The following is a 144,179-nucleotide window of genomic DNA, read 5'->3' as shown; positions in this document are numbered from 1 at the left end:
TCCCTTAAAGTGATACATTTTCTCAGATTAAACATTTGATATGTCATCTATGTTGTATTCTGTATAAAATATTGAAATTTGAAACTTCCACATCATTGCATTCTGTTTTTATTCACAATTGTACAGTGTCCCAACTTTTTTGGAAACGGGTTTGTATATAAACCAGAGGAAAATGCTGATTTTAAAAGTTGTCAAATGGGTTCTGTGATATCTGGTATCTGCTTTTTGTCAGAACTAACCACAGACAACCGAGACCGGCTTATCTCCCCCGAACTGTCCTCCTACCTTGGAATCAGAACTATTTTTTACAGTGGTTAATGTTTTTTAAAAAGGCAGTCATGCAAATACTTCCTGACTATCTGAGTAAATTAGTTGTAAGTACAGCAGTTACCACAGTTGCTCACAAGACTGGATTGTGCTGGAGATACCGCTGGCCTATTCAGACCTGGGTAAAACTGCATTTGAATATTTTGCCCAACACTCTGGATTGCAATACAGAAGGCTCTTAAGTCAAAGTTTTAATGCATATAAGAAATTTAAAATAAATTTAAAATAAATAGTTTTTCTTAATTAAACTTTTATTTCAACTTTGTATGTGGTTTAATTGTGTTAATACAGAGCTCAGCTGTAAAAGTGACCTTGATCTCAGTTGATTTCTCTGTATCAGGGGTGTTGTTAGGCCTGGGCGTAGCTTTTTCTTTTGTGAAAAGCTCAGGATCTCAAATTGACCAAAGAAAATTATAATAAAAAAATTGCCCATGATCTATTCATCTATAATTCCCAGATCGCGCATTATGGCAATGTAAAGGTGTAGGCTGCTAGCGTGTACATCACAATTTTACTCATGTACATTCAAAACCATCACTTACCATACCCCCCCCCCCCCCCCGCCTCTCAGGGACCTTGTCGCACTACTCCCTTTGTACTACTCTGACACTGCCTTTCAAAGTCTAATAATGGAAGTTTACAATTGTTACAGGTATGTGTCTACAGTACCTCGGGAACCTCAATGCTACAATCTCTGCATTTCACTTGCACATGCACCTTGCACATTCAGTTTGCCTCTTTGCACATTTAGAATTGCCATCATACTTGCATTTTTAAAGTTGTTACATATGCATGTCTATCTCATGGACCTTATTGCTGCATCCCGGTTGCACATGCTAACTAACTCCTTCAATTTGTCTCGATGGCACTTCTAGAATGTCATTTAGAATTACCATTTGTACACACACAACTACTATCCCACATATAACATACACCATACTTAATACTTTAAAATGTTCTGGTCCTGATGTGGTCATCGGAATGTGACATTCAGCACTCACTGGACCGGTTCGCAGCCGAGTGTGAAGTGTTTGCGATGAGGATGAGCACCTCTAAATCTGAGGCCATGGTTCTCAGCAGGACACCAACAGAGTGTCTCCTCCAGATAGGGAATGAGGCGTTACCCCAAGTAAAGGAGTTCAAGTATCTCAGGGTCTTGTTCGCGAGTGAGAGGACAATGGAGCGGAAGATTGGCCAGGAGAATCGGAGTAGCGGGGGCGCTATTGCATTCACTTAACCGCACCGTTGTGACGAAAACCGGTCAATTTACATTCCTACCCTCACCTATGGTCATGAAGGCTGGGTCATGACTGAAAGAACTAGATCGCAAGTACAAGTGGCTGAAATGGGTTTTCTCAGAAGGGTGGCTGAAGCTCAGTCATCCTTGAGGAACTCTGAGTAGAGTCGCTGCTCCTTTGGGAGCCAGTTGAGGTGGTTCGGGCATCTGGTAAGGATCTTCCTAGGGAGGTGTTCCAGGCACGTCCAGCTGGGAGGAGACCTCGGGGTAGGCCCAGGACTAGGTGGAGAGATTATATTTCGACACTGGCCTGGGAACGCCTCGGGATCCCAAAGTCAGAGCTGGCAAATGTGGCTCGGGAAAGGGAAGTTTGGGGTCCCCTGCTGGAGCTGCTGCCCCTGCGACCCGATACCGGATAAGCAGATGAAGATGAGATGAGACCTTTTCTGCCCTCCTCTATTTGCCTTAATTGCATATTCAGTATCGCCATTTGTACTGCATTTGCCTTTATTGCACATCTATACATTCCACTTGTAATATACATATACGGTTCACTCCATAAATAATTGGACAGTGACACAAGTTTTGTTATTATGGCTCTTTACCAGTATGTTTGAGTTATCATTAAATAATGAATATGGGCTTAAAGTAGAGTCTCTCAGCTTTAATTTGAGGGTACTCACATCCAAATTGGAGAAAGGGTTTAGGGATAACAACTCTTTAATACGTAGAGCCCTCTTTTTCAGGGGACAATTGACTTAAAAGCTGTTTCATGGACAAGTGTGGGCTATTCCTTCATTATGTCTTCATCAATTATGAAGGTAAAAAGTCTGGAGTTGACACCAAGTGTGGCATTCACATTTGGAAGCTGTTGCTGCACCCACAACAATGCGGTCAAAGGAGCTCTCAATGCAAGTGAAAAAGGCCATCCTTAGGCTATCAGAGAGATACGGTAGCAGGAACATTAGGAGTGGCCAAACAACAGTTTGGTGTATACTGAGAAAAAAACAATGCACTGTTGAGCTCTGCAAAAAGATCTGGACGTCCATGGAAGACAACATGGGTGGATGATCGTAGGATCCTTTCCATGTTAAAGAAAAAAACCTTAACAACATACAGCAAAAAGATGAACACTCTCCAAGAGGCAGGCATATCATTATCTAAGTCTACCATTAAGAGAAGACTTCACAAGAGCAAATACAGAAGGTTCACCACAAGATGCAAATCATTCATAAGCCTCAATAGAAAGGCCAGACTACACTTTGCCAAAAAACATCTAAAAAAGCCAGCCCTGTTCTGAAACAGCATTCTTTGGACAGATGAAACAAAGATTAACCTATACCAGAATGATGGGGAAAAAAAACATATGGAGAAGGCTTGGAACGGCTCATGATGCAAATTATACCACGTCTTTAAAACACGGTGGCGGCAGTGTGATTGCATGGCAATGCATGGCTTCCAATGGCACTGGGTCACAGGTGTTTATTGGTGATGTTACAGAAGACAGAAACAGTCGGATGAATTCTGAAGTATATAGGGATATATTGTCTGCTCAGATTCAACAAAGTAGATTGGGTGGGACTTCACTTTTGATGGGCAATGATGCAAAACACACTGCAAAAGCAACCCAGGATTTTTTTTAAGGCAAACAAGTGAAATATTCTGCAATGGCTGAATCAATCACTTGATCTCAACCCGATCAAGCATGTATTTCACTTGCTGAAGACAAAAGTTGAGATAGAAAGACCCACAAACAAACAACAACTGAACACATCTGCAGTAAAGGCCTGGCACAGCATCACAAAGGAGAAAATCCAGCATTTTCTTATGTCTCTGCACTCCAGACTTCAAAAAGTCATTGCCTGCAAAGAATTCTAGACAAAGCATTAAAAATGTACATTTTATTTATGATTGTGTTAATTTGTCCAATTACATTTGAGCCCCTAAAATAAGGGGACTGTGTATGAAAATAGTTGCGATTCCTAAATGTTTCATACAATATTTTTAGTTCAACCAATTGAATTAAAGCTCAAAGTCTGCACTTCAATTGCATCTCGGTTGTTTCATTTGAAATCCATTGTGGTGGCGTAAAGAGCCCAAATTATGAATATTGTGTCCAAATATTTCTGGACCTAACAGTACTTAATACTTGTAAATAATTGTATAATTTCTGCCCTCTTATATTGAGGGACGCTGACAGGAATCACTGGGCCCGAGACAGAATTTAACGTTTATAGGACCCAAACCACGGGCCAAAAAATAAATAAACAGTAATAATATTACTGTCCAAAAAACAGGTCATAAACCGTTTATTGCTTAATGTTTTAATTCATATCCAGGCCACATTCAAATCCCCTTGTTTTCAACACAGGTATTTGATTATGTCACATCTTCAATTCATAACCTACTCCAATCAGCCATTACTACTACACATACTGTATTTTGATATTCTCTTTAAGATTTGTCCTTTCATTTCTGTGCTCCTAGTTTTGTTTGTATGGCAATGTTTTAGCCAGACAGCTAAAGTACTGTAGTTAGACAAATTTATGTTGGTTAAATAGATTTTTCTTTTAAGCTGTATAGGTAAGATTTTTTTCAGTAAAAAAAACAATTACAGCATTTTGCAATTACTCACCAGTCAGAAAGCGGTTACGCACCAATGCCCAATAGAGAATGACGTTCCGAATAAATATTTGAAAAATAGACTTACTGTACCTGTTCCAAAAAAGCTCTTACTCAGCGTTCGAGGTTCTTCTTAGCCTTGCTAATGTTCCTGGTAGCTAGCAATAGAGAGTTGGTGTAAGTCTTCTTTCGCTTCTTTGCTGTTTTCGTAGTGTATGCTGCAGTAGACAAGTGAGGGATTGACTGTCGTCCTGGTCTCTAGCTGCCATTATAGTTTCATACACTAAATGAACTTCGCTCCCTATGGCATACTTATGCTATCATCCAGGTAAAACGCCTGTTCACAAAATAAGCCAAGGAGGAAAGCTTGCCTCGAAGAAGGCGATTGACTGGGAAGTAGCGGCATGCTGCAAAAAATATTTAATTGACATTACACTGACACTTAACTTCAGCTTTTTTACTGAAGTAATCCTACCTAGTGCAGTTTCAAAAAAGTTGTGTTAGGGATGGTGTTAGGTTATCACTCTGATTGGCTGATGGTGTTAGAGTATCACTCTGATTGGCTGTAGGTGTTAGGGTATCATTGATTGGCTGTTGGTAGAACAAACCATGTTAACAGAGAAATGTTTAATCATAATGCAAAAAGGAAATATATGAATCCCTTCATCAATGCAAATCGTATGTTTAACTGTGTAACTTTCTCGATAGTGCTGAATACTAACATTGACTGACAAATTAATAATTATATTTTAGCCAACCAAATAAACCAATGTTGGATGGCCCTGATCTTCAGGCACACAGCATTAAAAACAGATACAATTCTGTAGTGGACATCACTGCATGGGCTCTGGAACCCTTCTGAAAACCCCTGTTTTGTGAACACAGTATGTCACTGCATCCACAAATGCAAGTGAAAAGTCTACCATGCAAAGCAGAAACCGCATTTACACAAGATCCAGAAACACAGCCCTCTTCTTTGGGCCAGAGCTCAATTTAGATGGACTGAGGCGATGCAGAAAACTGTCCTGTGGTCTGACAAATAAAAATTGGTTCTGTAGTAAGAGTCTGGCTGCTTAAAAAACAATAACATCTTTCAGTTTCAACAGTTGATACTATTTTCAATTAAATATAGAGATACATTTGCTGTTTTTATTAGCATTTTACGTAAACGGGTGTTTTTGTTTGTTTGTTTTGTTCACAGAATGTTCTAGGAAGAACAAAAGAGCTCTAGGAAGAGAAGAAAGAGCAACTGATGGCAACAGGTGTAATCAGTTGTTCTCTCCCTATACTCACCGGTCAGCTTGGAATTGTCGGCTAAGTCACAAGGCCACCTGAACACTCACAGCGGGTTCTGTGGAGAACCATTCAATAATGAAAGTGTGTGGTAATTCCCTGGCAACGCACAGTTTGACGTTTATGTTAGCATTATCAAACAGTATACCTAAATAATAGCGAAATGCAGACAAATATAAACATAAATAATTTCTTATTTAAAATCATTAACTGCATTCTTATGCCTCTTATGATACCTATGCTTTTCTTTTAGACATACATTCCACCCAACAAAGACACCTTCTGCTGTTTTAAGCAGACAGAACCAATGGATGGTAACATGCCAAAGACCTTTAATCATTTTAGCAGGCTTGGATTTGACTGACAAACAAATACAGTACATACATTTTTTTTTTTATTAAGAGTACACAGCATACCCCAAATGGACTCTGTTGGCTTGCTCTCTAATTTTAGAGTGAGAAAGAGGGAGATGAAAGGAAAGACAGGATGTTAAAATGCTCTGTAAATTAGCATAGCCAGTTCAACAAGGAAAGTGGTAATTGGCCAGCAGTGCATCAGCCGACGTCGAAGCGCTCCTATCACAATGTATGATTTCATAACTCTATTTAATCGTCAGGTTTCCCAATCAGTCTGATATGCTGACGGTCGTAATATCATGTGGGTCCAAACCCACCCACCGCCACTGCCTCCACCTGTGTGGTTCTGTGTTTCCTTTTATTGGGGGATCGGCCCTGTGTTCTTCATTTCCTATGGGAATTGCTATTAATTATATTACGGTGACATTATTGTTGGTAGTATCCAGTATACATGATCACGTGATGACACTGAGTTACCCAAATAGAACAGAGCATAATGCTAAGACATAGTATTTACATTGCTGTGAATAGTTCTCCAATAAATGGTTAAACTAATGAGTGGCATTTTCTGTCTGCACTGTCAGTATATCACATGAGTCATTGACAACATGGGTTTAATCTCATGTTGCTGTGTTTGCTTTAGAAGTTTAGAGTGGAGTGATTTATCTTCCCTTTTCCACATTCATTGGGCCAGCACTGTTCTGTGGAGGATAGTTTTATAGAGATTCAGCCACACATAATGGGAAGGCATTGGAAGGAAATCTGTTTTGCTAAGATCCAAATAATTAAATCTTCTATCCTGTTTTTCTACAATGTTTATAAGGAGTTGATGAAGTAGGCCGAAAGGTGCCATTTCAATTATTATTAATAATGATTAAACATTGTACTCTGCTTATCTTAACTGGTGTAAGGTCAGAATCAAATGAAGCATACTGTGCTTTTCTGAGCCAGACAAGCAAGTCTCAGTCTTAAGCTGTAGTCAAGAGGGACTTTCTACATTTTTCACAGATTTTAGATGTTCCCATGTAAACAATATAATTATATAAACTGTTCTTTTTGCAAAGCATGAAATAGTTTCATCAAGCAGTTTTATTAATGCATCCACAATAATCAAACATTCTTAACAAACTGCTAGTTACATATCAATAACACGTAAAAGGCACTTTTTTGCACTATGAGAAAATCCCCAGTTTTTAACCAAAGTACAATCTTTGGGCTTTGATGGAAAGATAAAAGGTCTACACAACATTGTAAATGTCAAAGATTCTTATGATCTTAAGATCAAATAGAAGTGTACCAGTGTAAACTGCCAGGTGGTGCCAGGTGGTGAATAGCACGCATAGTATTCATTATGTAAGTGTGCACATTTAATTGATGTTTAAAATGAAATTGTTTCCCTCTCATTATAATTAAAAAAATTAGCCATAGGGAGGAGGTAGCACCACAAGTACAGTAAGTAGTGTAAGCATACTGAGACGTTACTAAAGTGTTAGTCAGTGGAATCTTTCCATAAAAACACAGGGATTTCCGTCTCTGTGCTTTCAAGATAAGTTCACTTTCTACTGAAATGTGTTTTAGTGAGTTTAACAGTTTTTTTCCAGGATATAAAAACCAAACACAGTCATGTGAAAAAGTATACCCTCTGGCAAGTTTTATTTGACATATATAGACATATGGATATCTGATATTTAATTTGAGCCTTTCTGTTGTAGCTTTGCTTGTGTGTTTGGGGTCATTGTCCTATTGCAAGATCCATGTTTGGTTCAACACTTTGACAGATGGCCTCACATTCTTCTTAAGAAAACTCTGGTGGAAAATGGAATTCATGGTTCACTCAATGATGGCAAGTTGGCCAGGCCCTAATAACATCAACTCCATACTTTAAGGTTGGCATAATGTTCTTCTGTTCAAAGACAGTGTTTTGTTTTTGCCAAACACGGCATCTGGCATGCAGCAAAAACTCCTTTGGCTTATCTGTCCAGAGCACATTGTTCCAGTAGTTTTGGTCTTTGACCAGGTCTTCATATATATATTTTTTTACCACAAGTATTTTTTCTTCCTGACCTTCCATGTAGGCCAAGTTTTTGCAGTCTCTTTCCGACAGTTGACTCGTGCACAATGACATTGATTGTGACAAGGGCCTACAGGGGAATTTGTTTTCGTAACATTGTTTCAGTGTTGTTTTAAACGTAACCTTTTCCCCTGTGTTAGTCCTAATGAGTTTCACCTGTGTTTCTGTTCACCTACACTCTATCAGCTCCTATATAGTTCAGTTCTGTTTGTAGCTTCTTTTTGAGGTATTGTGTGTATGTGCCACTCTACTGAGTCTTTCTTTCTTGTCAATTCTAGTGTTTACCAGTGTACCAGACCATTGCATTTAGTGTTTTGACAATGACCCTGCCTTAGTCCTTTTGTACCTTTGGCTCTGCCTGATCTGACATTCTTGTGTACCAACCTTTTGCTTGCCCTGTGTTTCTGCTGATTGGTTAAGGATTGCTTTGTTATTAAACATCGTAACGCTGTGCGCTTGGATCAACTCCCTAGTATTCATGACATAGAGACTTCTCTGAGCATTTTTTTATCAGCTCTTGGGCTGAATATAGTGGGATGAACTCTCCTATGTAGATTGCCAATTGTCTGAAATTTCTCAATTTCTAGATGATCTGTCAGACAGTGGAATTATGCATTTCAAAATGCTTGGAAATAGCTTTACGACCACTCCCAGAAACATGGGCATACAGTAATCTTCTCAGTAAGTTTGATCTTGGCATGAGGTGTAAACAACAGTAGATGATTAAGGTTGTGTATTTTCCATATCACTTGACACATAGTACCTTTCTCTTGTGGATTTTCTTCCTTTAGTTTCTCTCCTTTTACATGTTTGCGCTCCAAATTAGAATTTTCTTAATCTTGGACTTAATGTCCCCATGCAATCCTCCTCAAAAGCCACTGACAAGCCTCACAGCTGCTCAATTGTAACGTTGCAACAGGGAGGCAGAACACAGGTGCAGGGAGAACAAAGTTATTTCAATCAATAAATAAGACATAACAAAACTGAAACTAACACACACACAAACAGTTACAAAAGGATGGAACCAAACAATGACTGACAAGACACAAGAGAGTGGAAGGAATGTAAATAGGGACACTGATCTGGAACGCAGGTGAGGGCAGTAACCACAAACAGGTGTCCATGCTCCAAATGAGGTAGGGAAGGGGGTTGGATCCAAAACCTGCCGTGCAAGGACGTGACACCAATGCATGCATCATGGATTCACCGCCCATCATGACGACTGGCCCATCTGAAAATGTCAATATCTGTAGGCATTCATTAACATATAAAATCCAAATTATAATAATTAAAATACTATAATTATTTCTAAAACGTTCATATGGAAAACAGGAATTAAAAAATCCAAATTGCCATTAAAGACTTAATTTTTTTGATTACTTTGATTGACTTGAAACCAAATAAAGAACTTCTGACTGCCTCAACCTTTCAATTAATCAGTGAACAGGCTCAGAGGATGTGTTCAGGGCCCTGGTGGGTATATTAACAAAAAGAGTAGTGCAAGGGGGGGAGATCAAAGGTCAAAACCCTCTTAATGAAAAGGGATTTTTTCAAAAATAACTAAACTTCAGCTGCCTCCTGCAGGATTTGAAAACAACAACATGTGGCAATAAAAGAACACAGCTTTACAAATTGAGCTACCATGGTGTACGTAGGGGGCATGGATTCTGCCAACCACTGACCACCGAAATCCGTCAGTCAACAATGTTCACCAAATCTGTGCTATATTGTTTTGTTCCTCCCTCACCAACAATCAACAGGTTACATTCATTTTAAAGTAGTGTATATTTTTGCTTTATATATTTCCTAATGCTTACTGCCTTGATATCATGTGCCATGTCACACAAATGTCACTAATTCTGTCAACAACAGGAATTTACTTTACCCACCAATGGAAATAGAATTTTCCCGAAGTAACTAAGCTTCTGTTGTCACCTGCGGAATTTGAACCAAAAACATTTGGCAGTAAAAGCACACTGCTCTACAAACTGAGCAAACCAGTTATTAGCTAATTTCCTTTCAATATATGGTATATATGGAGTACAAAATGGGCACGGATTCTGCCAGCCACTGATCAGGGAAATCAGTGTCCACTGTCAATCAAATGTGTTTTTTTCCCAAACATGTCTTATACTGTTTTGTCTCTCCCTCACCAACTCATTCAACAGGTTACTTTCATTTCAGAGTAGATTTTAATGTAATAAAAATGGAATCAAACCAACAGCATATGGCAGTAACAACATCAATCACTACAAACAGACCTCCCCAGGCAATAGTGATTGAACTGGCAATATACGGAGTAGATATGGAAAATATAGGGTGCACAGATCCTACCAGTCACAGACCGACAAAATCTGTGTCCTCTGTCAATCAACAGTGATTTTATCAAAAAAACTGTTTAGTGTCTCTCCCTCACCAACACATTCCCTTCTTTTACACTTAACAAAACTGAAACTAACACACAAAAACACAGATATACACAAATAAAATAACAATGTTTTATGCATGCACAGCAAATACAACAACACATTGAAATAATTAATAACTTAATAATAATAATAATTAATTAATTTCATGACTGTGATTCTGCAGCTTTATGTATGGGTCTTCATTCTACCTTGTAGTACACCTATGTCATTGCAGTTCAAATCATTGCTTCAAAGATTGTGGTGTACCGACTCAGGGGTGCTCAGGGGTCCCACAATGGGAAGTGTAAGCGGGGTTAGCATCATCTAGGGTGGATGGGTAGAATGTCAAACAGGTTTGGCTTTTGTTGTTGCTCTCCAACAACTCATTGTGGTAGGTCAGTTACTGTGTAGCTGTTGACTGATGATTTTGAAAATATTTTACTTTTTATTTGACCGTTTGATATAGCAGTTAAAGATTGTGGCACACCTTTCTCTTAAGCATCCTAGGCAAATTATTGCTTTTTATATGCTGTTCCAACGAACAAGTGATGAGTCAACGCATGGGAAAGAACATCATCTTACAGATTGGATTCACTGAAAAAAATATTTTCTTGTTTAATTTCCTAATATCAAATAAATATTCAAACTACACAAACCTAGCTAGAGTTGAAAGTGGTTATAATGAACTAACTACATTTTAATGTAGCTACATTTACATCAAGCCTCAATCCATGAAATCCTGTCTATTGACTGTATTCCAGTAAATTACATGGCATGAATAATATATTCTGAAAGACTTGCCAAACAAATGCAACTTTGGTAAGGCAGGTGACACAGGAGAGATAAAAGAAGGTGAGGTGATGGAGGAGAGAGAAATAGCAGGGATTGCCAAGGAATATTGCCATGGCTCTTTTTCCAATATTGCCATTGCTCATCCTTACACATGTTTAAGAGGAAGACCCAGAGAAAGGAAGAGGCAGTTGGCTTGGAGAGTATAGCCTATATTTCTGACTTGCCTGTGGATAAATTCCAAATGGACAGTTTATTGTAATACATCTCTCTGTTGTAATTAACTTTTCAATGTTAATCTTAAGAGTTTTCTGTATTTATTGATTGATTCAAGTTAGCAACGAACAGAAGTTGTTGTTCTCTAGGCTTAAATAAAACAATGTTTTGTCAAGAGTTTGTCATGTATCGCAATATTCAGTTTTTGCTTTCAAAACTTTGCTCTCATAACTCCTCATGACCTTAGTATTTCTGGAGTCCCAAGATATGGGCTTTCTTGTTTGGGTTCCCCCTTCCACAGAAGGCTCTTTACAAGAATCCCTAAAGGGTTCTTCTTGGAACCAAAAGGTTGTTCTTCTATGGGGATACCTAAAGAAACCTTTTTGAACCCAATCTTCTATGAGTGTTTATTTACCTTGTCAGGATACAGGAGAATTACTTCTTATAATTACAAGGGATTCTAAACTGTGTAAAATTGAACTTTAATTATTTTCCCAATACAAAAAGATATTATGAAGCCTTTGTAAATAGCAAAATGGATATAAATAATGTTAATATAAATGATGGAATAATTAACATTTCTAGGATTGCACCTCGGTCACTCATTTGCGTTATTGCTATTTTAATCAATAGACGCTGCAACTATGTTGTTGGTCAAAAGTAAAATTGGGCTAATGTGTTTAACAGTGCCTAATTAGAGTTTATTTTGTTAATCTCCAAGGCTTTAATCAGTAATTGAACCCCTTAATTTAAAAAAAATGCCTAGCTTGGGTGTAATAGAGGCACCACATACAAACCCGATTCCAAAAAAGTTGGGACACTGTACAATTGTGAATAAAAACAGAATGCAATGATGTGGAAGTTTCAAATTTCAATATTTTATACAGAATACAACATAGATGACATATCAAATGTTTAAACTGAGAAAATGTATCACTTTAAGGGAAAATAAGTTGATTTTAAATTTCATGGCATCAACACATGTCAAAAAAGTTGGAACAAGGCCATGTTTACCACTGTGTGGCATCCCCTCTTCTTTTTATAACAGACTGCAAATGTCTGGGGACTGGGGAGACAAGTTGCTCAAGTTTATGAATAGGAATGTTGTCCCAATCTTGTTTAATACAGGCTTCTAGTTCCTCAACTGTCTTAGGTCTTCTTTGTCCCACCTTCCTCTTTATGATGCGCCAAATGTTTTCTTTGGGTGAAAGATCTGGACTGTAGGCTGTAACAACTCGTCGCGGTGTAGTGTTGGAGGAACCAGGCGCAGGCAGTACTCTCGTTCGTGGGTTTTTATTAAAACAACAAACAAACCAAACACGAACGGAAAACGAAACTAACTACTGATGAAAATAAAGTGCGCGACAACGCGTCTTAACAATCAACATTCAACAGTAATTTAACAACACTCACCGGTATACTAACAGACAGCAACAATGACAAGCAACAGCAACAATGATCCACAATGTGGGGAGCAGAGGGGAAACATATATACACATACAAACGAGCTAGATTGGGACCTGGTGTGGAAGATGGAAAACATGTGACAGTCCGGGATGTGTTTGTGAGAATATGGGAACTTGTGGAAATATGGCACGGTGGCGCTGCTGCTCACCGCACCATGACAGTACCCCCCCCCAAAGGCCCGGCCACCGGACGGGCCAAGACGAACCCCAGCCCAAGGGAGGGGGGGCGGGGCAGCACAGTACCCCCATCGGCACAAACCCGCCGAGGGGGCGGAACAGCCGCGACTAACCAGGGTGGCGGAGCCGTCGGGACAGGCCGGGGAGGCAGAACCGGCTGAAGAACAGGAGCCGGCGGAGGGTCAGGGGCCGGGAGAGCCGACGGAGGGTCGGTAGCCGGCAGAGGGTCAGAGGCCGGGAGAGCCGACGGAGGGTCGGTAGCCGGCGGAGGGTCAGAGGCCGGGAGAGCCGACGGAGGGTCGGTAGCCGGCGGAGGGTCAGAGGCCGGGAGAGCCGACGGAGGGTCGGTAGCCGGAAGAGCCGAAGGAGGGTCGGTAGCCGGAAGAGCCGAAGGAGGGTCGGTAGCCGGCGGAGGGTCAGAGGCCGGGAGAGCCGACGGAGGGTCGGTAGCCGGCGGAGGGTCAGAGGCCGGGAGAGCCGACGGTGGGTCGGTAGCCGGAAGAGCCGACGGTGGGTCGGTAGCCGGAAGAGCCGACGGTGGGTCGGTAGCCGGAAGAGCCGACGGTGGGTCGGTAGCCGGAAGAGCCGACGGTGGGTCGGTAGCCGGAAGAGCCGACGGTGGGTCGGTAGCCGGAAGAGCCGACGGTGGGTCGGTAGCCGGAAGAGCCGAAGGAGGGTCGGTAGCCGGAAGAGCCGAAGGAGGGTCGGTAGCCGGAAGAGCCGAAGGAGGGTCGGTAGCCGGAAGAGCCGAAGGAGGGTCGGTAGCCGGAAGAGCCGAAGGAGGGTCGTAGCCGGAAGAGCCGAAGGAGGCGCCGGGGCGGCCGGGACAGGAAGGGGCGCCGGGGCGGCCGGGACAGGAAGGGGCGCCGGGGCGGCCGGGACAGGAAGGGGCGCCGGGGCGGCCGGGACAGGAAGGGGCGCCGGGGCGGCCGGGACAGGAAGGGGCGCCGGGGCGGCCGGGACAGGAAGGGGCGCCGGGGCGGCCGGGACAGGAGAGGGCGCCGGGGCGGCCGGGACAGGAGAGGGCGCCGGGGCGGCCGGGACAGGAGAGGGCGGTGGCGGCCAAACCCCGGCAAGCTCAGGCGGTGCAGGCCATTCCTCCTCGGCCTCAGGCGGTGCAGGCCACTCCTCCTCGGCCTCAGGCGGTGCAGGCCACTCCTCCTCGGCCTCAGGCGGTGCAGGCCACTCCTCCTCGGCCTCAGGCGGTGCAGGCCACTCCTCCTCGGCCTCAGGCGGTGCAGGCCACTCCTCCTCGGCCTCAGGCGGTGCCGCTGGCAGGAAGGAGGCGCTGGCTGCTGCTCCAATGCAGCAGTGGGCAATCGGCGCCGTGGCGCAGGGACAGGGGCAGCGGAAGGCCGCGGAGCAGGAAGCGGTGTGTGCCTAATTGCCAGCCTACAGCCTGGCCAGCCTGCACGGGGTCGAGGAGGCACCGGACATAGAGGGGGCGTCGTCGGGACTTCCCCCGGGCACCCACTCAGCCCCCCCCTAAAATTTTCCTGGGGGGACCTCGGACCGAGCGTTGGGCACCTCGCCCTCTTCTTCCTCCGGCCTCGCCTACGTCCTGACCCTCCTGCCTCCTGCATGTCCTGCAGGAGACCCTTCACCAGCTCCCCTTGTTCTTTGGTGAGGGGCTTGACCACTCCATACTGGTCCATGCCCCACAGCGGCACCCCGAACCCATCTTGGGGCAACCCCCAGCACTGCTCCCCAAGGGGATCCTCCTCCACTCTCTCATAGACCGCTTCATCATCGTCCGATGAGAGGGAGTCAGACCCCCAATCGCCCCTCCACGTATACACCCTCTCTGGAGGGGCTGCCTGCTGGCTCCAGTTGCGGTGGATCATTCTGTAACAACTCGTCGCGGTGTAGTGTTGGAGGAACCAGGCGCAGGCAGTACTCTCGTTCGTGGGTTTTTATTAAAACAACAAACAAACCAAACACGAACGGAAAACGAAACTAACTACTGATGAAAATAAAGTGCGCGACAACGCGTCTTAACAATCAACATTCAACAGTAATTTAACAACACTCACCGGTATACTAACAGACAGCAACAATGACAAGCAACAGCAACAATGATCCACAATGTGGGGAGCAGAGGGGAAACATATATACACATACAAACGAGCTAGATTGGGACCTGGTGTGGAAGATGGGAAACATGTGACAGTCCAGGATGTGTTCGTGAGAATATGGGAACTTGTGGAAATATGGCACGGTGGCGCTGCTGCTCACCGCACCATGACATAGGCAGGCCATTTCAGTACCCGGATCCTTCTTCTATGCAGCCATGACATTGTAATTGATGCAGTATGTGGTCTGGCATTGCCATGTTGGAAAATGCAAGGTCTTCCCTGAAAGAGACGACGTCTGGATGGGAGCATATGTTGTTCTAGAACTTGGATATAACTGTCAGCATTGATGGTGCCTTTCCAGATGTGTAGGCGACCCATGCCACACGCACTCATGCAACCCCATACCATCAGAGATGCAGGCTTCTGAACTGAGCGCTGATAACAACTTGGGTTGTCCTTGTCCTCTTTAGTCCGGATGACATGGCGTCCCAGTTTTCCAAAATTTTGATTCGTCTGACCACAGAACACTTTTCCACTTTGCCACAGTCCATTTTTAATGATCCTTTGCCCAGAGAAAACGCCTGCGCTTCTGGATCCTGCTAAGATACGGCTTCTTTTATGACCTATAGAGGTTTTGCCGGCAACGGCGAATGGCACAGTGGATTGTGTTCACGACAATGTTTTCTGGAAGTATTCCTGAGCCCATGTTGTGATTTCCATTGCAGTATCATTCCTGTATGTGATGCAGTGCCGTCTGAGGGCCCGAAGATCAGGGGCATCCAGTATGGTTTTCCGGCCTTGACCCTTACGCACAGAGATTGTTCCAGATTCTCTGAATCTTTGGATGATATTATGCACTGTAGATGATGATAACTTCAAACTCTTTGCAATTTTTCTCTGAGAAACTCCTTTCTGATATTGCTCCACTATTTTTCACAGCATTGGGGGAATTGGTGATCCTCTGCCCATCTTGACTTCTGAGAGACACTGCCACTCTGAGAGGCTCTTTTTATACCCAGTCATGTTGCCAATTGACATAATAAGTTGCAAATTGTTCCTCCAGCTGTTCCTTATCTGTACATTTAACTTTTCCGGCCTCTTATTGCTACCTTTCCCAACTTTTTTGGAATGTGTAGCTCTCATGAAATCCAAAATGAGCAAATATTTGGCATGACATTACAAAATGTCTCAATTTCCACATTCGATATGTTATCTATAATCTATGGTGAATTAAATATAAGTTTATGAGATTTGTAAATTATTAAATTTTTCCTCACAATTTGTACAGTGTCCCAACTTTTTTGGAATCGGGTTTGTACATGAATTCCTTTAATTCAATGTTCAATGTAATGGTTAATCAATAACCAAAAACAATGTTTGTAATGCCATCTTAATGTTTAATAAGATACTCATCTCTTTAATTGATATTGTTTGTGCAAATGCAAACCAATGGCATGACTTCTTTAGTGTTACCACTGAGTAAGACCATCTGCAGTACAGTAGCTGAGTTGTTGCTGTTCAGGAGTCTGGTATGTGTATAGTAATTTCTTGTCTTTCAGTGGAAACGGCTGTCTTTTTCAATCTTCCTTTTCTAACAGATTGGTCACAAGGGGCTCATCTGGCCTTGGAATTTCAATCACTGAAGATAATCAAACGTTTGGGGTTCTTATTTGAAATGCTGAATATATACGGGACAGAGTTAAGAGAGTAGATGGCTAGATATTTGGAAACATATTTACTAGAATGGACAAAGCCACTGAGGCCATGGTAATTTGAGAGAAAAGTCATGGGTATTCTCTCCTTTGGATACAGCTTCCATTTTGTGGCATACTTCATTCTTTTCAACACACAGTTGTTCACAATAGGTTGCATTAAAGCAGTTATCGAACATCATATCTGCAATACATCTCTGGATTCATACAGTATATGAAGGTGGGATTCATATTTCAGTTTAAATTAAATTGATTCTGTAAAACAATTCTTCCAGATATCTGATTATGCAAAAGAACAACTGTTTTTCTTATACCCCTGTATAGTATTCCATTCCCACAGCTGTTACAATCTTGCTCTAGGCTTTCTGTAGTGGAGAGGGTGGCAGAGAAAGTGAAAAGTATACAGTAGATGTCGTTAAACTTCTCTGGTAGGCCATGATTGAGTGCTGTTAGTCATGGGCATCTACAATTGGATGTATTCCTTCGGCTCTGTTGTTCATGATTTGACACCGCAGGGTTTGTTTCTAGATACAAGGAAAATAGTAAAAGCTCCAGACAACAATGGCTTTAAAGTTGGGTTATGCATTTCAAGCCTTGCCCTTGTTCATGTGGCTTCAACATTGTTTCCAGTGACCCTCATGGGATTTGCCTGGTGTGTCTCAGCCTGTGTCATGCTTTTGATGTCCTTATCCATCCCAGCTCATCTGATTTACTGTCACCAGCAGCACAGAGTTACACTAGAGAGCTGGGTCATGCTCCTGTGAAGGTTGATATCCGACATCCCTAGCCATTCGAGGTCTGAGTCTAGTCTTATAGGGAAAGATGAGAGGGAATGAATGGTCTTCTTAGAGTTATTTTGCTTAGACAATCTGAGACTGGCTCAGTCTCTAATGATGACCAACTGTTCTTGTTTGAAGGATCTGGGGGCCTGTTTTAGGACAAATCCTAGGCGGTGAATCACCCCAGGGATATTGCTGCGTATTCCTTTAGCAGTATCATTATGCTAAATTATCTAATATGTTTTAATCACTCTTGCAAAAGCATTCACACACAAATGTTACATCTTTTATGTGCTATTTAACTATGGTATTTTTTGCCAAATATATTGACCTCTGTTTTATCTTTGTTTATTTGAAAGAAGTTGTGTGACATCCAGTTATTCTCACACACACATACAAGCACTCATTCCTGTCACTCAGTGCTCCTTCCTGTTACTTAATTATTTTTTATTAAAACAACAAAGATAAACAACTTACTTTTCAATTATGTTTGTTCCATCATTTAAACAATTGTATGATAAAACATGTGATAGATTTTTAGAAAATATTGAGGTTGGGGTCTCCCTTAAATACAAACAAATGGCTTTTTTTTGTAAACTTTTTTTAAGCACACATTTTGGCTGCATATCTTGTGACACTTTTTACCACAGATATGTTTTTTGAACCAACCAATTATTTTGGGGAAATAATTGAGGGAAAAACAAAAACTAGTTTTAATTGATATAAAAAAATTGTAAGAGGTTTGGTAACAGGACTGCGAAAAATGCAACCAACTTCCATTAAGAAACCTTGTCAAAAATATAAATATAGTTCCTGAGATTGACCTTAAAACATTTTGAATAGTTAAACGTCTGTCTCCTTGTTCCTCTTTCCTCACTCCTTTTTTAGGGTTCTCTGTGTATACTTACACACTCTCTGTTTTTTTCTTCCCTATCCCTAAATTATGTTGTGGTTCATAGATCCTTTCCCCTATTCCCAGTCAGAGATGGAGACCATGATGCAGCTGTTCCTCAGTTCAGCCTATCAGCACAGGACCAAGCAGAGCCCCTAAATATCCTGCCCCTCAATCATGGCTCCTGCATATCACATTGTTGGCCAGTGATGCAATGAGAACATAGAGAGACAGTGTTGGTGGGAATGTTAGCCGGTCCATTCACAGGCATGTTAGACACTTTAACCATAGCACTCATGTAAATGCTTTAGCTCATTTTCAGATGTGTGAGAACCTTTTTTTGTTTTTCACTTGTTTAAGAAACTATTGAATGACCTCTTATCATGTCAAGTAGATGAGGTATGTGTGCTGGAGGGCTTGCAATGTTTACAGCTATAATCCTGATTGAAGTCTGTTAATAATCATAAAGTAATTTCATTATGAAAAGGAGTTTAACATTATAGGAACAATTTATTAATTAAGGGCTACTTTTGTGACCCTATTGTGTATTTATCCGAAAAGCGAACGACATGCAATCACATACTAACACAATTCTTTCAAGTCTTTTTTCATGAATGTTAGTCACATAAAACCACCATAACACTTACATAACACATAATGTATTCACTTTACTAGGTTCTGTTATAGATAAGACAGTGATGGACTTTTCTACAATCAAGATGACTGCTGCTCCACTCCCACAAAATGTTGCTCCATTACCAGGAAATTATATGCAAAACGTTGGACTTTCTAAACTTAATGTTTCATTGATCTTATCATTTAACTGTTTGTCTGCTGCCTTTCAAATCAACCTCTGGATTTGAGATGAGAGGAGATGTTGCAAATTAGTTTATATTCCATGAATCAGTATTCAAACAGGTCAAGATCTACGCAACTGTCAGATATTTATGCATTTAAAAAAAAATGGACATGCAGATAATACATTTTGGTTGCTTCTTTCTAAGAACTGATTCTTTGTTACTCCTGAGTCATTACCTACATTGTATAACATTGAGAGCTTCCATTACTGAGCTGTTGTTACCAGTTGTGCTCCTCCATTGAATTTTACTAATTATATTGTGGATTGTGCTTCTGTTCGCCAATGGAAAATCTACAAACCTATGACAAGCAACAGCAACAGTTGTATACATAATAGAAAAGGATAAATAAACAGTCACATTCTTACTCGCAGGTTCCTTCTGGATCCTAAAGGAGAAAAAGACCCATAATTCTAAACCTTTTGATGCTTGCCTGTCTCACCTTTATCATTATAATTTTGTAACAGCAAAGGTAATATATTGATTTACTGTTTTTTCTGAAGGCCATTAATACTACAAATAGATCATTTGAATCTATTTGTATTTTTAATGGTATAAGTCAACGTTATATTTATATTATGTATGCACTGACTTGACCATCTTAGATAACTTTTGAAGGTAACTTACTCTGTTCGATGGAGTTGCTAGATACAAGCTAGGCCCTCCAGACGATGCCACCCCCACCTCAGTCCATGCCTGGCTGATATGCATCACCACATGGAGCTCCCAGCCAAACATCAGCCAGCAGTATAATTAAGACTGAAACCTAGGCTGTGGTGGATTAATTTACTCTTTTGCTAAAGGACTCAGTTCTGTATCTTGAGAACACTGTTTTGTAAATCAGTAACTTTGCTATGCCAAGTAATGCTTGGACACTTCTGTATCATGGTCCTTAAAAGCTTGTTTAATTCTGTAAAATGATTAAGCCTGTTATTAAAAGTGCTTTTTCTCCTCCTTGTTTGAGGCAAAAAATTGGTTGACTAAAGGGATATAACCTGGTTGAACTGAGCTCTTTATTCCTCTCGGATTCAAGCCAAATGGACAAAAAGCAAAAGTTCCCTGTGAGAAACGACTAGAGTTTTTCCTCTCATAACTTTTCTTAAGAGAGTAAGATCTGTTAATCTGTAGCACCTGCTGTGGGCCCTCAGTGGCATACTGGGAAAATAGTTGGTCAGTATCCCAAGACGACTTAAGGTCAGAGGCAGTTGTTATGATCTTGCTTTTAAACCAAAAGAGAAGTACTTCACTTGAGTAACACAAAGCAAGACGTCGAACATGAATCATTTCAACGTATGAGGGAATACAACAAGTGACATGTCTAAGCATATCTTAGGCTGCACACAATATATTTTTATTTTATCAGTTGCAATATTACCAGTTCAAAAATAAAAATAAATCATCTTTATGCTCAAGCCACTAAAGGCACATGCCCATCAATATGAAACATATTAGTGGTGTTCATTTATTGTCAAAAAGGTTAATGTGAAGTCACACCTCCATCCTCTTAATTGGATTATCTGATTGTTTCTTATAGTATTTCTATTAGCAGATTAACATTCCTCTTCTGTAATAAGATGTCACTTTATTTACCAGAAAGTATTACCTGGTGCTAGTTGCCAAATTTGTATCCTACTCTCTGTTATCTGTCCTGATGGTGCTTTATCAACTCCTATAAATATATGCTATATGTTTTAAAAAATCTCCCAGATGTGCTAATTTCAATGTAGCTACATCGGAATCAGATAACAAAAAAACATTACATTGAATAATTTGCAAAAAGAACAATAATTCCTTTTACTGTTTATCAGTTTCTTTGACAGTTCTCTGCTGCCTTTCAAATCAACATCAATCCACATCACTCATGAAACTATTTATATCGGCTTTTCCTGTTATGCATCAGAAGGCGGCGCCTCATTCGTATGTACAGCCTAATATGAATGATGAGATGAGAGGTTATTCATCTAGTCACCTTTCCCCCTGACTGATCAGGCTCTGGCTGAGGCTCCAAATGCTTTGCTGTGGGAGCATGTAGCGGGAAGTGTGCAAAGGTCCTTAGCTGCCAGTTTTGTTTTAAGTCCCTGAGACCTGGGGCGGATTGCTCAGGGTCGTCTTTTGTACTCTACTTATTGGAAACGACATTGATTGTGATCACTACTGAGGTGAAGCCTCAAATTATGTATGGGGGTGACTCAGCTGTAGTTGTATTTTACATACAGCAATGTAAAGTGTGGAGAAATACTTTTTTTACTTACCTAATGGGCGATACACAGAAAATATATCATTAAGACAGTTTTCTTACTTCCAGGTCACATTGTATTCTTGTCGTCCACACCCAGGGACAGATTCTTTCCTTGCTACTGTTCTTCTGCCTCTGCATTACTCTGTCTTCAGCGTTTTAGAATGGTATATCATTTTTTCACTACTGGTGTAAAAAACAATATAATAGAATTACATTAGATTTTTGTAGAATTTGATTTATATTTGCTGAAGGAAGATTAGTCAACTTTTTTTCTACTACAAATGTATCTCTACTCTGACCACCTAACAACTAAGATGACTTGATGTCATAGAAAAACCCATCTCAACATGGTTGGAATCTAATTACATTATGTTTTCTTTACCAAAAAACATTATAGAACCAGAGTATTAGATCTTCAAGATGTAACATTCAGATTTTTGTCCAGAGCATCTTTAATGGAATGATAATAAAGAAGTAAAGTAGTGATGATTGGTAAAACAAAAGCCTTTTGATATATTCTACAATATAGTACATAGTACATATTAAATTAAAGGCCAAAGTACACAAACACTGAAACTTATGGTATGCTGTAAATGAAACATTCTACTGTCTCCTCTTTCTCAGGATGATACAATTCCAATCAATTGAAATATTTGTTTACTTTGGAAACTGGAAGGGGACATTTTGGCTATTTTATTTGTGGTATATTGTGGGTGTGTGACATCTGAGTAAAAGCCTACCAGCCACGAGCTGTTGCTTTTGGCCTGGTCAGTAAAGGCAGCAGTGAGGTAGCCAGACTGGAGCATTGACTCTGAGGACTATGAACGTTCTTGCACCTGCACCTGTAGCTACTTGACAGACAGCATGCTACTTCTGGTGACGTTGCTTAGTGACAGCGGTGACCTCACTGACGATTACATCATTAGTCTATCTGTCGGACAGATGGCAGTGGGCTTGGTTTGCACAGCTGCAGAACCACAGTTACACTAGTCCACCATCTGCTAATACCAGAGTCCACAGCTCAACTCAGAAATCTTGAAATACTGCAGGGACATTTTCTCCAGTGGATTTTATGTCTGTGTTGTTGATGCAATCCTAAATTGCTTGGTATGATTGTATTGTACATTTTATCTGTGCAAGTTTGAGTAATTTTCCATGACTAATTCTAAAGACAACATTAAGTTAGAGCACTCATAATTAAGAGTAATTGTGTCTTGTTAAATTAAGTGTGACATGATATTTCGTCCTTGATGATAATTGTTTTAAAACCCTGTTTCCAAAGAGGTTGGAATGCTGTGTAAAATCGAATGACAAAGACAATGCAATGATGTGCAAATAACTAAAACACTGTATTCAATAGAAAATAGTACCAAGACAACATATCACATGTTGAAACTGTGAAATGTCATTGTTTCTTGGAAAATACATGCTCACTTTGAATTTGATGCCAGTAACACATTTAAAAAAGCTGTGACAGAGGCATAAACAGACTGGAAAGGTTGTGTAATGCTAAGAAACAAAACCTAGTGGAATATCACGCAACTAATTAGGTCAATTGGCAACAGGTGGCAGTAACACGTGGCTGACTGCCCGGGCAAGTAGTGCCACAATTCAAGAATAACGTATCACAATGTGAAATTGCAAAGAGTTTGGGGATCTCATCATCTACAGTACACAATACCATTAAAAGATACATATAATCTAAAGTAATCTCTGTACGCAAGGGACAAGGGTGAAAACCAATATTGGATTATTGTGATATTTTTTAACGGCACTGCTTTAAAAACAGACACGATTCTATAGTGAACATCAGGAACACTTCCTCAGGCTCAGGAAACCACTGTCGGTGAACACAGTATGTGGCAGCATTCACAAATACAAGATAAAACTCTACCATGCAAAGAAGAATCCATACATAAACAACATCCAGAAATGCCAGCGCCTTTTCTGGGCCCGAGCTCATTTTAGATGGACTGTAGTGAAGTGGAAAACTGTCCTGTGGTCTGACAAATAAAAATGTGAGATTATTTTTGGGAATCATGGACACCGCATCCTCCGGGCTAAAGAGGAGAGGGACCATCCAGCTTCTTATCAGCGCACATTACAAAAGCCAGCATCTGTGATGATATGGGGGTGCAGCGCCTGTACATTTTGAGTCTGAATTAGGCCTGCCTGCCCTGCAAGATCCTTGTGAACCTTTACTACTGCACAATCGAGAGCATTCTGACTAAGTTCGCCTGAGTGTGGTTTAGCAGTTATTTCATAGCCGACTGGAAGGCCCTGAAGCGGGTGCTGAAAACCACCCAGCACATCACTGGTACCCAGCTGTCAGCCATCACAGACCTCTAGCGCAATCGGTGTCAGGGATCCTTCACATCCATGCCACAAATTGTTTGTCCTCCTACCATCCGGCAGGCGGTACAGGTCTCTTTGTTCCCGCACCAGCAGACTCAGGAACAGCTTCTTCCCATCTACTCTAACCCTTCTGAACTCTGTGTGAACCAATCCAGTGTTGATTTGACTGTGTGCTTCAGGTTTCTGTGGTGCTGAAAAATGTCTCTTCACCCCAGTCTTATGGTGCTATGCATTCTAGGACAGGTTTTCTTCCAGGACCTCTCAGTTTTATGTTCCGTTCCTCCTTTCTGTAATCCTGACCAGTCTCCAGAGAAGCTTCCCTGCGGCATGATGCTCCCACCACAACGGTTCACTGTAGTGATGGTGTTAGCTAGGTTTGGCATTCAGAACTAATAGTTACATTTTGGTCTCATCAGATGAGAATACCTTTCAAAATTTATGTTTTCGGTTTGTTAATATTGGGTATTGTGCATAGATTGATGGCAAAGAATATTTATTGAATCAACTATAAATGTAATCTGTAACATGAAAACAATTGTAGAAAGTGAAGGGGTCTGAATACTTTCCAAAGGCAATATACATACGTACACACATACAGTGGATATAAAAATCTACACACCCCTGTTAAAATGCCAGGTGTTTGTGATGTAAAAGAATGAGACAAAGATAAATCATGTCAGAACTTTTTCCACTTTTAATGTGACTTATAATGTGAACAGCTCAATTGAAAAACAAAATGAAATCTTCGAGGGGGAAAAATGAAAAATAAAAACCTTACAAGAACCTGGTTGCATAAGTGTGCACACCCTCTTATAACTGGGGATGTGGCTGTGTTCAGAATTAACCAATCACATTCAAACTCATGTTAAATAGAAATGATTACACACCTGCCATCTTTTAAAGTGACTCTGATTAATCACAAATAAAGTTCAGCTGTTCTAGTAGGATTTTCCTGACATTTTCTTAGTTGCATCTCAGAGCAATAGCCATGGTCCGCAGAGAGCTTCCAAAGCATCAGAGAGATCTCATTGTTGAAAGATATCAGTCAGGAGAAGGGTACAAAATAATTTCCAAAGCATTAGATATACCATGGAACACAGTGAAGACAGTCATCATCAAGTGGACAAAATATGGCACAACAGATACATTACCAAGAACTGGACGTCCTTCTTAAATTGATGAAAAGACCAGAAGAAAACTGGTCATGGAGGCTTCCAAGAGGCCTACAGCAACATTATATTATGAACATTATTATATTTCTGGCAAGTACTGGCTGTGTGCTACATGTGACAACAAACTCCTGTATTCTTCATATGAATGGGCTATGGGGTAGGGTGGCAAAACGGAAGCCTTTTCTTACAAAGAAAAACATCCAAGTCGCCCAAAAGCATGTGGGAAAATGTGTTATGGTCAGATGACACCAAGGTTGAACTTTTTGGCCATAATTCCAAAATGTATGTTTGGCGCAAAATCAACACTGCACATCACCCAGAGAACACCATACCCCCAGTGAAGCATGGTGGTGGCAGCATTATACTTTGGGGTGGTTTTTTTTCAGCTGGAACCGGGGCCTTAGTCAGGGTGGAGGGAATTGTGAACAGTTCCACACACCAGGCAATTTTGGCACAAAACCTTCTGGCGTCCATTAGAAAGCTGAAGATGAAGAGGAAGTTCACCTTTCAGCACGACAACGACCCAAAGCACACATCCAAATCCACGAAAGCATGGCTTCACCAGAAGAAGATTAACGTTTTGGAATGGCCCAACCAGAGCGCAGACCTGAATCCAATTGAACCTCTGTGGGGTGATCTGAAGAGGGCTGTGCACAGCAGACGTCCTCGCAATCTGACAGATTTGGAGCGCTTTTGCAAAGAAGAGTGGGCAAATATTGCCACGTCAAGATGTGCCTTGCTAATAGGCTCCTACCCAAAAAGACTAAGTGCTGTAATAAAATCAAAAGGTGCTTCAACAAAGTATTAGTTTAAGGGTGTGCACACTTATGCAACCAGGTTATGATTTTTCCCCTTCAAAGATTTCAGTTTGTTTTTCAATTGAATTGTTCACATTATAGGACACTTTAAAGGTGGAAAAAGTTCTGACATGATTTATATTTGTCTCATTCTTTTACATCGCAAGAACCTGGCATATTAATAGGGGTGTTTAGACATTTTATATCCACTGTACATACGTATATAGTACAGTATTTATGTTCTGTTTAATGACTTGTCTTGTCTTTGAATGAATTGTCCAGGTCATCTTTGAGAATGATTTATTGGTTCTCAAGTAACTTATCTGGGTCAATACCTGCCTTGGTTTTATTCACAGTGTTGATTGTAGTTCACTGATTGCTCTTTTCTCATGACAATGGGTACCATCTTTGCTGCAGTGATTGCACATTGCAATAATTTCCCCAAAATATATGGGAGTTTATGCATTTTTAATTTGATTTGAAATTCTTTGTTTGTCTATATGATCTGGGGGAAGCATGTGTTTCTATTGTTGCCATACAATTGTCAGGAAGTGCAGCTCTGTTTCCTTCCCATGTTGTGGGCAGTGTGCAGTCTGCCTCATAGACATAATAAAGAGTAGATGCCGCATCGACCGCTACTGCCTACTGGCGCTGATGAGCCGTGGGGCCGCCATCTTGGACCAGTCAGCCACTCCACTCAGTGTAATCTGTTTTGGCAGGTGAAATGAGCTGTCAGCGCATTTAATTAATTATACCTCAATGAATACCTTACTGATTTCCACAACTTTTTTTTGCTGCAAAGGTCATACATGTAGCTAGGACATAGGACACATGGTTCGGCTTATTTTAATATTCATAGTGGGCTTAAAAGTAATAGAATATTCTGATATATGATATAAAGTGACCAGACGTCCGAGATCTAAATTGGGAACATAATCCCCAAAAAGGGAGAAAAACAGGGACATTTCCAGTTTGACTATCATTCTGATTGAAACACTTAATGTGTAAATAGCGGCAGTAAAATCAGATATATATATATATTTTTTTTCTCTCTCTCTCTCTCTCTCTTTCATTTCGCAGCCCCCCTCCCAATATACACACACGGGTCCCAGTACTCTGTCTAAAATAGCAGGATGAAATGAAAAGTGACAGTTTTTATTTCAACTACACATTTACTTTGTTGGAACTCCCTTGAAAAGTCTGCAAACTTAATTAATGTAGCAATTTTCTAAAACACAGTTACAAAGTGCTTTACAGAACCCAGAGGGAAAGAGATCAGGGTTCAGACAACCAGAAACAAAAAGACATAATGTAAAGATAAACTTCATTATACACAAGCTCACAAACCCAGTGTAAGGCAAAGGAGACCAACATTTGGATTCCTGGAGACACACACCATGATGCTAGAGTTCATGAAACACAAACAGAGGTATTTACAGACCCACCAACACTTACAGCAGTATTCACATATAATGTGACAGACCACTGTTTCCAGGCAGTTTTAAGCCATTGCTTTCAGTTTCAGTGTTAATCTTGTCAGAATGATGACAGGTATGACATAAAGATACTATGTGTGATGAGTAAGGTTAAAGTACAGATATAAAGCTTAGAATTAGTTTTGGGATCCTGGAATTTAGGATTAAAGTCTTGAATTGTCGTGGAACCATACACACGCACACGCTCTAAAACCCCGGAAAGAGGACAGTTTTGCAGAGCTTCTTCCTCATGCTCCCTTTCTGCAGTTCAAGAGAGGTGAGTTTGGCAATGTGGTGCAGCCTTATTTTGAGAAACACAGACACAACCAAAGACAACAAGTCAGAATGATGGTTGTCGATGCCAAACTGTGTCTCCTCAATGTGTTCCCCAAGCAGAAAAACATCCTCCGTTCCACACTCCTCCCGGGCGATGTGTGTGACTGTCGACACCTTAGGAGCTTGCATTGGTGAAGCTTGGCGGATCACCCTCTCTGCAGCTCTCAGCACCTTATTAAAATATTAATTAAAAAATATACATTATATTTGTATAGCACTTTACACAGTGCTCAAGACACTTTACAAAACAGAGAAAATAAGAACAAAGCAACCTTAATATACAAAGATAAAAATTATTTAAAGAAACAAGATAATTATATATATATATATATATGATAAAGTCTGTGCCACTTGTGTACAATTAGCTGGCCAATGTTATACCAGTAATACTTTATTTCTACAATAGCATTCTTGTGTCAGTTGTAATCTAAGCCAGTGTTATGGAATATGACTTATCAAGTCTCAGTTCATAGCTGGGTGAACACCGGCTGGTGCAGTAAACATAGCCTAGCTAGCTGGCTACGATTTCAGTACAGTAATATCAAAGATCCTTGCTCCTTCTCAACTCTCTGGTAATATTCTAGTCACAAAATACAACCAATAGTTCGGTAATGTTAAATCTTACTTGTGAAAAGAACTCTCCTGAGCCCTGCTTTCGATGGTCCGCCGATTTGAGCAGAAATATGCTGCCCAGTGCTCTGGCATCGATGCTTCTGCTGCTACACAACTAGGAGTATGACCGGTCCAAGATGGCGGCCGTATTTCTCGCGCCCAACAGCCAATGCGGCGTCTAATCTTTATTATGTCTATGTTCTGCCTTATCTCTTGATCCAGATCTCCCTATAGCAGCCTCTGGAGAGGCAATGTTCACAGAATCTGCAAATACATTAGTCATTTGTGCAAATTATTCATAATACAAAAAAGTAATGCCCCCATTATGTTTCCCCGCTCCGTCCCTTCCAAGTGGGATGGAGTGGGGAAGGCCTCGTTCTATAACAATGTCCAATCAGACGTCCGGATTGTATTCACAATCTCAGCTCTGATTAACTAATCGGTCAAAAACAATACACAAATTGAAACTCTCTGGATTCTGGATAAGGAACAGAGACCCATATGGAGCCTTGACATTGCCAAGGCACAACTTGACATAACCACACGTCTTCAGTGTGAGTGAGAAATGTTTAGAAACTGACAATACTTTCTGAGATTTGACACTTGATACCTAAAACAGCTGCAAAGAGAAAGGTTTTGATGGGTTTGAGAAGGCAGCAGCATCTGCTGGGTTTATCATATGACATCATATACAAAAAGGGGTTGCTTGGACACATTCTAGGTATGTCTTTGTTAAATCTGACAAGATATTCGTATATACAGTAAGTGGACACTTTAGCTTTGATGAATGTCTTTTTCAGCTTTAGGGCTTGCTAGTGTGTGTTTACACAATGGATGTATTACTTAGACTTCATTTTTGTACAGTTGAGCAAAACATTAGATTGTCAATACCCAGAGGTAACATGAATACCATATCTGTAAATTGTTGTAATAAATCAATCTTTATTTTCTGGAAAAAATAGAATTGGCCAATCTAAATAAGTTTCTAGTTATCTCTTAATATATTCAATCATTGAGAGGACCCTACATATTAACTTAATAGTGTCATGGTCTGATCATTTAAAAAATATATATAAATGATGGATGGTGGACCTGCGAAAACAGCATTCCAATTAGTCTCTGCCAAAACCAACCTCGCCTTCTTGATCAGTTCTTCCTCTTCAGCCTTTCTGCATAAACTTGCTGGCAGACAGTGACACAGGCATTATCAGGTCCACCCAGGACACAAAAGAGGAGCACCTGAGTGGAAAATAGGGAGAAAGACAGAGGGGCCCAGAGTCACAGAGTCTCCAGGCCCCTCTGGCTCAGTCCATAGTTTAACGCTGCAATAGTTTGTGCCAGGGGGCTAACCTCAGTCTGGTCTCAGTCCCAATTTTATATGTTGCATTTGTTTATGTGACTGGGGACTAATGTCAGTCTAAATTATATGCTGAGAGAATCCTTTTGGATCCTAGGAATACTCCCGCTATTTTTCCTGGTGTCCTGTTGAATATTAAGAGGTCCAGAGACTCCTAGTTGCTCCTGTCCAAAGTCCATTTCTGGCTGATGATTCCTGCTGTCACTGACCACAGCCTAGCTGATTGTGCAGCTTGTCTGGACACAGTGTAAAGAGTCTGGACACAGCCCCCATATATTTACTGACTCGCGGGTCATCTGACCATGCAAAATATTGTTGTGGTCATGTCACTGCTCTCCACCCACTAATGAGATTTGATTAGAACTTTTATAACGATTGTCTATTTGAAAAACAAAATGACCCATCAATGGAAGATATTGAAAGAAAATGTCAACTGTAAAACCTGCAACTGACGTTTATTATGGCATGTACCACAATCAATTGGAGTTCACCAATTTTGTTTTGCTATGACAGAACATTCTTTATTTATTAGATAATCATCATAGAGTGGCACCAAAAATATAGATTTAAAAAACATCATGGGTTTTCAACAATGTTTTCATTGCTTACATTCCTAATAGAAATACATGACAAAGGACACTTTTAATTTACATTGAAACGGTTGAGCACAATTGTACTTACTCTTGGCAATGATTACATTCAAGTCCTAATTAGATTTACACACGCCGTGAGATGTGATTCAATTTCAGCCAGTTATGCAATGGGTGTTCCATTGACTCATTGTGCTGGCAGCAGATTGTATTGTGAAAGTTTGGAATGGAAACCATGCGGTCTTTCCTTGTAGAGAAGGTCTAACTTTATTTGATTCAAAGCCATACATTTTACAAAGACGTTGTTCTACTATATTTTAACTCTAAACCCCAGAAGAATGATCTTCAAATTTTTCATCCATATTATAATTCAAAACTTAATTATGTTACTGCACTCCCCAAAGAACTTTATAACCTATTAAATTTTTGTAGAAGCCAATGCCCCGTTATGGTTTGTCTAATGTTTTATCACAGTGCTCCTGTGGCTGCTAGAATTCTAACGTGGCTTCAGTGGCTTAGGTGTGTCAAGCTCTATACACTGTAGCTTTGTGCAATAAATCTTTTTCAATTCTCTGCTACCCTTCAGTGATGCAGGCTAACAGCTGACGACACTAAAGAATGATTTCTCAGAACTGCTAAATAGACCAGCCTGCAATGGGCAGGAGTGACATCATTGTACTTCCCTGAGCAGAGCAGAAGAATTGGCATGGCATCGTCTTTCTGGGAAAATAAGTCCTACAACTAGTTAGCATAAGCATCTGTTTCCTGCTATTGCATTGCTGGAATAACATGTCAGTCATCACCATGGAAAGTCTATCACTTGGAAGGGAAGGAGTGGGGACACATCATTGGGGCAGTAAATATCTAGTTTGCAACCTTAGTTGGATCTTCATAAGTAATTCTAGAGTGAGAAGGCAATTGTTTTGAATGAGTGGAGAGAGAGAATGTATGTAATCTTTACACTGTGGTAGGTTGATTTGCTTCTTTTTATGCTTCAAACTGGCTTATTTTTTCAGAAAAGGTTGAACAGATTAAGTGTTTGAGTTTCATATTTTCACACATTGTACTGTTTGATGATGACATTACAGCAACTGGAGCATATGTGTTCAATACGTGTAAATAGCTTAATCCTCACGTGTACCTCAGGAATACTGCATTGTGGAATTGTCAGGATAGGCTATAAAAATGGGAATTCTGAACCACTTAAATAAGGTTAGTTATAATGCCAAGCTAGTTAGCTGTATTGTTGTTGGCTCCTTTACTAAACACAGGAAGCTCTGTCTGTCCTGCATGATTATTGTTATCGTTATACCATTAAGAATTAATGTAGGATGTTGGGAAATAAGGTTAAATAATGTTGGGAAATCTTAAGATTAAGAAAATTATTAAGTTTAGCTAAAATGCTATTTGACCATAGCTGAATCTCCTCTAGACATGGCCCAGTACTGGAAGTTTGTGTATGTCATAGATTTAAAGACCTAAGGCTGATTGATATTTTTGTTTTTAGGTCTGGTCCTGGAATTGGAAAGAGAACTTAATCAGTTTATTTCCATTTTTGGATGTTGTAGAGCAAACCAACACCCACTCAGCTTTCAACAGAGTGTTTCGTCATTAGATTAAGGTTACACAAACAATTTTCTGACAATTTTGTTTAATGTTTGGAAAATTGTGTCTTTCACAAGCCCTGTGGTATGAAATTAAGCAAGTGGATGTTATTGGCGTGCTCAGCATTGTCTCACAAAACCATGCAAAAACGAGGTACCTAGCATTATGACACAAGGAGTTATTTAATAAAACATGATTGCGTCACTTTGTGCATCAACTGACTAGGGGTTTGTTTTGTGTTTCTGTTACAAAACGTTTACAACATGAGGGTCTATAATACCACTGGTTCATAGAAAGTGTTAATATCTATCAAGTTAGCTAATTCCCCTCAACATTTACTCATGACTTCATCCACAACTGCAAAATAGGGCAAGCTTTTTGTTGGCAGTGAGTGTGTTATTACATTATTGCTAATATTTTCCATTTGCCTGGTAACCTAATTTGAAGGTTAACCCTAAAATAAAGCACTAATATTTTTATTAAGAATCATTAAGGACCTCCAACTCAGTTTATGTTAGGTATGCATAGACAATACAGCTTGACCAGCTATGGGGATATAGAAGGTCTTGGGGGATAAACTAATCTAGTGTCTGTATGCCACATGTTTGGCTTGCCAGAGGATCTGGTCCACATTTGCAGAATAGCAAGGAAGTGAAAACGAATTGGTAAGCAGAAAATATATACAAGCTGATAGCGTCCAGTAAACAAAGTATGTGTCACATATGAATCTGTGTACCCTGACTTAATGTTTGCATATAACATCTCTAGCCACCATGACTACCTTATACCATTGCCTATTCAAGTAGCCTACCTCATGCATTTGGTTGAATCTGGGAAACATTTAACAGAGATACTTCATGAAGTATTTGATTGTGGCTAACATCTTTCAGGAAATCTAATGTTTACAGACATTCACCTGAACCCCAGTATAACCACATTTTTCAAAGACCCAAAGACGCTTTACAATACATACATAACAAACAACTACGGATAGAGCAATGAGACAAACGGTAGCTAACAAAACAAAAAGGGGGGGTGGGTCAAACCACATAGGGCTAGGGATAGGCTTGTTTAAACAGATGAGACTTGGGATGGTGGATGAAAATGGCAACAGATTTGGAGTCACGGATGAATTGTGAAAGGACAAGCCCTGTCCATAGTTTGCAATAAAACAAAGTATGTCTTTACCAGAATGCACTGCTTTTTAAACAGAAAAGTGTGTATTAAGGGCAAACATTTTACACATTCTAAAATTGCGATTAACCTCGATTCATTATTTTAATCGTTTGACAGCAGTAATTTATATTCATATTAGTCAATTCTGTATAAACTATTTACATTGTGTGATATATTTACATATTAGTCTTTTTGATGACACTTTTTTGTGGAGAGACTAAAGCTAAAGAAATCACTATGCTTTGATTTCAAAGTTATTTTTATTGCATAATGAAATCTTTATGCAGAATACAACGAGTCATACATGCACAGCCCTTCTGACTTATTTACAGTCCGCTCAGATGAAAACTAAAAATAGCATTGAATAAAAAATGTCAAGCCTTCAGATGAGCCACATGGTCCAATTAATAATTGTAATTGGCTGCACATGCTATGACAAATAATCATATGGCTATATAATCCCTGTGATTCATAAGCTGCTCTTTCACTTAATGTCCATGTCTGCCTGTGGCGAAGCCTTGCAGGCTAAGAACATTGCATGTGGGATCATGCTCAGTGTTTTTGCAGATGATCCAAATTAACATTCAGAAATAGATTAATTTGGACATATTATGTGCAAAGCCCTTTTAACATTGCTCAAACTGAAAACATTCTAATGATCATCATGCGGCATTATATTTTGAAAAGGTGCTAATATACAAACACAGTATTATTGCATAATGCCTGAGTATGTCCTTTTTCACACATTGTTATCCTAAAAAGGAAATCAGCTACGGCACATATGCCCCATGGCCTCTCATACAGTTTTAATATGCATGGCTCATCTAGTAATTAAGAGCTGATGCAGCTCAGTCCCTTGTTGCGCAATCACATGTCAAGTGAATCATGATTTTCTATTTGGACATCACATGTGCAAAGCCCTTTTGACATTACTCAAACTCAAAACATTCTAATGCAACCAGTGGCATCATGCACCATAATATTTAGTAATTAAGCCATGACATTTGTTGTTTTAATACAACTTTATTGACGTTCCTCCTCAAAGGTGGGTCCCAATAACTGAAATATCCAAAGAAGTATTCCAAAGAGTACCAATAGCAAACTTTCTAAACATAAAATTCCAACTATCTGGCACTCCAGACTGGCTAATGTAAATGCTCAAAGTATTTGAAATATTCTACCTAGTATTCGCACCTAGGTCTGCCAGAGAGAAAATGCATGGAGTTTGGGCCAGATCTTATAAAAAATCTTATGAAGTAGGCAGTAATCCATCAAGATCTGTCCAGACATCGCAATATTTTTGCAAATAACATTTTGTGCATGTGGAATCTCAGGATGATTAATGAAAACCATTGGAAACAGTAAGACAGTAGTACACTCTTCTCTTCTCACGCCCTGTCTCTCCCTAATCTCTACTTCTCACAGGAATTTCATTCCAATTTCTAATATGTTTATTGTCTTGTATGAATTAGGGAGTGTCAGGGGTTTTAATTTCAGACAGGGTTTAAGTTTGTCATGTTGTTAGTTTTCAATAATATTCCAATATAAATGTGTTAAATACTGGTAAAATGTATTATTTGAAATGTGTTATGACTTTTGTTGACATATATACCTGTACATATTTGTAAGGGTGCCATTTGATGCAGTGTATTGTGTTTCTGTGGAAAACAATTTTTATTCACAACTACAGTTAGAGTTTACAAATTGTTTAAAAGTTGATTGGGCTTTTGGCATTGATTTTCTTTTGGCCATGGCAATACGAAATATCAACATAACATCTGGCTCTTCACTTCTCTTAACTCACACTTCCATAGAGATACCACTTTCAGGGAGGTTAAAGCCTGTAGCCTCGAGGCTGGCCATGAGCACTGAAAGAAGGCCTGACAGGTATTCACACACACAGGTTCTCAGTGGTTGGTGGGGCTCCTTACTGATAATATCCTGAGATCTTTTTTGAAAACATGCTGTTGGTTGACATGGGACATGAATTTCGGTGGTCAGTGGCTGCCAGAATCTGTGGCCCCATGTAGTCGATATACAGTATCTGACAAAAGTGAGTACACCCCTCACATTTTTGCAAATATTTGATTATGTCTTTTCATGTGACAACACTGAAGAAATTACACTTTCCTACGATGTAAAGTAGTGAGTGTATAGCTTGTATAACAGTGTACACACACACAGCCATTAATGTCTAAACCGCGGGCAACAAAAGTGAGTACACCCCTAAGTGAAAATGTCCAAATTGGGCCCAATTAATTTACACTGTTATACAAGCTGTACACTACTTTACATTGTAGCAAAGTGTCATTTCTTCAGTGATATAATCAAAGATTAGCTTTGTGCCATTCATGGAACCGGTATTGGCTACTAACTGGGTAGCTCAGTTTGTAAAACCGAGTTCTTTTAATGCCTCATGTTGGTTCAAATCCCGCAGGAGGCAGAATAAATTTAGTTATTTTGGGAAAAATAGTTGTTGTTGAATGTATATAATTTCCGTCAGGCACAAGGAATTAATTTGCCTTAATCAAAAGGGATTTCTCCAGAAGTAACTGAACTTCTACTTCCTCCTGTAGGATTCAAACCAACAACATCTGTCAGTAAAGGCACACTGCTCTACCAACTGAGCTAACCAGTCATCTGCCAAAAGACAGTCAATATATGGCGTATATATGGAGTTCCTAGGGCGCACGGATTCTGGCAGCGTCCCAGTCAATAATTTTTTCCAAAAATGTTTTGCACTCTTTTGTGTCTCTCCATCACATTCAACACGTAACTTTCATCTCAAATTATACAGTGTATACGTTTAACAAAAAAGGGGACACAATTTCTGTCAGCCACAGGGAATACATTTGTCCTCATACGAATCAAAAGGGATTTTCCCCAAAAATTACTAAACTGCTATTTCCTCTTGTGGAATTCGAAACAACAACATCTAGAAGGGTAAAGTTATTCCCTGTGAGTGACAGATATTTAGGCTCCTTTTTATTTAATTTATATATTATCTGAGATGACAGAAACCTGTTGAATGTATTGGAGAGGGAGAGACACAAAACAATATAAGTAATCTTTTGAAAAATCACAATTAGCATGGTATCTGCCAGGCCTGTGGATGGCAGATACCATGCACCATAAGTTCTCCATAACTGCTCCATATATTGGAAAAATTCCTTTCGATTAATAAAAGGGCAAATACCTTCTCTTTAGCTGACAGAATCAGTGTCCCCATTCTTTATTAAATTAAAATATACTCGCTTGTTGAATGTGTTGTTTAGGTAGAGACAAAACAGTCTAAGTAATTTTTGGAAACATACCTGTTGAGGCCTCTTGAGGGCACTCTCTCGAAGACGCACAATATGCCTAGCAAGCAGGCAGAAAGTAAGCAACTCCTGGAAGCCTTCCACCCACTGCCTTCCATCCATACCAGTGGTTCCTGGGCCAGTGGTTCCATGTCCAAACTTCCTAGGTCCGCGCTTCCAAGGTCAGAGGTTCCAGGGTCAGTGTTTCCATGTCCAAAGCATCTTATGCCCGTGATTCCATGTCTAGAGGTTTCCTGGGTCATTGGTTCCATTTTTAGAGGTTATTGATTCAATGGTTCCATGTCCATTGGTTCCTGAGTCAGAGGACCCTGGGAAAAAGGTTCCTGGGTCACCTGGGTCTGGGATTCCTGGGCAGAGATTTCTGGGTAAATTGTGATTTAGGAAGATTAGCTTATGTCATCGTATCAGATACTAGGGATACAAGATATTGTAGGTTTGTTCGCAGCAAAGCATTCTTGAGTCATTATTGTTTCATTTCCTATCAAGAGCTCCCCCTTTTGCTCATGGAGGGGCTTCATTCTGGTAGTCAGGACTATCAGTCTTTTAGAAAAACTATCCAGCACAGATAATTTCCTCCAGGATGGTCAGATCCCTGAACCAAATGTAGGGCCCCGTTCTTGGTGATGCTTGTAACAGGCTTCCAGCTGGGAAATGAATCAGGCCATCTTGGTTCTCATATGTCGGATGTTATTCATCCTACACATCCAATAAGGCCTGGTCTGTGTCTGGATGACACTGGGGTAAGGAGAGGTTCCTGCATCACACTGGGAGTTGATAGAGGATCCTGCTGGGCAACAAATGGGATTTGGTAAAGGTTCCTGGGCACCATTCAGAAATGTTACCTTGGCCTTTTTGGTCATATGGAGGTTCAACAATCTAGCGGTGTTCTTGGCTGTAGTCTCTGAAAGCTTAACAACACGATGACCCAGATCAGTAAGAAGTCGCCCTATAGGTGTGGGGTGCCGACCCATTGTTTGAGTTCCATGGGAGACATCAGGTTTTTCAGGAAGTCCTGAAGATATGGATTCTCAAACCTGAGGACCATCAACATGGTAAGAAGGCATATTGCTTAAATGATCTGGAAGTCAAAATTAACAGCAAATTTGTATATAAAGGTTACCAGCACCACAGCCTGGGAAGGCTCAGTTCTGGGTCTTTTTTTTCTCCTAGACCTCTTTATTGTTATGTTTGATTGAATGTTTGTTTATGACATCACAAATGGCACATCATCCTGTGATCTTTATGGTGAGAATTAGAATTGTAATGTATTTGTGAGATGAGGGGTGTCTCTTAGACATCATTAACAAATCATGTTTTTAACTAATGCAAATTACTTTACCTTGTACATATCATTTGCATACCATTTTGTCTTCAAGTCATTGTCAGAATGGTCGACTAGATTATTTCATCAGTAGGCTGTTGGTCGACTAAGATTTTTTAGTCAAGCATTCGTACTTGGATGTATTTGGATTTCACTTCTCAAATTGTTGCAACATGGTAGTTGTTGTAGCCAATTGGTATTTGTCAACATAAGGACAAACATGAGAAGTGATTTTATAGCATCATGTTTTTATACTTTGCTTTAATTTGTATTAGTTGAAGAGATCAGTCATATTTTGGTTGATCAAAAAATATATTGGTTGTGGACAGCCCTAGTGGCATTTGACAGCACTGGTTTCCAGGCTGAAGAGATTATAATTGAGTCTTTTATATATTACTGCCCCCAAGTGGTTGATACAGAACTAATTTGCATTTGATTGAAGCTCCCTCTGGGGGAAAACGTGCTCACTTACACCAAAGAGAAATGAAATGAACATCAACGTGGGCATTAGTAATTTATTTTCATAAGTTAAAAAGCCCTGCAGTTATACATAAAGGATGTTTATAAAGCTGTTTAAACTCTTGTGACAGCAGGGAGGATACGGACTGATTCAATTATTACCAAGCTAACTAACAAACCAGCACAGTACAGAGCATGACACCAGTCTGTATTGTTCTCAATGAAATATTCACAAATTAGAAACAAAACCTGAATGTCTGCACTGACATTGAAAAAAGGTACACTGTGTACTACCTATGTGGCTTCTACCAGATAGAGCAGGGAGTAAAATTGCATAGCCATCTGACAAACATAACCACCACCAGAGGACACTGTTTTACAGTAAAGTACTCCTCACCCTCTGATACTTTACTGAGCCACACAAATAATACCTACAAAGTCATGGTCTCATGGATGTCTGAAGTTTATAGTTAGAAGGCATCTTTTAGTCCAGTTAGAAACTAATTGTGCCACATGTTTCATCAATATCTGCAAAACATTACATGAGAGGTGTGGTGTGTAGAGTCATGTGTTAAAAATAAGTATTGAAAAAGGAGGATTAGAGGTAATGTACCTACGAGGTTAAATAAACATTCTGATTCTCATGTATCATGCTAATCGATTCTGTTTATAAAGTCCCAATAGTTAAATGCCTGATAACACTTGTTATATCAATGTAAAACTATTTCTGTGTAACAATTAAGTACCTTGTAAATAGCCAAAGTATTTTTTTTCTAGGACAGTATGGGAGTGGTCTGACTGAGTAGGATATTTCTAGGACAGTATGGGAGTGGTCTGACTGAGTAGGATATTTCTAGGACAGTATGGGAGTGATCTGACTGTGTAGGATATTTCTAGGACAGTATGGGAGTGGTCTGAATGGGTAGGATATTTCTAGGACAGTATGGGAGTGGGCTGATTGTGTAGATTATTTCTAGGACAATGAAGGAGTGGGCAGGTTGTGTAGGAAATGTGTAGAACAATGAGGGAGTGGGCAGATTGTGTAGGATATTTCTAGGACTGTGAGGTAATGTTCTGACTGTGTAGGATATTTGTAGGAAAGGGTGGGAGTGGGCTAACATTCTAGGATATATTTCTAAGACTGTGGGAGTGAGGTAACTGTCTAGCATATTTCTGGGACTTTGTGGGAGTGGGCCTTTGAAACTTTGGCCAATGCATGCAAACACACTGATTCGAATATCCTGTTGATATTTTGCTGTATTTTCAATCAGCCACTGTCAGGATGAATATTGATTAAATGTTTTGGCACATGATGCATTGCACCTTAACCTGGTCATAGCATGGATCATTTTGCAATTGGATACCAATTTTAGGACCTTAGAAAATTATTAGAAATTACAGTAAAATTGACCTTTACTGCTATGATGAAAATAAACGCAAACCAAAGTGTGCAACTTGCCTAGATAAATTACAAACATACATAATCATGGACATTAGTTTTGAAGTCCATTTCATAAATCTGAGAGACAGTCACCTCCAAAATGATTGGAAACCTTAAAATACACTCACCTAAAGGATTATTAGGAACACCTGTTCAATTTCTCATTAATACAATTATCTAATCAACCAATCAAATGGCAATTGCTTCAATGCATTTAGGGGTGTGGTCCTGGTCAAGACAATCTCCTGAACTCCAAACTGAATGTCAGAATGGGAAAGAAAGGTGATTTAAGCAATTTTGAGCATGGCATGGTAGTTGGAGTATTTCACAATCTGCTCAGTTACTGGGATTTTCACGCACAACCCTTTCTAGGGTTTACAAAGAATGGTGTGAAAAGGGAAAAACATCCAGTATGCGGCAGTCCTGTGGGCGAAAATGCCTTGTTGATGCTAGAGGTCAGAGGAGAATGGGCCGACTGATTCAAGCTGATAGAAGAGCAACTTTGACTGAAATAACCACTCGTTACAACCAAGGTATGCAGCAAAGCATTTGTGAAGCCCCAACACGCACAACATTGAGGTGGCGGGCTACAACAGCAGAAGACCCCACCGGGTACCACTCATCTCCACTACAAATAGGAAAAAGAGGCTACAATTTGCATGAGCTCAACAAAATTGGACAGTTGAAGACTGGAAGAATGTTGCCTGGTCTGATGAGTCTTGATTTCTGTTGAGACATTCAGATGGTAGAGTCAGAATTTGGCATAACAGAATGAGAACATGGATCCATCATGCCTTGTTACCACTGTGCAGGCTGCTGGTGGTGGTGTAATGGTGTGGGGGATGTTTTCTTGGCACACTTTAGGCCCCTTAGTGCCAATTGGGCATTGTTTAAATGCCACGGCCTACCTGAGCATTGTTTCTGACCATGTCCATCCCTTTATGACCACCATGGCTACTTCCAGCAGGATAATGCACCATGTCACAAAGCTCGAATCATTTCAAATTGGTTTCTTGAACATGACAATGAGTTCACTGTACTGAAATGGCCCCCACAGTCACCAGATCTCAACCCAATCGAGCACCTTTGGGATGTGGTGGAACGGGAGCTTTGTGCCCTGGATGTGCATCCCACCCATCAACTGCAAGATGGTATCCTATCAATATGGGCCAACATATCTAAAGAATGCTTTCAGCACCTTGTTGAATCAATGCCATGTAGAATTAAGGCAGTTCTGAAAGCGAAAGGGGGTCAAACACAGTATTAGTATGGTGTTCCTAATAATCCTTTAGGTGAGAGTATAACTGATGTTAAAAATAAACACAATAGTTGCATAAAATGACATTACTGTATATAGTTGATTAATGATCCATGTAAATCCATCAAAGTTATTCCCCCTATATAATAATTTGCACGCCCTCTTGCAAAGATAACAGTCTAGCTTTTTCAATAATTTGTTGTAGACAAGGAAAACACATGGGAAGGGATCTTAGCTCATTCCACCATAAATAATGTGCTCAATCATCATAGAAGGGTTAAGGGTTCCGGTCTAAAAAACGGAAAGTAGCAGCATGAATAGAATTGAATGTGCTTTAGAAAACAAATCACACTGAATCTGCTGGGAGCTGTCGCGATGAAGCAAGGTCTTAATCACAAACTGAATATCACAAAAACTGGGTAAAATTAAAATTCTGGTGACTGGTCAGGATTGAGGAATGTACCAACAGAGCAAAACACATGCAACGCTGGAGTGGCTTCCGGACAAATCTACGAATATCCTTGTGTGGCCCATATAAAGCCTGTACTTGAAAACCTTTGAACATGTTTAGCAGTACCTGACGATCCCAGTTCACCAACGCTCCCAATGCAGTCTGACAGGTGTGCAAAGGAGGTACAGGCATACCCTACAACATTCTACAAAGTGCTGAATAAAGGGTCTGAATACTTATCTACATAGGATATTCTGTTTTTTGTTTTCAATAATAATAAATTAATAATTAAATATATTTGCAATTTGACGTATTGAATGTAGATTGATGGCAAAAAAATGATCAGTTATAAATTAAGTGAACAGTAAAATATGGAGAAATGTGGTCTGATTACATTCAGTAGCGACTTTAAAATAAAACCACAAATGTGTATGACTGCATTGTATTATGCAAGATCGAAACAAATAACAGGCACAATGGGCCTCTGAACACTGCCAAAATCAGTGGGTCAAAATACATTTGGACATTCAAAGTCTAGGGTCTCTGTAACTATGAGCACAATCTATCCAGAGCCCCATGCATGTATTGCGTCAACTCCGTGCTTTCATCAGGCTAAGAACTCTACAAGGCTACAAACGGCATGATAATCAAATTGAGAGCTATATATATATTATGCACTTTCTCCCCTCCCCAGTTTTTTCCTTATTTTGAGGAAATTATTCCATGCTTGGGTACACATTTACATGTAAGTCATTTACCAGAGGCTCTTATCCAGAGCAATTGATAATGGTAATTGGGCAATCAAACCCATAACCATGGTATTGTAAACACCATGTTCTTCTAATTGAGCTTGGCCGGACATGTTTTTTAACTTCAAAATGTTTTAGCTTTCTGAAAATGGAAAACTCAGGCTTTCCTTGTGTGTGTTCCTGCACAGTTGCACAGCTTCACTGATTCCCTTATCGGAATCTCTGGTGAAGAAGATTTGGAAGGCTGGTTGGGGGAAGGGGGGAATTACCACAGCAACCACAGGGTTCACTTGAAATATTTGAGCAGGTGACAGTTTGGCCTGAAAGTCAGGGGCCTACATTTCACTGACATTCAGTATCTAAAACTGAAAAGCTGGGAGCCCTTAGTTGCCACAGAAACTCAATCCTGACAGTCTGTAAATGCAAGTGGATGGCGGATCCATATGTATGCCCTTTTAGCCCCACAGTGAGGCCTAATTGTCCCTGGATTTTCTGCAATCAGTACTCCTGGATTCTCTGCACAGAACTCTTTATATTGGTGATAATTCTATTGTTCCCTTATTTATTTATTTATTGTTTGTGATTATATTTTCTTGTCAGAAGGCTGGCACATTCCAAAACCTTCCGGGGCTGAAGACATAGATTTACAGGCCTGAGTTACATTCCAACCTTGCATTTACATCCGTAATGACTGACTCAACCTACGCATCTCATTGTTGACACAGTGGGGGTATTCCTCCACTCCTGGCCAGAGTTCGTCATGGCCCCGTTGGTGTCCCGCGCCCATCTGGACAGCAAGCTACCCTTAAGTCTGGTAACTGCAAGAGCACGTTGTCATTCCTGTTCATTACTCCTGGTCTGTACCTAACTATAAGTGAAGTTAGCTTACTATGCCACCCACCTAAATATTAAACCCAAATTTCAAATAAGGGGACCAGATTTCTAAGGATTAATGCCATCAAACTGTTATTTAGAAAATTTGCCATCAGTTGTTGTGTAGTGTGAAAATGTAAGCTGCTATAAAGCTACATATCTAGATTACATTGCACTTTGAGGTTTCCATATAAAAGTGTCTGACCGAAATATAAGGATTATACAGATTCATACAGATTTATTAAATTATTATTATAAAATGACTAACAGTATCATTAAGTGTTTCATCACAAAATCTATGGCACATCCGTAAAGACTCAAATCATGAGAAAGGATTAAAAGGTTTGTGATTAAATTCCAGATATATAATATAGGATCCCCTTCATATGTATTCACATAGATATAAGTGGAAAATTATTAATTACTTTATAACACTTTCAAACAAGTGTTTACTAGAAAAAATGCTCACTAGAAACCTAGTTTATGGAGGCCCATATAAGCTAGTCAGAGAAATGTGTTTCAGTTCTATAATCACCACTTCACCCAGCTGTTATGAAAGCATTCATTCTAACCAAAGCTGCCACTGTAATGTTCACGAGTGTAGAGGGAGAAGCAAAAACTGGAAAGACTGAAAAATGCTGATCCTAGCCAGTTCATGGAAACACTGACTAAAAAATAAATATTGAATTTAAATATATGGAAAGATTTGCCCTTGGATGGGAGACATTGGTGATGAACAAACCAAGAGTGTAAGGAGGTAGGACACGGTCGGTGGGATATGGTTTGTGGGGGGCAGAAAGAGTGGCTGCAGTTCCAGATCGTCAGGAATCCACATTTTCATAGGTTTTGATAGATTTCTGCACATTTGTAAGATCCACTACAAACCCCTTTCCCCACAAAGTCTAAAAGCTGCCTGAACAAAAACTCAGTATTCGTAGCCAAAGCTAAGGAAGAAATGCTGTAGGAACAATTACTGTAAGACAGTTTGTGACTGTGTAGGAATACATGTGTAAACCTAATGAATACTAATTGCTGGAGAAGGATTTGGACATTTGGTATGTAGATTTTTGGGAGAACATTCAATCCTACCTCTAAAAAATTAATAAATAACAATTACTCATGCAAGTTAATTAATCATTACTTTATTTTGGGTTAAACAGTGTCTATAATGCCACCAGAGTACATATCATTTGACACTTTTTTACCAGGACTCATACAACATAACAAAAGCCACAAACCACTGCAAATGTCCATTGTGTTACAGCAATCACAATTTTGTCAAACAAGTTGTACACTTCAAGGGGCATGGTTTATTTAAGAACAACGCAGAAAGCAAGTCAACTCTAATGTACATCAAGAGGGAGTCACAATAACAGCTAGGAATGTTTTTTGAAGGGAATAAACATCACAGTAAAGAATATTCAGCACAACATAAGAAACAGAAGTACCCTCGTCACTGGGTTTTGCTACTACTTAATGACACCATCTACAAAAGGCATGGCCACTGACTATATAATAAAGATAGATAAGACCTCTTCCAGCAATGTTTAAGGCAATTGAAGCATTTCACAATGATGAACATGATTTATTATCATTACATACTTTCACAGTAGGCATCCTTACCACTAAACAAATAAGTTAATGAATATATACAAAGTAATCAATCACATTTTAACAACAATACAAAAATAAAGATTGAGAGATACGACAGTGCAACATTTAAGACATGCTTGGCCCTCTAAGAGTTCAACATTAAATTCACTGACAAGAATCAATAAGGGTGAGCAATGTTAAACGTTGTGGACATCTTGTCAGGCAATGTTCATTTTGAGAAGTTTTTGTGTCAGTTTAACAGACATTAATTAGGCATATACTCCCCTGGACTATATAATCAAACAGCACATTGCTTTAAAATATTTTTTGTCCATCTCATAAAGTGTCAGGGAACATAGGATTCACAATCATCTAGGAACATGCAATCCATAAACTTTTGGAGTTTTTCTGAGAATATTGTCTACATATTACTTTTCAGTGAAACCAATTATGTAGATACAATGTAAGTGCATGTTTCTTAAGACAATCAGTGTTAAGACATTTTGGAGAAGAGTAAAATGTGCTGCATCATACTGAGGAATTGTTTTAGATTGTTGAAGTTCATTCAGTCATTTTGTAAAAGGTAACATGAGTAACAATTATCATAGCTTATTATAAAGCATTAGATGTCAAAGGTACTTTGTCCCCATTTAACTCTTAGAAACCCCAAGCAATTCTAATAAACATACAGATCTAAATGGATACAGAAAGACCATGAGGGATAACATTGACATTAATTCTATTTGAAAATTAGTTTGTTCCAAATATGGATGTTTTTAGGGAGCAGGAAAGGGATGAATTTGGAACATTTTCAGATGGTGTGTTTGGTTTTGGAGTTCACAAAGATATTCTGATCAATCAGAAAACCAGTGCTGGGTAATTAAAGCTGCTATAGATGTCTGGACAAACCACAAATAGCATGACCTAATTCAGAGACAGATCCAGGGTGACCTCGGTTCCAAAGTCTCAGCGTTACACTTTCTACAGATGCACTCTGTACCCCAGTATCTCTTCGACAGCTTTCATAATGGCAGTTTTTCTGCATTTTTGGAGAGACTTTGCAGGAGAGTTTTCTGGAAATCCTCCTCGGATGTTTCAGGGACTAGGAACTCAAGTAGAAGATCCCAGATACAGTAGACCAGGTGTCTGTGCAGGGTAAAAGTCACAGGTTAAAGGTCATAGGACCCCTATATTACTTCGGTCTAATATTTCCACCCTCTAAAAGTATCTAGCACATCCCCCCAATTTCATTCTGGTCACGTAAAAGGTCAATTTTTCCCATCTGCATCAAAAAAACATAACTATACATGCCAATAGCGCAAATGAAAACTTATGCTCCTACTTGGGCTGGCTGGTAAACTATATTTTCCAGGTTTTGATGCTGACATTTGTCATGAACTCCCTGCCATCTCTCTTTTTCAATTGGGTGTCTGACTGAACCAATTACAACTACTTCTGCCCTTAGCAGAAGTAAATAAAATTTCTATATGCACCCAAGTACTTTAGCCATGGAATCCTTACAATTTAATGAATTCTTTGTGCCAGTAAGAAACGTCTGAGAGAAGTAGCTGAGTTGTACATACTGATTCTAAACAGTGTCTAAATATAATCAATAACTTTTTAACCATTTATGAATACCTTATGGCATGTTCATTTATAATCGGCTGATATATATAAGTCACCACAATGGTAGGAAAAACCGAGAATTCAGTCTCCCAGAAAGACTCTTTCAGTCTTAAAGGTTACACTTAATATCAAAAGTCTACACACACTTAATGAAAATGCAACTTTTTTTTAATGACTGAAATCAAAACAAATTGTCAGACCTTTTTTAGATGTTTTACAAAAGTCTTAAGTGTAATATTTAAGTGTAAAATTATAAAACATTGAAAACTGTATGAGCAAACTGTAAGAGCAAACATCCTTTATAATGGAGTTTGTAACTATGTTCAGATTAAAACCAATCATTCCCAATCATGTAGAAAGAAATATTAGGATATTTTGGCACAAAACCTGCTGCCCTCTGCCAGAAAGCTAAAGTTAAAGGATTTCACCTTTCAGTGATCTGAAGCACACAGCAAAATAAATCAAAGGCAAGGCTTGCAAAAAGACCAAAATTCTAGAAGGGCCCAGTTAGAGCCCGGACCACAACCTTTGTGATAATCTGTGGACTGACGTAAAGAGGGCTGTGTACAGGAGATTCACTCACAATTTGAATGAGCTTGAACCCTACTGCAAAGAATACAATATCAAAATCCAGATGTGTTCGTTTGACAGACCTATCCAAACAGACTTACTGTTTGAAATCCAAACAAAAGGTGCTTACACAAAGTATTGGGTCTTACAAATATGTAGTCTTACAAAACCATTACCTTTTTACAGAGGAATTATCAATTTGTTATTCTCTTCAATAAGATCTTTAAATGTGAGACATGATTTGTCTTGATTTCAGCCTTTACATTAACAATGGATTTTTAATTAGGATGTGAGGTCTTTCAATATCTACTCCACGCTTGGAGAAAAACAATTAGGGAAGATTTAGAATTGTGGTTGGTTATAGGTCTAGGGATTGGGGTTTAGGTATAAAGGGTTAAGTTATGTTTAGGGATACAACATTTTGAGGTTAAGGTTTAGGGGACGGATAAAATTGTGAAACATATTTCTGGTCCTTAAAATGATAGATAAACAAACGTGTGTGTTTCTCTACCTGTTTATGTAGGGGTCCTGCAAAGATTCCAGTGCAGTCTGCCAGCTTAGTTTGTACTTGTCAGAGCCCAGCATATCTGAGAGCAAATCTGTAAACAAAGAACCAAAGTCCAAATATAGAACTGTGAAGCCAGATAGACTTCCACTGGTAATTCAGAACAAATATCTCACAAAAAATATAGTAAATAATTTTTTAAATGTTTGAATATAGATATATTAACAATTAATTTACAGAATTTCATTTACATTTAAGGGACACTATAAGATTTGTAGATGTAGGTCTTTCACAGTAATACAAACTTTTTTTATACATGGCTTGGAGTTTGGAGAAGAATGATGTCAGCACATTGTTAGCTTAGCACAATTATTGGAATTCTTGCTATATAGCAACCAGTTTTCTCAAAATGAGAATATAACTAACTACAAAACAAAGCGGTGTGGTTTGTCATTTTGAATCTTACAATGGTGTATGTAGTAATCCCTATTTCATAAATAAATGTAGTACTCACAACATAGTTGCAGAGAACAGTACAAGTACTACAGCTGTCCAATTATGATGAATGTGAGGGCACAGGCATCAACATTGAGATTCAACACTGCAATCTCTATAATGTGACTTGCAAAGATATTCAGACCTTTAACCAATTCTCTCATATTACTGAATTAGAAATGTTACAATAAAATAGAAAAATGTATTATTGTAAGGTGACATTGGTTGTATGTATTCATGGATTGGTTGTATAAAGCTCTAGAAAGGTTTCTTAAATCAGCATATATATGCTATATGTATGACAGCCATTCCATTCCAGTGTCTGCTAAATTCCAACAAAGACACAGCTCATTTTACTTAATGAGGTACTGATTATGTGATTACCTGAACCAAATCTAACTTAACGAGGCAAGTATAAAAACCACTGCTGTGGTCATCACTATCCACTATCCTTGCAATAGGACCAACTGGATGGCAAAAACAGTGCAAGTAGTACCTCAAAGGTAATTTGAATTACAAAATAATAGTTTTAAAGGAAAGCTTTGAGTGAGGAAAAGGGTTAAATTCTGGCTTTACTGGCAGAGGGATACAGTGAGCGTCAGGTTGCTTCCATCCGGGATGTTTCAAAGACGGCAAGGTCATAAGGACAAAGTCAAGCAACATACATCGAGGACAACAAAGCTACAGACTGGCAGAGGGTGAAAATGACTGTCCATGACCGAGATGACCAACTCATTCGAATGTCATACAACAACCATAGGATGACATCAAGTGACCTAAAAAAAGAATGGACCGTAGAGGAATGGAGTAAGGTCATCTCTGACAAGTCACATTTTCAGCTTTGCCCAACACCCGGTCATCTAATGGTTAGACGGAGACCTGGAGAAGCCTACAAGCCACAGTGTCTCACACCCACTGTGAAATGTGATGGTGATGATCTGGGGATGCTTCAGCAAGGCTGAAATCGGACAGATTTGTCTTTGTGAAGGACGCATGAATCAAGCCAAGTACAAGGTTATCCTGGAAGAACACCTGCTTCCTTCTGCTCTGAAAATGCTCCCCAACTCTGAGAATTGGTTTTTCCTGCAGGACAATGTTCCATGCCGCACAGCCAGGTCAATCAAGGTGTGGATGGAGGACCACAAGATCAAGACCTTGTCATGGCCAGCCCAATTTCCAGACCTGAACCCCATTGAAAACCTCTGGAATTTGATCAAGGGTAAGATGGATCAAACAAAGCTGAGATACTTGTGCCAGGAGTGGCATAAAGTCACCAAACAGCATTGTGACAGACTGCTGGAGAGCATACCAAGACGCATGAAAGAGGTGATAAAAATCATGTTTTTTCCACCAAATATTGATTTCTGAACTCTTCCTAAGTTAAAACATAAGTATTTTGTTGTTTAAAAGGAATATGAATTTGTTTTCTTTGCATTATTCCAGGTCAAAGCAAAAAAAATTGGGTTATTTTGACCAGTTATTTTCTACAAATAAATACTCTAAATTACAATATTTTTATTTGGAATTTAGAAGTAATGTTGTCAGTAGTTTATAGAATGAAACCAAATGTTAATTTTACTCAAACACATACAGTGAGGGAAAAAAATATTTGATCCCCTGCTGATTTTGTAAGTTTGTCCAGTGACAAAGAAATGATCAGTCTATAATTTTAAGTTTATTTGAACAGAAAAATCTCGAAAAATGCATGTCAAAAATGTTATAAATTGATTTGCATTTTAATGAGTGAAATAAGTATTCGACCCCTCTGCAAAACACAACTTAGTACTTGGTGGCAAAACCCTTGTTGGCAATCACAGAGGTCAGACGTTTCTTGTTGGCCACCAGGTTTGCACACATCTCATAAGGGATTTCGTGCTGGAAAACCCAGCCACGACCCATCTTCAATGCTCTTACTGAGGGAAGGAGGTTGTTGGCCAAGATTTCGCAATACATGGCCCCATCCATCCTCCCCTCAATACGGTGCAATCATCCTGTCCCCTTTGCAGAAAAGCATCCCCAAAGAATGATGTTTCCACCTTCATGCTTCATGGTTGGGATGGTGTTCTTGGGGTTGTACTCATCCTTCTTCTTCCTCCAAACACGGCGAGTGGAGTTTAGACCAAAAAGCTCTATTTTTGTCTCTTCAGATCACATTACCTTCTCCCATTCCTCCTCAGGATCATCCAGATGGTCATTGGCAAACTTCAGACGGGCCTGGACATGCGCTGGCTTGAGCAGGGGGACCTTGCGTGCGCTGCAGGATTTTAATCCATGACGGCTTAGTGTGTTACTAATGGTTTTCTTTGAGACTGTGGTCCCAGCTCTCTTCAGGTCATTGACCAGGTCCGGCCGTGTAGTTCTGGGCTGATCCCTGATGCCCAGATCCCTCATGATCATTGATGCCCCACGAGGTGAGATCTTGCATGGAACCCCAGACTGAGGGAGATTGACCGTCATCTTGAACTTCCTCCATTTTCTAATATCTGCGCCAACAGTTGTTGCCTTCTCACCAAGCTGCTTGCCTATTATCCTGTAGCCCATCCCAGCCTTGTGCAGGTCTACAATTTTATCCCTGATGTCCTTACACAGCTCTTGGCCATTGTGGAGAGGTTGGAGTCTGTTTAAATGAGTGTGTGGACAGGTGTCTTTTATACAGGTAACGAGTTCAAACAGGTGCAGTTAATACAGGTAATGAGTGGAGAAAAGGAGGGCTTCTTAAAGAAAAAATAACAGGTCTGTGAGAGAGGGAATTCTTACTGGTTGGTAGGTGATCAAATACTTGTCATGCAATAAAATGCTAATTAATTATTAAAAAATCATGCAATATGATTTTCTGGATTTTTTTGTTTTAGATTCCGTCTCTCACAGTTGAAGTGTACCTATGATAAAAATTACAGACCTCTACATGCTTTGTATGTAGGAAAACCAGTAAAATCTGCAGTGTATCAAATAATTCTCCCCACTGTATGAATAGTAAAACCAGAGAAACTCATAATTTTGCAGTGGTCTCTTAATTTATTCCAGAGCTGTATATGGATCCATAGTCACAGTCCATAGTTTACAGACACTGCAGCAGTATTGATTACCAGAAGTAGAATGAAGGGTAATGACTTTTAAAGGAGCCTACTACCCATTTAGTCTAAATTACTTTGGATAGCATTTTGTATTTCCAAGCCTTGGAGGCTTAGAAATACAACAATATTGCTATAGAAGGGAAACATTTAGTAGAAAACGCTGATCATCATATTATCAAATTTACTTTGACAGTTGACAATGTTGTAACTAGCTTGCAAATGTAGTCATTAACTGATTTAGTGATTGAGGTATTGATTCAGCTAGTTAACATTAAACTGCCTCAAAAAAAAAATGGTGACATCATAATAATGACCAATGCCGTAGCTACTAATTAGATGCCTTCTTTAGAGATAGTATCAAACCATAGTAATGCACTTTTGACCAAGTCTTCTTCAGTTCCCATTGAGAATGTATCCAGTAGAATGCTCATTTGGACATTAGCCCCTAAAGGAACATTCAAAACAGTATTATGATGAAATTCACAATCCATGATTTAGAAAATATTTGTAAGAAAAATACCTTTCGTTGCAAAAACAGCTTTAAGTATTACCATCTTTGCACATAGTGTATGAATGATTAAAGGTTATACTTCTTGGCAGGTGTGCTCCAGGCTGTTCATACATTGCATTTTCAAACAGCATAACAGATTCTATTCAGGATTTACACCGATCAGCCATAACACTATGACCACCTGCCTAATATTATGTAGGTCCCCCTTTTTCTGCCATTACAGCCCTGACCCGTCGAAGCATGGGCTCCACTAGATCTCTGAAGGTGTGCTGTGATATCTGACACCAAGTCATTAGCAGCAAATCCTTTAAGTCTTGTAAGTTTCGAGGTGGGGCCTAGATGGATCGAATGTGTTTGTCCAGCACATCCCACAGATTCTCGATTAGATTGATATCTGGAAAATTTGGAGGCCAAGTCAACACCTTGAACTTGTTGTTGCGCTCCTCAAACCAATCCAGAATTTGTTCCTGCTGAAAGAGGCCAATGCCATCAGGGAATCCCATCGCCATAAAAGGGTGCATGTGGTCTGCAACAATGCTTAGGAAGGTGGTATGTGTCAAAGTAGCATCCACATGAATGGCAGGACCCAAGGTCTCCCAGCAGAACATTGCCCAAAGAATCACACTGCCTCCGCCGGCTTGCCTCCCTCCCATAGTGCATCCTGGTGACGTGTACTCCAGGTGACGGACACACACCCGGCCATCCATGTGATAGGAAATGTGATTCATCAGACCAGGTCACCTTCTTCCATTGCTCCGTGGTCTAGTTCTGATGCTCATGTGCCCATTGTAAGCATTTTCGGCAGTGGACAGGGGTCAGCATGGGCACCCTGACTGGTCCGCAGCTATGCAGCCTCATACGCAACAAACTGTGATGAACTGTATTCTGACACCTTTCTATCAGTACCAGCATTAACTATTTCAGCAATTTGAGCAACAGTAGCTTGTCTGTTGGATCCGACCAAACGTGCCAGCTTTCGCTACCCACGTGCATCAATGAGCATCATCTTTGAGGACAGAATGTTCACTTGCTGCATAATATATCCCACCCACTGACATGTGCGATTATAAAGAGATTGTGTTATTCACTTCACCCAACAGTGGTCATAATGTTACAGCTGATCGTTGTAAATGAGGACTAAGATATTCAACTTTTTGTTCTTGTTCCACTCCAATGTTGCTTTGCTCTAGTGTTTTGGATCCTGCACAAAGTTAGATTTCCTCCCAAGTTTGGCTTTTTAACAGACTAAAGCAGGTTCTTGTAGTATCTGAGTATTTCCCTTTATTTTGCTCTATCAATTTTTCTGTCCATTTGAATAAGATGCCCAATCCCTTCTGATGAGAAGCATCCCCAAAACATGATGCTGCTACCACCATACTAAACTGCAGGGGAGGTGTGTCTTGAGGCCTGGACAGTGTTAAGTTTGTGCCATCCAAGACACATTTGCCAAGAACCTTAACAGGAAACCTTTTTCCACATTTCCCACACTCCCATTCCTTTTGGCAGACAGCAGAACTCGAGAAAGTTTAAGATAGTACTTTTTTAGCTTTCTTGCCACCCTCCCAATATAGTCCAGTGTTATTCAGAACTCTTAATATTGACTGGCGCACAATTACTCCCAGCCATGGAACTCTGTAGCTTCTTCAAAGTGATTTGGGCCTCACTGAGGTTTCTCCTAAATCTGCTTCTAGTTTGACCGTTGCATTTTCCTGACTATTAATCCAACTTGGCTCACTGGGGTATCTAAATACATGGATATTATTTTGTACCATTTTCCGAATCTATGCAATTGAACGAATCTCTCTAACTTCGGCAGATTTGGTACCTAATGAGGAGAAGCTGAGCCAAGCTGGATTCAACAAAATGTGTGACTTTTCACCTGGGAGTAGCCTCATCAGGCAGTGCAGGGACTGATCCTTGGTGTCTTCCTTCTGCTGCTTGCTGCGCTCTGGGCGGGGCTGGGCTGGGAGGCTGCCCCCTGGCCACACAGCCTCCTGCAGCACCCGCAGGTAAAACACCCAGTACTGAGTACAGGTCAGGTTAGCAACACTCACGTCAAGCCACCTGCAAATAACAAACAACACACTTTAAGGAAGTCATTAGTATAACATAGATTCTACAATTTCAAAGAATAGTTTTGGGGTAGGGTACATGTTAAGGAGTAGAGGATAATGGTAGTGAAGCAATTAAATCCCAGAAAAGCACATCAGGGATATAATCAGGACAACACAGAAATAAGGTGGTAAAAAAAAGACAGTATTGGCTAAAGGGCTAAATCACAGAGTATCAGAAAAATAAGAATTTCTGATTAAAGTAGCACATCACCACATGATATATAATGGATATCAAAGAGGATATTACAGTGGAATAATCAAAAATATGATGCAGGCATGCCAAAAAAATATATATATAAAAGGGAAACAATAGGATCCACACTTATTTACCACATGCAGGCAGAGAACACAACAACACACCATCAAAATGATGTGCAGAGGAAAAGTATTTTAAGAATAAGGTAATGCCCATAAAACATTTTCCAAGAGCCCTTTAAATACATAGTAGATGGAAACAATCAACTGAACAAAAGCTGCCAAGAAGAACATGCCAAGCCTGTAAAATGACACGTGTGTACACAGTCATATAGACAAGGAATAATATTTTCTGTTGTTTGCAAAAAAGAAAAGATAAAATGAAAAATGCATCTAGACAACAGTCCCGTTTCTTAGGAACATCCAGTACGGGGTTGAACTGAGGCTTCCAAAACAGACGGAATTACTTGGGGCATGGATTCTGCAAGTTTCATCTTCTCTAATGGGATGAGGTCTGCTGTTTCTGAGATATTACAACCGGATCAGGAAGAATTGACAATCATACCACGCTCAAAGTTTCGTAGTTCATTTGTTTTACTGTTCCACTGAACCACAGTTGAATGCCTCAATGCCTGTCTGGAGACTTTATCCAAAAAGCCATGGCAACGTGACTCTCTATAGCAGCAAACCATTTTTGCAAACAAGTTGGTGTACCCTATAAACTGGCCACTGAATGTATTCTTTTGTTTGAGAGACTTAATAAAAAGAAACACTGAACAAATACCATAACTCTCTGTAGTGTTAAGCCTACAAACTGCGCCTAAATACATTGAAAGAAAATCCAAAGGCCATGCTTACCACAACAAATGTTTTGAGTAAGATTAACATGAATACTTTATAAAAATCTAAAACTACTGTTACATATGTCATGTATTAAAACACTGAAAAATGCATCTAAAGAGCTATTCTACAACAGGATTTCTGGAGCATAATTGTGTCCAACTTGCCACATAATTTGAACTTTACTGAGAGGGACGTGGATGGTTCTTGGAAAATCTCTATTTTAAACTCCCAATGTATGTTTCATAACAAAGAGAATGGCTGCCCAAACCAACACATGATAACATTCTGACATCTTTGTGGAACCACAATGTGTGAGATAACTTTAGCCTATAAAGCATTGCCTACTATGAACCTCTCGCAAGATTGATGTGAGCAAGTATTATCTTTACACATACCATTTGGTATGTTGCTTATCTTGGAAGGAAAAGATAAGTTAATATGACAAATATGCTCCAACAAGAAAATTTAAAGTACAACTTATAACTAAAGAATGACTCTGAGTTGAATTGAGAAAATAAAACATATGGTCACTGTAAGTAACTCTGGTTAAGAGTGCATGCTAAATCACTAAAATGTAATGGATTCAGTACGAAATTGAAATCAATACATGTAAAATGGTTAGAGGTCTTAGAGGAAATTGGCATTTGTAGGCTTCTGATCTTGATACTGTTCAAGCCTCTGAAGTTTATTAAAAGTTTATTAGAAGAGTGCAGAAAGTGAAACATTGTATAATTGTGCAATGAAGGCAAATGCAAGAACATATAGCAATTCTAAATGTGCAATGAAGGCAAATTGAAGGTGCAAGGTAGCATGTGCAACTGAAATGCAGGGATATTGTAGCAGCAATGAGGTTCCTGAGGTAGACATGTACATGTAACTGAAAACATCCTCATCAGCCTTTGCAAAGCAATGTCAGAGTCCAGTTGTACAAAGAGAGTAGTGCTAATTTGAATCATAATAATGCTTAAGAGGGATTCTCTGAGAATGAACTGGTAACAGGGAACCCTCTAGCTTGTATAACATGGTGTAACATGGTAGATCACTAAAGATGAATGATGAACATGGACGACCAGGCCTGAAACATTACATTGAATTGCTTTTATTTAACAAATATAAATGACCGAAAGAAACCTATTTATCTACTAATTGTCAATAATTAAAAAATAAAATGTCAAACCACGAAATAATGGCAAATTAGCTAAGACTGACTTTATACTTAAAAAAGTAACATTACTGGGGCTTGCTTTAATGCTCTCATAATAAGTTTTGGGTGGTACATTGGTACAGCAAACTTTGAACAATCATACATTTTTAAAGCATAAAAAGTATTTGAAGGCTGATATCAGATATCATGGCATTTTGCCATGACGAATGGGCAACTATACCACCTACAAGAATTCGGGGCCTCATAGACAACTATTACAAAAGACTGCACGCTGTCATTGATGCTAAAGGGGCAATACACAGTATTAGGAACTAAGGGTATGCAGACTTTTGAGCAGGGGTCAGTTCATATTTTTCTTTGTTGCAATGTTTTGTTTAGATTGTGCCATTCTGTTAAGACCTACTTTTGAATGTGAATCCTATAAGGAATAAAAGACATGCGTTTTGCCTGCACACTCACATGTTCTTTACCAAATGGTACATATGCTGTGGAGCAAGACTGTAGCTGGAGGACTGCACATGAAACCAATGATGCTGTAGAAATTTGCCGCAAACTGTTTCACAGAACGATCCAGGAGAACAAGTCACTAAAAAGGACTTGTTACTTTTTTTTTAAACAAATCATTCACAAACTGCACATCACTAGTGACAGCAGAGGTGTTGAGGTTGCTGTCTGCAGCTCCAGGAACCTTTCTAGGATCACCAGCCCACTATTCCACCGGGACACCCCATCAACCCGCAGCTTATGCAAGGGCAGATCAAGTAACTTCGGCTTATCCTTAAGCTCATGGCTGGCTGTAGTGCTACCGTGAGAAAGGTTGAAAACTAATTGCAAATTAATTACTTAAAAATCATACAATGTGATTTTCTGGATTTTTGTTTTAGATTCCGTCACTCACAGTTGAAGAGTACCTATGATAAAAATTATAGACTTCAACATGCTTTGTAAGTGGGAAAACCTGCATACATCGGCAGTGTATCAAATACTTGTTCTCCCCACTGTGTGTGTGTGTGTGTGTGTGTGTGTGTATACACACACACATATATACCGATCAGCCATAACATGACCACTGACAGGTGAAGTGAATAACACTGAATCTCATTATCATGGCACCTGTCTGTGGGTGGGATATATTAGGCAGCAAGTGAACATTCTGTCCTCAAAGTTGATGTGTTAGAAGCAGGAAATATGGGCAAGTGTTAGGATCTGAGAGACTTCGACAAGGGTCAAATTGTGATGGCTAGACGACTGGGTCAGAGCATCTCCAAATCTGCAGCCCTTGTGGGGTGTTCCCAGTCTGCAGTGGTCAGTACCTATCAAAAGTGGCCCAAGGAAGGAAAAGCAGTGAACTGGCGACAGGGTTGCCATGGGTGGCCAAGGCTCACTGATGCACGTGGGGAGCGAAAGCTGGCCTGTGTGGTCGGATCCAACAGACAAGCTACTGTTTCTCAAAATGTTGAAATATTTAATGCTGGTACTGATAGAAAGGTGTCAGAACACAGTTCATCACAGTTTGTTGCGTATGAGGCTGCGTAGCTGCGGACCAGTCAGGGTGCCCATGCTGCCTCCATGGATCAGTCCTGGACAAACAGGTCTGATCCATGGAGGCCCCACCTCACAACTTACAGGACTTAAAGGATTTGCTGCCAACGTCTTGGTGCCAGATACCACAGCACACCTTCAGAGGTATGGTGGAGTCCATGCCTGGACGGGTCAGGGCTGTTTTGGCAGCAAAAGGGGGACCTACACAATATTAGGCAAGTGGTCATAATGTAAATTTACAATTATATATTTTTCAGGGGCACCCAGACTGGAGTTTAGTTCCCCACGGCCCTAAATGCATTACAGGCTTTGTTGTCAAGTAGGGCAAAAGACGCTGGGCCTTTGCCATCAGTTACACTGGGGGATTCCTGTGGGGAGTCCTTTACATCATTCAAACATTCAGTCACAAAGCTGAATTTGATTAAACCAACTCACTATAATTGTAAAGATTTGAGCTGGATAAATTAGGTCTATCCCTGAAGTCCTTCAAGAAATGTTATTTTTAGGTGTTAATAATTCTCTAACTGAATGGACATTCTAAAATGTGAGCAGTAACTATAGTAAGATGCCTCCAATCCACTACCTAACTGGAATTTTATGTTATCTCAAAAAGGGTAATTATGTAAAACGTGGGGACTGAGTTCAGAAAGATATTTTTGATCTCTTGCTTACTCCACTGAACATTATGCTTTTAACGTTTTTATTTTAACTAAGTGCGGCCTTTCAATTGTTATGCATTTGATCAAGTCAACACAGTAAATGTGAATTGGTTCTCAATTGGCTTAACTCTTAATTAAAAGGTGAATCAAATAATGTTTTGATATTATACCTGAGAATACAAATGTACTCTTCAATGTGTAATTTACAGTATCAATGTTAATGATGGCTACATTTGATACTGGTACAGTTACAACAATGACACTGCTTCATTAATGTTGTTATGAACAGAATCTGCGTTTGTCATTTTCTTGGTATTGCAATTAGCTGAAGAACATGTGCCCCTGTGCACTCAAGAATCCATTCTAGGCTCAAGTTGTTCAATATCTTTACCCTTCACTTAAGACTTCTAATCAAATATGTCAAGTAAATTACCAGAATAAAAACATCAAAGAAAAGTCAGGGTTACTGATTTTAAGCATTTGTTGAGTTTAGGTATTAATGAATGCAAGTTGTGTATTGTGTAAGTATACAGGGCAATTTACCAAAAAAGGATAAATCCACTATCCATCCAAAAACCTAAACTGAATTCCCACAATGCATGTGCCAAACAGAGCAAGATTACTCTCCAGGGCAGCCAAAGAGCTACATTCTACCAATCTGTTTATCAAGCAGAAGTATTAAACAGGGAATGGAGTCTAGGTCTGCAGGGAGATTGTAAACAACTCATTACATGTTAACAGACTTACACAAACCTAGAGGAACACTTGACCGAGACAGTGTTCCTCCCCTGTGCAACTTGGCTGCTTTAGCTCAGAGTAATCATCTGCATCAACAACATTACTAATACCAGTCATTCTCAATGGCATTTGCTATTGAGGCAAAGTGAATATGATAACTGGTTTATTCATTAAATCAACTAACAAAAACGGTAAATAAAGAGTTTAATAGAAACAAATAAACATGTGTTTATGGTATAGTTATAGTATGGTAATACAAGACTGCCACCTTTATCTACCAGCTAGCCTCATATTGGCCTTTAGCTACATGGAAAAGATAAACCGAAGGACAGAAATGTCTTCCCACAGACGGATGTCATCTCATTTGTGTGAGGCCTTCCTTTTATGTCAACAAAAGTAATACCACCTCTACTTCATAGGCAACTCTAACAACATCATGAAGCCAAAAGATTGTGTATTCTACATCTCAATTAGTCAGCTGGCAAAGTGCTGCATCAGAGAAGTTTGTGTAAAGTACGACAGGAGAAATATCAGCCATAATCAAAGCCAAGCCAGAGTTTACATCTGAAAAGAGGAGAACATTGAGCAGATGGCCTATGAGCAAAACAAGGTGCATAATAGACAGACTCTTGAAAGGTCTGTCTGTCGTGAAGAAAATCCTTAATTGTCTGTGTGTCCAGAAGCTGGTTACTAGCTGTTTGACAAGGAGGTGATTGAATGGGATCTGAGCACAGAAGGCTTATTTACATTATGAGGGAGAGAATAAAATGCTAGATAGACTTCTCAGTTTGCATAATCATTTCCATAGTGGTTGAATTTATCCTGGCATGTTTACGCAACAAAATAATCTAGCATCTCGAACCTTCTTTGTAATGTCTTGGAAAATGTAGCAAAGTGTAAATAAGCCCAGAAACAGGAAAAGTGTGAAAGATTAAGGGGCATGGCGTCACATTGTGGCTACCCTTCCACAGCACTTTCAATTTGAGAGCTAATTACAAGCCCAGCGGAAACTCAAAGGAGACTGAGCAGTGGACATGGTTGGGGAGTGGACAAATAATGACACAATTGTGTGTGAGTTATTAAGTGGCAGTCCTCGGGCCTGTGGTGCCTTTATTAAGCATGGCCTAAGCCCTGCAGGCAGTAAAGTCACACTATGCACTGCAGATACCTCCAAGGGGCCCGGGGGATGACCACAATGTTATGAATCTCCCTGAGATCCTGTGACGAACGACTCATGAAAAAAAGAACAGGAGCGTGGATATTGTGTAAATATTTCTGTTGTTCCTAGAATGCAAAATGGTTAAGCTTTCAACAATGGCTACTATCCAAGTGGACACAAAGAAACCTTGCATAAAGGCTACATTCGGATGTACTGTGACTCTTTAGAATCACAGGAAGTGAAAACTTCACACTAGGGGGTGCATGGATAACATGTGAAGAACACCAGTGCACTTATCCCCAACAAGGGCCATAAGCAGAAAATGTGTGTGTATTTAAAAAGGTGTGTGCATGTGCGCACGCGTGTGGTGCCTCACTTCATCTAAGTTTACCAAACCAGATCATGTTTGACTGGGGGCAGACTTTCAGAAAACCTTGTGCATTGTGTCCCTTAGATTCCAGTGTCTCTGCCATTAAACTTTTTCAACAGTATGCTTGTGCATTCCACAGACTGATTTGAACCAATTTCTGTGTTATGTTTTACCTTGAAAACTATGACAATAATGGTTGGCAATTATTTTTCTCATTCAAGTCCAGGCATACTGATCCTCTTTTGTATTACCACAGTTATCCCAGGACACGGTAGATTCCTATACGTGGATCAGATAAATTGCGGCCATTCGCAGACCCCTCATTGCCTTACATATTAGTAAATGAGAGTGATTCAGTAGTTTATGCAGATGTCGTAGAAGACATAGTAGTGGACCTAAAAGCAGACCAGTCTCTTGGTGAAAAACACATCCCAACACAAGAGATGAGGGAACCTGCCAGACAGTACTTCTCTGTTAGTAATTACTATTGTGGGTTGGGATTTGCCAGGAAAGAGCGATTAAAGTCAGCAGGTGACATACTATATGTAATTCTGAAAGGAAAATCCCACAGCAGAATGTCCTTGCGGTCAGAGCGGCACACGGCGAGAAGAATACCAGGGACCATGAGCAACTGCCAAAATAAGCACAGGCCAAGAAAGAAAGAAAGAAAGAGAGACAGAGAAAGAGAGAGAAACAGACAGACAGAACATGGGGCAGAGTAACACAGAGAAACGGAGAAACAGAGACAGACAGGGAGAGACAGAGACAAAGAAACAAAGAGAAGAAGGGTGATGGAGAGAAGCTGTTCTCGCTTAAATACCAGTAAACACAACATCAGCAGACCGCAACCAATCAAATCCAAGCTGTCAACCAACCCGAGTGACAGTTTTAGAAACACAGTCTAATCAAACGGTCTAGCTATAAACACTTTATGGCAGGGCAATTATAACTATAGTGGGAAGTATAGTTATGACATTTACCTTTACAAAAAGTAAAGCTAAATAAAATTAGATCCTGTAACAGCTCCAATCCCTGTGACTCTACTGGGGGTACTCTATTTCACTACACATGGCTCTCCTCTTTCTCTGAGCTTAGATGTAGTTTCACCCTGCATGCCCTACCCTCTAATTTGCCTTTGTGTTCATAATACATACCTTTTCAATACAAAAAAATACCAGCGAAAGCAACTCCTATCAGAGCATCCTAATCAATTAATTTCTTCAACATTTAGGGGAATTAAAAACATGAATGATGGCTAAATGACTACAATGTTACTGCTCAGCTGGGAATTGGTAGTTGTGATAACTTATTCCCATTGTCACTGGTGTACATTGCTTCCAGCTGTTTTGGAAAAAGAGCATCTAAGGAAACTCCATTTTGAAAAGCTAAACTTTCTTGCGCTCCAACATCAAAGGGCGGAACTATGGTTTTGGTCTGTTGTAACAGAACGCACTTTCCCCAGTGAACTCAGGTGGAGGAGGAAAAAGGATAGTGTGATGGGAGGCATTGGCCTAGCCATTGACTTCCTGACATTATTTATAACAAGTGCATTTATTGCATATCAAGGCTAATTTTAAAGTGTGTTAAAAGGAGACAGAATGACTTGCTGATGGACAAGAAATCATTTTCCTGGACACTTGAGGGAGTTGACCAGTCATCATTTGTTTATGTCCACTTGCAAAAGCATGGGGGCAAGTGAAACTAAAAGGGGTGACTTAAAGGGATAGCCATCTTCCATGCACAGCTAGATTCACTATTCACTGTCGATAGAACAACATATTGCATAATTTTTGCTTTGGCAGGAAAACCCCTCACCAAGAACTGATCTTTGACAGGCAGATAACTAAACCCCATAAAAAAGGTGTGACTTCCCACCAGCCATGTTGTTAAGTGAAGCAGTGCATCCAGGGCCAAAACTGATAACATTGTTACAGGAATCCATACCGAGTGTCAATGGCCTCTCCCATATAGTAATAGATCAACACTAATATTCCTCACTGTTGAAAAGCCACATTAGAACAGATGGGTTAGGATGTCTCACCTGCTAACCGGAAACAATGGGGTTACATAAGTTATTTTCCATCCCTGTCTGATACGGAAAACCTATTGTAAACAAATGGCCTGACAACCAGTGCAGTCAAATAAAAGTGCCTGAAAGGCAGCTGGACACCTGCAATGGCATCTCCCTCCATTGCTTCCTAACCAGTGAGGGAACCAACCAAAACTCACAAGTACCAAGAGCAGGAAGACCCCCAACATTTGAGCAATGAAAACCACTAAAACAAACTGAGGAGGACCAATAACAAACTGAACTCAAATGGCTGCAAATAAAAAGCTTTTATCATTCACATTGTGTTTAGAGTGAGAGAAAACAAAGAAAAAGGCTAAACAGAATCCAAGTTATTAGCAGAAAAACATTGCAACAGCTGGTTGTTTTTCAAAATGTTTTTTTTTTTTTTACATATTGGGTAATAGTAATACACATCACTAACATTCCAGTCTTGTCCACCCATAAAATACTGGCATCAATACAACATTCCCCTCCAAAAATTTATGTTGGCCATGGACGCAACATGGCAGGAAGCTCTGCTGTACACTATAGCGCAAATGGCCCATTTGACATGACTAAACATCACACCACATGGATCTGCTCCACACATGACAGCAGAGCTGGGGCGCCAGGCTGTACCGTCTGTGGTCAGACTAGTCCTCAGCGGAGTGGAGACACTCTTTAAAGACAGGACAAAGAAGTGGAATGCCAAGGCCAAGCTAACTGAAGGGCAGATGAAGAGTTTTTTTTTTATTATTCAGATATTGCAAATACAGACAAACCAGGCACTAACATTGTTTTCCTTTTTTTTTTTTTTTTTTAAATACATCCACTGCCTCAGATTTAGCAAGAGCAAAACCAAACACAATAAAACCCAGACAGTAACCAAACAAAGAGTAAATACAAAAATAAATGACAAAAATTAAATAAATATCTCAAAATAACTTAGTTTTCTAGCAGAGAAACCAACTTAAGAGCTTTCGTGTCCTTTCGTGTCAAATTCAGGGATGTACTAAAGAGTTTTAACTCATTCATCCAATGGGTCATGTTGGGTTTAGCTTAAAAGTATCTACATGTATGTATAAAGAACTGAGAAAAAAAGTTATTGTCCTTAACAAAACAAAAAAAACTTCATGAGTGACAACTTAATGTCTTTGGACTGCAGCCAGCTTCGCATATCATTCCAGAAGGATTGCACCGATTCCTACAGTAAAAACATGCTCCAAACTTTCACCTTCCTTGTCACAAAATAAACAAGCAAGTACTTCAAAGTGAAATCTTTATCTTAAAAATGAGTTTGTTGAGTAAATCTCACTGAAAATCTTGAAGCAGACCTCTTTTACCTCATAAGGAAGTGGAAATGAAAGATAACTTGTTCTAATTTTTCAAATTTCATCCACTGAAAACTCCCTGAGAATATAATTTCTCCTCACTAGGTCAGGACAACATTCCTTAAGGAGCATATTTCTAACAACCCTGTTGATACATTTACTGTCAGAAATATCAACCCCATCAATGCAAAGCTGATGCAGCACAGGAATAACAGGAGTGCAGAATGTCTTCCTTAATCATTGAGTTCAAAGAGAGGGGAATGGATTTTACCAATCCATCATAAATCCTATCAATGCATTGGAGTTTACATTTTCTAGAGAACTCCTCACGCCATAAATTCCCACTGTCATCCATAAAGTGAGCAACCGCCCAAATCCCTCTAGATGCCCATTCCTCCATGAACACAGATTTCCTACTAAGCAATACATATATATATATATATATATATATATATATATTGTTCCACACTGGGGTATTATGTGGCATGCAATTATGCTTGTATATTAAATTCCAATAAAGAAGGACTTGCTGATGGAAAGTAGAAAGTTTAGTTGGTAATGAGCAACATGCAAAATCACAACAAAGTAAAAAAAATCTATTCCACCCATTTGTTGAAAAATCACATTAGGAATAGTAAACCAAAAAGAGCACCTGTTTAAAATAAAAATTAAGACTCCATTCATGATATCGAAATCAATCGCATTCACACACCCCTCTTCACAGTTTATTATGTCATATTTTCTCATGTAGTGATATCGGTTTCTATTTGAAATATAAATTAAACTTATTTATTGATTTAATAATTTTAGCTGATAGGTAAAGAGGCCAGATAAATAGGCCCGGAAAAACGGTCCAAATATTAACAGTGAGCTACCACATCTTAGGGGAATTCCTCTCTTAATCTCAAATCGTGAACAAGTACCATGTCCTAGAGCTACTGAACAATTGATTCCATTATATAATATACCAATTATATTTATAAACCCTTCCCGAAAACCAGAATAATGCAGATTTTTTTAGTATGAAAGGATGTTCAACATGAAATAAAATGCTTTATAAAAATCCCCCAAAAAACGCTTCCCGGAACTGTGTGGCTATGAATCAAGCAAATCTAACAAGTCTTATGATATTAGGAATTCATCTACCTTTCAAGAATCCGGATTGCATCTCATACTATGAAAGAAAGACCTTTCTTCAGCTCGCTAAAGTACGAGGGAAGCAGGTGGATTCTCAGCTGCAATACTCTCTCTGAAATAATTGCATTCTATCCCCAAACCTGTCAGGACTTGGAGACAAGCTTAGTAGTCTCTCAGCTGCAACCAAGGTGACCAATGATCTTCAGAAAAAAACAACAATGTGTCTGTTAATTGATCAATCAAAAGCATTTGATACTGCTGACAATGTCCTGCTGCTGTATAGTTGGAGTAAAATTGGCTTACGTACTAAAGCACTGAAAAGCTTAAAAAAAAGATTACCAGTCCTTTTTAAACTGTAAATAAATGATATAGGTAGTAATGTAAAATCTGCTAATCTCTGTTTGTATGCTGGTGACGCGACAGTTTATGTGTGGATTTAAACCCTTTGTCTTCCTATTAAAACTTTGGCAGTTCCTATAGAAGACCTGATAGAAGACCTGAGTGTTTCTGACTGAAAGTTTTAGGGTTTGATTCCAACGGGTAGAACAAGCATACTTCTGCTGAACTCTTCATATACATTTGTCTTTAATATTTTATAATGAGCTAAGTTCAAATGACAGATCAATGTGTTTGCTGGTCTTTCTGATATTAGCGCACAATGTCAGAATTCTGGGACCACATTCTGCCTATACTGACTAATACTTTTTGGGCCTAACATTTTAAAAAACAATGTTTAAAAATATATAGTAGCTATATTTCACTAAAACAAAAAATTATTAGGATATGAAATCCTGAATGCAACAAAGGATCAATTGAAAGATGGTCTTAGCACCTTTAAAAAAGTTAAATAACAAGAAATCATGCTAGTTCAGCCAGCCCGCAATAGAAAGTGTTGTTCATGGCTGCCCTCTCAAGATTCTAACCTAGGTCACCCACGTGAAAGACTGCGTCTTTAACCACAACACCATTTGCCGGGTATAGCATATTGACATTATATAATGTTGTCATGCTTTAACATCACGTCAAGTTTGAATATTACGTTAGACACCATTAACCATTGTGTTAAACTGAGAAACATTTCTTATGAAGTTTACCTCCACCACAAATAGAATCTATGAACGGTATGACTTTTGCCACTGGACGTTTTAAAAGCGTATTAGCCAGTAATATGTCGCTTGATGCCATTACGCATTGTGTTAAACTTAGTAACGTTTCTTATTACGTTTTCCTCCACCACAAATAGCATCAATTAACTGTATGGCTTTTGCCACTGGTCGTTGAACAAATGCTGAGTTCCTGTTCTTTTCCTGTTAAGTTCCTCGCAAAAATGTATGGTAAATTCCCTAATCTTGTATTTAATAAATTCCCATTTACTAATATCACTTTCTATCGAATCATTTTGTTCAAAATCTCTTATAATTTTCCTTCTTATTCCTGCAGACCTCATTTAGCAGCCATCTAGCATTACATTTCCAATACCCTTTATGTCTGGTTTCCATCACCGTAGGGACCAAAATCATATCTATAAAACAATGATCCAATAAAGGCGCTTTAGAGATATTAGATTGTGCAGCATACCTCAGAGTTTCATCACTGACTAACCAAAAGTCAAGTCCAGACTTGCCTCCTCCATTAGGCTTAAACCATGAGTAACCCCTTACCCCCGGGATTTAACCTTCTTCACACAATTACATTTTCATCAATCATAAAGCCTTGAACAATGGCATTACATTGCAACCTTCCTGATCTAGGAGGCATTCTGTCTTCCCATTCTTCTGGAGTCCTGTTCCAGTCACCCCCCACTAAGACATAACCAGTGGGGTACAGCATTTTAAGATCTGAAATCACATTGGTTACATTATCCAGAAGATGTCTGTTTTGGCCATCATTATTACAGCCATAAACATTAGTTATGATAAGAAATGGACTGGATTTTTAAACCACCATCAGCCAGTGTCCACCCCCATCTCCATCTATGAGTTACAATTTCACCAGGGAATTTGTTAAAACATATCGCCCCAAGAACGGGTAGACCTGTGAATTAAAAAAAATCTCGTCACCCCATTTATTAAACCAAAAAGCTTCATTTCCTTGAGAAGAACGAGTCTCTTACAAAATAAACAGTGAGACTCTCGCCCTCTACAAAATAAAAACAGCGCCTTTCTCTTTACAATGTCCCTCATCCCCTAACATTCAGTGAACCAAACGAAAATGCAACATTCAACATTAACTCTAGAACAAAACCAAAAGGATGAGAACCCTAACACTTGTTTAATTCACCCACACAGTAACTAGATAAACTGTAGACACTGGGAGGAGCTTCCTTCCCATTACCCTTTCCCACCGTAGCAAATCCAAAGATCTATGATTTCACCTGTGGTCCCCAATACAACACCCATCATTTAAACCAAAGGGACCCCGACAGAAAGCCAGTTTCCCAGCCCGCCTCGCTTGCTAAATGTCAGGCCACAACTTCCTCTGTTCTTCCCAATCCTCCCATGGCAGGTTTTCAGCAAAACAGAATGGAGAGTACTTCATCCACCTTTGGTTAAACAAAATGACAACATGCCCAGTCTTATTGTCTTATTGTAGCCTCTTTTTCCTATTTGTAGTGGAGATGAGTGGTACCCGGTGGGGTCTTCTGCTGTTATAGCCCATCCGCCTCAATGTTGTGTGTGTTGTGGCTTCACAAATGCTTTGCTGCATACCTCGGTTGTAATGAGTGGTTATTTCAGTCAAAGTTGCTCTTCTATCAGCTTGAATCAGTCGGCCCATTCTCCTTTGACCTCTAGCATCAACAAGGCATTTTCGCCCAGAGGACTGCCGCATACTGGATGTTTTTCCCTTTTCACACCATTCTTTGTAAACCCTAGAAATGGTTGTGCGTGAAAATCCCAGTAACTGAGCAGATTGTGAAATACTCCAACTACCATGCCACGCTCAAAATTGCTTAAATCACCTTTCTTTCCCATTCTGACATTCAGTTTGGAGTTCAGGAGATTGTCTTGACCAGGACCACACCTTTAAATGCATTGAAGCAACTGCCATGTGATTGGTTGATTAGATAATTGCATTAACGAGAAATTGAACAGGTGTTCCTAATAATCCGTTAGGTGAGTTTAGTTTTATTAGAGACCTCATTACTCTCACAGTCCTCAGTTGATTTCACCTTCTTTCCCACAGGTATCTAACTTGGTGCAGAGTCATTTCCTAGCTCCCTTTTGTTTAGCAATTACATCCATTGCATAGTCTTACTCAACTTCTCTACCTCCTTCTGTAATTTCGATGTTAGGCCCTTTGGGGTCCAGTTACAATTTAGCAGGCATAATAATTTTGTGCATTCATTATAACATTACAACGTGGACAATCATCAACTTCAAACTAGAAAATTGGGACCAGTTATGATGAGCTCCGAAAAGAACAGCCACTCACCCCGCCCAACTTACTCAAAAAAATATGACCCCCTATTATCAGCCACCTTACTATTTTGTTCAATAAGGTTTTATTTCCTTTAAAAAATGTGTGTTACAAATGAATGATCACAGTTCTCAAGTGTTTACTAGAAAGTTTTAGCTACCTTTCATGCCTTCGGGTGAAAAAAAAAGACTGATCACTTTGATCTCAACTGTCTCGCAAGTCGAATTCCACGATTTGCAACTAAATTTGCAACTAAAAGTATTTAACCTCCATACATCTCTATAAAAATGGTGTTGGGCTAGCTGAAAGGGTATATTTAGGAGGAAAACATACCATACCAACATATTTTCCAGGGCATTTACATTTTGAACTTGAGAGGATTCAGGTCTCCAGCCGCTTGAAACGGCCAATAATAGGGGGACGTCAGCTAGCTAGATATATAGCTAAACTGTAGCTAAATCTAAAAGTTCTCTCATTGACATCTAGTGGCTCACTAAGATAGTATTAGTCCCAACCGGTCCCAAAAGACTAGTTAGTAATCGAGTGTTTGATGCGCACAATGATTAACCAATGGTGTATGAGATACTGCCCAGGTAGTTGAGACACACCCTTCTAATTATAATATGACACGAAGAAAATGGGAAATGTCTCATGAGGAAAACAGGAAATACAGTATCTCACAGAAGTGAGTACACCACTCACATTTTTATCGTATTATTGTATCTTTTCATGTGACAACACTGAAGAAATGACACTTTGCTATTATGTAAAGTAGTAAGTGTACAGCTGGTATAACAGTATCAATTTGCTGTCCTCTCAAAATAACACAGCCATTAACGTCTAAAACGCTGGCAACAAAAGTGAGTACACCCCTTAGTGAAAATGTCCAAATTGGGCCAAATCAGCCATTTTCCCTCCCCGGTGTCATGTGACTCGTTAGTGTTACAAGGTCTCGGGGTGTGAATGGGGAGCAGGTGTGTTAAATTTGGCGTCATCGCCCTCACACTCCTTCATACTGGTCACTGGAAGTTCAAGATGGCACCTCATGGCAAAGAACTCTCTGAGGATATGAAAAAAATAATTGTTGCTCTACATTTAGATGGCCTAGGCTATAAGAAGATTGCCAAGACCCTGAACTGCAGCATTCAGTGTAGCCTTTGATAATGTTCCATGCTTTCCTAACACAGTGTGTGCGGTAGATGCCATGCACTGAGGGGAGATGGCAGCCGAAGACCGCCTGCGCAGACTTCACCACTCTCTGGAGGGCCTTACGATCAGCAGAGGAGCAGCTGCCATACCAGGCAGTAATGCAGCAGCCTAGGAGGATGCTCTCAATGGTGCACCTATAGTAGTTGATGAGAGTTTTGGCAGACATACCAAACTTCTTGAGTCTCCTCAGGATGTATAGACGTTTTTGGGGAGTTTTCACTACAGTCTGCTTGCTTGGACCCGGTGAGGTCATCTTTGATGAACACACCGAGAAAGTCGGAGATTCTCTCCACTTCATCTCCATCGATGTGTATGGGGGCATGACCCCACCTCTGCCGCTTCCTGAAGTCCACGATCATCTACTTACAGCCTTACAGACTTTAAGAGGGAGGTTGTTGACCTGGCACCATGTTGTCAGGATCCTTACCTCCTCTCTGTAAGCAGTCTCACCATTGTTGGAGATGAGAACCAGGATGGTTATGTTGTCCACAAACTTCAGGATGACAAGTCCAGGATCCAATTGCAAAGGGAGGTGTTAAGTCTCAGGGTCCTGAGTTTAGGAACAAGCTTGGCTGACATAACACAGTTGAAATCTTCGGAAATAACGTGTTTCAAATGGTCCTATTTTGTTTAAGGCACTGCTATGTGACTTAAAGGTGCACTACTCAACTTTAACGCCACCTATCATCAGTGAGTTGCTGGAGCAATGAACACAGACCTTAGTTTCAAATGGGGTTAGCACTAGAACCACCCGGCCTTTCAGACCCCCAGTATCCGCCAGAGCTGAACACCGTTTGGCGTCATTAGCATTGGAATCGTCCCTATTAGCAAACACATTCTTCTCCACAGCATCACCATCCAGCCAGAGCATCAGTTAATCTACTGGGTCGTTATCAAGCTATATAGAATAGTCAAACAATTATGAATTACAGAATTTGTTTGTTTAAAATGGTTAATGAATTTGAAGAATACAAGAATGCAGAGAACACCAGGTTGTAACACTATTGTCCAGCAAGAAATGGAATCAAGGAGTGTTTGCTCAGACATAAATTAGCAAGCTAATGTTAGCTTATCGTCTAGACCAAAGATTTTGGAGAAAACATCCTAAAATGTAGATAGTTCTGCGTTAACTGATGGTTAGTGATAGTTTAACATTAACTGATGGTATGTATGGGTTATTATCTGATTCTGTATATGGAAAATGCACCACAGGGGACTATTCACTCTTGTTTTGGTTTTGTTTTAAACAACTATTTCATTTCATGTTAAAAGGCAAGCACTGCAGTTTTTTTGTTGTCCCTTTGTTTCCATATGCTCTTAGGAATTCAGGCTACCAATGTTCACTATTAGAATAAAAAAAATTATATATCTCTCAGGCATTTATTTTGTCAATGTTTCAAAACCGTCCTGAACAGTGACACTACTATACTGTATCATATCGATACATTAGTTTTGTGAACCGTTTCAGCCCCTACTAGAAATAAATTATATTACACTACCAAGATGATCACATTTGTCTATAGCGTTGCATAGTCATGAGACAAAAGCCCTTAAACTGTCGGTACCAGCTCAACCAATAAGCAAATAAGATGTGATAATGTGTGAAGAAGTGTGACCATGAGAGCATGTTAGGCAAGTTGAAAATGCACCAACACTGCTATTTTAAACAAATCTTTAAATTTTTTATTCCTATAACAATGTTAATTCTAGAAGTCTAACCAGAGTCTTCTAAACCATGGTGGTCAAATTAATTAAGGGCCAAGTGTCTGCTGTTTTTTGTTTTTCCCTTTAATTCGTGTCCAATTAAAACCTAGACAACCAGGTTAAGTTACTGGCCAATTAGTGACCTTAATTATCAGGGTAAAAGCGAAAACTTGGAGACACTAGGCCCTCTGTGGAAGGAGTTCAACACCAGCGTTCTAAAGGCTCTTTGCTTCCCTGATTGTGTTCACTCATTGCTAAATTGAGCAGAGAAATTAAAAATGCTTGAAATAAAGCCAAACAACTTCATGTGGCTGCGTCCTCAGCTGAAGCATGGTGTACAGGGGAGTTCCCGTTGACAAATTTAAAACGCACAGTCTATACTTCATCAGCCTGCCATTGGATCCCATGGCCTGACTCGCAATGTTTACTGAAAGTATTCATAGGTACATTTAGGACTATAAAGAAAGAATAATGTCAATGCACAACAGGTGCTGTCAGGCAGGTGGGTGAGGGAGGGAGTGAAGCGACACACAGAGAGGTTAAATCATACTGTTAAGCTGTTTGCAGTCCAAGTCCTGAGGAGAAACAGCAGTGTACTGACAGAGTTGTAGATTATTTGACATGTCGGTCCAGCAGGGAACACCAGTACTTTGTTTATTCTGTCAAGGGTAATATTTGATTTGGTAGTGAAGCTGTCTATTCATACTGCACCCTACATTCATACATACCCAATACTACATAACATTTTCTGCATGGCAAATGTTCCACACAGGAACATGTTAACTAGGCTCAGAGGTAAAAAGCTATGAGGCAAAAGCTTGCCCGGAATTTAAGCCACTTGAGATCCAACTTGTCAACTGCAAAGTTTCAATTATCACTACATCTATCATTATGTCATGCAAGTCAATCACTCCAGTGCCATTCATCATTCCCTAAACTGTTATTTAATTAAAAAAATTATCCTAAAGCCCTTTCACATCATCAGTTCGGCCATTTCACCACCGACCCCACCGCCATTTCACCACCGACTCCAGCATTTAATATTAACTCTACTGTTACAATTGATAACAGTCCAGTAAAAATATGCTTCCATCAACAGTTCAAGAGTAGACATGAAATAGAATGGAAAACAGTACAGTAAAAATGACACGAAAAAAGGAGGCAACACAGAAACCTTTTTTTAACAAATCTTGGGAACACATTTGAGAAAGATGTAATACAAAACTGAGGTCAGATTTCCTTCACTTAGTACAGTCCATTAACAAGTCCACTGATGACTAAAGGATGCTGCACATAACAAAATGGCTCCATTATCACTCAGTGTGACCACCTTACAGCAAAATTATGGAGTCATTTGCCACTTTATTATTAGGTACGTCAAATGCAACAACTGCACAACTGGTTTGACAATTTGGACAATTGACAATGTGGTCTTCTACCACATCAAGTCATTCTGCTTCTTACCACACTCCTTGCTCAACCAGAAAATATTTTCAGGCACGTGCTGAAAGACAACGCATTCCCTCACCAACAAAATATAGCAAGAAGATAAAGCAATAATATAACATAACATAAGCTAGCAGCAGTTTAAAAAGAGTACTGTAAACTAGCAGCAATATTGGTAGTGGTATTGGAATTATAGATATGGCAAGTATGGCAGTAACATAGATAATGTAATATCTATGTTACTGCCATACATTTCTGAAAGAGTAGGAAGGGGAGTACGAACAGTATGGTAGTATTGAATATTATAGATACATATGAGCGTAATACGCTTAGGAATGGTACATTCAAGGGAATATTCTAATGCCCATTAAATGTACCAGAAGGACATCAGAGCATCTGGAAAGTTTGTGTGTGATCAGTATGATCACGGACCAGCGTTGCTGGTTGAGGAGCCTTATGGTCTGAGGGGAAAAAATGTTTGTGAGTCTGGGAGTGAGTGCCCCAATGCTCCGGTAGCGTCTACCAGGTAGCAGCAGTGTGAACAGACCATAGCCTGGGTGGCAGGGCATCTTTGAGGATGTCCCGTGCTTTCCTCAGGCATCGTGTATGACAGATTACTTGCACGGAGGGGAGATGGCAGCCGATGACGCGCTCTGAAGACTTCACCCTCTGTAGGGACATGCGGCCTGTAGCGGAGTAGCTGCCGTACCAGGCAGTAATGCAGCCTGAGAGGATGCTTTCAATGGTGCACCTGCAGAAGCGCACCACTGGATGATCCGCGAATTTGAGGATGATGTGGGAGCTGTGTATGGCCACGCAGGCATGCATGAACAGGGACAACAGCAGGGGACTAAGTAAGCTGCCCTGGGGGGGTGAGGTTGCCCTTTCGCACCACCGGGAGTCTGCCCATCAGGAATTCCAGGATCCAATTGTAATGGGAGGTGTTAAGTCCCAGGGTCCTGAGCTTAGGAACAAGCTTGGCGGGCATAATAGAGTTGAATGCAGTCTGCTGCTGACTAGACGGTTTTAGTTTTTTGTCCCATTCACCTAAAAAACTAGACAATGTCATGCATAGAAATGGGTGGCCATTTCTGAGGTAGTAGACCAGGTGCATGACACATTCTAACAAAGTTGCTAAATCCCTAATTTCTCATATTCTAACATGAGTGCTCAGTGTCTGAACCCATAACCATAATGTTGCTAACACAATGATCTTATCAACTGGCCTGGACAATATTTTGTTAAAAGAGATGCTTTAGTCATTCCTTCAAAACCTTTCCTCTGAAGATTTTTCATGCTTCACAAATTTAGGCTTGAGAGAATTTTCCAGACTTCTGTCAAGGGGTAAATATTTTCAGCTTACATTGTCCCACTTTCCAATCTATAAAATGAACCAATGCTTTGGACCCCATTTATAAGAGCATGTCTCCAGCCAAATTCTTCACACAGACCCAGACATTGTGTGTTGGAGGCCATCTCCATCCATTCACAGTTCTTGATTAAAAGCAGAGCTGATATGCTATTTTCTAGCATGGGTTTCCATGGCCTGCCTGTTCCACATTTTGCTCAACAATGATGACACATTTAACAGGTAGCTCTCCATTTAAGGTGTCTAAATGGTAATAAGCCATCTCTGCATACTGATCCACTTGCTTCTGTTAAGGACCATTTGATAACAAAGTATTTTATCAAAACCAATTCCACCGCTGTTTTTTTGGTCATCCCACCAGGAGTGCAGCTTCTACTCAGCCCAGTCTAAGCTCTTACTGTAGGGTGCTCTGAATTAGAGTATCTGTTAAACTAAAATAAACAAATATTGTGCCTACATCAACTTTTCTAATTGGTTGCTGCAGGATATATTTGACAAGATACCTGATGGAAAAAGCTCAACATTTAAATTGTATCACAAGCAACAAAGTCAATAATAATAATATATACTAACATACTTTAGTCAATAAGAGTCGAAGCTACAGGCCTAACTATTTCGCTAATCCAATTTACACACCAGACTTTGCACTTGAGTGTGTTTAAACCTAATGTGGGCCACGGCATCAATCTCCACAGACATTAGCATAGATTTAGCACAAGATAGCTGAGCAACATGTGAGAAGATGAATAAAGGACTGGATGACACAGTGAAAACTCTCGTCTGATAGACTGATGCTTTAAATAGAGGGTCCCAATCTGTTGTCAGGGGATAGATGACTTAGATCACACAAACCCAAAAACATTGTATGCAAGGTGGGATTACTGCTGAAGGGTAAGCTATACTAGTCTATCACATATGTTAAGTTGTTGTTTGAGGTGCCTTCACGATACTTCATGAAACTTTCATTACATTTCAATGAGTCTAACACTCACATCATTAAAATTAGGAATGTAAATGTGTCAATTCTTCAAGAGGATTGGTATTTGGATGCTCTATTTAGCATGTGTCACAGTCTGAGGCTGAGACATCAAGCGGCTGTTGAGATTGGATACTTTAACACAAATAATTGCAAAATGCACAGGACCAGTAAGAATCATTAAAGAGCAAATTCTGTAATGGAAAACAAGCCTGTGGCTTGATTGCATCATTATAAATATTTATTTTCAATCAAATTAAGTCAAGCATTTGTAAATATACCCACTGCCTTTTAGACTAAACCTCCACTTACTCAAGACCACCCGGTCAAATAACTGTGACATATAGAGGTATTAACAGTAACAGGTTACTCAACAGTACCATACAAATTGCAAATAAAACCTGTCCCTTATGTGCAACAGTACTGACCATACATTCTTTACAGCCAAGTATACAGCATTGCGGACGAGCAAATCCTTTCCATGTTAAAGGTTAGGCTATTGCACAATAAAGAAACACAGAAATCCCGGAAAACATTAAAAACAACCACATCAGCCCCTTTTGAGATATGGGAGAGGCCATATATGTGACACCATATTTACACAATAAATTCATATTGGAACAATTCCACATCCACGTGTTACACTAATCGCTCAGCCCTAATGCAAAAGTTAGTGTTAGGGTGCACAGTGCGGTTTGTATTGTAGGGCTTTTCATGGCATAGAAAAAGACTTCTCCAGTCCATACATTATTGTAATACCTTTCAATGAGGGTGCCAAACAGCAGCCGGATGGTTTTCTGGATGTTATCGGTGCACAACCAGCTCCACTGGTCCTTCATTAGCAGACACATTATGTCCAGGGCTATGTCAGCCTGGGCTGTCTCTGCCACTGTGGACAATACCACAACACACACATTAGTCACACACACAAACTATGACTGCATTTCATTTTTCAACCAATAATAGCATGCTGCCAATGATAGAAGTAGATATTGAAACACTTGGGCCTAGTCCTCATGCAAACATGACTGATCAAATTTGCAGGAGGAATTCTATTAAACCCATGATGAACACAAAGTCAAACCTTGATGCCGGACATACAAGCATGCAGGATTTCCAGATTTCTCAGCATTGACAATAATCGATTCCCCAACAAATCTTTGCCAAGACTTCCCTCTAGTGGAGACATTATAACACAGCAGGGGCATGCTGGTCAGATGATTCAGGTTCATTCAACTTTAAATGTTGATAAGAGATCGGGAACTGAACATTTCAGACCTGTCTGTTCAGTGACAGGTTGCTAAATGGCCAAATCCAAAGGTCTGACCCATTTGAGGTTTATGCCTGCCTGATGTCAAGGACAGCCTACATTTAATTATTATAACTTGTACTCTTAATATTTCACCCGGGACAGCCAGAAGAGGACTGGTCACCCCTCTGACCCTGGTTCCTCTCTAGGTTCCTTCCTAAATTTCAGCTATCTTAGGGAGTTTTTCCTAGCCACTGAAATTTAAAACTGTTGTTGTTTGCTCCTTGGGGTTACAGGCTGGGTGTTTTGTAAAAGCACTTTGTGACAATTGCTGATGTAAAAAGGGCTTCATAAATACATTTGATTGATTAATTGATTGAGAAGTGGTTGGATGAGGGAGACAGAAGTGCCAGTAGCAACAGGTGCTTTAGATTCTGAAGAAGAGCCAGAATAGAAAGCTTAAGCAGAAAAACTTAAAATGTCACACAATTAAAGAAAAAGTTACTACTAGTCTGTGGCTCTGGTCACTGAGCTGAGGTTTGTCAAGGAGGAGAAATCAAAAGGAGAATCTCACATCAGCGCAGTGGTGAAATTAGATCCAGATCTGGGTGTGGTAAATACTTTCAAGGATGTTTGATTATGAAAAGCATAAGAAACAGGCAGTGTTCAGGGTAAAGAGAGCTCTTCACAGACTTAGACTTGCATTTCTCTTTAAAAATGAAGGCTACAACAGAAATACCTTAGACCAAGGGTGTCCAAACAGTTCCACAGAGGGCAGAGTGACTGCGGGTTTTTGGTTTTTCCTAAGAATTGGTTCTGAGTTCACACCTAAACAACCAGGTGGGGGTAGAAACTAACCACCTAGTAACCTAATTAGTCAATCAAGTACAAGGTGAGAGTGAAACCCTTCAGACACTCGGCCCCTCCGTGGAACGGTTTGGACACCCCCTGGTTTAGACAATCAAAGATACAGACAGGTTGTGATCACTAACAGAGAGGTGACATTCATCCTGTACTGTTGTACAGCTGACAAGTCCTATTTGCTTACCAAAATAACATTTTAACTAGAAAATCCATTTACACAATTAAATGAGGTGTGCTTGCCAGTTTGTTTTTAAAGATTAAAAACTTTAGCCTAAATGCCTAATCATGCAAAAGTTGGCTTGGTGTATCCAGCTTGAATAGTTCAACAGATACTATTATTAGTTTATGGTAAATTATTTGCAAATGAATGGAGTCATATTCAATAAATGGTTTTAGAATTTCAAGCTGTTATAGCTTAAACATTTGAAACAAAATGGGTTTGGTCCCTCTAGCTTAAAAAGCACAACATATAGGTTTAGGGTTAATTAACACTATGCAATTTATGCTAATCCATAGTCTTCATAATTTATAAATGTTTCATAGAATTTCAAGTAAGGATAGCTTTAAAGCTTTATTGTATTATAACTTGATTGCCCAGGAAGCATGACCATTTTTAATAGAAACCTCTGTAATCCCTGTGGCACTCATGTAAATCCATGTTAACTTATGCAAATGTTAAAAGCTTATTATTAGAAAAGTAGAAGTATCAAAACCAGTTGGAGTTCATTCAAGTCTATGTTAGCTTATTTTAAATAATATCAACAAGGTCTTCTCAAGCAACCCAAGATGGGGCAGTCTGGACATTTCAGAGTAGGTTTTGTGTTGATAACGTTTATCATTTAGGCCCTAGTGCAAACTCTTAGCAATTTAACAAGACCATGGAAAGAAATCTACATTAGTGCTTTACCTTACAGGCAAGCAGATTACAGTTTAGTGAATTTAGCTAACGGTCTTATCCAGAGCGACCTGCACACCTAAATACCTTTCTGAGGCAGCCCTTCTTCCACTTGTGTCCACTGGCCTCTGAAACTTTAGTATATTCTACCCACTCCTTGACCCGGGGTGTGTTCCCTTAGCAGGTCCACTCCACCTACAGGGGATCTCTGTTTGTGGGGTCTGAACTATTTCTCTTTATTGGTACTGCCAAAACGCTATTCTTCTCATAAAATAAAAGGGAATATAATAACCAAACACAGTTCCCCCACTTCAAATGTGCATTCCTCGCCCCTTGGGGAACCTGAAGGATTTTATTAATATATAGAATAGCTTGGAACTCTGACCTCTGGATTGGAGTGTGAAAGGGAATGACCCATAGAGGGTAAGTCCCGTTTATTTCAGACCCTTTTTATTGAAGAGAATAACAGCAAGATACTTTATAGTGGCCAGAAATCATTTGATACTGAGGAGGGAAAAAAAAGCTGTATTGGGAAGAAAAAATTGAAGCCCTGGGAATTGACTAAATTAAAAGCAATGCTCATTCAGATGTATATAATGCGAATTGTGATCATTTTTTTCATATGGCCATTCAGTGGATTGTGGTAACAACAGACTCTTCCAGGTGTAGTGATGGCAAGGAGGAACATGGCAATATTTGTTTATCTGTCAGTCTGTTTGCCCCCCTGCCTGTCTACATATGTAGTTAGAAGCTTTCCGTACATACACATCATCAGACAGATGGCTCACTGCCAGAAGAAACAGGGAGCAATCATGCAGCAAACATCCACTGGACTTTCAATCTCTCAACATATCATGTTAATATTACAAAAGATAACAAGTAATTCACTCCTCCAATGCATTTAGGGGCCATAAGAAATCTGAAATCCCCAAATGACAAATCCCTTCATTCTATATACGAGGACATAGAGAACAAATTGAGTATAATAGGTAACAAAACGATCGAATAGGTGACAATGATTTACTGTTAATTTAACTGAAAGATGATATAGCCTATGTTTATGCATCCACCAGCACTACAAAATTAATTCACATTCCCAGCACGCTTGCACAGCCCTTACCAGAATCTTCACTGGATTCGTCTGGCACATTATTTCGTGGGAATCCACAGCCTCCCACTTCACCTCTGAGGCCCGGACTGTCTTGTCGCTCAGGCTCTGCATCACACATCACAGCTAGCTCCTGCTCCTTGATAAAGGCCTCTAGGCCAGTTACAGACAGGCGGTTAAACACCTGCAAAAGGACAGTTTATGAGATTAAGGAGTAAAAATACAGATTGCAGATTTTCATGACACAAAACTGTAGTTGAAAGACCACAGTGAAACACTTACTGTGCTCCTCTCATCAAAGCAGTATACCACTTTAGGCCTCATGTCAGAGACATTAAGGACTGGGTTGCTTTTGCTGGAGAACCTAAGCCGAGACCTGAAATCAGACAAAAAAGAAACTAGTACTCATCTGTCACGTTTTTGTCATGTTAACTTCCAAAAATACTGTTTTATAGGAGTTTACATACTTGTTTTTCTTTTCAGAATAAAGCTTGCCCTCTGTGTCTCCATCCATTTCTTCTGTAGGGCTCTGCAGCTCTGAGCGAGGAAATGCAGTCTTCAAGGTATCCACAATCTACAGAGCCACAGTTACGCATTCTAAGTCAATACCTGAATTCATTATAAAACATCTAACTTGATTACCAAATGATTAACAAACACTACTACAGTAAAAAACAGTACTGTAGTAGCATGGCCACCTCTCTTAATTTTCTGTATTGCATGCCCAGGTTAATGCATATAGGCCAAGTTAATTTAAGTGATTAACTAACTATACAGTGGTTCCCAAAGTATGGGGCAAGGGACTTAACTCGACCTTATAAAAATAGCATTGGTTAATTCAAAACCATGAATAACAATTTTAAATTTTTCTCATAATGGTCTTCCGGACTTTGACTAGTAGCAGCAAACTTATTCTCATCATTTGAAGGCAACATCATTTAACCACACAATGAAAAGTTTGACAGAAAAAATTAAGGAACCACTTAACCACACCAACCTTGTCTATGTGTGAAACAATGAACGGCTTCTTGACAAAGGCAATTCTTGCATCTGTATTAAGAGCAAGAAACTCCTGCATCTCTTCACTGTTTGCAGTTTCAGGTATGGCACAAAGTTGCTGAAAATATTTGGTCAAAATCGTTACAATTATGTTAATTAATCCACAAGTCCACTGAAAACTATAGGATAATGAGTAACTAGTGTAGTATATGCAGTTTGCAAAGTAGAAAAATAAGACAAATATAGTGCCATCCAGAGTTAATGACAAAAAAAATGTATTGTTGTTTATGAACATTATGTTACACTCAACATAAGAAATGTATTCTTTAAGTAAAATTATTTAATCAAAATAAATGTCACAATTATTGTTACCCCTATAAATATTAATTAACTAAATCTAATAAAGTACATTCCCGTTGATATATTTTTAAAGCCTGATGAACGTCACACGTTAAGCAATAGTAAAAAAAAAAAGAAATAGCAGCAAGCCTGAAAATACAAATCTCACAATTAAGAAGTTAGGAGCATTGATAAACCGGCCTGGAAGAGGACCAAAGCATATTTTGCTCACAAGCACAGTGAGAAGGACTGTTTGAGAGGTAAATGAAATTCTCCAAAAATCGTTTGTTGAATCTTGGGGTCACCAACTCTCAAACAAAATTAGGTGCCACATTCTCAACATGATCAAATGTTAGAACCTGGAGTTTTTTAAATTTTGTTGAAACTTGATGACCATATTTTAATGTCAGAAGAAACAAAAATAGAGCTTTTTGGAAACAAACAGTAAATATGTATGGTCATGCAGGACAAAAAAGATTAATGGCATGACAGATTCTAAATGTGTGTGGTTAAGATACACGGCATGACAGATTCTAAATATGGGGTTAGGATACACGGCATGACAGATTCTAAATGTGTGTGGTTAAGATACCTGACATGACAGATTCTAAATATGGGGTTAGGAAACATGTCATGACAGATTCTAAATGTGTGTGGGAGGTACACGGCATGACAGATTCTCAACATGCGTGGGAAATACACGGCATGAGAGATTCTAAAGATGGGGTTAAGATAAATGTCATGACAGATTCTTGATATGTGTGGTTAAGATACATGGCATGACAGATTCTAAATATGTGGTGAAGATACACAGCATGACAGATTCTAAATATGGGGTTAGGATACACGGCATGACAGATTCTAAATATGGGGTTAGGATACACGGCATGACAGATTCTAAATATGGGGTTAGGATACACGGCATGACAGATTCTAAATATGGGGTTAGGATACACGGCATGACAGATTCTAAATATGGGGTTAGGATACACGGCATGACAGATTCTAAATATGGGGTTAGGATACACGGCATGACAGATTCTAAATATGGGGTTAGGATACTTGTGACATTTTGAGAAGAATATTTATATATTTATTAAGTATGTGTTTTTGCATGGTACAATTTTACTTACAATTTTAATTCAATTTTACCAATGTGTACAATATCAAGTTCATGAAGTATTTTTTGCTTATCTTAATGAAATTGCCAAAACCATGTAGAGGTCTGTAATTTTTATCATAGGTACACTTCAATTATGAGTGACGGAATCAAAAACAAAAATCCAGAAAATCACATTATGATTTTTAAGTAATTAATTTGCATTTTATTGCATGACATAAGTATTTGATCACCTACCAACCAGTAAGAATTCCCTCTCTCACAGACCTGTTAGTTTTTCTTTAAGAAGCCCTCCTGTTCTCCATTCATTACCTGTATAAAAGACAGCTGTCCACACACTCAAACAAACAGACTCCAACCTATCCACAATGGCCAAGATCAGAGAGCTGTGTAAGGACATTAGGGATACAATTGTAGACCTGCACAAGGCAGGGATGGGCTACAGGACAATAGGCAAGCAGCTTGGTGAGAAGGCAACAACTGTTGGCGCAATTATTAGAAAATGGAAGACGTTCAAGATGACGTTCAATCTCCCTCGGTCCGGGGCTCCATGCAAGATCTCACCTCGCAGGGTATCAATAATCATGAGGAAGGTGAGGGATCAGCCCAGAACTACACGGCAGGACCTGGTCAATGACATGAAGAGAGTCTCAAAGAAAACCAATGGTGTAACACACTACGCCGTCATGGATTAAAATCCTTCAGCGCACGCAAGGTCCCCCTGCTCAAGCCAGCGCATGTCCAGGCCCGTCTGAAGTTTGCCAACGACCATCTGGAAGATCCAGAGGAGGAATGGGAGAAGGTCATGTGGTCTGATGAGACAAAATTAGAGCTTTTTGGTCAAAACTCCACCAGCCATGTTTGGAGGAAGAAGAAGGATGAGTACAACCCCAAGAACACCATCCCAACCATGAAGCATGAAGGTGGAAACATCATTCTTTGGGGATGCTTTACTGCAATGGGGACAGGACAAATGCACTGTATTGAGGGGAGGATGGATGGGGCCATGTATCGTAAAATCTTGGCAAACAACCTCCTTCCCTCAGTAAGAGCATTGAAGATGTGTCTTCCAGCATGACAACGACCCGAAACACACAGCCAGGGCAACTAAGGAGTGGCTCCGTAAGAAGCATCTCAAGGTCCTGGAGTGGCCTAGCCAGTCTCCAGACCTGAACCCAATAGAAAATCTTTGGAGGGAGCTGAAAGTCTATATTGCCCAGCAACAGTCCCGAAAACCTGAAGGATCTGGAGAAGGTCTGTATGGAGGAGTGGGCCAAAATCCCTGCTGCAGTGTGTGCAAACCTGGTCAAGAACTACAGGAAATGTATGATCTCTGTAATTGCAAGGTTTCTGTACCAAATATTAAGTTCTGCTTTTCTGATGTATCAAATACTTATGTCATGCAATAAAATCCAAATTAATTACTTAAAAATCATACAATGTGATTTTCTGGATTTTTGTTTTAGATTCCGTCACTCACAGTTGAAGAGTACCTATGATACCTATGTACAGACTTCTACATGCTTTGTAAGTGGGAAAACCAGCAAAATCGGCAGTGTATCAAATACTTGTTCTACCCACTGTATTTTGAATTTCCAAGACTTCAAGTTAAAAGGTTACTTCACCACCAACCTTGAGAAAAGTCTCGAGCAGCCCTTTCCTGGCCTCTACTTTTTCACTGTCCATGTTTCCAAACGGCAAGTCAGGAAATATTTTCTTTGGTCCTTTCACATCTAAACCCATGTTAGTTAGATTAGAAAGACAGTCTACTGTAGTTTCAAATGACATAGGAAACTAAAGCAACTTTCATTGTTCAGATAACCATACATACTTTTAATTAGTTTTCTCAAGTCCGATTTCTCCTCCAGGCGTGTCTGTAGGTTGAGAAACTCACTATATCGGCGGTTGACCGTGTGATAGGCAACTGGCTGGATAGTCCCTGGGTTCTCAGAGTCCATTGCCGTTTCATACTGAAAGTCAAATGTATTAACATAAGCCAAACTCCAGTAGATTAATAGAAAGAAAAAAACTTTTCAGTAATGCCTCTTTTCTATTGACTGTTCTGGCTTTGACACAAACACTTCATTTATGACCAGAAATGGTTGTTTCATTAGCCTACATGAAGACATGTAAGTTGCCTAGGCTATTCAAATCATCAGCATCACTCCCCAAATGTCCAATGTGGCAGACCCTCAGCATTGCCTCAATTTGTAGGGGTTGGTTTAAAAGCACTATTGGACATTCAACTGAAGAATAAATTAATGTTATTACTTTAAGGATTAAGGATGTCATGTAGACATTATACATCAGTTATACATCACAATGCAATAACTCACCTTAACTGTGTACAGAGTATACGGATGCGAGCCAGTGCCACGGTGTTCCTTGGCTGTGATGGTGCCAGCAATGCGGAGGTTCTGGATGATGATGGGGCCTTCAGGGCTGCTGAGCGGCTCGAAGCTGAAGGAAGGCAAGGGCGCCATAGGGGAGGAGGTCTGCAGGTGGCCACTCACAGATGCCGTAAACCCATTAGGTTGGCAACCTGACCCCAGGTCCAACTCTCGATCTGGGTTGGTGATGCTTTCCCTCGTGTCCAGGTCCTGAAGGCTGCCGAAATTCAAGAGAACATTCTCCGTTGTGGGGCACAATATGTTAGCAATGGGGTCAGAATGATTCTGTAGTTCGGAGACCAGAACTTTGGGGGAGGAAATGTCCTCAGCTAGGCCAGGGTAAACCCGGAGGTCATCTTCCAGATAGATGACACTGCTGATGTCAGTGGGCGTGGCACACTCCCGGAACCTATCTGACAACTCCTCCTCCGCACCAATCAAAACGAGGGACTCCATAGAGCTTCTCTTGAAATCTGTCAGAGGAGAGTCCAGGTCTGAGTCTGTCTCTTGGTAGAATGGATTTGATTTTACTCGTCTCAGGTAGTCAATTGGGCAGATACCAAGCCTATCTAGGTTCTGTCTAGGCTCTTCTTCCTCTATATTATTCTGAGGGCCGTACAACTCAGCCGAATCAATGATATCGTAAGCAGCCAACTCAGGTGTGGCAGCCTCTGTGTCGATAGGCGTTTCAGACAGGATTCTTAAGGGTAAAGAGCAAGGGACCTGAATGTCTTGCTGGGGCTGCTCCTGCTCTAAGACTGTGAGCTCTGGCACTGATGGTGTTTTTGGTGGTTCTGAGGCTTTGGGGGCTTGCATACTTGACTTTGTGAAAACAGCTACAATCAACAGATTCAGCCAGTCTGGATCTGATAGTTTTGTAATAAAAGGGAGAAGGACATTGCAGGTGATAAGCTCTCCAACCACAAACCTTCCTGTACGGGTTTCCAGGTGAGGCGGCGGGACAAGGACATGCAGCAACAGGTCAACAATAGCCCTGGTGTAATTCACCTCCATGGCAGAGCTCTTCACAGCAGGGTGAGGTGTACAGACCTCAAAGTATGCTTCACAGAGGCTGTTCTTGCCATCCCCTTCCTTCTCCAGCTCAGCCATGATTTCCATGGCCCTCAGGTAGCTTTGAAGATGGCCACCACACAAGTCCAAAACCCTCTGCGTCAGGACCTTCCTGTCCACTCTTCTTGACCGACTTTTTAGCTCCATCGCCATGGAGTACATGGCACTTTGCACCTCAACCTCAAAGTCCCGCTCAGATGACACCATGCAATACCAGGAGGTCACAAAGTCTCTAATTATCTTACGAACGGTGGTCTGGATCTCGTGGTCTAGCTGTCGCTCACTCTCAGAAGAGCAAGGAACCCTCTCCAATGTGACAAACCTTTCCAGGTGAACAACGCTGTTGGAGTCCAAGACAGCCTGAGATCCCAGCCATCCCCCCAAAACCACCAGGAGGCTGGTGAAAACACACAACAGCCATATGTTCACCAGTAAATGGAAGAGAACCAGCCATGTCAGAAAAGCTCCAAAGCCCAGTAAGCTCCTCTGACCCAAGAGCTCCACCATAGTCCACTGGCTTGGTCCAACAATCTCGGACTGAGTGAGAGGCATGGCTCTTCATATGATCTATACAGATTCAAAAAAGTAGATTAATTTCACATAATATAGCTGGCTAAACATATGGTAACGAACATTGTTTAGTTGTTGTGAAATACATTTTGTACAATAGAACCCGTAGGAAGAATTGCTAATATTGCCTGGTTAGTAATAGCTTGAACTTCTCCGGCCGGAAAAAGTTGCACTACAAGGTTTAGGAACATTTTGATACAAAGTGTATTATTGAAAACAATTGTTTCCCACAATGCCCTTTAAATTGGAACTGATAGCATTTACCTACTTTATGAATTGTAAGGTAGCAGAGAAGCATAATAGCTGTTTTCGCTATGTGAATACGTAGTAAACGAACGACGTTAGAGGAGCTAACTACCTTGTTTAATCAAAGTATTTTGTAATAAAAAATGTACTTCACAAATAACGGATGGAATATTAAGGTATTACCGGTATTTTATTATATGATGGAATTTATGTTGATGATACGTGGGCAGCTACAGCCTAGTCGCCTGTTGGTCGAGTTGGCTTTCAGCGTAGTAACGTACCGTGTAACTAGCCAAACACTCCAATGTTTTTAGGATGAATTCCCCTTGCTCAATTTCGAAATCTAAGCACGATGAGTTGCTAAAGCTGTAAAGGCAGTTATGGTAACTGTACTGTATCATTTTGAGGACCTTCGTCAATTTCAACGTCGTGTTTTGCTTTTTTTTTTTTTTTTTTTTTTTTTACATTCTCCTCCTCTTCTTCTTCTTCTTCTTCTTCTTCTTCTTCTTCTTCTTCTTCGTTTTCTTCTTCGTCTTTTAAAAGTTAATGGCTGATCGCATTCATTGAAGGTGCGTATACCGCCACCTACTGTACCGGAGTGTGAGGCCGCTCACGTCCTGTCTTTCCTATATCCTCCCGCTCAGACCTGTAGCCCTGAGATATCGACATACAGCCTTAGCTACCATCCCACTCCCCTTCCCGACCCCCAGAAACCCCTCTACATTCCACTTCCTACCCTCCCCTCTAACCTTCTCATACAACCTTTCCCTCTAAACATCATACTGCTCACAATACATCAACACATGTTCAACCGTTTCCTCCACTCGACACCCATCACACAGCCCTGTTTCATGCTTACCTATCACCTTCAATGATGTGTTCAGTCCTGTATGCCCTAACCGTAGTCAACACCACATCACCTCTTCTCTCCTACACCCCATATTCCTCACCTATACCCTCACTGTCCGCTGCACCCAATAATATCCTCTCCCCTTCCTGCTACCATCCCACTTCCTACCACTTCCACAGTCAACAACTACCCCCTTTATCAATTTAATTTCCCCCCGTCCTAACGGTACCTGCACACCCACCCCCTCCTTCCTACACACACTCCTAGCCAACCTATCAGCCCCTCCGTTACCCTTCACAGCAACATGAGCCGATACCCAGCAGAACCGAACCACCACACCCATCCTATTCCAATCCCAACAACAACACCATCATCTCCACCAACAAGTCACCTCTGTCTGACCTTCCAGTCTGTAAGCTGCCTAACAACGCTGCTGAGTCGGAACACACCCCCACTCTCAATGGTGTCACCTCCTCCACCCATCTCAACCTGCGAATCATCGCCACTATCTCTGCTGTATATACAGACACCTGGTCTGTCATCCATCTGTACATTAAAGTCTGGCACATACACCCCCACACCAACCCTTCCACTCTTCGGGTCCTTTAACCCATCTGTACATATCTGGAGAAACGTGTAGTACCCCTCACCAACATACCTTTCCACACATCGACCCATGCACCCCTCATCCCACTCCTTCCTTCCCTCTAACAAACTGACATCCACCTCTGGCTTTGGAAACAACCAATGCGGAACATTGCCCACTTCCCGCTCCTAGCAATTATCCACAGCCTTGACTGCTGGATGCCCCTTCACACCTCCCTTTGATCTGGCCCAGTACCCCAGTGCTAGTTTATCCTGTCTCAGTTCCAGCGGCATTTCCCCAACTTCCACTTGCAAGGCCTTAACGCGGTCGCCTGGACCACATCTAAACATTTCAACACGGATTTAGCTGCATACCCATACACAAAACACCCATAGTCTAAAATGTACCTAATCAGCGTCTGATACAGCCTTTGTTCAACTTTACCTTGCATACATATGATCTATCCGCTCCCCAATCATACCCTACCACTGCCTGCATAAGGTTCATAGCCCTTTGACATCTCACAGCAATATACTGCACGTGGGTCCTCCAGGTCAACTTCTCATGAAACCATATGCCAAGGCACATTCTGTCCTATATCTCTTTTTTGTAGGGTTTTTCTGCGGTTGGCTTTAAACATAGTGGCGCATATCCAACACCTAATGGGCAGGAGGTGAATATATTAGTACTAGGAGTTTTTTACCAAGAAGGGAATATTCATTACCCGTGGTACTCGTTCATTCCAATTGGCTGATTCAGGAGGCTCGCAATGTATTTTGTTGAAAATGCGACCCAGAGAAACAGACACTTCTCAGAAAGTGCATCTCAAAAACACAAAAAATTGGTCACAAAATCAGAACCCCCCCACTGTATTCCTGACAAAGTGAAGGTACATGCGTGCAGATGCTGCCTGTTAGCAGATGCCATTTGAGAGTGGAAGGGAAGGAGGACCGGATAGATCCAAAGGCACAAAATCCAACCTTGGAGTTACTGCCTGCAAACATAGTGCAAGGAAGATGGCCCAAATGCTTGTGGAACACCGACATGCTAGACCAAAGTCAGGGCCAAACACAATGCTTTCTACAAGAGAAAACCATCAGGCTTTATCTTTCCATGAAAGGCTTGAATGGGTCCACACACAGTGCGTCAAACACAACCAGTGGTTGCTAGAACAATTCCCACACGGCAAGCCAAGTTGACTGCCAGACTATAGCATTGGAGGAAAATAAACCACCCCTCTGCAAAACTCTTGCGAGAAAGCTTCCCCCCTGGCACCTCGTGTCAAAGGCCTGCCACTAATACACAGAGGGACTTAATATAGGGAGCCCCAGTGGCCGAAATCCTCACAACTAGGTGAAAAACTATCTAGGGGACAAGCCTGATCAGGATAGAGACCTTTTGGTCTCACTCCCTGAACCGATGCAGCTGACTGCTGGGTAGGTACCGGTACATGGATCCGGCCACCAGGAGGACAAACCATGGCCCAGTGTCACCTGAGAGTAACGGGCAGATGCATACATTTCACTTCCAGACCCGGAGATGCCAAAAATGGGTGTTGGACCACCACCTAGGCCTTTGTTAATGGCAGGCCATGGCTTGTGAGGGAAGCCCATGTAGGGGCCAGACCCACAGGTCTAATTCTTTGGCTGTGGGTGCAGAATTTGACCTTAGGCTTGCATCTCCCATTTCAATAAAAGATCTACGCCTAGGTTGAGAAACCCAGAGGGTTAAAATGCAAGCAGTGGCAGAAGATGGCGAATGCTCCAAAACCACAACAAGTTTGCCATTGTGAACAAAGGGGGAGGGGTTCCCACTGTGGTGTGTGTCTGTTGAGACATGCCAAAGCTAACCAGTTGTTGGCCCACCATTGCTGGCACAACAGGGAACAACAGGGAACAGCTTTAGGTAAACAAATCGGTTCACTCTGGTTCACTGATTGAAACTCCCTCAACTGCCATTGCACAGAGCTCCCCAGGAGGAGTCTGTAGTTACACAGTGGTGAAACTGTGAAAACTGCCCACTGAAGCCCACTACTAATAAAGTTTGGGACCACTACTCAGGGCCAGCATCCAGAGGCACAAGGGGGAGATCTAGAGTAGACAGATGAACGTGGCATTACAGGTTCAGGCCTTCAGCCAGCAACAGCACCGAACCAGTCAAATCCATGACAGCCCTACAGGGATGAAGGCCAAAAACCTGAGACAGTCCCTGTGTGGGGGTTAGATTGTCATACAGAGGCAAGTGTCCTCCAAACCGATAGGTGTAAAACAATCAGGGGGCTGAATCAACTATAGTAGTAAAAACACTGTGAGGAGACAGTTCTTAAATGTACAAGTGGTCATGAGCAACATCCTACATGTACCAAAAATGGACAGTTAAATCAAACCCGAGTAACAGATAACAAGGCTGAAGTATACAGTACCGTTCAAAACAAATTTGTCCATTAAAATAACATCAAATTGATCAGAAATACAGTGCAGACATTGTTAATGTTGCAAATGACTTTTGTAGCTGGAAACCATTGATTTATACTGGAATCTCTACATAGGCATGCAGAGGCCCATTATCAGCAACCAACAGTCCTGTGTTCCAAAGGCACTTTGTGTTTATCCAAGTTTATAATTTGAAAAGGCTAATAGATCATTAGAAAAACCTTTTGCAATTATGTTAGCACATCTGAAAACTGATGTGTCGGTTAAAGAAGCAATAAAACGGAGCCTTCTTTAGACTAGTTGAGTGTGTGGAGCATCAGCAATTGTGGGTTCAATTACAGGCTCAAAATGTCCAAAAACAAAAAACTTTCTTCTGAAACTCAACAGTCTATTCTTGTTCTGAGAAATGAAGACAATTCCATGAGCTACATTCCCAAGAAACTGAAGATCTTGTACATCACTTTGTACTACTCTCTTCACAGAACAGTGCAAACTAGCTCTAACCAGAATGGAAAGAGGAGTGTGGAAGCATGGAGTGAAATCTCTTCAGACTACCTCAACAAATTGACAATTAGAATGGGCTGCAAGGCAGTAATTGTTGCAAATGGAGGATTCTTTGATGAAAGCAAAGTTTGAAGGACACAATTATTATTTCAATTAGAAAACATTATTTCTAACCATTTTGCTATATTTTCTCTATAATTCATTTTACACACATTCTATGTTATATATTAGGGGGAACATCAGTAAAAAAGGTAACATGCTGATAAGAGTCATATTGAATTTGTAAACCAGTGAAATTCAATGTAATAAAGAAATATTTAGAACCAAATGAAAAATACTAAAATACTTAATCATCTAGTGTTACTAAAATAGCAAAAGTCCCTAAACTTATGCCATTTACGTTTTCAGTTATCACTATAGGTTCCAGTTGCACTTTTAAGAAATCCCTATATAGAAAACAAAAGGAGAATCGAAAATAAAACGCAACAAAGAAAACAAGGAGCGTGTTCCCTATTGTCAGCTGATGTAGAAAACGTTAATTCCATTCGTTCTATCATGTCCTGTTGAAGAGGCTATGACGATGAAATCCGAACCTTTAATATAAAGATTCACCATAATAAGACGCGTATACATCAGCCTAGGCCCATATAAAAAAAGATTGCAGTTAAAAATAAAAATGTATAAAACACTTGGTTCGTCTTGGACAAAATGTCAATGTAAAATATTTGCCGATTAAACTGTGTTGTTTTGACGCAATATTTGAAACAAAAGTAAATTCCACTCAAGTTGCAGTTTTTTTTCTTCTTTTGATGTAACTAGAAAAGGAAGGCAAAGATTTAACTTTGTACCTGGCTGACACCAATACAACCTACCTAAAAATAAATGTTTAATTGAAATCAATCAAACTAAACTATCATTTTTATATTTTTGACGGGGGATTTTTTTTTTTCATCTATCATCTGCTAGACCCCAACCGCGCTGAATAGGCAACCACAAGTCACTGTGAGCTAACCACTAAGTAAAACTTATGCAAACTTGTACATATGCAATTAGGTGACGTGTAGTCAAATTCAGATCCAGATTGGTCAATACGTTCATCTGAATTGTGAAATAGTGTAACTTTACCAATTGTTCGACACGTTTCATAAGGTGAGTAACCATTACTTATTTATCCTAACATTCAATGTGTCTGATTTAAAATCGTAAAAAATATAAACATTTCAGGTAGGGTGACAACAAAACACTTCAACGAAAAAGTTCACAGTTGACCATCTTTTACTTAAGATTATGTTGCTGATCTCTAAATGATTGAGAAAGGGTGAAATAAGGTATGCTGGTGAATAGTAAACCTCACTAATCTAATTTGTTCAGTGTGGTTGAATCTGGAGCTGGTGTGGGAAAATATTTCTTTCCATCCTGAGGAGCACACATAGGTCCCTCATTAAAATAAGAATTTCACACACCATGTGTTATTTCCAGTCTTTCGTGGGAAGACCTCAGCTTGTAGGAAGCTACAATTTAAGCTAAGTAATATAGTTCAACAATCTTTACAACATTCATACACACATTTGATACGTGACTACTGATGAAGGTGAGTAGAGGTCTCCCAATAAGGTACCTGTATTTCCAAATTATATATATATAGAAACATACACATTTTATTATTTCATTGCTGATCAATTGTCGTTTTCTAATCAATGAGATTGTTTTAATTTCCTCCTTGATCTAATCAAATGTATGTGGCGTATATTCAGATTTGTGGTGTAGGACTGTAGACCAAGTTTTAGAAAATGAAATTGCAAACAAAAAGTGTTTCTCTTTTAGGTTTCTATTTCTCCAGTGGGCATGAGCATCACTAGAAAAGGGAAGGCTGGAACTCAGGGCTTAGGAGTCAAGATGATTCCGTATGTGGCATTGTGCAAATATTGTAAGTATTTCCCTTTTTCCTCAACACATCTGACATTAGCTTAGTTATGATTACTTTCAGTCAATGTCTTGGTAAATATTTGTGTTTAAAGATGGTAGAAATGTATTGTTTCAGTGAGTTCAGACATGGAGCTACCATCAAAATCACAAGTACTGCTTAACTTTGAAATTAATATACTATTAAGGAATGTTGTCTGGGTATATTCTACAAGTAATTACAAGTAATCTACTTGAGTTTTCTTTAATGAAAATAAGAACTGCCCAGGAGATCACTATGCAGCTACTTCAATAATATATCCCTAAATAGCCAGCAGCCAACCTTTTATAAAAATCCAGTATAATTTTCTTCTGCTATTTTCTAGTTCCCCTGGCAATAGTGATTATTATAGTTTTTAGTGTCAATGGATACACTGAGGATCCTCTTTTTGAGTGCCTGCAAGATGCAGACTATGCCGAATTACTGAGGATTGTGGACAGAGGTCTTCCCCTCACAAAGACACCTCATCACATTGCTGTTATTGGTGGTGGGATATCTGGACTGACTGCTGCAAAGTTTTTGGAGGATGCAGGGCACAAGGTATTTTTAATTAGATACTGTATACTCTACCAATGTCAACACAGTTAATTACATTTAAATATGCTAATTAAAGTATGATTATATACTAACAAAATAAATAATGCCAGTTTTTTAATTATCTGATTGACTAATAGTGCAGTCCAAACTACTACGAATAAATAATACTGTGCAAAAGTGGGAATTATATGTAAATATTCTTCTTGACGAGGTGACCATAATAGAGGCAAGTAATCGAATTGGAGGACGAGTGGAGACCTACAGAAATAGAAGAGAGGGATGGTATGCAGAGCTTGGTGCTATGCGAATCCCTAGCTTTCATAAGTAAGGCCTGTTTTCTCACTCATATAAAATATGTAGCTATTGCATATCTCCTGTCATTGGTAGAAAAATACAAAAATCCTTACTCAAAATAATAATAATCTGATACCATGGAAATTTGCATGAGAATAGTACATGGGTGCTTAAACCATCACATATATTAAATGAATGACAACCTTTTATTTTTAACAGAATTCTATTATCATTTGTATCAAAAATGGGCCTTGGACTGAACACATTTATCGAGGATGATATCAACACATATTACTATGTGAATGGGCTGTTGCAGAAAACCTATAAGGTTAAAGAGAACCCTGATGTGCTGAACTATCCATTGAGTGACAAGGAAAGGGGAAAAACAGCTGCTCAGCTCTTCAACTTGGCCTTATGGAAGGTTTGTGCAAACTTTTCTTATTTTTTTCCTGTTGCTCATCATGCAAAACAAGGCTTATCTTGGAGTTGAGTCACTGAATTTGACATTTAACTTGATTGAAAACAAAATTCAGGCTGCTTGGGTGGCAATCTCCAAGTGATTGTGGCATAGATGGCAAATGAACATTGACCAAAACTCACAAACTAGCTGATAGATGTAAATATATTTTTTCCCAAAAGCATATCTTAACACATTCAAAATGTCTGACTCATCAAAGTAGCAACCTTTTGCAGACGTAACACCAGAACACACTCATGGCATTCTTTCTACAATGGAAATTAAATATTGCTTGGAAAGTTCTTTCCAACACTGTTGCAGAATGTCCCACAAATGTGTTACACTTGTATGTTGCTTTCTTTCACCCTTTTGCCCAGTTCATTCCAAACCAGCATGATGGATTTTAAGTCTGGAGACTGTGCAGGCCATTCCATGATTTGAAGCCTACCGTCTTGTTCTTTTCTTCTAATGTAGTTCTGACACAGCCTGGAAGTATGTTTTGGGTCATTATCTTGCTGTAAGATGAAACCCTGACTAACTAGGCGTACACAGGTATTGCATGGCGCTGCAAAATTCTGTGGTAGCCGTTTTGGTTCAGGGTGCCACTCACTCTGTGCAAGTCGCCGATTCTGGATGCAGCAAAAGTGCCCCCGACCATCACACTTCCTCCTCCATGTTTGACAGTTCGTGTCACACACTGAGGAACAATACTTTCGCCTACTCAATGGTGTACAAAAACCCTGACATGGTGTACAAAAAACCCCTGGCTTTCTTTGAAATTTCTCATAAGGAAAGACAATTTTAAGGGTTATAATGGTCTGTCTTCCTTTGTTAATTGCCTTTTTCTCGCTATTATGATTGCAATATACTACTTACTGGAGTACAATACTGTCCAAATAACACTGAAGAGTGTGTAGTAACACAATCTCTTCCAACCCCGCTATTATACAGCAAAAGGGTTTATAAGTAATCAACAAACATTGGGACACCTGTAAGAATTATTAGCATCAACCTTCAAGGATTAATTCATTTCCATTGCTGCAAAACAGCTGTAACTTGTTAACCCATTACTTTCTGAAGGATAAACATTTTTATAACTTGTTTTTCAGTTCTTGTTAACAAACTTTTTTTAATCTCAGTTTTTCGCTTACCTTTGTACCATTTCAGGTTATTCTCAGCCCTTATTAGATACATATGTACACACACATTAACTACTAATTAGCACTTTATTAAGCCTAGTCCTAGACTAAAAAATTATCAAGCTCAGTGGAGCTCATTTTCCACTGAGCTTGATTTTTTTTGTCAAAGACTAAGGTTAGTCTGTGTTCAGTGAACCAGCCCTAAATAGCTGTGTGTCACATAACTTAGTTTTAAGAAATCTGTATTCTTTTTTGCAGGTGAGGGATGATATGAAAACAGTAGGCTGTGAGGCCACGTTGAAGAAATATGACTCATACTCTGTCAAGGTGTGTCCACTTGTTTGATTGATTTTTAACTGGATGCAGATAACCTCCAGATAAGAGACAGGATTACTATAGTCAGTCTCTAAGTTACTATTGCACTTTCATTTAATGGAAATGCTATAAGTTTAGATATACATTTATTTTACAGCTGTATACATTGTTTAAATAAAGGGGTGAACTGAATGTTCATTTCTCATAGGAATATCTAGTGAAGGAGGGGAACCTTAGTCGTGGTGCCTTGCGCATGATCGGGGACATCTTGAATGAGAACAGCCTCTTCTACATGTCACTTACTGAAATGCTGTATATTCAATCAGACATTAATGACGACACTACGTAAGAACACAAGTTTACACACATAAACATCATGATCCAATTATACACCACAGCCCTTGCATGTGTATGAATGTGGTGTGATCTCCATTTTCCAGCTATTACGAGATCACTGATGGGTTTGACCATTTGCCACGGGCCTTCTACCAAGCTCTCAACAGCACTATCCTTCTGAACTCCAAGGTTCGTCTCATACGCCAAACCAGCAGTAACGTAACTGTAACATACCAGGACTGGCGCAATCCGTCCTCCCTGAGCAACCTCACTGTAGACTATGCCCTGGTGACAGCTACAGCAAAAGCCACCCTCTTTATGGACTTTGAACCCCCGCTGTCCCCTCAGAAGACGGAGGCGCTGCGGTCCGTGCACTACGCCAGTTCTACCAAGGTGGTCCTCAGCTTCAGCGAAAGATTCTGGGAGAGGGAGGGCATTAAAGGGGGGAAGAGCATCACAGATCTCCCATCTCGTTTCATCTACTACCCTAGTCACAGCTTCCCAGGCACGGCTGGGGGGGCTCTCCTGGCGTCTTACACCTGTTCCGATGACTCCACTCTGTTCCAGGGTATTAGCGAAGACGAGCTGAAGGCCTTGGTACTGGAAGACCTGGTAAAGCTCCACGGGGAGGATATACGGCCTCTTTGTACTGGAGGTTTGGTGAAAAAGTGGGGGCTAGATCCCTTCAGCCTGGGAGCTTTTGCCCTTTACACCCCTTACCAGAAGACAGACTATGCCTCTGACCTGTTTAGGAATGAGAGCAGGGTACATTTTGCTGGGGAGCACACTGCCACACCTCATGCTTGGATTGAAACTTCTATGAAATCTGCACTGAGGGCAGCCAGGAATATCAGTAACCTGGCAAGGTAGATCTCTGAGGCCTGGTCACATTGACTGTATTTTAAATAGCCCGAGAAGCTATGATTGTCACTATCAAAATCTGATGAACAAACAAAAATCTACAAAAAGCTTGTACTATCTTGTACTAATGCCTGTAAATGATCTACTATACATACAGTCCCACACAAATGTTTGGACACACCTACTGTATTCATTCCATATGTGTTATTTCATATGGAATGAATAGGTGTGTCCATTCTTTTGACTGGTACTGTATGTTCGTCTCTATTTGAATGGCACAACATGAAGACAGAAATGTTGACGAAATGTATCCTCACTGTTCATATGATCAGAAAAAAGTAAATGTAGTTCTTTAACCAACTCTTATTACTGTATAATGAAATAAAGCTCTTAGTAAGTCCCATATATTTCAATCAAATGCTTGTGATTCTTGTTAATCAGTCTTTCTCAAACACTTTTGTGGCAAGGATCGGCAAATTATGGTATTTTTCCTCTGGGGACCGCGGGTATGAAGATAAAATGTTATGTTTTGCTTTTTTTTAATGTATTACAATATCTATAACCCTAACAACCCAAATCATCTTGGAAAAAGTTATGATATTAAAAACAATTATTTGGCCTTTTGGCTACTCCTATGTCAATAAACACATGAACATCTGTAAAAATTATTCTCTTAATTTCTGCACTTTGTATTTGGTTAGATTGTTTTGTTGGTTGTAGTAATATATAGAGGGAGTGTGAAAAGAATGACACAGAAGTAAGCTGCTTGTTTTATTTGTTTGGTGTGCGAGGTAATCAAACATGCAATTTTAGAAAATGTTGTTGATTGTTGATCAGTCTAGAAAGGCTCACAAAGACATTTCTAAGGCTCTGTTGATCCACTAAACCACAATCAAAGCCATATTATCCATATGGAAACATTTTGGGAGAGCAGTGAGACTTCCTGGAAGTGTCAGTTCAGAAAAAGTCTGTCCAAGAGCAAGTGGTAAAATTGTCCAGGAAGTCACAAAGAACCCTAGAACCACAACCAAGAATCTGCACGCCTCTCTTGCCTCAGCTTATGTCAGTGTTCACAAATCCACTATCAGAAAGATACTGGGCAAAAAACAATGGGTTCATGAGAGAGTAGCAAGTGTTTAGCAGAGTTGAAAACCAAACCATAGTTTACTAATAAGAATATGAATGAAGATGAATCTCAAGTCTCCTGTTATGTCTACCAAAAACCTAACACTGCATTCCATAGTAAGAACCTCATACAGTCAAGCTTTTAATGTTGGCAGTGTGGTGGTTTGGGGATGCTTTGCTGCATCAGGATCTGGATGCTGTGCCGTGCCATGATTGAAGGAACCATGAATTCTGCAGCATGACAATAATCCAAAATACCAGCAAGTCTACATAAGCCTGGTTGAAGAACAATTAATGAGATGTTTTGGAATGGCCTAGTCCAGACCTAAACCACAATGAGAAATTGTGTCAGGACCCGAAACAGTTAATGCACAAAAGCCACAAATGTCACTGAGTTGAAGCAGTTCGGCATGGTGTGGTCCAAATTTCCTCTGCGGTTTTGTGAGAGACTGATCAATAACTACAGGTAGCATTTGGTTGCATTTGCAGCAGTTTAAAGGTGGTGTAACCAGTTTTTGAATAAGGGAGGCAGTTATTTATTCACACGCGGCATGGGATATTACATACCTTTCTTTATATTTATCAAAAGTGTGACGTATTTGGTAACTCAGAGTCTCCTTACCTCGTTTTAGGTTATGGTTAAAGGTCTGACAAAATTAAATTTAAAGAACAGGGAAAAATGCAGAAAATCAGAATGCAGGCAAATTCTGACCAAACTGTCAGAAAGACTCCATGAGGGTGGCAAGAGCGCCTGACATCCCCTTGTGGGACCTGTGCTCACAGCCTAGCAACATGCAGCTCAAATGGCATTTGCCAGGGAACACCAGAATTAGCAGAATTATGTTTTAATGTTTGTATAGATTCAGCTGCTTTGTAATATTAGGCAAAGATTGTGCAGTAGGTACTTAGTAAACATTGGGTGCCACATTACATTTAAACTTTATTTAAGGTACACATAAGCCACTAATAAATAATTTTAGACACTGGCCCAGAACCAAAGATGGAATGACTGTAGTCAGTGTTGAAAAGTGTTGATATAGTGTCAAAGTCACAGTCAAAGCCATTATATTTATCAAATGCACATTCTGAACAATGAAATTATTCTGGCATGGCACACGCCATCTATGCAGTAAGAATTAAGAAACATATGAAGCAAAAATATACATAACAATGTAAACTAGCAGCAATTGAAAACCCTAACCTAAGTGTGGCTAATAATTGCTTTATGGTATGTTATTAGCCATGTAGTAAGATTACATTATGTATTTCTGTATTCCAACATTGCAAGTCATATAGCATTCAGAAAGCAGATGTTAGATCTACATACTTTTAGCCAACAGGCTAATAGCTGTTCATGTAGATTTGTATTGTATTGGTGAAAGAATTAATCAGGATTAGAGGCTTCTTCAATGTTTATTCAACAGTCATAGTACATGTCTCCAGATGTTATAATGACAGCTTTTACTGGTGCAAGTTACTCTCTCTCTCTGCTGATTCCCACCATCTAACAGTTGACCTTGGGGTAATTGGTGTTATAAAGAAATGTTCCAGGATGGTCTGTCTAGCACCTCATCTGTGTCTGTGAAAACAGAGGAATAGATATATGTACGCCTAAACACACAATGCCAAGCCCCAAGAAATAGGGACAGTTATATCATATACATATTGAAAGAACATTCCTAGTCCCTCTATGTAAAAACTAAGAATACACCCAGTTCCTACACAGACAAATACATGTTCACAGCACTGTAAATATCATAATTTATAAAAAATTATAATAATAGTTTACTACAAAAAAAAGGCATGCATTGTTCTGAAAAGCGGTTTTGCTACAGCCCCTTTAGACATGTCCAACACAGCTTGTAAGTGTCATAGAGTGAAACCGACCTGACCTTACGGTTAATTGCTAAAACTGTTAAATCTGTATAAGTGAAATAGAAAGCACTCAGTACTGTATTTGCCAACCACTAAATAGTGGACACCAACAGGTACTTGCATAACTGGTTTTATGGAGAAAAAAATCTATGCAACCAGGGGTAGCCTATTCCTTTATGAGGGATATGCCACTGATCAGTGGACTGGCGGGTTTGAGGAACACTGATGTAAATTACAGTAGAAATAGCATACATCCGACGCAGGGCCAATTCTTAAATCATATTACTGTTGCATCCTACTATGGCATTATCAGCATTTTGTCGTGCTATTATTATGGATTTCACACGGGCACACAAACACAATGCACAGTTCTGTTACAAAATAAAACATTTAGACCAGATCACGTTCACATAGTCCAGCTCCCATCAATGGGCACCCTTCTGCACCATTTGCGTAAACCGGTTAGTTATAGACAAGGTCGTGTCAATGAAGCGGTCAACACAGTTCACGAGGCAAATCTCCGTCCGTGAATCCAGTTTCGAACTTGGCCCCCCGTCCATGCATTTGTCCCAGCAGACCTCCGTGAAGTTATGCACCTTCAAATTAGAAAATGTTAAGTCAACTTCCATGTGAGGGCCTCAAAACAGAAATATCACATGTAGATGTAGTGATTGTATAAGTTAGTGAACTGTTATAAGCTGTTGTAACCAATGTAGATGTATTGATTATATAAGTTAGTGAACTGTTATAAGCTGTTGTAACCAATGAAACAAAATATTAAATGTCTGTAATATGAACCGAAACTGAAGGAGCAAGTAGGAGAATAGGAAACCCTGTTTAAGCAGTTGCCGGGGAGAGAAAGATTTAGTATGTCTGTTTTGTGAGAAACAGGTCACAGGTCAGAGACACACACACATAGTCGGACAGACAAGACAGAAACCAGAAAGGGGGGCAAGGGGATACTTGCAGTTATCCTATAAGGAATAAAACTGGGATTGGGCCAATGGCACACACTTTGTAAGTTAACGCCTCTATCTTTTGGGCGTAGTAGAAGTATAAAAATGATGTTTTGAATGTTGATCCTTAGACATTGTGCGGCGACACGTGTCTCCAGAAGCTTCTGTAATAAATGGACGTATAACTACGGTAATTGCCCTGACTCCCTGTGTTTTATTCTCCTTTCCAACAAACCAACTCGGGGAAGTGTTATACTTCAACAATTTGGGGGCTCGTCCGGGATTGGAAAGAGGAGAAGGAATTCGATCTTGTCCAGACAACCTACGCGAGATTCACAGGTTCCGAGCCGGCTCATGATAAAGGTAAGCAGAGCCTGTTATATCTAAATCTGCATATTGGCTATGAACTAAATTTTGAACCTGTGGAAAACGTATTGGGAGACTGGTTTAAATTCAGGGGGTCAGGGGAACGGTCTGTGAGTTAGAGTCTCACTATAAGTCGGGTTAGAGGCCCGTTACCGGTGTGTGAGTTAGAGTCTCACTGTAAGTCGGGTTAGAGGCCCGCTACCGGTGTGTGAGTTAGAGTCTCACTCTAAGTCGGGTTAGAGGCCCGTTAATCGTTCTAGGGTTGACTACCCTACGCCACTTCCCGACGGGGACGGTGGAGAGTTGCGAGTTAGAGTCTCGGCAACCAGTCGGGTTAGAGTCCCGAGGACTTAGGGGCACCTCGAAGTACTTATTGTGTGTAAAGGTTCATCTGGGTTAGAGTCCCGGGGAGTTTTAGAACTCCCCAAATTCTGTATCTGGGTTAGAGTCCCGGGGAGTTTTATAACTCCCCAAATTCTGTATCTGGGTTAGAGTCCCGGGGAGTTTTATAACTCCCCAAATTCTGTATCTGGGTTAGAGTCCCGGGGAGGTTTAGAACTCCCCAAATTCTGTATTGGGTTAGAGTCCCGGGGAGGTTTAGAACTCCCCAAATTCTGTATTGGGTTAGAGTCCCGGGGAGTTTTATAACTCCCCAAATTCTGTATCTGGGTTAGAGTCCCGGGGAGTTTTATAACTCCCCAAATTCTGTATCTGGGTTAGAGTCCCGGGGAGTTTTATAACTCCCCAAATTCTGTATTGGGTTAGAGTCCCGGGGAGTTTTATAACTCCCCAAATTCTGTATCTGGGTTAGAGTCCCGGGGAGGTTTAGAACTCCCCAAATTCTGTATTGGGTTAGAGTCCCGGGGAGTTTTATAACTCCCCAAATTCTGTATCTGGGTTAGGGTCCCGGGGAGGTTTAGAACTCCCCAAATTCTGTATTGGGTTAGAGTCCCGGGGAGTTTTATAACTCCCCAAATTCTGTATCTGGGTTAGAGTCCCGGGGAGTTTTATAACTCCCCAAATTCTGTATCTGGGTTAGAGTCCCGGGGAGTTTTATAACTCCCCAAATTCTGTATTGGGTTAGAGTCCCGGGGAGTTTTATAACTCCCCAAATTCTGTATCTGGGTTAGAGTCCCGGGGAGTTTTATAACTCCCCAAATTCTGTGTCTGGGTTAGAGTCCCGGGGAGTTTTATAACTCCCCAAATTCTGTATCTGGGTTAGAGTCCCGGGGAGTTTTATAACTCCCCAAATTCTGTATCTGGGTTAGAGTCCCGGGGAGTTTTAGAACTCCCCAAATTCTGTATCTGGGTTAGAGTCCCGGGGAGGTTTAGAACTCCCCAAATTCTGTATCTGGGTTGGAGTCCCGGGGAGTTTTAGAGCTCCCCAAATTCTGTATAAGAAAACTGGGTTCAAGTCCCAAAAAGTGTTGGGTCAGGTACCCGTTAATCATTTGTTAATTATTCTGAGTTCCGGTAACGTAAGTCAGGTTGAAATGGACGGGGAGTGTGAGAGAAGTTGATGACGATGGGCGGTGTCCAGGCACGGGGAAGTGGAAACAATTGGGGATACAGGTGGCAAATGTAATGACTGTTGTAGGCAGGATGGACCCAATTCAGAAAGAAAAAGAAGGGATAGAAGAGAAATTGCGACAAGTGGTGAGTGAGGCAGGATTAAGGATGGAGGAAAGGAGACCATTACATGTTATTTTGTGGAATAAGGAGAAGGAGTGTTCCAAAAATCGAGATAGAGTTAGAGACAAGAAGGAAACAGCCAATTTGGTCAAGAGAGGGAGATATAGAGAAAAGGAGAAGGAATGGGAAAAGCACAGAAAAGAATGGTGTAAATTAGCAGTGTGGTGTCAGGGCGTAGACCATGTGAACAAAGAGAAAAAGGGACAGAAAATTAAGGAGAAAAAGGGAGGAGAGATAGAACCCCTAGCATATGAAGATGACCTGGTGGTGCATGGTACCGTGTACCATTATATCCAGCGTTATGTTTAGAGAGTGGGATATTGTCTTTAGACACACAGAACAGCAAGCCCATAACTCAATTCACAGGAAAGCAAGATAAGAGAAAATTAAGTAGGAAGGCGGAGTCAGAGAGCGAGACAGACACTGAGGGGGAGGTGAAACCGTTCAAGGCAAGGGCAGAGAAAGAGGAGCGAGAAGGGGAGACGACTAGGAAAGAATAAACAAGAGGAGATTACTGGGGCCATAAAGAAAAGATCAGGCCGTACTAAAGGCAGGTTAGGTGAGGACTCAAGGTCAGGGTCGGACGATAGTGACACAGTAAGAAGGACCAGAATTAGGCAGAAAAAAGGGAATTCACATAGAGGACGGGTGGTACTCACGGGCAAAGCAGTAGGGAGATGGACTGACTCAGACGAAGACCCCGACACAGACAGTAGTGGAGACGGGAGTAAGGGAGACGTAGATGTATACCCTCTGCCGCGTACGCCCCCACCAGAACATAAACTACACCATGACACAGTAGAATCAATTCAAAAGACTCAAAATAAAATGTATACGCGGTCACAAGCAGGGGAAGCTGGTTGTGCTGGGTTTCAGCTGCCTCTCTTTAGAGTGGGAGGCGGAGAACCGCGATATAAACCATTGGAGCTGGGACACGTACTGGCACTGGTAGATAAATTACCCCCGATGGGAGAGGGAGGTGGACTATGGTTGTCACAATTAGATAAACTCACAGCTGGTCAAATGTTGGCACTGGGGGACTGGAGGGCAGTAGTCGCCCGAGCCATGTCCGCCCAGGCTATGACTGAGATAGAAAAAGGGGCCGCCACTAGGCGGAGCCCTGACGACACTCCTTTCAGTCAGGTGGTCGGGCGCATAGCCACGGCCCTGAGGGAACGATTTCCCTTGCCCGCTGGGGCCCCGATGCCCAAGTTACCTTGGGAAAAAGAGCAACACCCTAGACAGTATCTAGAAGCATGTAAGGACACATGGGCCAAACACACAGGGCACCACCCGGGGAAGGGGGGTCTGCAGCAGGAGTGGTTTAGAAGGGCGGTCTTAGAGGGACCTCCAGAGAAAATAAAAGAGGCAATGATGGCAAATCCTGACTTGCCGGGTAGTGAATCACACGTATGGGAAAGACACATAGTACATCATTTACAGAGGGCAAAAGATGAGGAGACAGAGAAAGACAAACAGATACAGGGACTGAAAGAGAACCTGTTGCGCTTACAGCTGGGTGAAGCCAAAGGGAGGCTCAATGAAGGGAAAAAGAAACACAGACAGATGGCAGCTCTAGGCTCAGGAGAACCTGACACACCCGATTTATACCCTGTTCCCACATGGGCACCCCAACCTCACGGTGGCCGGGGGGCATTCACCGCGCCCTACCAATCAGGGAGGGGAGGTTATGGTAGGGGGAGGGGGCGGGGTAGAGGCAGAGGGGCTCCAGGAGCCCAAGTCCAGTACGGAGTCTGCTTTACGTGTGGTGACCCGAACCACTGGTCCAGAAACTGCCCACAGAACACTGCAGGGGGCAGAGGATACCCAAACCAAGGGGCAGCTCCAGTTCCCAACCCACACGCCGTCCCACCACCTAGCGCACCTGGACAATACCCACTCTCTTATGAGGGAGGGTGGGACCAGGTGTGACGGTCTACAGGGGGGGGAGGGGACAGCGGGGGAAGGGCAGACCCTATGCTGTCCCTGAATGTCGACGGGAAGGACTTCTCCTTTCTGGTTGACACAGGGGCCACTTTTTCCACCATCACCGCCCCTCCCGTCACAGGACTACTATCCTCCAAGACAGTGGAAGTTGTGGGGTTTGAAGGAGTGGGACAGACTTTGCCAGTGACATTTCCTCTTAAAACGATACTGGGTAAACAGGCCCTCAGCCATCCGTATGTGGTGTCAGCAAACACACCAGTGAACTTATTGGGGAGAGACTTGTTGATAAAACTGGGGGCTAATATCTTGTGTTCTCCAGATGGACTAACTGTCACGTTACCAGACGGGACATCGACTTCAAGTGGAGGCCGTGGATCTCCCTCCTCGAGCCGTACTTTCCTCCGCCAGACCCCCCACATGTAACCCTATTTTATGATCGGCAGGGCGATGAGGTGTATAGAGAGGGGTTTGGGGATGTAGTGTGTGGGGACACGTGGCAGGTCGGGTCTAAATTCATATATGTAGGCCCTGAAGGGGTAGCGGCAGATGTACAGTTGACAGAGGAGCAGGATCAGTGGTACATGATGGCGGAGGAGTCCTTCCCACATGTGTCACTGGCACTGCATCCTAAACACCAAGCAAAAGACCTGGGGCCCATGGTTAAAAGGGCGGTCGAATGCACTGATTGGACACTCCCTCAGGCGCCAAACGTATGGTACTCACACAGCTGTAAGATGTAAAAATGGTTCACCTGCATTGACCTGGCTAATGTTTTTTCTGTCTCCCACTAGCAGAGGAACTTCGTGATATTTTTTCTTTCACACATAGGGGTCGGCAATGGAGGTACACAAGACTACCACAGGGGTTCGCGCTTTCCCCTGTCATATTCAACCAGGTACGGAGAGAAGCGCTGCAGTGATGCTGCCTGCCGACAGGGGTAACTTTGGTCCAGTACGTAGACGACCTGCTGCTGACGGCCCTGACGGTGGCCGCCTGCATCCAAGCTACAATGACGGTCCTCACCAGACTGGCTGAGAAAGGGTTGAAGGTGTCAAAAGAAAAGCTACAGCTGGTAAGGACGCAGGTCTCCTTTCTGGGCAGAGTAATCTCGCAGAAGGGAGCGGGGCATTCCCCAGCTCACCGCATAACCAGCCTCCACCATCCTAAACCCACTACTGTTCAGGAAATGCTATCATTCCTAGGGCTCACGGGGTACAGCCGCAATTACATCCCAAACTATTCAGGGCTCACAGAGCCACTTAGAGCGCTAGTTAAGGAGCAGGGAATGCGTAAACTTAAAGCCACTCTCAATTGGACTTGCCCGGCCGACAAGGAGTTCATTTTGCTGAAACAACAACTAGCCACCGCAGCTGATCTGGCCATACCAGACTACACAACACCTTTTTTCTAGATTTTTCTGAAACAGGATGAGTCATGAACGGGGTCCTGTTTCAGAAAAAGGGGGGAGAAGGCTCTGAGAGAGACGAGCTAGTGAGACATCAAAAGGGGGCTTCCCTACAAGAGAAAACAATTTGGCAACAGAGAGGAGCAACAGAGACGAGCGGGCTCTGGAGAGGGCCAGACGGTAGAGTAATACTTCCACCAGCCATGCGGGGAGATAAATTTGCAGAAGCCCACGGGTTGGGCCATGTAGGGCCAGCACAGATGTTGAGGAACCCGTTTATGGTAGACATGGTACGTAACTACACTAGGACATGCACCATCTGCACACACCACAATCCAAAACCGACGATCAAACCTGAGATGGGGGCGTTCCCCATGACGACGAGACCTGGACAAGAGATAGTGATAGACTACACGGATATGGGGGAAACTGTACGGGGGTGCCGCTACATGTTAGTGTGTGTGGACATGTTCACAGGGTGGCCAGAAGCCTGGCCAGCAAGAAGGGAGGACAGTCAGACAGTGATCAAGTGTTTAGTGAACCAGTACATTCCCAGACACGGCTTCCCAGAGAAAATTAGGTCAGACAACGGGACTCACTTTAAGAACAGTGATTTACAGAAGGTAGAAAGATTATTGGGCCTAAAACATGCTTTTGGCACTGTGTACCATCCACAGTCCCAGGGAAAGGTAGAAAGGATGAACCAGAACTTAAAAAACAAGTTGGCTAAGATATGTGCACAGACTAAATTGAACTGGGTGGATGCACTGCCACTGGCACTCATGACGATTCGATGCTCGTTAAATCAGACCACTGGGTTCACCCCATACGAGTTGCTGACGGGGAGACAGTTTCCAGGACCAGCCGCGGGGCCTGCGGTCCCGGAAGGGGAAAAGTGGCCCAAAGATCACAGAATGTATTTTGATGAATTGCGAGCTCTCGTTTCAGAATTCACCAACAGAGTCGGAGAACGGAGGGACCTGCAACCGCTGGATCAGAACCTGCCCCAGGCGGAGTGGGTGTTGCTGAAGGTCATCAAGCGGAAGTGGTCGGAGCCAAGGTGGACGGGTCCTCATCAGGTGGTCGAGAGAACGAGTCATGCGGTCCGCCTGAGGGACAAAGGAGAGACCTGGTACCATTGGAACCAGTGTACACCAGCGCAGGAGCCAGGAAGGTCGCTAAAGGACCTCATCCAAACCGGGAAGGAGGAGCTTTCCCCAGCGTGGACGGAAGGAGGACCAACACCAGCCGGACCGGTGCCAGGAGCGGACCCCAGGACACGGCAGGACTACGAGCGAGTGAAGGAGACAGAGGACGGCGCCAGGGGAATAGACTCTTAGGGGAAAGAACTGAAAAATACTGTAACTAAAGGGGGTATAGGACACCGAGTGGCTCATACCACTCGTACCAAGATGACAGGGTTACAGAGAAAGGTCTGGGGAGATGATAGTAGAATGAAGTAGTATATGGGAATTGGTAGAATAATGATATGTGTGTTGTGTGTTGATACAGGTTTCTCAGGTTGGCATCGGGTCTTCATTCCCCCAGCGAAGAGGTCAGCGACCCCACCTGAGGACACCTGTTTGAGGAAATTTGGGGGATTGAATTGGACTATGTCAAGGGGTCGCATACGAGCATTCTGGGATAGATAATCCGCTGGAGGAATGGCTGACCTCGATGTTCGGCCAGTGGAAAGGTTTGATAATGTCTGTTCTTTTATCGCTTTCTACATTTGGTGCTATAATGGTTACTTGTGGGTTTTGTTGTATCCCATGCATAAGAGGGCTTGCCATGAGAGTGATTTCTACAGCCATTGAGAAGGCTCCAGGATCGCCATCAGGGATGCTGATGCCTCTACTGGAGCAGCATGACCCGGGAGAACTGGAGCTTGGCGAATAGGGGTGATCTCTCTGGGGAGAGATCAAAAGGGGGAATTGTAGATGTAGTGATTGTATAAGTTAGTGAACTGTTATAAGCTGTTGTAACCAATGTAGATGTATTGATTATATAAGTTAGTGAACTGTTATAAGCTGTTGTAACCAATGAAACAAAATATTAAATGTCTGTAATATGAACCGAAACTGAAGGAGCAAGTAGGAGAATAGGAAACCCTGTTTAAGCAGTTGCCGGGGAGAGAAAGATTTAGTATGTCTGTTTTGTGAGAAACAGGTCACAGGTCAGAGACACACACACATAGTCGGACAGACAAGACAGAAACCAGAAAGGGGGGCAAGGGGATACTTGCAGTTATCCTATAAGGAATAAAACTGGGATTGGGCCAATGGCACACACTTTGTAAGTTAACGCCTCTATCTTTTGGGCGTAGTAGAAGTATAAAAATGATGTTTTGAATGTTGATCCTTAGACATTGTGCGGCGACACGTGTCTCCAGAAGCTTCTGTAATAAATGGACGTATAACTACGGTAATTGCCCTGACTCCCTGTGTTTTATTCTCCTTTCCAACAAACCAACTCGGGGAAGTGTTATACTTCAACACACAATTTTCATAATTGCGATATATAGTCGCGACTCTGTTCGTCGAATGCAATGGAGTAACAAAGACAAATGCTAGCATAGCTTCTGATTTTAGCCACATACCTGGGCCTGAAATTGCGCTTTCTGTTGCTCAATTGCAATCATTCTTTGAAGCTCTGAAGCATCAGCCTTTTCTGACGAATTGAAATCGAATCCGTCCATTGCAGTACCAATGATTGGTTGCTGTTGGGAAAATAGTTGGGAGAGTTGAGAAAGTGACCTCGAGGTTTATCCGTATGCAGTGGGCTGATTTTGCGTTCACAACGTCTAGCATTTTGGTAAATACCGGTTTACGATTAGAAACAAGACGGAAGGGTAGTGAAACAAATCGTCCTGCTATTGCGGTGTTAAAAGAGTACTGGAAATATGATTTATATCTGGGTTATGACTCAGAAATAGGGAGGGATGGATGTAGTGGACTCACAATCAGCCATCACCAAGACTTAGGGAGAAATGTAGTGGAATAAGTAAAGATGCCGTCTGGGACTTCTGCATATAACAGAAACAATTTAAACCTGGCATATTGGACTGGATGTGTAATATATGTTGTTTATATTTGTGTTTTATTTAAGTAACATTTCTTTTATACTTCAGTTAGTTGTTAAATTTAAATGCAAGACACTTTGATGACAATTTCCGAGGACCCGTTTTGGCTAGACAGCGGAGCATTACAAATACTTGCCAAAAAAACCTTTTTTCTGCAAGTTTCGCCATTATTTGGATCCATATAATACCTCAAAATCTTGTTGCGATCCGCAAAACTGAAAAATCAGGGACTTCCCAGTTAATCTTGAACGCGCCATTAGGTTTGAGCTAAATAATAGGATAGGCTAGATTAAATATACATATAGATGTTGTAATATCTCTTAGGTTTGATGTATGATTTTTATATTTGTTTAAATGGAAATAACCTGTTAAACCAAGAACAAGCAAACAATTAATCATAGCTTGAATTAAACTACAGTTTACGTATTAGACGAATAGCATCCGTAGTTGACAAAACCCCAACAAATCAGCTACCACATCCGGGTTAGACTTACGACCTTGTAGTGGATCGTTATGGCGGCCATCGTAAGGATAAGTTCTCTCTGCCACAGAGGTGTCAAACGTAAGTGTTTAGGTGTACTTGCCTGTAATTTAACGAATGTGTATTTTTTATTATAATTTCTGGTTTAGTCAAATGAGCGTTATACTTAGTAATCTACTGTACTGAACTCTGCTGTTCAAGTTCAGTGTTACTGTACATGCGCAGTGAGTTGCTATCTACATCTAGTTAGATGTTCCGTTACAATTAAGATTGGCAAGTTGTTTATGTACATTATTGTAGTTATGTAATGTTATTTGGCTCTAAACCTTTCTAAAATGATTGAAGTCCATCGCAAATAGTAGTTATTACTGTACTCGAAAACTGCTAGCTAGCTTCGACCTCACCTAAGTTCTGAGCAAGGACTGATAGGTTTAATTTTATTGTTTATTCGGACGCCTGGCTGGCGGATTGATGATATATGGGTGCACACTTGTCATAGGTAGACATAAAATAAATGTACTAACATTTTAGCCGGACTCGTAAAAAAAAAAAGTTTCCCGTGAACGTATGTATACAGGAAATATCTCTGTACTTTATTTACCAGCGGTAGAATTTAGTGTACCCTTCGCCAACAGACCTGTTAACAATCAGATTTTCGGCACATAGTCCCACTCAATGAGACGTTCTCTTGTAAAGAGCTCACTGCTGCCACCATGGTCGCGAAATAAATGTAATTAATTTAACCAAGTTGAACTCATTAGAGGGAGACAACCTGGGGAAACATATTTTTAACATGTTCGTTGATTGCAAGGATATGCTTTCAGCTACGACCAAATAAAGTAACCAGCTATATTGCGAGAGTTCTTTGTCAATGACTGCCATCATAATTATTCACGTCGATTCTAAACTCATAAGTATTACTGTAGTTTTAGGCTTTGCTGGTGAAGAACCAGGCACTCAACATAATCTTTCACTTGTATTATTACATATAGGCAACTCATCTATCAATCCCGCACACTAGTGGCCTGAATCAAATTTTAATATAGCATGTAAACACAGCCTGAATCTTTAAAAATACTGGTTGTGGAATTGAGTTCAGCTGCTTGTGTAAACACAGACCTTTTGTATTTTTATTTTTTTATAAACAAGTTTAATGAATACAGACAAAAAAAATCCTTGCTTAAATAATAGTGTGTATATGATGACCTTTGATTTGATTGGGCAACAAAACGTTTATTCAGTGTTTTTATTAGACAGTATTTTCAAATGTATGAATTGCGAGACCATGCTTTTAAAGGAAGAACATAATTTTTTTTGCCAGAACATTGATCATTCTTGCTGACTGAATTTAGTTTACTCCACATCTGCCTTTTTTATTTAATTTACTTTTTGGAACAAAGCATGTGTGGAAATGTATTACAGTATAGCCTTATCTTTTGGTTTGTTGCATTGTCTCATTTTAACCCAGTTTTTATTTGAACAGTAGAGTGATTGATGTTGAGTGATGCAAATCATCAATGGCGTTGTATTTTCTTGCAGCTCTGTTTCATCGCAGCTCTCTTCTCCTACGACCCCTGGGAGTACAGCAAAAGGACCAAGATCGTCCCTACCAGTTGACCGCTAGGATTCATGGATCCCCTTCTCTATATTGTATGATTTATTTTCTTACAGTTTGTTGCACGTGAAGGTTAATAATGAGATTTTATTATCCTTGAGTTAAACCTACTCTTCCAGAGTACTGTGGCCATGTTAGGGGTCTAATTAAGTACAGACCAGGCTACATATAAAAATAACTTTCAACCAACACAATTGATTGAGGCCATACAAAGTTGCATTGTCTCTTTTTAAACCATTCATTAGATTTAGTTTAAAATATTAAGAATTGGTTGTTGTTTCTGGTTTGTGATTCAGGTCTGTGACTAAGGAAAGACCAAGGCTTGCTTGAGCCTGCCTACTATCTGAGATTCAGAGTTGCATTCCTTCACCAATTCTAAAGACTACATTATATTGGTGTGGTGTGAACAGTGCGGAGAGTAAATGTCACTCAGAATTATGAAGGTTATCTTCACAACAGTATACATTGCTTCAGTTCACCACACAAGCTGTGTACACTGTAAGCTTTAATTTATTTAATGGTGTTTCATCCATATCAAAAACCACTAAGGATTTACTTAATCTTTTGTACATAGTCCCCCCCATTTTAGAGCGCCATAGGTATTTGGACATGTTAACATTATGTACAACGTCTTGTTTAGTATTTCGTTGCATATCCCTTGCATGCAATGATTACCTGAATTCAGCGAGCCATAGACATGCTCAGATGCTGGCTATCTTCCATTGGCTCTACCAGGCCTGTACTGCAGCCATCTTTGGTTCCGGTTCTTTTCCCCCCTTTTTATTCTAATCTGGTCTTTAACACATGAAAGGCATGATCAAATGGATACAGATCAGGTGATTGATTTGGCCAATTAAGAACTTTCCCTTTTTAGCTCTCTAATACCTTTTGTATTACTATGGCAGTGGGATTGGGATCAGTGTCCTGCTGCATTAAGTGCCGTCTAATCAGTTTCGATTCAATTTGTGTGATTGACTTGGCCAAAAAGTGGAAAGTTCATGACAAAACACAAAAAAAATATTTGTACCCTATACACATTAGTTGTTTTTACATTCTAAAAACATGTCAAAGATGTATATTTTTTTTAGTAGGCCAATTTGTCTGACTGGTTATAAAAGGCATGCATTTGATTCAGTGATTCATCTTATTCCCCTGTCCCTTAAGAGGTAAGTTCTGCGTGTGGATGTATGTTTAATAATTTTATATTTGGCCTTTTTGCAGCTGGCTCTGGGTCCAAAGCTGCCTCCCTGCATTGGACTGGAGAGCGTGTGGTGAGCGTAATGCTGCTGGCTTTGGGGCCTGCTGCTTACTACATTCCTGGCCCTGCTATTGACTACTCGCTGGCTGCTGCCATCACCCTGCATAGCCACTGGTAAGAAAACGGTTTTCCCAACATTTGTATGACGTTTCATAGGGTTTACAGTTTTCTGTCAAAAAATAAGTTAAATTATGAAAATAATGGAAAAGTGCGATCACATGTATGTACATGACCTTTCTGCTCTTGTAAATAAGATCTAAAGTAACAATTAGCCTATGTGTCTTTGCATTTATTTTGCTTACATTTACAAGAGCATTTAGGTGAGTGAAATGTCACCCTGGGTCAATATGCAATTGCTAGACCAATGACTAAATGGAAGTGGCAGGATTTAGTACAAATCCTAGTCATGTGTAGTATTAAAACCCTTCGGTATTTGTTTTGGGCACTTGGAAATCCTCAGAGCATGTCCATCTAATAAAAACTAGCAAATTCAGTTGTAAAGCTAGTAATTGTTTTGAAACATGATGCTTCAATGGGAACAATGGCAAATATTGAAAATGTGTCAACATTTCATAAATCATTTTTAGTCATTGTTGCACTGTCTGAGGTATTGTCACAGTTCAAATTCTCCACTTGCTTTGAAGCATTATGTATGACATTGAAATTCATGCAGTCATTTATAATTTGTGGAATAATTAAAATAATTTAGTAACATTTAAAAGAATCTGGCCCAGCAATAAAGTTGGGAACCTCAAATCAATTGACATGCATTCAACATGTGGGTTTATACATTCAATCATACTTTTACATGACATCTATGCCAAGATGAGTAGGCTAAATAACAGAATACAACAATTACCACACATGAAACTATAATTTACATTAGTTCTCGTCATTTAGTAGGTTGACATCTTTTCTAAACATTAAAATACGGCATAACCTGAATGTACAGTTACTTACTGTTTTAGACTTGTGTACCATTCTGTGAAGTGTGTGTAAGCAGGTGAGTTTGGCACAGGGATGTGCCATATTACAGGCAATTCTGATTTGAAATCCTGCAATGCATGTAACTATACAGTATGTTCATCTTAAAGCTCTTCATTTTAATTTGGCTTCATTGCATGCGTTGCACATTTTCTAGTCTGCAATCTTTCTTCCCATTAATTCCTCATACCATAGGCTACTTGTGCATGTGGAATTTGTTTAGTCGAGCAATGCCTGATGTCTAACTGCATTCCCTTTGTTACTAATGGATCATGCTATGTCAGAGTTCACAAATCCTATAATTCTCCACAACAGAAACTTTGTGAAAACTGCTGTAGTGATGCAGTAGTTGTCTGTGTTCCTCAAACTCTACATCAGCTATCGTTAAAGCTGCCTGCTCTCCGCATTGTTTTCCCATTCGCTGTTCCTCAATTAGTATGTATATAGTACAGATTCATTAAGCTTGCTGGAGTTCTGGATGAATTATAAAATAATAAACCTAATCTCTCTTCAGCAGGATTTGTGTTAGATGGGGGATAAAAAATAAACGTAATTTTGTTTAAAAGGAAATACCCTTAATGCTAATTTGTGTTCAGATTATTTTAAGTACTAGACATCTGGAAACGGCAAAGAAATGCTTAACCATCTTCATATTATATAGGCCTAGTCCGATATACAAATGATGCTTTATACTATAAATCAGCAGAAAATCAGCAGAAAAATGTATCCCTTTTTATCTCTCGAAGATTAACAAGTAGTATTTAAAGGTTTAATTTTCTGGTTCCTCATTTAGACCTTTTGGAGAAACTGAGAGACTCGCCTCAAAGGTTTGAGTAATTTGCTAATTTTAACTAGGGATGAACCGATTTATCAACTACCAATCAGTAAAGGCAGAGTATAGGCAAATTCTATTTATCGGTAGTTTATTTCGGACTGATTGTGCTTTCCAGTGTTTCTGCTGTGTTCATTTTCCAGGGTTGTTCTGGCATAACTGTAGCCGCCGCAGCAAGAAGAAAATGCATTCCTGACAAAGTTTTTGTTGGACACATTTTGCATTTTCTTGGTACATAGTTAGTCTGTCGAGTTACAACACTGTTATTCAAGTTATTGAGCTCCTGGTGCTATTGTATTCATGAGTGATTTGGGAAACAGAGCACACTGTCCTTGTAGTCAGAGCCAGCCAATTAATTGCATGGTCTTCAGTAGAGGTGCCTCTCTGTGACTCAGGAGCTGTCCCTGGTATAGGATGGATTCCCAAACAAGGGGATATGAAGCCTGGGAACCTCTTTAACAGCTGTATTATCTTTTCAAACTCTCCTGCATGTTCTGCTACTACTAGTGTTGCTAGAAACCCAGCCTGAAAAACAAATAAATTTACCTGTGGAATGCTAGGCGACTTCTCTGTACAATTATAAACAATTATCAAGTAACAGTTACTCTCACACAGTAACTGTAACAATTCTCAGTCACGCTTGCCATATCCTGAAATAAATTATAATACATTGATTTAAGCAATAGACAATACAGATGGAAATCTAACAAAACTGAAAAAACACATGGTAAAACTACAGATAAAGATGCAGTCCTCAGATCATAACATTGTTCAGAAACACAGCTATTTTAAAGAAATTACTACTTAAAAAATTAATCCAAAGACCACCAAAGGCAGTTAAAGCAATTTTGACAGTTAAATATGTTATTTAATGCATTTATATCCAGATTGTATAATGTTCATTCCAGAAATGGAATGTGCATTGATCATGTAGTTGATACTTTTTCCATTCATAATCAGACTTATTTTGGACAGTTTTTTTTTGGTTTGTTTGTTAATACACTGCTCAAAAAGATTAAGGGAACACAGAATCATCTCCGTATAACACTAAGTAAGTTAAACTGAGTTAAACCATCCACCGTCTCATCAGGAGAATGCCCCGACGTTGTCTGGAATTCATACAGGCACGTGGGGCCATACACACTACTGAGTCACATTATGAGTTGCTTTGATGAAATTCACACATGTTGGAACAGCCAGTGATTTCAATTGTTAGTTTGTTATTTGGTGGGAGTTAAAATCCAGCCCTCAGTCGGTTGGTGATTTTGGTTTCCATTGACCTCTGTTACGTCATTTTGTTCTCAACGAATTACACAATGTACAGTAAAAGTAATATATTTCCTTCATTGAGACCCGATGTGTGATTTAAGTGTTTCCTTAATTTGTTTTGAGCAGTGTATATTTTATATATACACTGTAATCTGGATAGTAATTAGTGGGAGAATAGGATTAATGATGTAATATTGTAGTTTTAATCTGTCTTGCGTATTTCTTGTATTGTCTTCTCTCCAGGGGGATTGGACAAGTGTTAACAGACTACATTCACGGAGAATCAAAGATCAAGGTGGCCAACGCATGCCTGTTCCTGTTGTCAACTGTCACCTTTGCCGGTCTTTGCTACTTCAACCACAATGATGTGGGCATTTGCAAAGCAGTGGCCCTCTTATGGAGCAAATGATTGGACTGAAGCTTCGGTTGAGCACTGAGACACCAACATTGTGTTCTAGTATGATTGTAAACATTCAAGGGATTATATGTCAATGATATAAATACATCATTTTTGGCTATTACAGTGATTCAGTTGTTTTAATTGTAGTTCATGTTGTGTTTGGGAGACTTTATAGAGGTATGCATTAGGCATCAATGGGTCTCTCTTTGGCATGCTAATCATTTACTCCTCTTGATTTTTATGATCTAGGCTAAACACAGTTATCCCCTGACCTTCAGACCTCTATCAAACACACAACTATTTGCTATAATTTGTTAAATGTTATACCTGAGTGTTTCCCCCCCCCATTTGTTAATGAATGTTAAGATAGAAATGTATTGTGTCATACCAACTCATGTTGGTGGAATAGACCGTGCTGTCATGGTTGTTCAATGCATTTCTATCTGCAATGTTCTAAACACCAAGTACAATTTGGTTATCAACCTGGTAATATTCCAAACAGTTACGTAAGGCTTATTATGCAAGGTTTTGACAGTAATTTACACATTTGGCCGGATTTCTTTGGGGGCGGGATCTGTATATTAGCATCGTTTTAAAGTGTCATGGACCATGCCAACCACAGCACCGCAATCTGCAGTAGGCTCTCGGACCCACAACCTGGGACAAATATATTATGCTGAATTTTGGTTCCTCCAGTATGACAAAATCTCTCACCACATCTCTCTGCACCTACTTTGACTTAAAATCATCATAGAATAGTTGGGTGATACAAATGGCAATCCTTGTCATTATCATAAATTGATGCAAGAACAATAAAATTGAACAGTTATTGCAGTTGATTTATTAACCTTTAACTACTTGTTTGTTTTAGCCATCACCCAGTAACACATTAGTGAGCTTGCTTCATTTCCAACTTCACATTTCTCTAGTATAGTCTAATTGGAAGTAACAGTTTCAGCGGTATGGTCATTTTAAGTTTATTGTACCAGGTCAATTATGTAGCCATTGCAGTCTTATGTCAGTCACTAATCTAAATACCTTATACTGCCCCTTGAAGGCCAAATAGCAGTCATTAATGTTGCTTAGTGCTACAAATGTACGTTGCTTGACCTTTCATGTCCAGTTTGATTGACAAGCAAATGGGTGTGACCAGTGGCAGTATCAAAGTCATAATAGCTGTACTGTTCTGAACCTCAGGTTCATTCAAAAGATGTTATTTTATAAAATGTTCATCATTCTGAACTTTTTCACCTTAATAAACACATCTCTAGGTTAAGCATCCAAGCTTATTTAAAAATCTGTGACAATATCCTTGTTTTGTAATGTGCCTAATTTACCAATGGTGTGCTTGGCATCATATTCCTACTTGAGTATCTGTCAAATGTAACTTTCTTAACTCCATTTCTCAACATGATCCTGTGTCAGCAGATGTTGTCCAAGTGTCCACAAGTGAAGGATAGTTGCCATTAAATATTCTATATAACATTCAGCAAACACTAAAGGTGCATTCACTTGGCCAAAATGGCAAAGAGCTTTATTTCTGAACTCTTCGGCAGGAAGTATTACAGTATGTTTTTGTGTTAAGAACAATGAAGGTCTTGGTGTTTGTCCTTATATTGGTCATGTAAATGTCTCTGAAATGGCTTTGAAAATTCAGCTTTGTTTGTATTAGGTTTCAGTTAACTATCCAAATCTGTCATGTCCAATTTTTACATATTTTGTTTTGTGAAAAATAATGCACCTTAAACCTCATCAAAATAAAGTGGATATTATGTACAATGTAGTTTATTTTATTGTAATGCAGGGTACTGAGAAGACAATCAGATTTGTACACTTCAGACATTTCTGCCTGTGAGAGTGTTCTAATGGTTTTGAGCAATTCCTTAAAAAGCTTTTAGTCAGCCTTTAAGTTATTCCTTAAAAATGTGTTAGAAAATGTGAATGTGTAAAATGAGTCAATTCATGTGTGAGCTCTGCATCATTAAAGAGCCCTCTAGTCACATAATCACATTAAATTGACAAACTCTGAAAGCACTTTTCAGTAAGTGACCTGACCCTGTCTCTCACCACTAATCACAATCAAATTGAATTGGTGTGCAGCAGGTTGCTTTGGGAGGGGGATGCATTTCTTTTTAATTGGCTGGAAGTGGTTTTCCACTAATCACAATCAAATTGAATTGGTGTGCAGCAGGTTGCTTTGGGAGGGGGATGCATTGCTTTTTAATTGGCTGGAAGTGGTTTTCTCTCATTTTGCCTTCAAACCAATGATTGGTTTTCAAGGTGGGAATTTTCATCTGGAAGAAGGTTTCTGATGGATTGGTGTTACCAGAGATTCTTTAAAGGCCCAGTGCAGTCAACTATGTTTTTGCTTTTTATTTCTATATTTCCATTCTTTGAATTTGATATCACAATTAAATTGTAAACAATTATGGCAAATCTCTTTAGTGTTACCTAACCACTTCCTCCACTGAGTCCTCCTTTGTTAACAATTAAAGTTACTTTCTGGATGAAAACTTCAGTTTTATTGGAAATAATGAGAGGTTAACATGTTTTGTTGTAGCCTCTGTAACCATTCATTATAATAAGATATTTGACCCAGGTCTGTAGTCCAAAGAAATTTTTATTGTACTGTTACATCAAAAAAGCTATACCCATTCAAACAGTTTAATTGGTACATGGCATCATTCATTTGTAAAGCATTTCTTTCTGTCACGAACAGGTAATTTGAAGTCTGTTTTAGGTTATTATATCTAGACAACGTTAATTTACTTTTACACTGCAATCAATTACATTATAAAGGATGACAAAATAACAAGGATTAATCAGTATTAGGTTTCTCAGTGACCATAACTAGATTTCTTCATGCTGAATAAGGTTTGGCTAGGACTGGCTGTTACATTACCACATGTTATTATGTGTACTTGTCTTGTGTTCTCCTCTATCTTTCACACATCAGGTTCCCCTGGATTGGTCCATCCCTCTGTCATTCTCTATTTGTCCTCTTGTTCCCAGTTACTCATTAGCCAATCTACTTACCGACCACTTGTCAGCTGCTTACTGCACCACCTTTTTAAATACAGCCTTGGAAGCATCCAGAGAGGAGCTTCATTGTTGATTTTAGGAGACATTGTTGCCACATCTTTCTTTAGTCTGCATAGTTACATTTTATGTAACCTTGGTTGTATACAGATCTCCTGTGTCTGTTTTGTATTTATTGTTATTAATTTAGGATTATTAATGATTGTTGTTTTATTTGGGGAGATTAAACAGGTAAGATGCCCTGGGGTCTGTACTTATCCCGTAGGCGATTTTCTGTTAAATGCATTAGGTTAAGGGTGAGTGCCACCCCCTGTCAGTTTGGTTAGTCAGCTCCCTTGTTGTCTAGATGGGAAGTCTTTGTTTATTTTTTGTCTTCGGCACTGCCTGCGTTCCCTCTCCATTCGTTTGAGTGCTGGTGGTTGACACCCTCATTTGTTCATTTGCCTTATTTACAAAAGTAAAGACCACCCTTTTGCAATCTCCTATACTTGGTTTCTGTGTCCATCTTTTGGCAGTATTATGTTGTGGCACCTAGGAGCCACCCTGGACCTGCCACTGGGCCGTAACACCGATTCAGGAATGAGTTCAAACAACAGGGCAGATCAATGGCATGTGAAGAAAGGCTCAGAGAAGTTGACCACCACTAACCTGGCTGGAGAGAAAGATGAAGACCAAAAAAACAAACATAATTAACACACACTTATGGAGACCTATATCATTATGACAAACTACAATAGAGACATATAAACATCTCAGGAAGTTCCCTATAATGCTGTCAAAGACAAGCAGTTTTAAAAAAAGCCTAATTCCCCACTCAGAGTACAAAGCTGGAGGGGATGTTTTGTGCATGGATGATTTGTTGTGGGAATTCCCTGTATTAACCAACAACTATTCTGATTTTAGTGCTGGGAAATGCCAGGGTCCACACTATATGATATTATCATAGTACTACTGTGCCTGTACAATATGATAACATTTTCACAATTCTCAAAATTCTACGTATTGAGTATCAGTACTGGGATTTTCAAACATATATCTCACTACAGTATGTTGCAGGGACAATTGAAAAATGAAAAAGCCCTGACAATATAAAATGGATGGAAGTGGCAACTTTGGTTCAAATAAAGGCTGAAATCAAGATCTTTTTTTAACCTTTAATAAAAAGAAATAATGGGAAAACAAATGGATAATTTCTCAGAAAAAGAATACAAGAATAATACAACCTCAATCTTATACCTTTAAACAAGATTGAGGTCATGGGACTGATTGCACCATTCCAGGTGGGTATGTGTCAAAAAATATGTTGGTATTTGACATTATCCTCTCTATCCTAACTACAGCTCCTGTCCCCCTGAAGAGAACCAGCACCATAGCATGATGCTGCCACTATGATGCTTGACAGGCAGTCATGTGTACTTTGGTTGATGAGATGTGTTGGCTTTACATCAATATACCTTTTGGAGTTAAGGCCAACAATTCGTCATCAGACCATAACACATTTTCCAACATGTTCTTGGAAGACTTAATGTGTCTTCTTGCATAGTGTATACAGGCTTCGATAAAACATTTTTTTTGAGAAATGGCTTCCATGCTAACACTTTACCCTACAGCTCAGACCATTGAATAATTGAGCTCTCCTGTATACCATTATAGAAATTCCTGGAGATCCTTCATGGTTGCCGCTGGCTTATTGTTAGGCCATGGTAAGCTTTCTCCACACCCTGATCTTTGAAATGTCCTAGTTGTGCCACGTTGCATACATGTCTTATTGATAGTCTTCAGAGTGTTCTATAATATATGTAATACCTTTGAGCTCGTTGTGGACCATAGCTACCTCCTCAGTAGCAAGCATGTTTATTTATATAGCACAATTCATACATAGAAGCAATTCAATGTGCTTTTCAATGAAAAAAATATATAAAAATGCAATAGAATAAAAACAGATTGTTAAAATTCACTAACCACCCTCCTGGGAAACTCTCCACCCTGGTATCTCAATCCTTGCAGTCCAGTGCTTGGATGAACCCATCAGTCCCTTTGTGAGAAAATCTCTGCATCAATGTCTTACCTGGCTGTCTCCAGGGGCACATTTATGCCATGTCTGTACAGTGGATATAAAAAGTCTACACACCCCTGTTAAAATGCCAGGTTCTTGTGATGTAAAAGAATGAGACAAAGATAAATCATGTCAGAACTTTTTTCACCTTTAATGTGACCTATAACGTGAAGAATTCAATTAAAAAACAAACTGAAATCTTTGAGGGGGAAAAATAAAAAATTAAAAACTCACAATAACAATAAGTGTGCACACCCTTAAACTAATACTTTGTTGATGCACCTTTTGATTTTATTACAGCACTCAGTCTTTTTCAGTAGGAGTCTATTAGCATGGCACATCTTGACGTGACAATATTTGCCCACTCTTCTTTGCAAAAGCGCTCCAAATCTGTCTGATTGCTAGGACATCTCTTGTGCACAGCTCTCTTCAGATCACCCCACAGATGTTCAATTGGATTCAGGTCTGGGCTCTGGCTGGGCCATTGTAAAATGTCAATTCTGGTGAAGCCATGCTTTTATGGATTTGGATGTGTGCTTTGGGACGTTGTCGTGCTGAAAGGTGAACTTCCTCTTTATCTTCAGCTTTATAACGGACGCCTGAAAGTTTAGTGCCAAAATTGCCTGGTATTTGGAACTGTTCATAATTCCCTCCACCCTGACTAAGGCCCTGGTTCCAGCTGAAGAAAAACAGCCTCAAAGCATGATTCTGCCACCACCATGCTTCACTCGGGGTATGGTGTTCTCTGGGTGATATGCAGTGTTGTTTTTGCGCCAAACAGATCTTTTGGAATTATGGCCAAAAAGTTCAACCTTGGTTTCATCAGACCATAACACATTTTCCCACATGCTTTTGAAGGGGACTTGAATGTTTTTCTTTGTAAGAAAAGGCTTCCGTCTTGCCACCTACCCCATAGCCCATTCATATGAAGAATACAGGAGATTGTTGTTACATGTAGCACAGAGCCAGTACTTGCCAGAAATTCCTGCAGTTCCTTTAATGTTCCTGTAGGCCTCTTGCAAGCCTCCCTGACCAGTTTTCTTCTCGCTTTTCATAGTTTGGCGGGACGTCCAGTTCTTGGTAATGTCTCTGTTGTGCAATATTTTCTCCACTTGATGATGACTGTCTTCACTGTGTTCCATGGTGTATCTAATGCTTTGGAAATTCTTTTGTACCCTTCTCCTGACTGATATCTTTCAAGAATGAGATCCCTCTGATGCTTTGGAAGCTCTCTGACGCTTTTGCTCTGAGATGCAACTAAGAAAATGTCAGGAAAACCCTAATAGAACAGCTGAACTTTATTTGTGATTAACCAGAGTCACTTTAAATGATGGCAGGTGTGTAATGCATTTTATATTCATCCTTTATTAATTACAGTTTCCAAAACTGTTTACTGCATCACCCTGGTATCTCAATTCTTGCGCTCCAGCACTTGGATAAACTCGTCAATCCTTTTGTGAGATAATACCCTGCATCAATGTCTAAAAAGCAGCACAATAACTTGCATTATCCATCATCAGCAGATTGTTACATTTAGACAGAGAATATTCTTCTGATAGCACCAGAAAAGAACCGGAGTCATGTGCTCTGTTCTCTTGGTCCTAGTTAAAATTCTAGCAGCAGCATTCTGAATGAGCTGCAGCTGTTTTACAGTCTTTTTTGGGAGTCCAGTTAAGAGCCCATTACAGTAGTCAACCCTACTAGATATAAAAGCATGGATGAGCTTCTCTTGGTCTTTTTGGGACACCAAGTCCTTGATTCTGGCTATATTTTTAAGATGATAAAATGCTGTTTTGGTGACCGCTTTGATATGATGGTTGAACATAAGATCTGAGTCAGAACACCAAGATTACGCACTTGGTCTCTGGTTTTTATGGCCTGAGAATCCAGCTCTTTCCTAATAATAGTTATCTTATTGTTGTTGCCAAACACAATAATCTCTGTTTTATCTTTGTTTGATTGTAGACAACTTTGGTTCATCTAGGTATTTATGTGGTCTATACAGTGACACAGTGAGTCTATTGAGCTGTTGTCATATGGTTCGAGAGCCATATATATTTGAGTATCATCTGCATAGCTATGGTAGTTAATGTTGTTCTGTAGAATTTGGCCCAGAGGTAGCACATAGAGATTGAACCGAAGTGCTCCGAGAACTGATCCCCGGGGAACTCTGCATGTCATAGCCACCCTATCAGATTCATGATTGCCAATGGTGATAAAGTAACTCCGGCCATCTGAACCAATTAATGACTGTCCTGGAGAGTCCTACACAATTTTCCAGCCTGTCTAGAAGTGTTCTATGATCCACAGGGTCAAATGCTGCACTGAGATCTAATAGAACCAGAACTGTTATTTTATCCAGATCAGTATTCAGACCTATATCATTTAAAAATTTTATCAGAGCCGTTTTAGAACTGTGATGAGGTCGGAATCCTAAAATGTGTCTAAGAGACTGCTTGAGTTCACAAAATTGCAGAGTTGATTGAAGACAACCTTCTCAATGATATTGGTTATAAAATGCAGATTTGATGCAGGTCTATAGTTGTTCAATATAGATAGCATCCAGTGTCCTCTTTTTCAATAGAGGCTTAATGGCAGCTGTTTTTAGAGACGTTGGGAAAATGTCTGATTGCAGAGAGCCATTAACTATTTGCTGTAGATCCATTGTTATAGAGGTAAAAATAGCTTTTAAAAAGTCAGATGGCAGTGTGTTGAGACAACATGTGGATGCTTTAAAGATGCCGAATTGTTTCTTCTAGGGATTTTTGATCAATTCTATTAAATTGCGACATAATAACCAAGTTATGTTTTGGTGGTCGTAGTGACGATACAGTGTCCTTGTTAGACTGTGTAGTTCTGATGGTCCGTCTAATACTTTAAATTTTTTCACTAAAGAAACATGCAAATTCATTACATTTCACAGTGGCCGACCATGGAAAATAGAGTGCGGGCATTACTGATATTCTTGTATGCAAACAATAAACCTATTTACTGCATCCTCCAGGAACAGCTGATTTTATTTAGGGCCAATCAGTTCAGTTGATGTAAAATGACAGCAGATAACCTGTCTAAATTATTTCACATGTGGTTTAATGAAAACATATGTACAACCCCTATTATAAAAGGTGTGCACCCTTATGCAACCGAGACATTGACCGTTTTAGGTTATTCATTTCCATCCATCCATCCATCTTCTTCCGCTTATCCGGGGCCGGGTCGCGGGGGCAGCAGTCTAAGCAGGGATGCCCAGACTTCCCTCTCCCCAGACACTTCCTCTAGCTCTTCCGGGGGGACACCGAGGCGTTCCCAGGCCAGCCGGGAGACATAGTCCCTCCAGCGTGTCCTAGGTCTTCCCCGGGGTCTCCTCCCGGTGGGACGGGACCGGAACACCTTCCCAGGAAGGCGTTCCGGAGGCATCCGAAAAAGATGCCCAAGCCACCTCAGCTGACCCCTCTCGATGTGGAGGAGCAGCGGCTCTACTCTGAGCTCCTCCCGGGTGACTCTCACCCTATCTCTAAGGGATCGCCCAGCCACCCTGCGGAGAAAACTCATTTCGGCCGCCTGTATCCGGGATCTTGTCCTTTCGGTCATGACCCAAAGCTCATGACCATAGGTGAGAGTAGGAACGTAGATTGACTGGTAAATCTTCACCACGACAGACCGATACATCGACTGCATTACTGCAGAAGCTGCACCGATCCGTCAATCTCCCGTTCCATCCTTCCCTCACTCGTGAACAAGACCCCTAGATACTTAAACTCCTCCACTTGAGGCAGGCACTCTCCACCAACCTGAAGTGGGCAAGCCACCCTTTTCCGACTGAGGACCATGGCCTCGGATTTGGAGGTACTGATTTTCATCCCCACCGCTTCACACTCAGCTGCAAACCGTCCCAGTGCATGCTGAAGGTCCTGGTTAGAAGGGGCCAACACGACAACATCATCTGCAAAGAGCAGAGAGCAAAGAGCAAAGAGCAGAGACGAAATCGTGTGGTCCCCAAACCTGACACCCTCCGGCCCCTGGCTGCGCCTAGAAATTCTGTCCATAAAAATTACAAACAGAACCGGTGACAAAGGGCAGCCCTGCCGGAGTCCAACATGCACTGGGAACAAGTCTGACTTACTGCCGGCAATGCGGACCAAGCTCCTGCTTCGGTTGTATAGGGACCTGACAGCCCTTAGCAAAGGACCCAGGACCCCATATTCCCCAAGCACCCTCCACAAGATGCCGCGAGGGACACAGTCGAATGCCTTCTCCAAATCCACAAAACACATGTGGATTGGTTGGGCAAACTCCCATGAACCCTCCAACACCCCGTAGAGGGTATAGAGCTGGTCCAGTGTTCCACGGCCCGGACGAAAACCACACTGTTCCTCCTGAATCCGAGGTTCTACTATCGGCCGTATTCTCCTCTCCAGAACCCTGGCATAGACTTTCCCGGGGAGGCTGAGAAGTGTGATCCCCCTATAGTTGGAACACACCCTCCGGTCCCCCTTCTTAAAAAGAGGGACCACCACCCCGGTCTGCCATCCCAGAGGCACTGTCCCCGACCGCCACGCGATGTTGCACAGGCGTGTCAACCAAGACAGCCCCACAACATCCAGAGACTTGAGGTACTCAGGGCGGATCTCATCCACCCCCGGTGCCTTGCCACCGAGGAGTTTCTTGACCACCTCTGTGACTTCAGCCCGGGTGATGGACGAGTCCACCACTGAGCCCTCATCCTCTGCTTCCTCAATGGAAGACATGTCAGCGGGATTGAGGAGATCCTCGAAGTACTCCTTCCACCGCCCGACGACATCCTCAGTTGAGGTCAACAGCTGCCCACCTCTACTGTAAACAGCGTTGGTAGGGCACTGTTTCCCTCTCCTGAGGCGCCGGATGGTTTGCCAGAATCTCTTCGAGGCCAGCCGATAGTCCTTCTCCATGGCCTCACCGAACTCCTCCCAGGCCCGAGTTTTTGCCTCCACAACCACCCGGGCTGCAGCCCGCTTGGCCTGTCGGTACCCGTCAGCTGCCTCAGGAGTCCCACAAGCCAACCAGGCCTGATAGGACTCCTTCTTCAGCTTGACGGCATCCCTTACTTCCGGTGTCCACCACCGGGTTCGGGGATTGCCGCCTCGACAGGCACCGGAGACCTTACGGCCACAGCTCCGAGCGGCCGCTTCGACAATGGCGGTGGAGAACATGGTCCACTCGGACTCAATATCTCCAACCTCCCTCGGGATCCAGTCGAAGCTCTGCCGGAGGTGGGAGTTAAAGATCTCTCTGACAGGAGACTCGGCCAGACGTTCCCAGCAGACCCTTACAGTACGCTTGGGCCTGCCGAGTCTGTCCAGCTTCCTCCCCCGCCATCGGATCCAACTCACCACCAGGTGGTGATCAGTTGACAGCTCCGCCCCTCTCTTCACCCGAGTGTCCAAGACATACGGCCGCAGGTCAGAACAATAGAGTCCCCAGTCGGAGCACTTTCCAGCACCCCTCCCAGAGACTCCAAGAAGGTCGGGTACTCTGCACTGCCGTTCGGCCCGTAGGCACAAACAACAGTGAGAGACCTATCCCCGACCCGTAGGCGCAGGGAAACGACCCTCTCGTTCACCGGGGTAAACTCCAACACATGGCGGCAGAGCTGGGGAGCTATGAGCAAACCCACACCAGCCCGCCGCCTCTCACCATGGGCAACTCCAGAGTGGTGAAGAGTCCATCCTCTCTCAAGGAGTGTGGTTCCAGAGCCCAAGCCGTGCATAGAGGTGATCCCGACTACCTCTAATCGGAATCTCTCAACCTCACGCACTAACTCAGGCTCCTTCCCCGCCAGCGAGGTGACATTCCACGTCCCTAGAGCCAGTTTCCGTGTCCAGAGATCGGGTTGTCTAGGCCCCTGCCTTCGACTGCCGCCCGATCCTCTTTGCACCGGCCCCTTATGGTCCCTCCTGTGGGTGGTGAGCCCACGGGAGGGCGGCCCCACGTCACCCGTTCGGGCTGAGCCCGGCTGGGCCCCATGGGGGAAGGCCCGGCCACCAGGCGCTCGCATTCGAGCCCCAACCCCGGGCCTGGCTCCGGGGTGGGGCCCCGGCTGCGCCATACCGGGCGACGTCACGGTACTCAAAATTGTATTCTTCATTAAGGGGTTTTGAACCGCTCTTAGTCTGACCCGTCGCCTAAGACCTGTTTGCCTTGGGAGACCCTACCAGGGGCATATAGCCCCAGACAACATAGCTCCTAGGGTCACTCGGGTACTCAAACCCCTCCACCACGTTAAGGTGGCAGTTCTTGGAGGGGGGTTATTCATTTTTGAAATGAATGGTTATTCATTTGTTTTTTCAATAATTAAAAACAAATGGATTAAAGGTGAACAAATATCTGACATGACTTGTCTTCATTTCAGTCTTTAATTAAACAAAAGCTGCATTTTTTATAAAAGTGTGTAGACTTTTTATATCCGCTTTAGGAGTGTCACTGTCATCACAGAGTCATTGCTAGTGTCATTGCCATAACATTGTCAAAACATCACCCATCTGTACTCATCTCAAACATGGATTATAGTGAAGTAATAAGAAATTCATCTCTACCTTCATTTATTTATTGATACAACCTTGATAGTCATTTGTGAAGTTTTTAAGGGAAGGATTTAACCTTATCAAATGTATCGGTTGCCAGAGATAAACCTGCTCAAACATATTTCCTATTATTATTAATTAATTAATTAACAATTATCCTACGGGCAAACTAACTGTCAATGATATTGCAAGACAACTTCTGTCACTCATTCAATGTCAACATTTTGATGTATTGGTCTTAGACTAGAGACATATTCAGACACAATCAGACAAAGCAAATACATTTTACCCCAAATCAAGCCTCATGCCAATTTGCCTGCTAGGGAGTGTGTATAACAAACAATAAATGTTTGTTAAGCCTACATACAAACATTTGTCCTCAGTTGCACTTCTGTATGATCCATCTTTTGATCCAAACAATATCACCAACAGTTAATTTACAGCCTGTCAACATTCTGTAGGGTGGAGATTCAGCTTGCTGATTTAGTAATTACATAATTATGGATATGTTTTTTTTAAGCACAGTAATTATTGTGCTATGTTAAACGAACTCTTGATAATCTAAATTTAGAGTATTTTTTTTTACACATCTGTCCGCTGAAGCACTGCACTGAATAAGAGACATTTAATAAGAGATATTTATAAATATTGTTTAAAAAAACTAGCAATGTCCCTGAACTGTTTTTCATGCTGATTAGAGTAGGCAATATGTCTCAAATGATACACATCGTTTCTGAAAGTCCCCTTTAAAAATAGCTGGTTTTTTTTGGTTTAACATAACACCCTAAGGTTATAGAGCTGGAGCGTGTCAAATATTATGAGTGGATAGTTTGTTATTGTGGGACTTTCCTGGTCTAAAACCACTCAAAAAGGTCTGCTGCTATTTCTCAATAACAAATACTATAGATCACCTAAATATATGGAAAGCTAATAAACATAAAATGTAATGTCCTGTATATCATTTCCATGTACTGTAGGTGTTACAACGTTAGTTTGAAATTCTGGAGCTGATCCCAAGATCATCCCTTATTACTTGGTTGTCAGGGTACTAATGACCTTACAGGACTTCTGTTCCTCTAAGACTGATGTAAGAACCACCACGTGGTGTGAAGGATTGTGCTACAGATTCAGTATAAAGCTCAGCCCAAGTGGTGCACAAGAGCTTCATATGAAGAGTTAAATCACTTAAACTCTCTTCCAGCAAGACCCGTCACATCCATGCTCCTGAATACTGACAACATGCCACTTCCAAGCACTTCAGGTAAGTTGGCATTCTCTGGTGGGGGTTAAAACACTGTCTATCGGCAGTGTTTGTAATATAGTTATCTATTGAAAGAATATCTATAGTAATATACTTTCAATAGATAACTATTCTGTTTGTAATGAGGAATCTTCTTTTTAGACAGAATAAACCTTTCATACCATTGTTATTTCTTCTAGGATATAAATGTGCTATTTTGCTCTGTAGGTCTTCAGATGTTTTAAGTTATAATTGTCTGAACTCATACTTGCAGAACTGAAAAAGTCTAGATATATTAAGGGTCATTACACAGATGTGCATGGTCTGCCTTGCATTGAGAGGATAGTGTGCTCTGTGGATGAGACCCCTGAAGCCATCCCCACGACCATCAGAGGAACTATCCCGGAGTGGATTACAGGCAATTTCCTCAGAAATGGACCAGGAAAGTTTGAGATCGGTAATAATAAGTGAGTATTTTGTACTCCAATCAGATGGAGAACTGCAACAACTATTTTTGTATATATACAGTATCTATCTATTAACGTAGGTCTCACCAAATCTAAGTACTACTCACAATTTCAACATTAACAATTTATTGTTAGATTTAACCATTGGTTTGATGGAATGGCCCTCCTGCATCAGTTTAAAATCGCGGCTGGCCAGGTGACCTACAAGAGCCGCTTCCTGGGTAGCGACTGTTACATGGCTAACAATGAACACAGACGTATTGTTGTGTCTGAATTTGGTACTGTGGCCATGCCAGACCCTTGCAAGAACTTCTTCCAGCGCTTTTTGTCCCGGTTTGAAATGCCAGGTGAGTTAACGGTCGTTCAAAATTGCAAAAGAACACTGGGATTAATTTGGCTTTTATTAATCATGTGGAAACCCTCTTTGGTCCACAGGCTCATCAGATAATGACAATGTAAGCTTTGTGACATACAAGGGTGATTACTATGTAAGCACGGAGACAAACTTCATGCACAAAGTGGACCCTGAAACGCTTGAGACAAAAGAAAAGGTAGGACAATACATTAATTACTGCTTTGGAGCTACCAGAGGTTGCATATTTCCCATTACTTGTAAAGGTCTATTGATAGAAAATACTGTATACAGGCAACATTGTTTTGTTGGTACAATACGTTTTGTTACACTCGTTTGACCTTAAAACTAATGTAGCTCAGTCCTGGAGCAGTTCTATCAGTGCTTTGTATTGTGTTTTATGCTCTGACTCAATTAGAATGAACTGGTGCTAAATGAGCAACAACTAATGGGCATCCTATAATCAAAATAAAGTATACAGTGTATACAGCAAGTGCCCCATTCAGCAACCAAATAAGCAAAAGCTTTTTTTCATCTTTATAAGAGACAAATCGCATGATTGAAGGGCTGTAAAGATATTGTTGTTCTCAACAGGTGAACTGGAGAAAATTCATTGCTGTCAATGGAGCCACTGCCCATCCTCACACAGACCCTGACGGTACAACATACAACATGGGGAATTCTTACACTGCTAAAGGTATGTAAAGAACACTCCTCATCACTATCTTCCTTAATGCTTTAACCTGTGCTATATGCCAGCAAGACGTAACAGTGGTCTGTTTTCCAGGTTCCAAAGAAAGATTCTATATAAAACCAGATCTTTTAATCCTTTCTTAATCAGGTGCATTTTACAATATTATCCGTGTGCCTTCAACAAAGATGTCAGAAAACCTTAAAGAAACCCTGGAGGGAGCTACCGTGGTCTGTTCAATTCCCTCATTGGACAAGACGAGACCTTCATACTACCACAGCTTTGGTGAGCATACCAGACAAAACCTACAAAGCTCATTGGCTGATGACCAATTTCATGTGAAAACATCTTACCAGTAGGTGGCTCACTCACACAACCATCTTGAAAAAAAAACAATAAGGTTCAATTCTATGTAAATTATAATGGACAGAAATTATCAATCAATACAGCTATGAGTAAACCACAGATGTGGAGATTAATATACTACTTTTTTGATTTCAGCAATGTCAAAGAATTACATTGTGTTTATTGAGCAACCTATCAAGATAGACCTCCTGAAGATTGTTACAGGCAAGCTGACAGGAAAGGGTATCAAAGATGCAGTCTACTGGAATCCTGAACTTGAGACTATCTTTCATTTGATCAACAAGCAGACAGGCATGGTAAGAGCTTGGTGGATAATAAGGCCATTATACTATGCCTACAGTGACTAGAGACACCATTATACTAACCCTATGGTGATTAATCATTACAATACAGTTATACATTTAATTTCTGCTTAATTGAATTTTCTTCTAGCTCAACTCAGTGAAGTATTACGCCAAAGCAATGTCCACGTTCCACCAGATCAATGCCTGGGAGGAGGATGGCTTTCTGGTTATGGACATCTGTGCGGCCGATGATGGCAAAGCCATCAACAACTACTTGATCCAGAACATGCGCAAGTCTGGAGAGGCACTGGACGAGGTTAATCAAATGATTTATACTTCAGAAACACCCATCCAATTTAATTAATTGATGAAGCATTTGTAATGGCTTGTTCATTAACATTTTATGTAACTGCTAGCGTCAGGAATTCAGTTGATGCATGAGATTGAAAGATTATACAAAATGGTTTTCCAACAGGTGTACAACACCATGTGCAGAGTGTTTCCCAGGCGATTTGTCTTGCCTCTCAGTGTGAACAGCAAGACACCCTACAAGCAAAATCTAAACACACGCCACGACAGTTCCGCCACTGCCATTAGAATTGCTATGGACAAGGTGTGTACAATAACCACACAGAAGTCTTATACTAAACTTCACCTCTGATATCCATGACACATTTACGAATCAAACACAAACAATTATGTGGATGAAACTCACAGCAAAATTATTAAATGTCACATCGCCTCCTTTATAATACTATGTTTATTCATGTGCTAAGAAAAAAAGTATTTTAAAGAATGTATTAACGCAAGCCTCCTTTGGCTCCTGAAATGCTCTGTCTAGTCATTTGAGCATTCAAAAACAAATGTGAAGCTATTTATAAAACAGCTCTGAAAATTTGATGAGGTAACCCCTTACCAGTTGGACAGTCATTAATCTATTACAATAAGTCCAGTTAGAAATGTAACCGGATGTATTTCAAGGCTGTATTAATGGAGTGAGTTTGTAAGAAATTCTGCCCCCCAAAAAATATGGTACTAAGAAATTATGGCAGATAAATTGCATAACTGTTGAAAAGTTTCAATCCCACTGCCTTACATTGCCTTAGCGCATCATTAACTCTCCCCCTCTGCAGGTGTTCTGTACACATGAGAATCTGCACAGTGAGGAGCTTCATAAGTATGGTGGCCTTGAGTTCCCACAGATCAACTATGCTAAATATAACACTAAACCATACCGCTACTTTTACGGCTGTGGTTTCAGACATCTGGTAGGAGACACACTCATCAAGATGGACCTTGAAGGCCATAAAATGAAGGTTTGTTCATTTATATTGATTCTTCCCTCCACCTGTGACCACTGAATACTGTTTTTGCAATGATGAGTTGAGGCCAAAGTAGTTGGCAATGCAATGTGGGAACAGTTGGGGAATACCAATCTAGCAAAAGCACAAGCGGGACAACTGGAATCCAAAACAAGTCGCAGACAAATGTTTCCTTCTTTATGGACGTTGTTCAATCAATACAGTGTAGTCCTAATTGTTCATTCAAAAGATACGTACCATGAATAGGGAACACTTGGTTTCCAGGCATGGAATAACAAAACGAGTATTGACTATGGTCCCTTAATTCACATACAGTATTGATATTCACTGCTGTGCTTTAAGGTATGGGAGCATCCTGGTCTGTACCCTTCGGAGCCAGTCTTTGTACCCTCACCTGATGCAACAGAAGAAGATGACGGTGTAATTTTGTCTGTTGTAATCACTCCAAATAAGGTCAGTTTACCCTTGAACACCTAACATAAGTATGGCTGTTAGTGTCCCAAAATGTATGTAAATATTTTCCCTTCTCCAGGACAAGAGCACGTTCCTGTTGATTTTGGATGCCAAAACATTTGATGAGTTAGGCAGAGCTGAGGTGCCTGTGAACATTCCATATGGTTTCCATGGGACATTCTACTCCTCTTACTTACAGAAGACATTTACTGAATCAAAATAAATGTAGGAAGCCCATCAGAGAAACAACCGAAAGGCCTGTACTGTATTTAGTTTCTGCTCTTTGACACCAATGTATCAATTGTAAAGTGTACCTTAAAGGCGCCCACCAGAGTTCTATTCTGTCCCTATTTTGCAACTTCAGTGCACATTACTAGTCAACTATGCAAAAAGACAAAGAAATACATTATATAACTAGCTTTGAGATTAACACAAACTACTTGCATGTACAATCAGGCTCTGCTGACTGGCAAATCCTGTTGCTGAGGTAATTAGTGAGAGCTATAGCTCCAACAACTGGAGTCAATATTGCTAATCGAATGGCTACCTGGTGGATATATGAAAAACTGTCAGGAGAGAAATGGTCGCTGCCCACCCGGCTCCTCAATGCAATTGTTTTGTGCATGCCTGCCATGGCTCTCTATAAACGTAATCCATTTCTGCCTGACTCCTGTTTTCTGGGGGAAGCTGAATAAAGATACACTACATTGCAATAGGCTCTGTGCCAAAAGTGACAACGCAAGTAAGATATTAACATTGAAATCAAATCCAGCCCTGAAATGTAGGCTTGAAAAGAATATCCACATTATCCTGAAATATTTGAATTGACAATAAAAAAAATTTGTCACTTCATACTTTGACAAATAAGTAAGTTAGTAAGCTAGCAATTATCTTTTATATTGAAAAAGTGCATTTCTATTGGTACAAGGCTTTTAAAGCACTGTGCAAAACATTTATTTATGCATGTTTAATTATGTTAAATAATTTTTTATTTTTCTGTTTGTTTACATTTTGTGTTCAATATTGTAAATATCAATCATATATATGACCAAATTAGAATAATAAAGGATATATTAACAAAATACAATTGTTTATAATATGGTTTACTCAACACTAGAAATTTGGTAACCAATATAAAACATTGTAAAGAAAAATAATAAAACCAAACATTCTGTTTCAATGACTACCGTGCCTACTTTTTTATATTTCACACACTGAAACATCAATCTTTTTAAGTAATTCATTACAGTAGGCTACACAGCAGAATGGTAATATTACTATTAATATTAATATAAAGACTTTATTTTTAAATGAATGAAGCACAATGACATTTTGTTTGCCAACGTGGGATTATGACTGAGAACATTCAAACATACACATCAAAATGATCTGATGTTACTGATTAAGATTAATGAGGAATTATTTCAAATTGAGAGTAGGACATAAAGCTATGTAGGTTGTCTATCCCTGCAGTTTGTCAGAAATGATAGCCAGGGTACGCCGTAAGTGATCTTTCTTCTCCTTTAGGTTTGACTCCAAGTTTCTGGCCTCCATCAATAGGTTATCCAACTCCCTAACCTGCGAAGCATCCATTGCAGCTCTCTCACTGTAGGAAAAAAAGCGCTACAGTAGTGCGAAAACACATTGGCACCCTTGCAGTTCATTAAAAAAAATGCATTATTTATTTTAGAAAATTGTGACAAATGCCAGAAACAGTTATTATGGTCTGATAATACTAACGTTTACAGTTGTGCTAATAGGTTGCATACCCTGGCAGAAATTGTGAAATTTTGGCATTGATTTTGACTGATCTGTCTTTCATTTAAAGAAAGTGATCATATGAAGCCATTTAAATCATAATGATAACATAAATCATCCATATGGCCCTGCAAGACAATTTGCAAGCTGTACATGGGACGCTCTTGGACTTTCCAGCACGACAATGACCCTAAACACAAGGCCAAATTGACCCTCCAGTGGTTACAGCAAAAAAAAGGTGAAGGTTCTGGAGTGGCCATCACAGTCTCCTGTCACACTGTCATTGATGCTAAAGGGGGCAATACACAGTATTAAGAACTAAGGGTATGCAGACTTTTGAACAGGGGTCATTTTTTTTTTTTTTTTATGATTGTTCCATTCTGTTATGACCTACAGTTGAATGTGAATCCCATAAGAAAGAAAATACGAGTTTTGCCAGCTCACTCATGTTTTCTTTACATACAGTATATTACAGTATATTACCAATTCTCCAAGGGTATGCAAACTTTTAAACACAACTGTAGCTTTTTGGCAACAAACAACACACCTGGGTTTGGCATAAAAAAGCAATGAAATGTTGAGTATAAGATCAAACTGATCGATTACATTTCTTCAAAGCCATTTTTGTTCATATTTGACTAGGATGCCAACAATTCTGGGGGGTGCTGTATTTATTTGCTTGGCAATTAATAATTTACTAAATGTTATCTTATTTTACAAAGTCCTAGAATGGCCAATATTATTATTATTGGCACCTTATACAAGTAGATAACTACATTTTAAACAGTAAATTATATTTTAGTTTGGAACTGAACGCACATGTGTTGAACTGCAGGTGCCTGCAATATAAAAACTACTTGTTCAACCAGTTTCATTCTCTTGTTTTGTGTGTATGGCAATGAGCATGGAGAAAAAAAATCTCAAGGCTACAAGTCCAACTCCAGAGAACTTGGTGTTCCTGTTTCCACTGTGCCTGTCCACAAGAGAAGCCTTGATGGAAGATTGCAGCAAAGGATTGTTTAAATGGTAAAGAAAGCACCTCCATGAACCACTACACAGATTCAAGATGACTTTCAAACAAAATATACAACAGCTTTAATTTGCACCATCTGTCCCCATCTCAGTGAAAGAGGTTTATATGTTTGGAGACCCGGGAGGACCCCACTTCTGAGACAAACATAAGAAAGCTTGACTGATATTTGCTGAATCCCAACTGAACATGACACAATCTCCTATAGACAGATGAGACAAAATTAGTGCTTTCTGGTGAAGCATACCATTTCCATGTTTACTAAAAATGAAATATAGCCTTCAAAGAACAGAAAACATTTCCCACAGACAAACATGGAGGCAGCTCAGTGATGTTTTAGGGTTGCTTTGCTGCTTTTGGAACTGAGTGCCTTGAATGTGTGCACAGCATCATGAAATGAGAATATCAAGGCATTTTGGAGCAAAATGTCAAACCCCAGTCAGAAAGCAGGGTCTCTGTCACACGAGAAGAGTTGTCCAAAATGCCAAGAACTGTGCTTCCAAATATTGAGTCTAGGGTGTCAACATTTTTGTCAGAGCCATTTATGTATATTTTCTGATTGAAATATTAGGTTCTGATTCAAAAACAAAGGTTTTGTAATAATAACAGTGAAATAAATAATCAATTCTAATAATTTACAATAGATCTCAAACCCCCTTGGACTTTCCCCCACATTTGATTGTTTTAAAGCATGAAACTGAAAAGGATTTAATTAATTGAAAATGAGTTTTCGCCAATGGTCTACAAAAACAGAAGTCCATAATGTCTAAGTGTTCAATAAAATCTGAACATGGGTCTAAATTAATGACAAATATAAAACCGAAAATAACTGATTGCATAGGTATTCACTCCTGCTTATATGACACCTGAATAAGCTACGATGAAAACAATTGCCTTTATAAGTCACATAATTAGTTGAGTCCACCTGTTTTTGTAATTAAGATGTTTCACATGAATCCAGGTTAGATACAGTACACCTGTATCTGAGAGGTCCCCCAGTTTATTTGTGCAATTCCTAACAAACAATAACCAATAAAAGGTAGGCTATAAGAGCATTTCAAAGGCACTCAATATCCCCATAGCACAGTAAACTTCATAATTAAAAAATGGAAATAAAATGTAACAACTATGAGTCTGTTTAAAACAGGCCATCCTCAAAAACCAAATATCTGGACGAGAAGTGCAAAAGCCATGGAAGGCACTAAGAGGCCTATGTTAACTCAAAAAAAAGTTACAGTCTTCCACGACTGAGTTGGGGGACACTGCGCAAACTGCAAAAATAGCCTGGGTGCTTCACAAAAGTGGCCTTCATGGGAAAGTGTCAAAAAGAAAGCCATTGTTGGAAGAAAAAAATAAATAAGCTAGAGGTTGCCAGGATGCATGTGGTACTTTGAGCCCCAGTAGAAGAAGATTCTAGCATTTTATCCTCAACGCTATGCACTGTTTGGTGCAAGCCAAACATAATGTCAAGAAAACAATCCCTACCGTGAAGCACATTTATGACAGCTTCATGTTATGTAGATTGTAAAGATAGATGGCAAAATGGATGAAGCAATGTACAAAAAATATTGGAAGAAAACCTGGGACATTGGAAAAGATTAATCTTCAAGCAGAACAATAACCCCAAATATACAGCCAAAGCTACAATGGACTGAAATAAAAACAAAAATGTCAGTGTCCTCGAGTGTCCCAGTCAAAGCCCTGACCTCAATCCAATGGAGAAGAATTATAGTAAAAAATTGGTGTGTCCAGATGTTCAAAGCTGATAGAGACGTGCCTCCACCAAATATTAAAAAAACATGCCTCTACCAAATTTTACCAAAATATTGACTTTTCTGTTTTGTGCTTGTAATTAATTAGGAACCTTTTACACATATTATGGACTTTGTGTTGATCATTGGCAAAAACTCCATTTAGATTTAACATTGTAAAACAATACAATCTGGATAAATCCAAGTGAGTGAACACTTGAGAGCCACAGTATTTTTTTGTGTGAGACATTTTAAGAAAGTGCAAGGGTGCCAATACTTTTGGCCACAACTACAGTATGTCACAAAAGTGAGTACACCCCTCACATTTTTGTAAATATTTGAGTATACCTTTTCATGTGACAACACTGAAGAAATGACACTTTGCTACAATGTAAAGTAGTAAGTGTACAAATTTGTTGTCTTCTCAAAATAATACAACACACAGCCATTAATGTCTAAACCACTGGCAACAAAAGTGAGTACACCCCTAAGTGAAAATGTCCAAATTGGGCCCAAAATGTAAATATTTTGTATGGCCATTATTATTTTCCAACACTGCTTTAACCCTCTTGGGCATGGAGTGCACCAGAGCTTCATAGGTTGCCACTGGAGTCCTCTTCCACTCCTCCATGATGACATCACGGAGCTGGTGGATGTCAGAGACCTTGCCCTCCTCCACCTTCCATTTGAGGATGCCCCACAGATGCTCAACAGGGTTTAGGTCTGGAGACATGCTTGGCCAGTCCATCATCTTTACCCTCAGCTTCTTTAGCAGGGCAGTGGTCGTCTTGGAGGTGTGTTTGGGGTCGTTATCATGTTGGAATACTGCCCTCCGGCCCAGTCTCCGAAGGGAGGGGATCATGCTCTGCTTCAGTATGTCACAGTACATGTTGGCATTCATGGTTCCCTCAATGAACTGTAGCTCCCCAGTGCCTGCAGCACTCATGCAGCCCCAGACCATGACACTCCCACCACCATGCTTGACTGTAGGCAAGACACACTTGTCTTTGTACTCCTCACCTGGTTGCAGCCACACACGCTTGACACCATCTGAACCAAATAAGTTTATCTTGGTCTCATCAGACCGCAGGACATGGTTCCAGTAATCCATGTCCTAAGTCTGCTTGTCTTCAGCAAACTGTTGCGGGTTTTCTTGTGCATCATCTTTAGAAGAGGCGACAGCCATGCAGACCAATTTGATGCAGTGTGCGGCATATGGTCTGAGCACTGACAGGCTGACCCCCCACCCCTTCAACCTCTGCAGCAATGCTGGCAGCACCCATACTTCTATTTCCCAAACACAACCTCTGGACATGACGCTGAGCATGTGCACTCAACTTCTTTTGTCGACCATGGCAAGACCTGTTCTGAGTGGAACCTGTCCTGTTAAACCGCTGTATGGTCTTGGCCACCGTGCTGCAGCTCAGTTTCAGGTTCTTGGCAATCTTCTTATAGCCCCAGGCCATCTTTCTGTAGAGCAACAATTCATTTTTTCAGATCCTCAGAGAGTTCTTTGCCATGAGGCGCCATGTTAAACTTCCAGTGACCAGTATGAGGGAGTGTGAGAGCGATAACACCAAATTTAACACACCCGCTCCCCATTCACACCTGAGACCTTGTAACACTAATGAGTCACATGACACCGGGGAGGGAAAATGGCTAATTGGGCCACATTTGGACATTTTCACTTAGGGGTTTACTCACTTTTGTTGCCAGCGGTTTAGACATTAATGGCTGTGTTTGGAGTTATTTTGAGGGGACAGCAAATGTACACTGTTATATAAGCTGTACATTCACTACTTTACATTGTGGCAAAGTGTCATTTCTTCAGTGTTGTCACATGAAAAGATACACTCAAATATTTACAAAAATGTGAGGGGTGTACTAACTTTTGTGAGATACTGTATATGTGGTGTATGGATGTACATGCTTTGTGAACAGTTGTTTACAAGTACAGCATATTTAGTTACTGCTAGTTGTATGCTACCTGGGGCAGTTAATAGAAATGTGACATTTAAATTCCAACATGTGCTTCAAAACTACAAAATTAGACATAAAAACTAATTCTGATCATGTTTGTCATGTAAACTTTTTTGTACCTACCTCAACACTTCAGAGTATTTGGAGAATAGCATGTTGACCTCCCTATGTGCACCTATTATTTGAAGAAAAATACAAGTGCAATACAGTAAATGTATCTACTATGCAAGAGACATGCTGTACCAGAGTACCAGGTGAGCTACAGTCACGTGAAAAAAAAAACAGTCCCTGAAAAGTTGTAATCTTTATATCAACACAACTGACAGGCAATTCTAACCTTATTTCATCGTTTACTCAATGATGGCAAGTTGGCCAGGCCCTGAGGATGCCCCAACCATAATGCCACTACATCCATTCTACAGATGCATCTAAAAATATATATATATATATATAGTGGAAAAGTTACCTCCATTACACATAAATTAAAACATTTCACACCTTTTTTTGTTTCAATCTTGATGATTACGGCTTACAGCTCATGGAAATCAAAAATCCAGTATCTCAAAACATTAGAATTAAAAATGTACAATGCAGAAATGTCGACCTGAGAAGAGCTCTAATCACCTGCAAATGTGTCCTAAGTATGTTTAATTACTCAATACTTGGCCGGGACTCCTTTTACACGATTTACTGCCTCAATGCGGCGTGGCATGGAGGCAATCAGCCTGTGGAACTGCTGAGGTGGTATGGAAGCTCAGGTTGCTTTGATAGCAGCCTTCAGCTTGTCTGTTTTGTTGGGTCTGGCATAGATTCCTTGATGTTACCCTGCAGTTCTCAGAGACTTTTATGAGCATATTTTCTATCGAATTTAGTGGGATGACCTGTCCTATGTAGATTGCCAGTACTCTGAACTTTTCTCCATTTGTATATGATCTGTCAGACTGGAAAGACGTACTTAAATATAGCTTTGTAAGCACTCCCAGACTCATGGGCATCAAAAACCTTTTTTCAACTAATGCCCTTGGATTATGGAGGACCAAAGGATTCAAAATTAAATACATATATTTTTATTTATAAATATTTTTATTTTATATGGGACGTTATTATGAAATACTTTTAATAATACCAATTTTTTAAATAATGGCATGATATTTCATAATAATAATAATAATAATATTTCTCAAGGTTTTTCCTCATCACAAGATGTATTTCATAAAACCATGGCCTTTTTCATAATATTGTGACCTATTTCATACATTCATGTTGTATTTTATAATCTCCTGGTGTATCTCATATTTTAATTGAGTATTTCATCATTTAATTGCATATTTCATAATTTAATAAAATATTTCAACATTTAATGCCGTATTTCATAATTTAATAAAATATTTCAACATTTAATGCCGTATTTCATAACAAGGGATATGTCAATCAACGCAAGTGGGTGGTCATTAGCCGCTGACACCATTATCTTAAACGGGCATTATAAAAAAGATAATAATAATGTATTTATGTAATTATTTATTTATATATTTAATAATTGAAATTTGACTTCTTTGATCTTCCATATTGGATAGGCCTTTTCTTCTAGGTATGATGTGTTACCACACACCCAAATGGTTAGCCCAAACTAAGTTTCTAATCTTTGTGGCAGGCTTAACACTCCCATTTCTGTTTAGTTTAATTCCATAACTAATTTAAAAGTTATTTCTTTGTGAGATTTGTTAAATGTGGCTGGAATTCAGTTCAGATATCAATCCAAATGTGATACAATAATAATTTTACCAGCGGGTGTACTTTCACATGACTATACATTCTCAAATGATAATACATTCCTTTATTGGTCCACTGTTTCTCTTGGTCAAAGAGAAACAATTGCTTTAACCCAACACAGATTCATACACTATTGGAGAGGTGTGGAGGTTTTCCACAATAGACCCCTTAGGATCTGTTGTTGTGGGGGTTTAAGTGCCTTGCTCAAGCACAACTTGGAGTGGAATCAAGGATGTTTAAGATTTTAATACATCCAGTTAACATCCTGACAATATTTTCTATTTAGGATTTGAATGCTTCCAGTTAACTTCCTGACAAGTTTTCCATCACACTCTGGATTGAAATGTTACACTTCTCAAAGAAATTAAGGGAACACTTATATCACACATCAGGTCTCGATGAACGAAATATATTAAAGATCAAAATCTTTACTGTACATTGTCCAATTCATTGAGGACAAAATGATGTAACAGTCAATGGAAACCAAAATCAACAACCAATTGAGGGCTGGATTCAAACTCAATCAAGTAGACAATTGAAATCACAGGCTGTTCCAACTTGCATGAATTTCATCACGGAAACTCATAATGTGACTCAGAAGTGTGTATGTCCCCCATGTCTGGGCATGCTCCTGATGAGATGGCGAATGGTATTCTCAGGATCTCCTCCGAGACCTGGATCAGCTCATCAGTGAGCTCCTGGACAATCTGTGGTGCTAATTGGCGGCATCGGATGCACCGATTCATAATGTCCCAGAGATTCTCAATTGGATTCAGGCCGGGCATTGCCCTGCACCAGGAAGAACCGAGGGCCCACTGCACCAGCGTAAGGTCTGATGATGGGTCTGATGATTTCATCCAGGTTCCTAACAGCAGTCAGGCTACTGTTGGGTTGCATGTGGAGCTCTGAGGAACCCTCCAAGGATATGTCTCCCCAGACCATCACTACCCACTGTCAAACCAGTCATGCTGGATGATGTTGCAGGCAGCATAATGTTCACCACGGCATCTCCAGACTCTTTCATGTATGTCACATGCTCACAAGTGGGAACCTGCTCTCATCTGTGAAAATAACGGGGTGCCAATGGAGGACCTACCAATTCTGGTGCACTGTGCTGGGATGTGAGCACAGGTCCTATTAGAGGATGTCAGGCCCTCATGCCAATCTCAAGGAGTCTGTTTCTGACAGTTTAATTGACTTAGTTATACTGTGATGATTACATGCTCCCTTGGTTTTTTTTTTTAGCAATGTATATTTTATAAGTTAAACATGTATTATTTTCATCTTTAAAACCAAAGAACAGAAGACATTTCACCTGCAAGTGCAGCCTCAAACAAATCTGAAGCCTTTGAGGCTGATGTTTTACAACCGTGTGCTTTCTTTTTTGCTGGAGAATTGTCACAATACGCAGATGTTCGTTCAACCTAGGGAGAAAAAGAGAGAAAAGAAAACTACCAAGAAAATCAGTAAATAGGGATTTGTATGGACGAGTAACGAACTAGTAAAAACTGACAGATGAAAATATGTGCAATGGCCAAATATCTACGTCAATGGTGCTTGGAATTTTTTTTTAGCTAATGTCCGACCGTGGATTAATTGTTATTTTTTGGTCGGGTTTTTCTAAATCTACTTTGCTACATTTCGCATATTGGGCAATTATTAATCGTATCGTAATCGAATGGTAACTTCTGAAAAATCGACTCCCAGGTGGCATTAAAGCAACTGACCTCAAATGCGATTTTTTGTTTAAGGCCTTTGTTGTCCATTAGCCTCTCAGTCGGTGGCATCTTTCTTCCGTTCATCCGCCACCTCAAAAATCCTACAATACAAAGTAATGCGGAGAGATAATGTGACTGTGGTACAGCAGACTTAATTTTAATACTTAGGTACATTATGTTACTTAACTCCAGCTAAAGTTTTAGCGCATTACATTTTTTTACATCTAGTCAGCTGGCAGACTTATACGCTATCGCCATCGGCTGAAAAATACAATAACATTAGCAAACGCTGTTAACGTTCGCTATGTTAGCTCATAAGTAAATGTTAATTTAGCTAACTTTACGTTATCTTTACCGTTTGGTGAGCTAACGTCATAATCACATGTAGCATTGTTAAATCAAACACATAGCTACTACATATATTTCCAGTAATGTTTATCAGTAATTTACCTAAGAGTATGTGGCAACTTGATGGTATTGTTTCTACTGACGAATGACTGCGATCATATTCGATTCTGCAGACTTGTGCGCGAGTCAATTAAAAAAGTCTGAGCAGGCAACTTTTTATGATAGACAGTAAATAATGTTATAGACACATTTTGTATTTTCAGTTCATCTGCTCACTGGCTGGCTTGTCTATAATAAATTAACTCTGCATTTACAATTTGAGTTTACTTTTTTTTAAGTCTGAAACTCATTACGTCTGTTTCTCTAAGAGTACATTGTCTCTGAGTTTCACCACTTGTAATTCTGAAAAGTACTGTTGATTAACATAAATGTCACACCTGGAATTACACATTTTGGAATTTCGATTGCACATAAATGTAGCTATCAAGAGGCAGAAATGATCAGATGTAAGTCTGTTACTTGTGTCCTCAATGTTCTAGTTTGTGAGGCAAAGGAAGTTGGCTGATAGGCTCAGTATGAAAAGTGAATGATTAAACACATATTTGGACCTGATTGCCAGGAGAAATATTTTCTAGTGAGCTATAAACATCTTGGATATCAATTCCACTTTGGTGATGCCAGTTTTTCAAGTGTAATTAGTGTATGTAGGGTAGATGATACTACACTTGGCGTCACTATTTTCAGCTCTATAGTTTTATCAGGGTACTGGCAAGCAGTAGCTGTTCTAGCTTGTATGGCTCCCTGGGTGAACCCCCCCTCAGAACCAAATGAACCATTCAACCTCGATCCTTGGCTAATTCTAGGCATAAGACACCCGAAAAGAGTCAATATATCACAATAGACACAAAATACCAGCATAATACAGACGTCTTCTAAGTTGTCCTACAGCATTGGAAATTCCCCTTACTGAGCTCAGGACCTAGTCAATACAATCACAGAAAACCTTTATGTTGTCACTTCTATGAAAGTTAACCAAGTCAATAATGTGCAAGTTAGGTTGTTATCCTTTTGCTGCTGGCTACACACATTCTCATGATGAAACTGTGTGAAATTATGTCCAATGTTACGAATATAGTCGCTATGTGTAATAGCATAGCAACCAACAGAGGCTAACAAACATTATAGTAGCCTATTTCATTACATGCGTAATATTATACTCTTAAAGAGATGACATAGCTGCATACCTTTATCTTTTGCTTGTTTCCCCTCTTTTTTTAAACTGGGCACCTGATGGCTTAAACCTTTTCTCATCCATATGTGTTAATTTGGCATTCAAGCATCAATGCATGTCACCATTATGACTTTCTTTTGTGTGAGCGCTGGGTGCCCCCTTTGAAAAGAAGCCGCCCTGGGAGGCTGCCCATGTCGCCTATAACTAAAACTGCTGCTGCTGGCAAATGTAGTTGGGTGACAAGACAAGCCAACAACTGCATTCACACATGGCAGAGCAGTATACACAAGTTCCAAGGTATTCCAGTGGGATTGCCAAATTTCACCACTTGATACAGCTGATGTACGATTGTCATGGAAGACTTGTATAGGGAACATTGATCACGTAATTGTCTTCAGTAGGAGCTAATAAGCTAATTTAGACGCATCCTAAGAGTGTTTGACCGTCTGAGGGGCTTTGTCTGACAGTTGTCTGCAGCAGGCTTACAGCTAACAGCATAGTCTACCTTGGATGACATGCTGCATTGGTTAATAGCTTTATGGCTGGAATCCTTGAAGGTCAAACTTCACTGTTGACCTAATAGTTAGATCTTGATTTATGAATAGAATTAATAGAAATCAATATTGTAAATGTGTTGCAGTGCCTATAAATGGATACATTAAAAAGACAATGTATTTTACTGACCAG

The 144,179-nt window shown here is 40.3% G+C and overlaps 6 protein-coding genes across 9 annotated transcripts; 3 read left to right on the top strand and 3 right to left on the bottom strand.

Annotated features, from left to right (window-relative positions):
- Nucleotides 1-43,988: 43,988 nt before the first annotated feature.
- Nucleotides 43,989-85,956, bottom strand: LOC105024043 (sorting nexin-19). Of its 2 annotated transcripts, none has more exons than XM_010893681.3 (12): nt 85,696-85,956; nt 83,572-85,263; nt 83,067-83,205; nt 82,868-82,968; nt 79,775-79,894; nt 79,245-79,351; nt 79,060-79,153; nt 78,790-78,961; nt 75,421-75,550; nt 53,117-53,301; nt 47,164-47,251; nt 43,989-45,602 (listed from the first exon to the last, which is right to left on the bottom strand). In XM_010893681.3, the coding sequence occupies exons 2-12, from the start codon at nt 85,246-85,248 to the stop codon at nt 45,479-45,481; spliced, it is 2,937 nt and encodes a 978-aa protein (XP_010891983.1). In that variant the 5' UTR covers nt 85,249-85,263; nt 85,696-85,956; the 3' UTR covers nt 43,989-45,478. The 2 variants fall into 2 exon arrangements, with proteins under 2 accessions (XP_010891983.1, XP_010891984.1); XM_010893682.3 differs by having other exon boundaries at nt 85,794-85,956.
- Nucleotides 85,957-91,384: 5,428 nt separating this feature from the next.
- il4i1 (interleukin 4 induced 1) lies at nt 91,385-96,422 on the top strand. Of its 3 annotated transcripts, XM_020046059.2 has the most exons (9): nt 91,385-91,475; nt 91,709-91,811; nt 92,173-92,387; nt 92,596-92,708; nt 92,898-93,099; nt 94,533-94,601; nt 94,798-94,934; nt 95,030-95,114; nt 95,274-96,422. In XM_020046059.2, exons 1-9 carry the CDS (start codon nt 91,470-91,472, stop codon nt 95,793-95,795), a joined length of 1,452 nt encoding a protein of 483 aa, XP_019901618.2. In that variant the 5' UTR covers nt 91,385-91,469; the 3' UTR covers nt 95,796-96,422. The 3 variants fall into 3 exon arrangements, with proteins under 3 accessions (XP_019901618.2, XP_019901615.2, XP_010891981.3); XM_020046056.2 differs by having other exon boundaries at nt 95,030-96,422; XM_010893679.3 differs by having other exon boundaries at nt 91,385-91,498; nt 95,030-96,422.
- A 1,883-nt stretch (nt 96,423-98,305) lies between these two features.
- On the bottom strand, nt 98,306-107,963 carry timm8b (translocase of inner mitochondrial membrane 8 homolog B (yeast)). Its single transcript, XM_010893678.4, has 2 exons — nt 107,752-107,963; nt 98,306-99,382 (listed from the first exon to the last, which is right to left on the bottom strand). The coding sequence occupies exons 1-2, from the start codon at nt 107,848-107,850 to the stop codon at nt 99,212-99,214; spliced, it is 270 nt and encodes an 89-aa protein (XP_010891980.1). The 5' UTR covers nt 107,851-107,963; the 3' UTR covers nt 98,306-99,211.
- Nucleotides 107,964-108,683: 720 nt separating this feature from the next.
- sdhdb (succinate dehydrogenase complex, subunit D, integral membrane protein b) lies at nt 108,684-116,852 on the top strand. Its single transcript, XM_010893676.4, has 4 exons — nt 108,684-108,796; nt 110,255-110,365; nt 111,552-111,702; nt 114,917-116,852. The coding sequence occupies exons 1-4, from the start codon at nt 108,748-108,750 to the stop codon at nt 115,080-115,082; spliced, it is 477 nt and encodes a 158-aa protein (XP_010891978.1). The 5' UTR covers nt 108,684-108,747; the 3' UTR covers nt 115,083-116,852.
- An 11,057-nt stretch (nt 116,853-127,909) lies between these two features.
- On the top strand, nt 127,910-132,712 carry bco2b (beta-carotene oxygenase 2b). The gene is made up of 12 exons (XM_010893674.3): nt 127,910-127,989; nt 128,243-128,435; nt 128,571-128,782; nt 128,871-128,986; nt 129,382-129,484; nt 129,629-129,763; nt 129,980-130,140; nt 130,277-130,444; nt 130,604-130,741; nt 131,262-131,444; nt 131,793-131,903; nt 131,983-132,712. The coding sequence occupies exons 1-12, from the start codon at nt 127,947-127,949 to the stop codon at nt 132,124-132,126; spliced, it is 1,707 nt and encodes a 568-aa protein (XP_010891976.1). The 5' UTR covers nt 127,910-127,946; the 3' UTR covers nt 132,127-132,712.
- Nucleotides 132,713-133,229: 517 nt separating this feature from the next.
- On the bottom strand, nt 133,230-142,289 carry LOC105024036 (testis-expressed protein 12). Its single transcript, XM_020046376.2, has 5 exons — nt 142,269-142,289; nt 141,923-142,014; nt 141,511-141,619; nt 138,546-138,597; nt 133,230-133,509 (listed from the first exon to the last, which is right to left on the bottom strand). Exons 2-5 carry the CDS (start codon nt 141,995-141,997, stop codon nt 133,365-133,367), a joined length of 381 nt encoding a protein of 126 aa, XP_019901935.1. The 5' UTR covers nt 141,998-142,014; nt 142,269-142,289; the 3' UTR covers nt 133,230-133,364.
- Between the last annotated feature and the right edge of the window lie 1,890 nt (nt 142,290-144,179).

The sequence above is a fragment of the Esox lucius genome, chromosome 1 (assembly GCF_011004845.1).
Source record: "Esox lucius isolate fEsoLuc1 chromosome 1, fEsoLuc1.pri, whole genome shotgun sequence".
Taxonomy (NCBI): domain Eukaryota; kingdom Metazoa; phylum Chordata; class Actinopteri; order Esociformes; family Esocidae; genus Esox; species Esox lucius.
Note: the sequence above shows the minus strand (reverse complement) of the source record. Positions and strands in the feature narration are given on the sequence as shown.

What these genes read in the sequence shown, in the direction of transcription:
- sdhdb (XM_010893676.4), top strand. Translation starts at nt 108,748, where the DNA reads ATGGCGGCCATCGTAAGGATAAGTTCTCTCTGCCACAGAGGTGTCAAA. An exon ending in CTGCCACAGAGGTGTCAAAC is followed by an intron (nt 108,797 to 110,254) that starts GTAAGTGTTTAG and finishes ATTTTCTTGCAG; the next exon opens with CTCTGTTTCATCGCAGCTCT. An exon ending in ATCACCCTGCATAGCCACTG is followed by an intron (nt 111,703 to 114,916) that starts GTAAGAAAACGG and finishes TCTTCTCTCCAG; the next exon opens with GGGGATTGGACAAGTGTTAA.
- bco2b (XM_010893674.3), top strand. Translation starts at nt 127,947, where the DNA reads ATGCTCCTGAATACTGACAACATGCCACTTCCAAGCACTTCAG. An exon ending in GCCACTTCCAAGCACTTCAG is followed by an intron (nt 127,990 to 128,242) that starts GTAAGTTGGCAT and finishes TCATACTTGCAG; the next exon opens with AACTGAAAAAGTCTAGATAT. An exon ending in GAATTCTTACACTGCTAAAG is followed by an intron (nt 129,485 to 129,628) that starts GTATGTAAAGAA and finishes TTTCTTAATCAG; the next exon opens with GTGCATTTTACAATATTATC.
- LOC105024043 (XM_010893681.3), bottom strand. Translation starts at nt 85,248, where the DNA reads ATGCCTCTCACTCAGTCCGAGATTGTTGGACCAAGCCAGTGGACTATG. An exon ending in TTGTTTCACACATAGACAAG is followed by an intron (nt 79,352 to 79,774) that starts GTTGGTGTGGTT and finishes GTGGCTCTGTAG; the next exon opens with ATTGTGGATACCTTGAAGAC. An exon ending in TATTCTGAAAAGAAAAACAA is followed by an intron (nt 79,154 to 79,244) that starts GTATGTAAACTC and finishes GTCTGATTTCAG; the next exon opens with GTCTCGGCTTAGGTTCTCCA.
- il4i1 (XM_020046056.2), top strand. An exon ending in ATGACTCATACTCTGTCAAG is followed by an intron (nt 94,602 to 94,797) that starts GTGTGTCCACTT and finishes CATTTCTCATAG; the next exon opens with GAATATCTAGTGAAGGAGGG. An exon ending in GACATTAATGACGACACTAC is followed by an intron (nt 94,935 to 95,029) that starts GTAAGAACACAA and finishes TCCATTTTCCAG; the next exon opens with CTATTACGAGATCACTGATG.
- timm8b (XM_010893678.4), bottom strand. Translation starts at nt 107,850, where the DNA reads ATGGACGGATTCGATTTCAATTCGTCAGAAAAGGCTGATGCTTCAGAG. An exon ending in AAGCGCAATTTCAGGCCCAG is followed by an intron (nt 99,383 to 107,751) that starts GTATGTGGCTAA and finishes TCTAATTTGAAG; the next exon opens with GTGCATAACTTCACGGAGGT.
- LOC105024036 (XM_020046376.2), bottom strand. Translation starts at nt 141,997, where the DNA reads ATGAACGGAAGAAAGATGCCACCGACTGAGAGGCTAATGGACAACAAA. An exon ending in GTTTGAGGCTGCACTTGCAG is followed by an intron (nt 138,598 to 141,510) that starts GTGAAATGTCTT and finishes TTCAAATAATAG; the next exon opens with GTGCACATAGGGAGGTCAAC. An exon ending in AAATACTCTGAAGTGTTGAG is followed by an intron (nt 133,510 to 138,545) that starts GTAGGTACAAAA and finishes TTTTTCCTACAG; the next exon opens with TGAGAGAGCTGCAATGGATG.